The following is a 129415-nucleotide window of genomic DNA, read 5'->3' on the forward strand; positions in this document are numbered from 1 at the left end:
GCCGCTGGGCAAAGGCGCTCCTGGGGCCTGGTCGCCTCGAATAGAGCCCTTTAAACTCGGAGCCTCTTGGCCAGCCCAGAGCTGCTCCCCAGCTGGAACCTTCCTATTTCCTCCCCAGCCCCATCTCCGGGTCTGGCCACCATCACCCCTGGGCTCCCCCAACTATGCTTAGACTTGTACCTCCGGACCTGAGGCGGACCCAGGCCTCTCTTCCCGTCCCTGGAAGTCTCAAATTCCTGGAATTACCCAGCGAGTTCAGACCTAAAAAGAAAATCTCAAACCCGGTTTCTACTGGTAGCAATGGGGGAATTAGCTCAGGTCCCAAACCCACCCGCTTCTTCCCCAATTGCCTGGGTCCTCGGCTCTTATTTTTGCCAATAGAAACTCCCCAAACAGAACTCTGCTGAATTTTATCTGGATAATTTGGGCCAAAGCGGGTACTGTCCCGGAACTAATTGCCCGGATAATTGGGGAAGAAGTGGGTATGTTTAATCGTAGCATTCCTGGGAGCTGCGTAGACCTAGTGCGAGACAACGGGTTTGACCGTGATCTTTTTCAGGGCCTGTGAAAAGGAAGAAGAGAGGAAGGGGTCCTCGATGTTGGGGGGCTGGCGCAGAGATGGGGGCAGGCCTCGTGGGTGATTCTGGGGTCTGACCAAAGGGGACAAAGCCAAAGTCCCAGCCCCAGTGTCTCCCCCTCCCCCTCCCAGGCGGATGTTCCCCCCGTTCAAGGTGCGGGTCAGCGGACTGGACAAGAAAGCCAAGTACATTCTGCTCATGGACATCGTGGCCGCCGACGACTGTCGCTATAAGTTCCACAATTCTCGCTGGATGGTGGCCGGCAAGGCTGACCCGGAGATGCCCAAACGCATGTACATACACCCTGACAGCCCAGCCACTGGGGAGCAGTGGATGGCCAAGCCGGTGGCCTTCCATAAACTCAAGCTCACCAACAACATCTCCGACAAGCACGGCTTTGTGAGTACCTCTTCCTGCCTGGGCTTGCGTGTGTGCTGGGGGAGCAGGAACACTGCAGAGAAAGAAGAACCAGGGCACAGGTTTAGTCTCCTTCTCAAGGCTACATTTCACCAGACCAATTTTGTGTCGGTTAATCTGGGGCTTTACAACTTTACCCAGGACTGCTGCTAGATCAGGGAAACCCGATGGATTTTGCTTGAGAGAGCATGTTGCCCACCCCCAATGGCCGAGAGCTTCCCTGCTTTCCATCTGGGTCTTGTGTTTTGCCTGAAGATGTCTTCTCCTGGGCGAGAAATCCAGGGTGGGCTGGATACTGACAGGGCCCAAGGCAGTCTCTCCACTCTAGCCCTTCTCAATCTCCTTTAGGGTCAGATCTCCCCAAGCCGGCTGCCCTAGGGCTGACAATGGCGGGGGTGGTTTGGGGATTGTGATGTCTACTAGCTCTCCAAAGAGGAGATTCTTTCCGGGCTATTAGGAGAGGCTTAGGTTTGGGCAGTGATCTCAAGGTATATTAGCTACCATCACTGGACTTCCTTAGAGGAGCAGAGTGGAACAGAAGGGCTAGGGAATAAAAGAGGATGGAAATGGAGGGCTCAGACGCTGTACCCCAACCTGGTAGCTCCTTCCTCTTCTAACTAAGAGGCTGCTCCCTTTCACAGCCTCAAACTTTCCATTGGACGCTCCCAGGGGTTCTTCCAGTCTAGTGGCTCTAGTGGATGGTGAGGAAGACTGATCCTTGCCTCTCATCTACTTTAGTTGGAGCTACCCTCAAGGTCAGGGTCAGGCAAAACATGGGTTCAATATATCTTTCTGAGAGTTTGCTTGTTTCTCTATACTTTCCTTCCTCCCCACACCAAAGTTCCAGCCAACTCCAATTTCCAGGCTAAGAATCAGTATTAAAAAAGGGCAGGTGTGTGTGTGTGTGTGTGTGTGTGTGTGTGTGTGTGTGTGTGTGTGTGTGTTGGAGGGGGCTTTCATCTTTCCCTAACCCATAAAGTTAGGGACCTTTGGGACCCAAACTCCTTCACTTCTATAAACCTCTTGGGGGAGGGTAAACAAAAGGAACTCTTTGCATCTCTACATCCCAGTTTTCTGGTCCTAGCAGCTTATCTTTTGCTCAATGGGACCAATTTTCCCCCAATTCTGGCCCCTGTATCTGTCCCCAATGCTCCCAATCCCAAGAAGGCCTCGTTCTTCAGGGATTTATTCACTAAACCAGACGCTTTTACCTTCTCCTGGACAACTCTAGGGATAGTCTATGAGCTTCCTCTTTCAATTGGGGTTTTGCCCTAAAATAAGTCCTATATATCTACAGGCTACCAAGGAGAAAGGAGAGAGGAAAGTGATTTGTTCCATGAGATTTCCTCCTCTAAATCTCCCTTCTCCTCTTTCTCAACTAAATTCAAGTCAAATGCTCCACATCTTCAGAAAAGAAAAAGAAGTCCACTCACACCTGAAGAAATCTGTGGAAAAGAGTCCCCCTCTATCCTGTCCTGTCCTGCAGCGCAGAGAGGGGACTCAACCATTAGGATAATTTATTTACAAGCCAGTCGGAGCAAAAAGGAATTTCTGGGTATCCCAATGGAGGCGACCTTACCGAGCCTGGGCTTGGCTTCATTTTTCTATTCTTTATTAATGCCTAATAATTATAATTACAGTAACAATAATAATACTCTCCGTCCTGGATTCCCTGCCTTCAGTCCTACCATTTGCAAAAAGCCTTTTTCTCCAACTTCTCTTCATCTTAGGGACTTTCCCCTGAGTTTCCTCCCGATTTATTCTCTCTATATGTTTGTACATAGCTACTAGCATGTTGTCTCCCTCCCCCATTGGTTGTGAGAGCTCCTTGAGAACAAGGTTTGCTTTTTAAAAACATTTCTTTGTATTCCAGTGCCTAGCAGAGTGCATATAGTAGGCACCTAATAAATGCTGATTTAGTGACTAACAGCAATAACAGTATTAAATGGAGAACAGAGACCCCAGCTTGTAGAGGGGAGCAGTGAAGAAGTATCGAATTAACTATAAATTGGGGTAGGGAAAGGGAACGAAAAGATTCTACTGGATACTGGAGGGAGACCTCTTAGCTGAGTAGGGAGGTAAATGAGGAGCGCTCCTAATCTGACTTTCTATGCCCCCTTACACCCACAGACCATCCTGAACTCTATGCATAAGTATCAACCTCGCTTCCACATAGTGAGAGCAAACGACATTCTGAAGCTTCCCTACAGTACCTTCCGGACGTACGTGTTCCCGGAGACAGACTTCATTGCAGTCACCGCCTACCAGAACGACAAGGTGGGGGACCTTCTCGAGGTGGGGGTGAGGGGGCCCCGAGGGTGGTACTCTCCTCTGCCTTCCTGACACCCTTCCCAGCTCCCCCTGGCCTTCCTTGATGGAGAATAGGGACAGTTCAGCCCTTCCAGGTGGAGCTGTTTGTCTTGTTATTAACAAAGGATTTGGGGTTCCTTTTTGACATCGTCCCCACCTATTTTTGCTCCAGGGCCAAGAGTTTAAATTTACCTGCCAGGAGCAGAAAAGTGGTGAGGGTGGGGTCCTCCAGAAAAGCTACCCTGGGGCTTTCTGGCTCCCTGTTCCTAACTCCATTAAAATTTCGGGGAACCCTTGATGTTTTGAAGGTGGCAGGTTATGCAAGTGGATAAAAGCAGTTTTTCACAGAGGAGAGGGTGTGTTAGGATCTCTGAACCCTGCAGTCTAGAGAAAGGAACCGAATTAGGAGATTCAGACTGCTTTTATTAAGTTTTAAAAGAACCTTCTTCCTATTAAGCAGTTTTCTGCAGGACGCCCCTTCACCCCAATAAAAATGGGGAGAGGCAGCTGCCTGCTGAGAAAGCGGGATCATAGGGGTGTGTATATATGGTAGAAAGGATTTGCTTCCAGAACAAAGTTTATAGTAGAGTGGAGTTTGGTTTTTAAGAAGGCCTAGCACCTCCTTCCCTTCCTCACCACCAGCCTTAACTTCGACTCTCTCTCGGTTCAACCTTCTGAAGGCACTGGAAGAATTTTCTATTGTCCAGTTTCACCATCACCACCCCACTGTGAGGGATGGTATCGGTCAAAACCTCAGCACTATCCTCTGTCCATCTTTAGGGTCCTGGAATCAGGCAGTTGTAACCTGCGCTGTCTCCGTAATCCCTAGTAGGGGGAGGCAAGGGACACCAGACCATGGGGGATAAGTGCTTGGGTATTGAGAAGGGTCACCATTCGGCTTATAGGCTCTAAAATGAGCAAGAGCAAGGGAAGGTAGGAGAAGAGCCAAGGAGCCTCCGATTGCATACCAAAGGGTATGCTCCATGTCCTCACCCCACCGTGACTGCTCCACTTGTCGATTTTCTCCCCACTCTAGATCACACAGCTGAAAATAGACAATAATCCCTTTGCAAAGGGTTTCCGAGACACAGGCAATGGCCGGCGGGAGAAAAGGTGAGAAAATGGGGAGAAGGACTGAAAGAATTTTGGAAATCAGCTCTCTCTTATGATCTTGTTGGCTGGAAGACTGCTTCAAGGGGCGGTGGTGTGGGGAACCTCCCAGGCCCTTCACCTGTTCCCATACCCTTCCTAAGAACATCTCAAGGACTAGTGCTTTGTAAGTTGGGGGCCCTGCGCTTGGGGTAAGAGGCAAGATTGTTGCCAGGAACCCAAAGAAGGATTCTCTTGTCATTCAGTTTCCTCCTCTAATGCCCCCCTCCCCACCCTCATCTTCCCAGGAAGCAATTGACGCTCCCGTCCCTTCGGATGTACGAAGAACAGTGTAAGCCGGAGAGGGACGGGGCTGAGTCAGATGCCTCCTCCTGCGATCCACCTCCAGCCAGAGAGCCGCCTCCCTCCCCAGGCACGGACCCCAGCCCCCTGCGTCTGCATCGCTCTCGAGGTGAGGGACAGGATGGAGAGAATGGCAGGACTGAATGGGGAGGAGGGAAACTAGTGAGGAAATCTGAGATGGGCTCCCGAAAAAAGCAAGAGGAGTAGGAATATTATTGTTTATCGTGCTTGCTTCATGGTGCTTTTCATCACAACGCTTTTAGAATATAAATGAAAGCCGTATTTGTGTGTGAGGCATCGGATGGAAAGAACTGCAGAGAGCTCTCAGGGAGGGTGGCGTTTACTTGTTTGTGAGTTGTCTGGTGTGTGGAGAACTAGGGAGTCCTTAGAGCTAGGGAAAACAGATACTTCACACCCACTGAGTTTCCCTTCCCCATTAGACGGGGCGCACTCCTCTCTCAGCCTCAGAAACTCCAGAAGGGGACGCTCTCCCCACATCCACGCTCCGGGCTTCATTGACCCTCAATTCCTTCCCCTTTCCCACCCTCGCTTCCTCTCTGCAGTCGACGAGAAGCTATGTGCTGCAGATAGCGACCCGGAGCCTGAGAGACTTGGGGATGAGCGTCCTGGGGGCACAATGGGGCGCAGCCCTGGCCTGGAGCCAGCCAGTCCCCCTCGCTTGGTCGAGTCCGAGCGCCTCCGAGAAAGGCGCAGCCCTGACCGGAGTAAAGAGCCAGGAGAAGTCGGCGGCTGCCTAGACGGCCCCTTCGGCCTGAGGGCCTTGGAGAAGGACAAGGCGGAGGGCAGGAGGAAGGACGAGGCCCGGAAGGAGGGCAGCGAGGTCAAGGAGACGGGGCTGGCGCCCCTCGTGGTACAAACGGACAGCGCTTCGCCTCTCAGCGCAGGCCACCTGCAGGGCCTGGCGCTATCGGGCCATCTGCATGGCCAGCAGTTCTTCGGGCCCCTCGGCGCCGGGCAGCCACTCTTCCTGCACCCAGGACAGTTCGCCATGGGCCCCGGGGCCTTCTCGGCCATGGGCATGGGCCACTTGCTGGCCTCGGTGGCCGGCGGAGGCGGCGGCAGTGGAGGCGGGGCCGGAGCGGCCACCGCAGGGCTGGACGGTGGAGCTGGTCTGGGCTCGGCGGCCGGGGCGGCTGGAGCTGCGGCCCCCTTTCCTTTCCACCTCTCACAGCACATGCTGGCATCTCAGGTAAGCAAGAGGCCAGCCTGGGGCCAGAGCTGGGGTGGGGGTGGGGGGTGCAGAGAGGCGGAGAACGAGGGCTGAGATAGAGGGAACAAGCAGTGAACCTTGGCCTTTGCAAAGGGCCTTAGGGGTCAGCCTGCCAACCTCCTTGCCATGTGAGAGGCTAGAACTTGAAAGTCTTGCGGCAGGCAGCACAGAAAGTATTCTAGGGACATACACCAGAGCTCCTTGGGCCTCTAGTGCAAACAGACCAGGCCTGCCTTTCCTGACCCAGAACTGGCTTCTCGGGCCCTAGATCATGTGGCGGGTCTAGTTAAGACTAGTTCGCCACCGTGAGCGGGAGGAAAGCTAGGAGCCTTACCTAAAACCAAACACCGGAGGATGTGTCTGTGTTGCAATTGGCTTGGGATTAACACTTAGCTGTTTGCCTCAGGGCAGAAGCAGGCCACCCTGCTACAGCACAGTGGGGCATAGACCAGGTTTCTGTTCTACTGTAGGCAAAGCCGAGAGGAAGTCAGCTAAGTAATTCTTTTCTGAATGATGAAGACCAAAGATGAGCCTTCTCCGAGCCCATTTTCTCCCCCACCCAAGCTGCTTATTTTCTCTGCTGCTGGTCTGCCCCCCTCCATTCTCAGCACAGACAGAAAAGCAAGAAAGGGGAATTTCTCTTCAATTCTGAACCTCTCCCCCTTCCCATATGCACACCCTCAGGGTTAGGACAAGGGCAGCCAGCACAGTTTCCTTCCAGTTTGTGTAATTTTTTATATTACAGTATCTGGGTTTTCATTAGGGGAGAAAGCATCCAATGAGGGCTTCCATAACCATTGCAGACCAACTTCTCTGCAATTTATAGTCTTAGCCTGGGCCACTGAAAGGTTCAAAAATTTGTCCAGGGTCTAAGTTGAGTACCTGCCAGAAGTATGATTTAAACCCAGGAAACCCGGCCCTGAGACTAGTTCCCTGTCCACTATGTTGTGCTGGTCCGTTAATATCTTGAATTGAAATTTTGTCTTCAGGCAAAAATTTCTGAAAGTCTCCCCATTTGGACCTTATATTAATGAAAAGTTAACAGATCTAATTGGGGAGGGGGGACGGCTGCAATGATCATTTCTGGTCAGGTTGTGTATGGCGTTGTGGAAGCATTTCCAAATCCCCTTCCTTCATTAGTGCCACCTTCTGGGCCAGCGGAGGCTGGGCAAATTTGGTCGGACATTTTGTCAGGTCTGCACTAAGGAAAGCACCCACCTGTAAATTCAATTAATTCTGAGCCAAGTTAAAAACAAAAACCCAGGAAGCCAAGAAATAAAGTTCAGTACATTAATAGGTTTATGCCCAGTTAGTGCTTAGAGATCTGTAAGGGGAAGGGAACTTTGGAAAATCTAGAGTGGTATTTCAGGGACATTTGGTTGGAGAATAGAGTCTGCTAAAGGTCTTGAATTTGTGATTATTATTTATGTGTACCTTGAGAGATGCCAGAACTTAGTGGATAGAGAGCTGGTACCAATCATGAAAACTTGAGTTCAAGTCCTCTCTCTGATACAAACAAACCATGTGGTCCTGGGCAACTAAACTTTCTATGTCCCCGGATACTCATTAAGGATTTAAGTAGCCAAGGAAGTGTCCACCGAATTTGTTAAAGAGAATTTCCTTATGGGGAATGAGTTCTCTATGCCAATGAACTAATAGGTCCAATCAAAAAATATTTATAAAGCATTTATAAAGCATTTAGAAAACACAAAGCTGTGTGATATTAGTATGGATAAAATTGTCCCCATTTTGGAGATGAGAAAACAGGAGCTCAGAACTTCTGCAGGCATACAGCTGGTGAACGGTTTAGGTTTAAATCCAGGTCTTTTAACTCCAAGTTAGTGCTTTCTTTGATGGCATAACCTCCAAGCCCTCAACCACGGATCTCAAGATATTTACTAAGAATAACTTGTATTAGTTTCATAGACACCCGATGGGAGGGAGACAGGAGGGTTTTCTTTAGAACTGAGATAATGGGCAAGGCAGGTGAAAGTATTGCTTCAAGGCAAATTAGCTTCTCAATAAATACCTGCTAGGTTTTTTCTTTTCTTTTCTTTTCTTTTTTTTTGGTTTGTTTGTATTGTTTAGTGATCTTGAATGATCACTTTCATTCCAATTCATACCCCAGGCCTTTAGAAATAGCCAACTTTGCAAAAGAGGAATCTCTGGTTTCTCTTCTTTCTCTCCTTTTTCATCTCCCGATACCAGCTTTGCAAAGAAGCACATGGAATTTCATTTTCCCGCTTTTGTCTCTCCCCTCCTCAGCCCAGGAGGTAGTCAACCCACCAATGGAAGGGAGGGAAAGATAATCTGAAAGTTCTAGCTACTTGGATTTAGAACACACGATTTGGTGTCATATAAATCTTTGTCCTAGCGACTGTCTGAAGCTTTTTTATCCATTAGTACACACTGACTAGGAAGTGGGTAATTCGCTGTCGGATAATCGAGAGCTAATTGGTGTTCCATTTCCATTCTTCATTCACATGGCACAAATTCTCAGAAAGCCTAGGTAAATAGACACATGATTAGAGTTGTGTAAATCCCCTTTTCTCACTCTTCTGAATATAAACATTTTTTTCTCTTCTAGAATTTTTTTTTTTTGAGGGAGAGGAAAGGACTAGGATTAGGAAAAAGAAAAGAGGAAGAGAACGCACACAATGCAGACACACATAGATGGCATATATGGCTGAATATACATCATGGTCCAATAGGAAGAGCACATGTTATGGAGTCATTGGAGCTGGGTCCTTTAACCATGCTCTGCCACTTACTATCTCTGTGACCTTGGTCAAGTATTTTAATCTCCCTGGTCCTCAGTCTCCTCTGTAAAATAAGGGGTTGGAGTAGATCTAACCGTGGGCGCGTGTGCCTGTGGGCGATATGGACCCCTTCGGCAATCTGGAGTAAGCCCATGGGCCCCTTCTCGAAATCATTTTTTTAATGCATCAAATAAAATACATAGGAAAACGAAGGGAGTCGATTATATTGAAATAGTCAGTAAACAGACAGACTGTGATCATGTGAGATCTCATAATTTTGTAGTAGTGATGAGCAGAAATGGTATTTTGGGATAGGTGCAACAATTGTGATGTGATAGGAAAATATCTGTGATTCATATTGGGGACAATTACATATGTACTACTAATACTATTGTGGCTTGTTGCCTATATTCTTAGTTGAAGGAAATGTCGAGTAGGGGGCTAGAGGGTAAAAAAAAAAAGAGTATATGTATTTTTTCCTGTCCAAGTTCACGGATTCCTGCTCGTTAGAACACCTGAACTAGATGATTTTTAAGATTCCTTCCACCCCAAACGTCCTAGTGTCCTAAGTCTTCCCCGACTCAGCCTTCCCCAACGCTCTGTCTCTCACCTGGAATTCCTTTCCCCTCCTCCCAGACTGACCTATCAAAAGTCTTCTAAGGCACGTCTTCTATCTTCCAAGGCAGAGATTAAATTCCATCTCCTTCTGGAAGATTTCCTTAATCACCTCAGCTAGAAGTGGTTTCCTCCCTCCCTCCGAAATCCCATTGGTCTCCCAGTCGCAGAAACTCACGTGGCACATACCCAGTGCTATCTACCTTGCACATGTGGCTTCTACTCCTCTAGTCTGTAAATTCCCGAAAGGCACCGCCTATCTCTTTCCCTTCTTGAGTCCCATATGTCACCTTGCACCTAGTATGATGATTTCATGTTGGTTGAATGAATTGATGTTGAATTAATGATTGACCTACTTCTTTGTTGATTTCAGGGGATCCCGATGCCCACATTTGGTGGGCTCTTTCCATATCCCTACACTTACATGGCAGCTGCTGCAGCCGCAGCCTCAGCCTTGCCAGCCACCAGTGCTGCCGCCGCCGCCGCCGCCGCCGCGGGCTCCCTTTCCCGGAGCCCCTTCTTGGGCAGTGCCCGGCCGCGCCTACGTTTCAGCCCTTACCAGATCCCTGTGACCATCCCTCCCAGCACCAACCTCCTCACCACAGGCCTGGCTCCGGATGGCTCCAAGGCGGCTGGCAACAGCCGGGAACCCAGCCCTCTGCCTGAGCTGGCGTTGCCTAAGGTGGGAGGGTCACACCGGGGGACCCTATCCCCCAAAGGCGCAGCCAAAGAGGCCGCCAGCGAACTACAGAATATCCAGAGACTGGTGAGCGGGTTGGAGAGCCAGAGGGATCTGTCCCCGGGACGGGAGTCGCCGAAGTGAAGGATCAGTGTGGGCCAGGCCAGTCCCCCCACCCATCCCACCCCTGTCTGCCACCCATGCCCCAGTCCCACCCCCGACCCCACAGACCCCTGTGGCTCCAGGATTTGTACAGCACGGTATGGGTATTTATTTAAATAAAGGAGCGATGGGGCAGCACCAGCCAGAGATGGAAAAACCAGCCAGTCCAGTCTGAGCTGTGGGCACTAGTGAGAGGAGCTCAATCCCCAACCTGCAGCGAACTTGGTTGGAGTAGACTTGGAGCCTGCCTGCGTTTATCCAATAATACTCCCGAGTCAATATGGAGTCAATCCAGAGTCGGATGTGGAGTATCTTCCTTCTCACATCAGCCCTTGGGTGCTGGTTTGGGATTGAATAGCAGGGAGTGCCCCTTCTAGGCACGTGTCAGGATGGGGGAGGAAGGAAAATCCCAAATTCCCAGGCTCTGCAAGGCTGGGGGAGGGGGGGTCACGGGAGGATCCCCAACGCCCAAAGTCCCAGGCTGGGAAGTAGGAGAATATGAAAATAGAATGAGATGGGATGGAGCTGGGGATGGAGGGTGAAGGCAGAGACTTCCGGGAAGGAAGGAGGATGGAGCTGAGCATCCCGATGCCCCAATCTCCTCCCACTAACCTACTCCCAGAAAAGGGCGGGACACCCCACCCTTGGGAGTCCGGGGAGGACCCTGCCACCTCCACCCCTGACTCCCTCCCCCAGAGGGGGGGGGGAAGATATTTATGAAATAAATGATAATTTGTGTAAATAAGCTTTAAGGTTCCCAGAATATGCAAATTGGTATTAATTTATTCAAAAGTGTACATTACCGTGTACATAATATTTAGAGTTTAACTCGTGGCATTTAATTTCGTTGGATTTTTTGTTTTGTTTTGTTTTCCGGATTTTCCCCCCTTTTACACGAGCATATCTACATTGTAAATGGTGGGGGAAGGGAGAGTTCTTTAATGCTTTGTGGCTGCCGGGGACTCGAGCTCCTGTAGTGAAGCGCCCGTCGGAGCCAGCACCCCCTCGCGGCTGGCCAAGGGGCCCCCAGAAGCAGTCCTAACCCGGCCCTCCTCCTGGGCCGGGGGCCACCTCAGGTGTTTTTTGTTTTTTTTTTTCATTCTGAAACAAGAACGAAACAAACCGAAAAGGAAAGAAAAGATTATTATTAATAATAATAATAAATAAAGAAATGAAGTGAGCTCTAAGCCGGGCCAGTGCGCTCTGTGGGCAGTGGTGAGGGGAGAGGGACTGGTCGGGACCTGACCGCACCGAGTTAGGCAGCGAGTCTTCGGAGAGGGAGGGGTCTAGGCGCTTCAGCTCAGGCTGGAGTGGGGTGGGGGTCCTTGGGGAGTGTGTGTGGAGGGGGTGCCCGGCCGGCACTAGGGCCTCTCTCGTCCCCGGCAGCTGTTCCCCGGGCCGCTTTCCATTTATCATGTCACCAATTAGCCAGGGCCTGGGGGAGGGGGGAGGGTCAGGCGGGCTCGTTAGAAGGATAATGAGGGAACGGGACCCTGGAGACGTCGCCCTCCCTCCCCCGTCGGGTCCCTCCTCGGGCGGCGCCGGCTCCGGCTCTGCCCGCGGTCTGGGGACGGAGAGTCGGAGCCTCACCCCACCCCCAGCCCAACCCACTGGAGCTGGGGAAAGCAGTCATCCCTCCCCCTCTCTTTTCTTCCCTCCTCAGAGTCCATTTGTCCAGGTCGGGCCCCGGGCTCCCTCTGCCGGCCAGCACGAGCCGATGCCCACTCCAGGACTTTCTCAGGTTGCCAAAGCTCGAACGCCCCCGAGCGAAGTTATGAAGCACAGCTGGATTCGCCCCAAGAGCCCAGCCAGCTGTGCCAGAGTTGTGACCTACCCCTCCCGCTCCCACACCTTCCCCTTCAGAGCCAGGTCTTCCCAGTTCAGCCAAAAATCTCAAAGAAAGATATAACTTTGAAGGACTTTTTTCTTTTCTTTTTTGGCACCGGAGCGTAGGGTGAAGGGTGGTCCCTGAACCTTGCTCGCATGTTTATAGAAGCAAAGCATGGCTTCTGCCCCAGCCCCTCACTTCCATCCCTTCTCCACGGCTGGGCACAGGCCGAGAGGGTGTGGGGAAGTGTAAGAAGGGAGAAATGGGGCAAAAGTAGATGGAGGAAGACAGGATGGGGAAGCGGATTTTCTTGTAACACCGCCACTCCCCCTTCCCATGAGCTTCTGGAGTTACTTCTAAAATCCCTTCAGTTAGAAAGAAGAGCTTCTAGGAAAAAATCCCAATCATTTGTGGGCGTTGAGGTTAAGGAAAGATTCTGGTTTCCTCCATTCTTAACATTTGGAAGACGAGATAGTCTCGAATAGGACTCTTTGAAGGAGACAGTTCTCGAAAGAACGTCTCCCAAGTCTCATTCAGAAGTTCTTCCTCGTGCTAATGTACTTTTTAAATTATGCAGCGCCCGGCTATTTCTCAGCAGCTCTCTTCCTCTACACCATTCTCGGGTGGGCACACGCAGCACACCACACCAGAGTTTATGTGGAAGGAATCTCCTCTTCCTACCTTCATCTTTAAATTCCCAAGTCCAAACGTGCTCTTCTCTTCTCTTCCTGATATGATTTAGAATGTAGGAGAGACATAGGAGGAACGCTGGGATTATTTCAGGAGGGAATTCCAGGTTTACCTGGAAGCATTGGTGATAGCATCCTCACTCCACCTCAGCTCTCTCCTTATCTTTCTGTTTCTCATTTCCTTCCTCCATTTTCCTTCTGTTCAGTCTTTTCTTTTTCCCTTTTCTCTGGACTCTTCCCTGTCTATTTCTTAAGTCTGTCAACAGTGTCCACAGATATTTGTTAGATGGGAGAATACCACTGATGACCTAGGGAGCAAAGAAGGTGGAATTAAAGCTATCAGGCTCACAGAGTTCATTCCCGCCTCTGGACTTTAGCCTTTGTTCTAGCTCCGTTCCGGACACATTTGGAGGGAAGGGAAACATGGCATCTCTCTTTACTTCTGGTGCTAGTGACTCTATTTTGAATGATGGCTACTTTTTCAAAGGTAGTGTCTGAAGAATCCAAACTCAGTAATGGTACAGTTGGTAGAAGATATCCACAGACTTACAGAGTTTGAGCTGGAAGGGACCTTAGACATCATCTAGTCCTCCCTTCTCTATTCCTTTTTACAGATTTTAAAATCAAAGTTCAGAGGATGGGAAGTGACTTATCTGAAAGTTACACAGCATCGATGTCAGAATTTGAATTCAGGATTCCTAATCCAGTGCTCTCTTGACAAGAAACTGTCCCCATACCTCTTTCTATCCCCAACCTCCAATCTTTTTCCTGGGTCCAATACTTTCTGGTGGGGGTGAGAAAGAGTTAGGTGTCATTTATACCTCAGTATAAATGGAACAGGAAGTGGTAGGGTGTGATTTTGAAACATTAAGAGCTAACTGGGAAGTATGACTTCTAGGTGGGAGTTGGCTTGGATAACAGGCAGATGAATGCACCTGCAGCTTAGAGGAAAGAGAATCCAGAAAATAGGAGAGAGCAGGGGAAAAGGGAGACTGTCTAAGACATATCTTGCCTGCCTTGCAATCTACTCACTGTTCTCATCCTGCTATCTGCACATTTGGGGCACCAGAACACTGTTTTTCAAACTGTGCTACAAGAGACTTTGATATCTCCCAAGGCTGTTTTTATTTTTTAAATGAGCCTTAGGTAATTAGTAGACATTAAAGTAATAATTTTGGAGGATTTCACTACAAAGGTTCTGTCAAAGTTTTGTTCAAATGAAGGGTTCTACCACTATGGAAAAACTTTCCTGAACCACTGGCTTAGCTCAAAAAGGGCCCTCCCTCCAACACCACCAGAGGGTATCTCTGGGTAAAGATAGGAAGGTCCAATCACCATTCATGTGTATCCTGGGCAGGCTACACCTGGGCCAAAGGTCACTGAAGCTAAGACCTGAATTCCCCACCCCACCCCAACCCCCAAGCCAAAAAGACCCCTAATTGTCCTGCTTCCTTTCCTTCTCCAGGAGCTGTTGGGTTGGCACACAGCCCTGGCATGGCTGCAGAGGTTAAGGCTGTCTGGGAAGGGGCTAAGCAGACACACTGACGCCTCTTTCCCCCTAGACAAAGGGCAATGAGCACTCCCCTCAGTGTCCAATTAGACCACCCCCCGCCAGAGCTCTGCCCCTTGCCCCCCTGCCCTCATTGTCCTGCTCTTCTGCTAATTAGTCAGGCTTCTTTGGAAATATAAATTGAAGCCCTTGCAAAGAATTCAGGAACTAGAGCTCTGGAAGAATCTCAGAGCTGGCCCTAAGAATAGGAATGGAGTGAGACAGAGGCATTCACACAGATGTGCTTGAGTGATATAGCATGTGATGATCTTGGCTTTACATTAGGACTGTGCATGTGATTGTACATGTCAATAAGAGACCTTGTGGTGTGTGTGTGTGTGTGTGTGTGTGTGTGTGTGTGTGTGTGTGTGTGTGTAAGAGAGAGAGAGAGAGAGAGAGAGAGAGAGAGAGAGAGAGAGAGAGAGAGAGAGAGAGAGAGAGAGAGAGAGAGAGAGAAGGTATCAGTGACAGTGGGACTCTTTAAGATACTTTTGGTCCAATGGATAGAGCCCTTAGTGATGTCCAGGGCACTAGCACTGGTAGGTCTCCATTTTTCCCTTTGTGATAGAGAAGGGAGAAAATTTTTCTGAATCTCTGTGCCTCACCTCTCTACCCTCCATTCCTTTACCTTTTACCTTTTACCTTACCTTCCTTTACCCAGGACTCCAATAAACTCCACCCTGGAGTGACAAGGGATTCTTATCAATCCAATCAACCAGAAGGCATTTATTAATGAATTTCTTAGGCAGCTAGATGTCTCAGAGGATAGAGTGCTGGGCTTGGAATCAGAAAGACCTGAGTCTCAAATCTAACCTCAGACACTTACCAGCTGTGTGACTCTGGGCAAGTCACTTAACCTCTGTTACTGGGTTGATATGGTCCCGACTGAATGAAGGTGCCTATTTGCAAATTGGAGGTACTAAGATAAAAGTGAAACAATGCTTCTAAAAGAACTTGCCCCCTGCAAACTGTCACACAGATAAGTAAATGCAGGATGAACAAAAAATAAAGAATGATGGTAGTAAAGGGTGGGGGACACGTATCAGCAGAGGTCGGAAAGAAGGTGGCACACTTGAACTTAGCCCGAAGGCAATAGACATTGGTTGAGGGAGAGCCTGCCATGAAAGGAAGCCAAACTGTGCAAAGTGGGGTAAGTGGGAGATGGAATGTCCCAACTCAGATAGTTGAGCATGAGAAGGAAGGAACGTGCACCCGCAGCCATAAAAGGCTGAATCTGAGACTTCTCTGGGGTGCACACACACACACACATCTATCAAATCAATCAGCAAGCACTTACTAATGGCTTACTTTGGCACCACGTACCCAGGCACGCACAACTCCACAATTCTTTGTGCGTTCTCTGGAACCACACACAACGCTTCACTTCCACATCCTTTACTCTGAGACAGAGCAGAGGCTGGAAGGTAAGGGAAATCGGAGGTTAGAGCCCCTAGTCCTCTCTCCCCAGTCCTAAGGTCCACATCCTTTCGTGCTTTCAGACATCTGAAGGACTTAAACACAAAGTCCTGCCCCCAAACAAAACTGGTCACAGATGTTTGGGGGGAACGAATGTGACTTGGGCACCGCCCAGAATGCCAGGGGATATTTGCGGAGGGTAGAGTCTTTGAAGCTGGAAAATTCCCTTAGGTCAAAGGAGAAGGGCGGATGGGGTGTGAGAAAGGCCACATCTCAATGGAATATACTATCCCCTCCTCTTGACTTCCACCCCCAACCCGGGAAGAAAAAAAAAGCACTAGAGACGGAACTTTAAGAAAGACCTAAGGGACGAAACTCCAACCTAGGCACCTGTTGGAAAAGGGGGTGGGGTAGAAGCACTTTTGAGCAGGTGCAGGAAAGTGTGTTGGCAGGGGACAGTGACACGCCCACCCCATCCTAGTTTCTGTCCGTCTGCTGCCTGCCTAAAGGAATCTTCTTTCTTTGGAATCTTCTTTCCAGACAGTCTCTTCGGTTTTGCCCTCTGATCGGGTATTTCCCCTTCCCCCGTGTGGCTCAGAGAACTCAGGACATTCGTGCACACCCTCCCAGGTCTAGGGGTGCTCCACTCTTTTTCCAGGCCCGTGACTGAAGCCACAGCCCCTGTCGCGCACTGTCCTCCTCGGAAGCCACCCTCCCTTAGGGGGTTGAGCAGCCTCCGCCCGCCCGCACCCAGGCTAGAGGAAAACAGCCTCGGCGATCCGGGACAATCCTGTATTTGGCCACTAGATGGTGCTCCAGGGCAGAGGCCAGAGCCGCTGACCATCTAGTGCGCCCGATAACGAAGTGCGCACCTGCTCTGGGCTGTGTCCACCACACGGGGACAAGCTGGGGGATTTGCGACTCCCCGAGCCCGAGAGAACGGACACCAGGACTGGAAAGCGGCACCACAGAGGGGAGGGGAGGGGCATCGAAGAGGCCGGAGAGGAGACTAGCAGGGTCTGAAGCCCCGCTGCGGCTTGCGTGGGTCTCGGGAAGACTCCCCATGACCTTCACCTTCCTCCTCGCTCCTGGGCTGCTCCGGTTCCTGGGACGAGGCGGAATTTCCTGCCTCAGAACTCAGGGTTTCCCGGCAGAAGGAGGATTCCGACCCTCACGCTCCGGCTCACCTTTTGGTCTGAGCTGGAAAATCCCAACGCTAGATGGGGCTGGTGGAGCCTGGATCCCAGAGCTGAGTCCCGCTCCCAGCCCACCCGGGTGATCTCGGGCTGGCAGCCCAGCCTTGCTGCCCTCTCTGTGTCTGGGGCCCGCAGACACCCAGGCACCAGGGTGCTGATCTTCCCCGCCCCTAATGTGGGGGAATTCAGTCCGAGGAAGAGGGAGGTGGGGACGGACTCCAGTTATGAAGCACACACCCAACCATGGCTTGTCTAAAGCCTCGAACTTGACTTCAAATTATCAGGCGTGGTGTGTTGGGGGAAAAAATCACAGGATTTGGAGTCTTAGGGCCTAGTTCAAATTTTGTTACTTCCTGTGTGACCAAGGAAATGCGTCATTTAACATCCTTGGACCTCAGGTGTACACCTCAATAAAAAGAAGGTGTTAGACTAAGTAATCTCTGAGCCTCTAAATTTATGCTTCTACTAGAGCCAGGCAGCTAGGTTGCGCAGTGTTTAGAGTGCTTGGCTTGGAGTCAGGGAGACTCATCTTGAGATCAAACATAGCCTCAGACACTAGCCCTGTGAATTTGGGCAAGACACTTAACCCCATGGGCCTCAGTTTCCCTGTGTGGAAAATGAGCTTGAGAAAGAAATGGCAAACTACTGTTGTGTCTTTGCCAAGAAAATCCCGATGGAGTCATAAAGAGACATGACTGAAACACAAACACCAAATCCAGATTTTAAATTTTTGGGCAAGCCCTGAATGTCTGGACCTCACCCAGCTTATCTGTAATATTTGGGTGTTCATGACTATCTCAGGGAGGTCAGGGATAAAAAGAGGATAATTCAGAATTATGATCATCGGTGGCATAACTTTGAAGAGTTAGAGACCATTAGAATCTTTTGTTGCAGCGAATGGGGCACCTGCTTGGACTCTGGAATACCTGGATTCAAATTCTACCTCAGACACTGTGTAACCCTGGACTTCACACTTAAACTCTGTAATTTCCTCATCTGTAAAATGAGATCCCCTGGCCTCCAAGGTACCTTCTACTTCTAAATCCTTTGAAGTAAGTTGGCAAGAAGGCTAAATCTGCCTTTTTTCTCACACCTTTTAAAGTTAAAACACCCCTCTGGCTGCCTCCTTTAGTGAACATTATGCTTCTGGATTGGAAGAATTATGATAGGGGATAGAAAAGGGATTGGCTGCCTCTTTCTGTGGCACAGTGGCAGGCATTTACTCCCTGAGGATGTAATCAACTATCTTTACCTCTATGGGATTTTTCTTTTATGAAAGAAGATAAACTCAAAATTGTTCTTATTTAACTTAGGAGATACCTCCTGCTTGGATGGGACTGCACCAAGTACACCAGGAGAGAGACCAAGAAAGTAGTAGGTGCAAGCATGGTTTTAGAGCAAATCAGTCCTTATCTGTCAGCTATGTGCCCTTCCCTGTATTCTTTGGGTATGGATATTTGTTCATTCTAGAGGGGAGCTTGGGCAGAGTGCCCTCCTCTGCAAGTATAGGTGGAGGCCAGCTATTTGGAGTGGGAGAACAACCTTGAAGACAAATCTCCCTCCCCAAGAGTGAGGAAAGGTCTCCTGAGAGGTGGATGGAGCCAGGAAGAAAGGTCTTTCCAGAAATGGCATGGATATAGTCTGGGGCGCAGGGGGAGAGAGCAACAATGCAGCTTTGGCTTTGGTTGGGGGAATCCAGATTAAATCACTGACAGAAGACAGAGGAGGTGGGCTAAGGGACACAGCCCTGGGATCTGATACATTTGGAGTTGATAGCTTCAGTACTCTGTAAAAGCAGACTTTGGGGAACAGCTAGGTGGTACAGGGGATAGAACTATGGACCTGGAGTCAGTAAGACTCATCTTCCTAGTTCAAATCCAGCCTCAGACATTTACCAGCTGGGTGACCCTGGGCAAGTCACTTCACCCTGCTTGCCTCAGTTTCCTCCTCTGTAAAATGAGCTAGAGAAGGAAATAGCAAACTACTCTAGTATCTTTGCCAAGAAAACCTCAAATGGGGTCATGGAGAGTTGATCAGGACTGAACAACAATAAGCCTACTTTAGGACTTGGTGTTTGTTGTCTTTATAGACCCAAACACTAAATACGACATCTTCCATATAACAGGCATGTTTTTTAGACAGAATCTAGGCTAGAAGTACAGTAGCCACTCTGCAGTACTGCAGAATGGCAAAGTGGGCAGTAATATGGCTAGGTGGATTGAGAACCAGGCCTAGAGACTGGAGGTCTTGGGTTAAAACCTGACCTCAGACCCTTCCTAGCTGTGTGACCCTGGGCAAGTCACTTGATACCCATGGCCTAGTCTGTTCTGCTCTTCTTTCTTGGAACCAGTACTTAGTAGTATTGATTCTAAGATGGAAGGTAAGGGTTAAAAAAGCACATTGAATGGCACAGAATGTTTAACCTGTTGCATTTTTCTGACCTGGGCTGGTTCAATTCTCCTTAGTTAGCCTAGTCCACAATGTTCCATCCCAGGGGCTCACTGTATTGGTTGCTGGCTTTTTGAAGACATCTGATGAGCTTTAGCTCTACTGTAGCTCAGAATTCCCAAACCCAAGTAATCCACCAGCCTTAGTATCTCCTATTAGGAATTATGGATGTGTACCTGGCACATAATGAACACTTAAAAAAATACTCGTCATTTATCAAAGCCATTAACAATCATATAAAAAATGTTTTAAATCACTTGATTAGAGACATGCAAATTAAATCAACTCTGAAGTACCACCTCATACCTATCAGACAGGCCAATATGGCAGTAAAGGAAAATGATAAATGCTGTAGGGGATGTGGCAAAATTGGGACACTAATGCATTGTTGGTGGAGTTGTGAACTGATCCAACCATCCTGAAGGGCAATTTGGAGCTATGACCAAAGGGCTATAAAACAGTGCAATACTACTACTACTACTACTACTACTACTACTACTAGGTCTGTATCCCAAAGAGATCATAAAAAGAGGAAAGGACAAAAATATTTATAGCAGTTTTTTTTTTTTTGTGGTGGCAAAAATTTGGAAATTGAGGGATGTCCATCAGTTGGGGAATGGCTGAACAAACTGTGGTACGTGTTGGTGATGGAATACTATTATGTCATAAGAAATGAAGGGAATGGTTTCAGTAAAAACTCGAAAGATCTACATGAACTGATACAGAGAGAAATAAGCAGAACTGGGAGAACTTTGTACACAATAACAGCAATATTGTACAATGATTATATGTGAAAACTTGGTTACTCTCAGTAATGCAATGATCTGGGATAATCCTGAAAGACTAATGATGGAATGCTGCACTTCCAGAGAAAGACCTGTTGGAGTTGCCCTTCACAGCAGTGTATGTATGGTTTTATTTTGGGGTTTTGGTTATGTATGAGTTTGCTTTTACAACAATGGCAATATGGAAGTGTGTTTTACATGACAATAAAAATAAAAAAACTACTTGTTTGGCACATAGTTGGCACTTAATAAATGTTTGTTTCCTATTTTTCTTTCTTGTTCCTTTCTTTCCATGCCTATCTTGAATTTAAAAGAAATATTTTTTTATTAATTAAATTTGTTTTTAAATCACTTACATTTTCTTCTGTATCCCTTGTGACCTGGTCAACCTGCAATAGGTAGTAAGATTAAGAACTGGAAAGTACCTTCTCCAGAACATTTTATACATGAGGAAACTGAGGCAAACAGGGTTGAGTGACAAGATCACATAGCTACTCAGAATTTGAGGCCATATTTGAACTTAGGAGGATGAGTCTTCCTGAGTCCAGGTTCTGCACTCTATCCACTGTACCATTTAGCTGCTCCACGTAAGGGCTACGCACAAATCTTTCTCATTTGTCTATCTACTATTGAGAATAATGAATCTGTGGGAAAAGAAATTCAGAAGGGAATACAAATTTGTTGTTATTCCTGTATTAAATCTAATCTATGCATTGGGATTGGAACTGTGTATAGGGTCTGATCTCAGCTCTGCCCAATACACTGTGTGATCTTGGTCAAGTCACTTTTTCCTCTGAGTCTCAGTTTTCTCATTTGTCAAATGAAAATGTTGTAAGAGCCCTTATTATTCAGGTTTTTTTTTAGTTGCATTCAACTCTTCATGACCCTTTTTGGAATTTTCTTGGCAGAAATACTGGAATGGTTTGCTATTTCCCTCTCCAGCTCATTTTACAGCTGAGGAAACTGAGGCAAACAGGACTAAGTGATTTGCCCATGGTCACACAACTGGTAAGTGTTTGAGGTTGGTTTTGAACTCATGAAGAGGTATCTTTCCTACTCCAAAACTAGTGCTCTCTCCTCTTTGCTGCCTTTGTTGCCCCCTAAGGTCCCACCATCCTCCAATTTTTAACTCTGAATCATGTGTGTATGAAGAAGCACCCTCTATAAACGTTCAATTCATCTGCTACATATCATTTTATTAGAGGAGCCTAGAGCTGAGGGATTGCATAACTTTTCAGGGATACACTGCCAGTATGTGTCAGAAATGGGACCTTGGTATCCCCATTGTCCTGACTCCAAGCCTGGCTTTATCTACTATACCATCCGGCTACTACGTTCATAATAAAAATGAGAAAAAGTTTCAAAGAGATTCCCTTGGTGGTGACTTTCTTCCGGACACATTGTCCTAACTATAATGCAGGAGATGACCTGCTTACAGAAACTGACCAGCCCACCTTCTCTAGGGGAGCTTCTCTTAGGGGCAATTGGGTGGCTCATTGGATACCACACTTGGCCCAGAGTGCGGTAAAACCCAAGTTTGAATCCAGTCTCAGATGTTTACTAGACGTGTGACTCTGGGTAGGTCATGTCATCCCGTTTGCCTCAGTTTCCTCATCTGTAAAATGAGTTGGAGAGGGAAATTGCAGACCATCCCAGTATCTTTGCCAAAAGAACCTCAAATGAGGTCATGAAGAGTAGGGCACAACTGAAGCACTATGTATATCATTCACTTCAAACCCAATCTCCTTCTCTACCTTCTATCTCATGCCCATATTTTGTAGATGGTAGAACCGAGTCCTAGAAGTTCCTGAGGTCATTTAATGAGCCTGCATTCTAGCCATGGCGATGCAAGGGGAGGGTAGGACTTAATGTTGGCCTTATGACCTGCCTCCTTTTAGCTATTAATTGTTATCACTGAGTTTGGGGTTTGAGGTTATGGTCCTGGTAGAATTCCCAATTGGGAAATCACATTCCAGGTCCTGAAATACCCTTAGGAAAACAGCTGGCCCCAGCTGCCTCTTCCTCCTCTCCTTGGCTGAGCATGGCTCCCTACAACCACTGTTCTCCACTCCAGAGCCAGCAGCCTTTCCAGGGGTTGTGGGTTGGCATAGGGATTGGCTGCACATCTGGGAACTAAAGAGGGCCAGGAGCTTCGACTCCAAGTACAGGAACAAACTATCTGATTGTGACAAAGACACTTCCCCCAAAGAGGTGAAAGGGTACCAATACAGGGCAATCAGGACCCTCTGCACTTAGAGGAGGGGGACTCCCCCATGTCAGTGGGCTAACAGAATGTCTCACACAGAGTAGCAGCTTCTTGGTTCATGAAAAGAGGCCAGGACTGGTAATCAGGAGACCTGGGTCTACTCCCAGCTCTGCTTACTACAGAGTGGAACCTTGGGCGAGTTACCCAGCCTGCTCTGCCTCTTGGGTTTTCTCGTTTATCAAATGAGAATGTCAGACTAGATGACCCACAAGGTCCCACCCTCCTCTAACTTTTGAGAAGCCCAGTAAATGAGGAGGATGCCATCACTGGGCATAGGATCCACAAGGCTGGCTCTTCTGTACCTGTTTTCTCTGGAAAAGGAAAATGGCGCCGGTTAGATCACAGATATCCGTGCGATATCTCACCACTCCCAGGTGAGTACCATGGCTTGGCACTCTTTAGTGGGCAGAATGCCTGAAGTCCCCAAAGGCCCTGCATGCCAGCAAATGTGGGCCATGTTAGTGACACATCAAAGAAGGCCAGATATCCCAAGTCCTGGTATTGGCTTGCCCATGGCAACTGGAGCATGAAGAATGAACTGTCCAATGAGGGATGGACCAGAGAGGGACACGGGGGGGGGGCGAGGGGAATCTGTACCTTGGGGTTTGGAGTCAAAGTGGGCAGCGTGCCAGCCCTGACTCTAGTGAATGGGGTGCCCTCTCCGACATCCTAACAGCTTGTTGTTTTCGTTGGGATTCTCCCTCCCCAGGTGGTAGAGGGCAGAAGAAGTGCCTGGTCTTCTCTACTTCCACTGTCCCACTCTACAGTCCTTTAGGTGAGTCAGATAACCCTTACCTTATGTCTTAGAATGAATACCATATATTGACTCCAAGGCAAGAGCTAGGCAAAGAGAGTTAAGTGACTTGCCCAGGGTCACATAGCTAGGAAGTGTTTGAGACCAGATTTGAACCCATCATCTCCCATCTCCAAGTCTTAATTCTATCCACTGAGCTACCTAGCTGTCCCTTGCAGGCTGCTTTTATAATTGAGTTCCTGGGGAACCAGCCATGGAGCCATGAGCCTAGCCTGGCAGAGGAACCCCATTCTATATATAAATGCTCTTGAGGCATCTGTGGCAGATGATTATCCAGCTTTTTCTTGAATGATTCTAATGACAGCACACTCACTACCTCATGAAGTAGACCTTTTTGTTGGTAGAAAGCTACAGAGCTGAAGTATGGCACTCATTGGTCCTAATTCTATTCTTCGAGGCTATAGCCGAGATGAAGGATGAAAGGAGTGTGGAGAATGTAGAAGTAATGAAAAGTCAAAGAGGGAAAGGCACAGAAAGTGGTGGAGGGAGACACTGGAGACCAAATGATATGGGAGAAATAATGCTAGATTTGGAGTCAGAAGACTTGGGCCAGAATATCCACTCTGCTACTTACTATGGGACATCAAGCAAGCCACAGTTTCTACATCTGTGAAAATGAAAGGGTAGGACCAGATGACTTTGAAGTTTCCTTCCAGCTCCAAGTCCAGCTTAGCGAAAACTGGTGGCACAATGAATAGAGCACTGAAACTATTGTCATGGAGGACCTGAGTTCAAATCCAGACTGAGATATTTAGCTGTGTGTGCCTTTGTTTGCCTGAGTTTCTTTGACTGTAAAATGGGGATTCTAATAGTACTGGGTTTGTTGTGAAGCCCAAATAAATACTATTTTTTACTATTTGTAAAAAGCATTTAGCCCTCCCTTCTCCAGATTCTATCAACAATAAAAAAATGTCACAATCTGGAGCTTTTCTCCTCTGCCACTCCCATCCTCCCTATCTATGGCTATAACAGCATTGGACTGCTTAGGGGGATGAAGGAGAATCTGATCCAGGCTGTTGAAGGCTTCTCTTCCTTCTCCTATTCAGAGGGTGTTCCGGGAGGACTAGCTCTGGCATGAGGGCTTGTTGAGCCCTTTTCAGGCTTGCTCATCCATCTTTGGTGTCCCCCTTTTCACATAGCTCTCACCTGTGGCTCTAAGAAGCTGTAGCATGCACAAGGGCCACAGCCTGGCTCCTTAACCCTGAGGCTCTTGGATCTGCAGCCTCTCTTCCCAAGAGGCTCAGAGGAGAGAGGCCAGAGCCTGTATCCATGTAAAAGGACCAGTAGAGGGAGGTCTGAGAAAACTGAGGGCAGCCAGCCTCACACTTCCCCAGCAGCCTCCTCTGAAGCCCTGCGTACCCAGCCAGATATCAGAAAGCCCAGGCTGGGAGAACTTCCCAAGGTGCTCCCCTAGGAGACCAGAGTTGATTTTGTCCTTTGGAAAAACAAAAGAGGAAGGCTTCTCTTCTCCCCACAACTTACCCATCACCCCTCTCTTAGGGTCTTGGGGTGTGCCCTGTTTCAAAGCTGCAATTAACCCCCAAAACATGGGGCACGGACATGGGTAAAAGTCCAATGCAACCAACTAGGGATCTTTTGGAGAAATTTGAGAAGATTGGTTCCCCTCGGGCCACACGTCCCTCATCCTCCCCTTCTGCCCTCCAGGGTTTTGTACCTCTCCCCCTAGGGACAAGGCTGCTCCTCCTCTTTCTTGTTATCAGGTATCTATGGGGCAGCCAGGTAGCCCAGTGGATAGAAAACTGGGGCTGAGTTCAAATCTGACCCCAGATACTTACCAGCTGTGTGGCCCTGGACAAGTCACTTTATCCCTATTTGCCTCAGTTTTCTCATCTGCCAAATAAGCTGGAGAAAGAATGGCAAACCACTCTAGTATCTTTGCCAAGAAAACCTCAAATGGGGTTGCAAAGAGTCAGACCTTACTTAATAAATGGCTGAACAGCAGTTATCTCTAGGTCAGTGGCATCAAACTCAAATAGAAATAGGAAGCCATTGCACATGGACTACAGATTGACTTAGTTTAAAAGCTAATATTATCTGCATTTTAATTTAACAATTTCCCAATGACCTTTTAGTCTGGCTGGGCCAATGATGGCAAAGGGCAGGCACCCCTGGAGATGGGGAGGGGAGCAGCCTGGCCCCTGAATCTCTCTGGCTTTCTAGTAATGAATTCTGGTGAATTCTGTGCTGGGGGATGGCTCTGAGTGCCCCCTTTGGCACTTGTGCCATAGGTTCTCCACCATGGGGATAGGCTACAGTAGAGAGTGTTGGGGGTTAGGGTTAGGGTAGGTCTCTCTGTTGGACAGCACCCTCCAGGCCATCATCACCTCAAATGAATTTACCCTACTTAGTTACCACTGGTTCTAATTCGACCCCAATGGAAATTATCCATAGATGTAGGATCATAGATTTAGAGCTGGAAGGGATGTTTGGGACCAATTCTCATGACTACATGGACCATTGCAAGCCAATACTGTCCATGATGTTTTCTTGGCAAAGATACTGGAGTGGTTTGCCATTCCCTTCTCCAGTAGATTAAGGCAAACAGAGGGTAAGTGACTTACCTGGGGTTACATAGCTCATAAGTACCTAAGGTCAAATTTGAACCCAGTTCTTCTTGAATCCAGGTCCATTGCTCTATCGACAGAGCCAAGTTAGTAGAGAACATTTAATCCAAACCCCTGATTTTTCAGAGGAGGAAACTGAGGACCAAGTCGGTTAAACATCAAATAGCAAGTAAGTAGGGGAAGCTGGGTGGCTCATTGGATTTACAGCCTGGCCCAGAGACAGGAGGTTCTGAGTTCAAAACTGGCCTCAGGCACCTCCTAGCTGTGTGACCCTGGGCAAGTCACTTAACCCCCATTGCCTAGCCCTTGCTGCTCTTCTGCCTTAGAACCAATACCGAGTATTGATTCTAAGATGGAAGGTAAGAGTTAAAAAAATAGCAAGTAAGTGTTTGAGGTGGTATTTGAACCCAGGACTTCCTGATTCCTATTCCATTGCCCTATGATGTTTCTAACAAGTTCTCTTCCAGATTCCACACTAAAGCAGGGTAAGTAACCCATGTTAAATACTGAATTATAATGAAGAACTCATAGAAATGTGGAAAGAATAAGCAAAATAAAATGCACAAGTAATGAAAAAAAAAACCCTTTTACTTTCTGTCCTAATAATAACTCTGAGACAGAAGGGCAAGAACCAGGCAAATGGGTTAAGTGATTTGCCCAGGATCACACAGCGAGGCAGTGTCTGAGGCCAGATTTGAACCTGAATCTTCCCAACTCCAGGCCTGGCACTATATCCCTTGTGCCACCTAGTTGCCCAAATAATGACATTTTAAGTAAATTCTGGCTTTGTCCTGTAAAAAGAGGGGAAAGGGAACCCTCTCCAGGCCTTAGCTTCAACATCTACCAAGTAATGTCATTGGACCATGTTGTCTTGAAAGATCGCAAAACTATGGGTGAAATAAAGGCAGTTTCAGAGTCTGGTGGCATATTAAAAGAGGAGAAGAGGTTTGGTGGGGTCTTGAAATAGGTATCTTTAAGCATCAGGGACCTGAAAGGACAGGAACCAGGAGGTGCAGGGAGAGACACAGAAAGGAAGAGGAGAGGGATCATATAATCATAGTGCATAGATTTAGAATTGGAGGGGACCTTAGAGGCCAAACCTCTCATCTGGCATGTGGGGAAACTGATGCCCAGAGAGACAGGATTTGAACACAAGTTCACTTGTTCCAAGTTCACTACATTTTCCACTGCACCTACAAAACTTTACTTTTAAACCTTCCCCATAGCCTCTATGTCCACCTAGGTGGCACAGTAAATAGGACACTGGACCTGGAATCCAGAGACCTGAGTTCAAATCCATACTTATTAGGCATGTGACCCTTCCAAGAGATTCCATTTTTTCATCTATAAAATAATAGCACCTACCTCCCAAGTTGTTGTGAGGAACAAATGAGATAATATTTGTAGTGTTTAGCACAGTGCCTGGCACATAGTAGGTGTTTAACAACTACTTGCTTCCTTTTCTTCCCTCCTTCAATCTGCTGAGGGCAGTGGAAACCACCACAGAAGACTCCTATATTGCTGCATTATTACAGAGGGTTGATGCCTGCTCTAGAGTGGAGACAGGTCTCAAATAAGAAGACTGACCGAGGGAGGTGCTCTCCCTTCCCCACTTCCCCATAGAATGACGTTCAGAGACAAGAAGGAAGGGGAAGGGGAAGAGGTCCCTGGAAACGCTCCTGGGGGTATACCTGTCCACATGGCGCAGGCTCTGTTCCCACCTAGAATGAAGTCATGTGGAAATCTGGCATTGAAGCAAGAGAAGAAATGTGTCTCTAGAGCCCCAGCCTGGGCCACCTCATCCTTTGGTGTCTGTATCACAGTGAGGATGAAGAGGCTGGTCTCTTGCCAGCTCCTGCCCTGAGTAATAGGCAGGCTGGGGGAAACCAAAGGCTGGTTGTGATTTTGATGGCCCCCAGTGAACCAATGACTTTACTTTGATCATCCTTTGCCTCGACCCATCTGTAAACAGATTTTGATGGAGACAAATAGCCCATAAAGGCAGGAGTGATGGGAAGCCTCAGAAGCACATGTCCCCTCCACTAACCCACTCCCTCCAAAGCGGCTACCCTTGAGAGGAGAGGAGTGGAAGCATGGTATGGAGAAGGCTGGGGAGCAGATATAGACTCTCACAGAGGGCAATGGCAAGAAGGGGAATCTATGTTTGGGAAGCTGGGAAGAGGGTTGGAACCAGCTGGCTTTTGTTAATTCTTTTCTCCAGAGGGACAGAGAGCTATGGTGGTCAATCCCTTCAGGGTGGCAGAGTATTTAAGAGCTCAGGCCACTGTGCATGACTTGGGGTGCAATGGAAAGAGTACTGGCTTTGGAATTAGAAGACCCAAGTTCAAGTTCTAAATTATTTATTAAACGTGTGATCCCAAAAACACTGCTCAGGCTTCAATTTCCCCACTGGATGGTGTGTGTGTGTGTGTGTGTGTGTGTGTGTGTGTGTGTAACAGATTGCCTCTAAGGTCCCTTCAAGCTCTAGATCAGTGATGACTAACCTTTTAGAGATGGAATGCCATGCCCACCCCCCAGTACCAGATGTGCCCTGTCCCTTGCCCCACACAGGGGCAGGCAGGGTGGTGCTCATGCCCACAGAGAGTGCTCTGTGTGCCATCTTTTGCACTTGTGCCATAAGTTTGCCATCACTGCTCTAGATCCTATGCTCCATTCCCTTTGGAGAGGGAATTAGGGAGGGACACTCCAGTTCCGCTCTGTGACCAGATTCCTGCTTCCTCTTTCTTTATTCCAACCATCCCTAAGAAACAGCAGCTCTTGAAAGCAACAAATGAAAGCATAAGAATATACCCTTCCTTGAAAGTTGAAAGTCAGAAGAGCAAAACCAGAGATTGAAATGCAAAACAAGCCATGCTTACCCCAAACCTGATTCAACTCCTCATGCTCTATACTCCTGTCCCTGTGTAGGTACCTCTTGCACCATTCCCCCATCAACTTTACATATTGACTTCATCTGTTAGTATTCAAACTCCTCAAGAGCAGACACAGCCTTATTTATTACTTGTATTTGTATTCTTAGCATTTAGTGTGGTGCCTGGCATCCAGAAAATGCTTCATTAATGCTCTGTCTCAATCTATTAATCGTCTACATAAAGAGAAGCCCTTTCAGATGTAACCAGGAGAGGTCTTGAAGAAGGTGTCTCCTTAACTGTGCCTTGAGGACAACTGCAAGAAGAGGGGAAGAGAAAAGGCATTTCAAGAATGAGAACAGCCTATACAGACCTTAGAAAGCACCCAAGGACTGGGGAGCTTGTTCATCCTTCAAAGATAACCAGTAACATCATGGGGGCATGACTTGACCCTCACATAAACTAGATTTAAGTGAGGTTGAGTTGTACAAAATCATCAGCCTTACTCTGATAGAATAATCAAAGTCTAGTGGCAGGATAGAAGTCAGGATGATTGGCAATGGCCTGGGAAGCAGTGGATGATGTTGGCTTCTTCAGTGTCTCACCAAACTCTAAGTTCTCCATAGCACTTTCTTCAGCCACCTTCATGGCCACTGGAACAAATGATTCTCATTCATCCATTCTACCCTGGGGAAGTCTTCATGTGCTTGGGGTGGACATTCCCCAACTCAGTGATGACGAACCTTTTAAAGATGGAGTGCCCAAACTGCAACCCTCTCAAAGCATGTGAGCCCCCCACCTTACCCTGGACGGGGGAGGGAGGAAGTGCTCCCATTGAGTTGCTGGGCAGAGGGGAAGGTCATGTGAGAAATGTCCTCAGGTACACATAGAGAGTGGGAGGGGAGCAGCCATTCCAGCATGTCCCGGTACACCTGCCCTATATAGATTCACCAATCCGGCTCTAACTGGTCCATTGGTTACTCTACCTGGTTCAGCTAATTTGCCAAGGCAGTTTTAGTGGGATGTTGCCAATACACATCCTACAGCTTCTTGGAGCCACAGGGGAGAGTTGGGTAAAAGGTAGACCCAAAATTGGATGAATGGCTCTGAAAAGGGCTCAGCAAGCCCTCACACCAGAGGTACTAGTCCTCCCTGAACACTCCATACACTTCATATGAAGGGCCTGGCAAAGACAATGTACAAGCTCTAAACCATAAGACGCCTCCATATTTTCCCATCCAACCACTTATTTTCAAAAGGCTTCATCGGGAACCTGGGAAGTGTAACTGGATGATCACAGTAAGTAGAGTAGAGCCCTTACTGAAGGAATTGGCTCTGAATGACGAAGAATTATTGAGCAGGAGAGGCTGAACAGGCTTCCTCCAATCCTTGCAAGGCTAAGGGGTTTATTGTTGTTGAGTGGATTAGCTGTGCCCCACTCTTCACGACCCTGTTTGGAGTTTTCTTGGCGTAGAAACTGGAGTGGTTTGCCATTTCCTCATTTTATAGGTGAGAAATTGAGGCAAACAGTGACTTATCCAGAGTCACACAGCCAGTAAGTATCTGAGACCAAATTTGAACTCAGGTTCTCTAGACTCCAGGCAGGGTACCCTATCCACTGGCCATTTAGCTGTCTCCAGGGGTTTATAGCCCTTGTTGAAAGAGTAAAGCAAGTCTATAAGGTTTTCTGTTGTATTCCTTTGTTCACATTCTTCATCCTTCCTGGAATTACCTTTTCCCCTGTCCTGTCCAAAACCAACTTGTCTTCCAAGCCTTACTCAAAAGCCACCACTTCTGGGAATTTTATTCAATTCTTCCAGCAAGAAGTAAAAAGGTTTTCTTGGTGTAATGGAAAGTCCACAGAATTGGGAGTCAAGTCACTGGGGCTCAGCTACACAACTAATTGTGTGACCTTGGACGAGCCACTTGACCTTTATGCCGTGGGTAGCTCCCCCTTCAAGTCAGAGTGGAGAGGTTGGACTTGGAGCTTGCTTCTGGCTCCTTGATTCCCCTGAGCCCCAAGGGTACTTTGCCTTTCTTGGCTGGCACATTCTGCCTGGCATCGCCATTATCTTTGTACACATCAAATCTTGAAGCCCTTTGAGGAAAGTCTCAATGTCTCTTTTCACTTTCAAATCCCTGTAGCCCCTCTCCGTAGTCACAGGGGCTGTCTGTGCCCACCCTGTGCTAGAACCTTCCAAATTCATATTAGTCTGACCAACTGGACCAAAGGCACACGATGCACTGGCCCTAACAGAATGTCATTTAAAAAAATGTTATTTAATTAATTAATTTAGAGTATTTTCCCATGGTTACAGGGTTCATCTTCTTTGCCTCTCTTCCTCCCTCCCCTCTCCCGTTAGCTAACGAGCAAGAATAATGTCATTTTTAAGTTTAAGGATGACAACCAACCAGGCTCTAGCAGAGTGAGCACAGGGCTCTGTTACACAATATGTGTTTAAGAAATGATCCTTGAGGGGGCAGCTGGGTGGCTCAGTGGATGGAGAGCCAGGTCCAGAGACAGGAGGTCCTGGGTTCAAATTTGGCCTCAGACACTTCCCAGCTGTGTGACCCTGGGCAAGTCACTTGACCCCCATTGCCTAGCCCTTACCACTCTTCTGCCTTGGAGCCAATTGGCTCCAAGAAGGAAGGGAAGGGTTTAAAAAAAAAAGGAAAGAAATGGTCTTTGAATGCAAATATAAATGGCCAGCTTGCTTCCTCAGCCAGATTTGTGAGGTCCTCCAGGATAGGAGCAGTGTCTTTTGCCAACTCTATCTAATTGGGTACTTTCCATGGATTTATTACTTTGAATTGCTTCCACAGTTTTCTTTATCCTTGCATCACATTGCTATTACAAGGTCGGGAATAGAGCTTCTATGAAAAGTGTTCCAGAACCAGCACAATCCAAGTCAGGAAGAGCTAGATTCAAGACGTGTGTCAGACACACACTAAGGGAGTATGCCTAATGCAATGAGACTAAGAGCAGTTGGGGATCTGAGCTGGCTGAGGGAGTTTTCTCATTAAGATTTCCCTATATTCCTTGTGACCCTGGGCAAGTCACTTGACCCCATTGCCTAGCCCTTACCACTCTTTTGCCTTGGAGCCAATACACAGTATTGATTCCAAGGTAAGGGTTTAAAAACATTTTCCCTAAATTTATCAAATCATAGGCCTGCCCCTCCAATATTATTTACATGTACAAATGAGGAAACCAAGTCTCAGAGAAGTAAAATAGATCACGTAGGTAGTAAGAAACAGAAGCATAATTTGGAACCAGGCCCCATTTGTTTGCTGCCTTTGTTCCTTCTTGTATTTCTGCCTTATTTCATTTCTGCCCTTTTCCCCACCTTTCATTCCTGCCTACTTTTCTCCTTTCTTAAAAAAAATTAAACCCTTATTTTCTGGCTTCATAAGAACTCTAAGAAAAAAAGGCCAAAGGGTTAGGTAATTGGGGCTAAGTGACTTGCCCAAGGCCACACATCTAGGAAGTTTTTTTCTTTTTTTTTAAACATTATTTTATTTGGTCATTTCCAAACATTATTCATTGGAAACAAAGATCATTTTCTTTTCCTCCCCCGCCTCCCCTTCCCATAGCCAACGCGCGATTCCACATCTAGGAAGTTTTTGAAGTCATTTTTGAACCCAGATCCTCCTCTCTCCAGGCCTGGTACTCTAGCCACTGTACCACCCAGCTCCCCTTCTTCCTCTTTCTTCCAAAGTTTCACTAATGCTTTTCATATGTCAGTTAATTTCCTAATTGAATTCTCTCTGCAACAAAGAAAAACAATTGAACAAAACCGACAGAGAAATCAGCTTCTCAGGATGGCATGTTCAGTGTTCTGAAACTGTAGTTCCCCTTTTCTCTACAGACAGCTTGGAAGGATGTTTCGTCTTTTGTACTCTGGGAATAAGGAGGGTCCCTGCAATGAATGTGAGCGTTTCAGTGCTCGTCCCACAATGCTTGGCTGTCTCCAATAAAACTGTATCTGAGGTTTCTAGAGTGTTTCTATTTTGGTCAATTTCCCCCATTGACCTATTACCTCAAACACCTCCCTAAGAGAGAAGTCCCGGTCCGTCCTTTCTCCTTTAGTACCCCGTGGCCTTTCCAGGAATCATTGAGTCTGAGTCCATCTTGGCCTGGGTCTATTCTCTTTACTCTTAATATCACTCCCTCAGCTCTATTTCCTGAAGCCCCGTTTTTTAATTTCAGTTTTATAAATCATATATAGTTTCTATATAACATAAACATATATGGAGAAGTTTAACAATCATAAATAAACACAAAAGTTTTAATGCATAAACAACAACAAAACTGCATGTGAAACCATAAACTTAGGTTATTTACAAATTGGCTTTAAAACATATAGTAATTTTTTAACAGGATGGTAACTGAATTAGCCTGTTTGTTTTTCCTGTTACTTCTGAATCCTCCTCTTCCATATATATATATATATATATATATATATATTTATATTTATATTTTAAACCTTACCTTCCATCTTGGAATTAATACTGTGTATGGGTTCCAAGGCAGAAGAGCAGTAAGGGCTAGGCAATGGGGGTTAAGTGACTTGCCCAGGGTCACACAGCTGGGAAGTGTCTGAGGCCAAATTTGAACCCAGGACCTCCCATCTCTAGACCTGGCTCTCAATCTACTGAGCTACCCAGTTGACCCCTCTTCTGTATATACATATATATATATATATATATATATATATATATATATATTTTAAACCCTTACCTTCCATCCTGGAGTCAATGCTGTGTATTGGCTCCAAGGCAGAAGAGTGGTAAGGGCTAGGCAATGGGGGTTAAGTGACTTGCCCAGGGTCACACAGCTGGGAAGTGTCTGAGGCCAAATTTGAACCCAGGACCTCCCGTCTCTAGGCCTGGCTCTCAATCCACTGAGCTACCCAGCTGCCCCCTCTTCTGTATATTTTTTATGAATTTTGTTGCTATTATTATTTAAAAATTATAGATAATAAGGTTTGCAAAGCATTTATGTATATTATTCTATTTTTGTATTTTATTTATGTATATAATTTTATTTATATCTATTATTTTGTTTATGTTATTTTTATATTCTCACAATAGCACTATTTCCATTTTAGAGGTCACAAATCTAATAAGTGTCTGAGGCTAGATTTGATCCAGTTGAGTCAAGTGCTCTGTCTACAACAAAATTCTGCCTTCCGGGGTGAGGGGGGGGTCATTGTCCACAGTATGCTCTCAATTTGACTTTCTGAATCCCTCCATACAAGTTTTACTCTATTTCTTTGTATTTGTCATATTGTCACAGATTTCTCTTAGGATTTCCATGGTTTGGAAATTCTCTGCAATGAAGTAGTCCCCATTGGGTATCTTCAAGAACTGCGAGAAACTTGGAGAGTTTCAATGACTTCCTTATGGTTAGAAAGCTAGAAAGGATGAAAGGCAGACTGAATTCAGAGCTTCCTGATGCCAGGTCCTGCACTTAGTGCTCTATTCCGCTATGGCTTTTTGGAGGGTAGTCCTTTCTTTCTTTTGGGCTGGGCTCATGCTTTCACTAGTGCAGGAAGCTTCCAGTGAAGAAATTCTTGGAATTAGCTGTCTGGGACATGGAGAAGTTAAGTAACTTGGAAAGGTTCACATAGTCAATATGTATCAACAGTAGAACTTGAACTCAGGGCCTTCTGACTGTAAGACCAATTCTCTTTTGTATCATGCTTCATATTTTTAAAAAATATATTTTATTTTAAAAACTAACAAAAATTTCTTCTATGTGGGGGAGCAAAACAATGCCCTTATGACAAATATGCAGTCAAACAAAATAAATTCTCGCATCGCTCATACCCCTAAATGCATATTTCCTTCTTCATCCTGAGTCTATCAACTTCTCTGTTGGGGTGGGTAGCCTCCCAGGAGGCGGGTAGCCAGCTTGCTTCATCATCAGTCCTTCAAAGATGGCGGTTGGTTGTCTCACCAATCAGGGCTCTCAAGTCCTCCAAAGTTGCTTGACTTGGTAACATCATAATACCATTCCATTTCACTCACGTATCCGTCAGCTTCGCCATTCCCTAGTGGTTGGACTCATGAATTGTTTCCATTATTTCGCCATTTGGAACAGAATTGTTAGGAACCGTTTTGAATAAATTGGTTTTCTTTTTTCTCCTATCAGTGAGATCCTTTGGCTATCCATCTTCTATGAGTGGAGTCACTAGGTGAAAGGGTATGAGCAGTTCTGGAGCTCTTATGGTAAAATTCCATCTTTGCTTTCCAAAAGGATTGGCACAGCTTCTGGATGCCCTGGCTCCAGTCTCCGCCATACTCCTTTTCCCTTCTCTCTCTGCCAACACATTCTTGAGTCGCTGAATACAATTTTTTCAGGGTTTTATTCACAACATAAAAGAGTAAGTTCAGAAATAGTAATAATAAAAATGGCACATGCTGTATTTATTTATACAAATCAGTCAGTAAATCTTCCCACCGGTCATTGAGAGACAGTGTGGTATCATGGAAAGAACACCGGACAGTACTGGCTATGCTACTCAAGACGGGGTCAGCTTTATTCTTGCCATTGCACCCTCAGTTGGTTGTCATCCTTCATTTTGAAGTAGACCAATGGTATCATGGGTGAAGTCTTGACTTTGGAGTAAATTGGATTTATGTGAGACATAGTAGCCTAACCTCCCTCTTTCGGAGTCATTTTAATCCAGGGGCAGGACAAAAGTCAGGATGACTGGTGATGGCCCAGGATGCAGTTGGTGACCTTGGTGTTGCCATGCTCTAAGCCTTCCATGGAGCCTGCTTCAGCCACCTTCATGACCGTTGGAACAAATTGTTCTCATCCATCCATCCATTGCATCCCACTATTCTTGGAGTAGACCTCCCCATAATTGATCGATGGACTTGAGGCCTGTTGGTTATCCTCAACCTGGTTCAGCTAAGTCTGCCAAGACAGTTTTACCAGGGTATGCTGCTCATGCTACAACTTCTTAGTCGTAGGTGAAAGTTGAGAGAGAGGTAGAGCCCCAAATGGATGGGCAGTCTTGAGAAGGGCTCCGTAAACCCTAATGCTAGAAGTGCCAGTTCTCTATGAACACCCCAAACACCCCAGAACATGCCTGGTACAGTGCCTAAAACATATTAAAAAGAGAGAGAGTTTGGACCTGTGATTTCCCTGGGATAGGGAACTCCCCATAGAGGACACTTCCTCTAGCATGATAGGTTGACACCTCCTCCGTAATTTATGGTCTTAAAGAATTGCCTAGTTAAGTGACTTGCCTCCGGTTATACAGCCAGTATGCTTTAGAGGCAGGACTCAAACCCAGATCTTTCTGAGATGAAGGGAAGTGTCTATCACCCTCCAGCTCACCTGTTGATGAGCCTTTCCGATCTCAGCTAGGCTGCTCTTCACACAATCCATCATTGAGCCTGTATCAAAGGATAGCAGGGACCCAAACCAAGGAGGAGCAAGCTGGATACCCCTTTGCATTATTTTTCCCTTTCCTTCTCTGCTCCCCACCCCATTCCAGGTATGGACAGTCAGTGTCTCATGATATGCAGTTCCACTTATGGTCATCAAGATTCACAAGCGTTATCTTCCTTCTCTCAAATTCTAGAGAGAATATAGAATATTCTTCCTAGCACTCCCTGCCTTGGGTTGGTCTCAGCCAAATTCTGGCTCCAAGGCAGGGTTTTTAAATCCAGACCCAACTTGAGCCAGTGAGCCAAACCACTGCTTATTTTGGGCCTTGGCACCCCACCTAGATAGTTCTTCCTGAACCGTTTCCTTCTCCTGTTTCCATCACTTCTATCACTAGTCCCTTCACCTTCACCCAGAGGGTGAGGAAAAGGAACATCATATCAATTTAATAGAGTTTCTTAACACTCACAAAGGGAATAGTTTATCCAGAGCCTCCATTCTTCATATTTCCCATTTTATAGCTGGGAAAGTGAAGCCAGGAAGAGTTTAATGACTTGCCCAAGGTCACAGAACAGAGCAAGTCCCTGCGGGAATGGAGCTGGCTGAGTGTCCAAGCCAAGTCTCTTTACTCAGGCTCAGGGCTCTGGCATAGGCCAGTCCTCAGCAAAATCATTAAAGCATTGAAGTTTGCCCACAGAAGGATAGGGTGGGATAGAGAAAGTTCCATGACCTTACATGTTAGAATTGAAGTCTGGCTCTTGGAAAACAAATTTCAAAAGAAGCACGTAAAGAGGCATAATGTCCAGAATGAGAGCAGGAGAGTGAGAGAGAGAGAGAGAGAGACAGAGAGACAGAGAGAGAGTGAGACAGAGACAGAGACAGAGAGAGACAGAGACAGAGACAGAGAGAGACAGAGACAGAGACAGAGAGAGACAGAGACAGAGACAGAGACAGAGAGACAGAGAGAGAGTGAGACAGAGACAGAGACAGAGAGAGACAGAGACAGAGACAGAGACAGAGAGAGAGTGAGACAGAGACAGAGACAGAGAGAGACAGAGACAGAGACAGAGAGACAGAGAGTGAGACAGAGACAGAGAGAGACAGAGACAGAGACAGAGAGAGACAGAGACAGAGAGACAGAGAGAGTGAGACAGAGACAGAGAGACAGAGACAGAGACAGACAGAGACAGAGACAGACAGAGACAGAGACAGACAGAGACAGAGACAGAGAGACAGAGACTGAGATAAAGAGAGACTCAGAAAAAGATAGAGACAGAGATAGAGTGAGGCATAAACAGAAAAGGAAACTTACAGAGAGAGATAAAATATAAAAAAAAAAACACTTTCTAGGAACAGCTAGGTGGCTCAGTGGTTTGAGAACCACATCTAGAGATTTGGAGGTACTGGGTTCAAATTTAACTTCAGACAATTCCTCCCTATGTGACTCTGGGCAAGTCAAACCCCATTGCCTAGCCCTTAGTGCCTTTCTGTCTTTGAACCAATTGATTCAAAGACAGAAGGTAAGGGTTTAGTGGGAAAAACACTTTCCATGTGCTGTGCTGTGGGACTGAAATGAAAACATATTAGAATCTTACAGTCTAATAATAATTTTGCATTTTAACTTCTAATATGGCGACTCAGTAGATATGTCTAATTCCCATACACAAAAGCTCTCTGGGAGTCCTCTATAATGTTTAAGAGGATAGGGAGTGGGGCATCTGGGTAGCTCAGTGGATTGAGAGCCAGGCAAGAGGCAGAGGTCCTGGGTTCAAATCTGGCCTCAGACACTTCCTAGCTGTGTGACCCTGGGCAAGTCACTTAACTCCCATTGCCTAGCCCTTACCACTCTTCTGCCTTGGAATCAATACATAGTATCAATAGATTCCAAGATGGAAGATAAGGGTTAAAAAAAAAAGAGGATGGGGTCTCTGGAATCAACACACTTGAGAGCCATTGTCTTTGAGAGGTTCCTGGGACACTGAGATGGCAAATGATTTGCTCAGCCAGGATACAGCCAGTAAATATCAGTTGGGAATTGACCTCAATGCCTCTGTAAGTATTTTTATCCCCACTTTAGAGATGAGGAAACTAAAACTCACTGAGATTAAGTAAGTTACTTTTGGTCAAACAGCAAATTTCAGGAGTGAGATTTAACTTTTCTGGTAGCAAATCTATCCTATCTGTTACATCACTCCATGCTACAATAGCCCATATGGAGCTAATGAGGGCTTGGGCTCATCAGTATTGATGAATTATGGTGAAGGGAATTGAGCCATGGGTTATGTATTTAATAAATCATAGAGAGATGTAATTAGCATATCCTGTTTTAAGATGTCTGGGAATGGGAAGTGTCCAAGAGAATCACTTTGAATATTAACATGAGAGACTGAGTAAAGACAGAAATAATGAAGTCAGAAGGACCACATTTGTGGAGAAAGATGAGCTCAATTTGAAGCATGTTGAGCTGGGAGGCAATATGATACAAATGGACCAATGGTGCTGGACTCAAGTCCTGATTTTGCTGCTTGCTACATGTGGGATGCTGCGCATTTCATCATATATAAAAAGAAGAATTAAATTGGATACTTTTGAGATCCCTTCAGCTCTAGGTCTATCATCATCTGAGTTTGAGATATTAGTGAGGCATGCAGGAGATTTGAGTCTAGAGTTCAAGAAAGAAGTTGACATTAGAGTTAAAAATAAAAATAAAGTCTACTTAGAGATGGTAGTTGAAGCCATGAACTTAAGCTTATCAAGAAGAGAGTTTAGAGGGAAGAAGAGAAAAAAAAGCTGAGGACAAATCTTTGGAGACTCCCATATCTATATACACCTACATAAATACACACCTAGGCCACAAGGGAGGAAGGGAAGATCTAAATTCCAGAACAATCATTATAATTTTTTTATAAAGATCTTACTTTCTAGCAGTTCTCAGAGGAAGAAATTAATATTATCCATAGTCATATAAAAATGTTCCAATTCACTATTGATTAGAGAAGTGTGAATTAAAAATAACTCTGAGATACCACTTCAAACCTATCAGATTGGCTAGCACGAACAAAAAGGTAAATGATAACTGTTGGAGAAGATGTAGGAAAATTAGGACACTAATACCCTGTTGGTAGAACTGTGAACTGATATAACCATTCCAGAGAGAAATATGGAACCCAGCTCAAAGGGTCACAAAATCCCGTATACCCTTTGCTCTAGCAATACCCCTATTGGATCTGTATCCCAAAGAGATCAGAGATAAGGGGAAAGAACCTCCTTGTACCAAAATATTTTTAGGAGCTCTTTTCGTAGTGGTAAAGAATTGGAAATTGAAGGGATGTCCATCAGTTGGGGAATGGATGAACAAGATGTCGCATACGGTTGTAATGGAATACTATTATGCCATAAGAAACAACAAATAAGATGAGCTCAGAAAAACCTGGAAAGATTTATATGAACTGATGCAAAGTGAAGTGAACAGAACGAGGAGAACACTGAATACAATAAGAGAAATATTATACAATGATCAACTGTGAAGGATTAAGTTGTTATCAGCAAAACAAATTTTCAAGACAACCACAAGGGATTCATGATGAAAACACTATCTACAGCCAAAGAAGGAGTGTGAATGTAGATGAAAGCATGCCATCTTCCACTGTTTCCTTCATGATATTTCTATTGTATGTATGATACGTGTCTTCTATCATGACATGAGCAATGTGGAAATCTGCATGATATGAAAGCATAGGTTAAACCTTTATTAGACTATTCCTCACCTTTGAGGGGAGGGAGAAAATCTGAAATTTAATATGTCAAAAAACAATTGTCAAAAATGGTTTCTATTTGTAACTGAAAAAATTTAAAATGGGAAAAGAAAATTTAAAAAATAAACCCTCATCTTCTATCTTAGAATCAATACTGTATATTGGTTCAAAAGGACAAGTGTGGTAAGGGCTGGGCAATGACAGTGTGGAAGTATTTGAAGCCAAATTTGAACCCAGGACCTTCTGTCTCTGGGCCTGGCTCTCCATCCACTGAGCCACCTAGCTGCCTCACATTATAAGTTTTTATCTCCTTCACCCCCTCCCATGCTCATACAGCCAAACAACATTTCAGAAATTGTTGATTTTTTTTTTCATGGTGGATGGGATAGATGTGGGACAAATTGGTGTATTATTTGGTTTTCTTTTGGGAGTAGTCCCAGTATCCTTTGCTATCTCTGTTTTTCAGAAAAAGGAATCCAGTAATAGAGAAGTTACCTCAGTGACCCAAGGCCACACAGCAAATCAGCAGCAAAGTTCATATCTGTGTTCAAGGCACCTGAGGCAACTTCATCTCCCTGATTGCATGCTGGTTTTTAAAAAAGATCTTACTAGTGTTTATTAAAGATGTGGGAGGAAAGGTGTAGAATATGCTTTTCGTAGTCACCTCCCAAGGCAGACTGGCAGCATCCCAGGGCAGGCAGGAGAGTCTGGGGAGCTGTGTAGACTACACTTCCTGCTTAGGTGTTTCATCCCAATTCTTGGCATGGGCACATGGTTGACAGTTCCCTTTGGTGTGTCTCTCTCCCCACCCCCAGCCATCCAGAGTTTTTACAAGGGAAGCCCCAGCCCAACCTGGTTATTGCTAGAACCTCTTATGAGAAAGTGTTAGTGTCACTGACCCAAGAATCATAACAGCAAATTGGAAATAGATTGAAAGCATAAAACATCTTTCCTCCCTTCCCCCAACCCCAAGCCCACCATCCTCCTTAACTGAGCAGCCCACGTGAAAATGAATATTTGGGACTAGGAGAGAGCAGATTAGAGGCAAGGGAGCTGAGGTCAGGGCTTGTCTTTGACTGCTGATGGAAGGTGCTTTCTGCCCTCCAGTTCCTTCCTTCTCCCCTGACCCTGATCCTACACCATGATGGGGACACCCCTTGGCTCAAAATCATGATTGCTCTATAACAAAAATCCTCAGCCTTATCCTAAGCTATCAGAAGGTCTTCAAAGCACAACTCAGGGGCCACCTCCTCTTTGTGGTCTTTCCTGATCTCCCCATTTATTAGAGCACTTCTCTCCCCTTTGACAGGCAGCTAGGTGGTACAGTGGATAGAGTCCTGGGCCCAGAGTCAGGAAGACTCATCTACCTAAGTTCAAATCTAGCTTCAGACACTATATGTATGATCCTGGGCAAGTCACTTATCCTTATTGGCCTGAGTTTCCTCATCTGTAATATGAGCTGGAGAAGAAAATGGCAAACCATTCTAGTATCTCTGCCAAGAAAACCCCAAATGGTGTCAATGAAGAGTTGGACCCAACTGAAAACAACTAAATAACTTTTTGAAGTTTTTCTGTGTGATTTCTTTTTTTAAAAAAACAATTTATCTTCACTTATATTTGCTCCTTTCTTTTTTTAAAAAATAAACATTTTTATTTTGTCAATGTCAAACATTATTCATTGAATAAAAAAATAATTTTCTTTTCCTCCCTCCCCTCCTGCCACCCCACCCCCCCCATAGCCAACGCACAATTCCACTGGGTATTACATGTGTCCTTGATCTGAACCCATTTCCACATTGTTGGTATTTGCACTAGGGTGTTCATTCAGAGTCCATATCTCCAATCATTCCCTCGGCCCCTGTAGTCAAGCAGCTACCTTTCCTGGGTGTTTTTACTCCCATAGTTTATCTTCTGCTTGTGGATAGTGTTTTTTAGATCCCTGCAGATTGTTCAGGGACATTGCATTGCCACTAATGGAGAAGTCCATTACGTTCGATTGTACCACAGTGTATCAGTCTATGTGTACAATGTTTTCCTGGTTCTGCTCCTCTCGCTCTGCATCACTTCCTGGAAGTCGTTCCAGTCTCCATGGAATTCCTCCACTTTATTATTCCTTTTAGCACAATAGTATTCCATCACCAACATATACCACAATTTGCTCAGCCATTCCCCAATTGAAGGGCATCCCCTCGTTTTCCAATTTTTGGCCACCACAAAGAGCGCAGCTATGAATATTCTTGTACAAGTCTTTTTCCTTATTATCTCTTTGGGGTACAAACCCAGCAGTGCTTTAGCTGGATCAAAGGGCAGACAGTCTTTTAGTGCCCTTTGGGCATAGTTCCAAATTGCCCTCCAGAATGGTTGGATCAATTCACAACTCCATCAGCAATGCATTAATGTCCCGACTTTGCCACATCCCCTCCAGCATTCATTACTTTCCTTTGCTGTCATGTTAGCCAATCTGCTAGGTGTGAGGTGATACCTCAGAGTTGCTTTGATTTGCATCTCTCTGATTATAAGAGATGTAGAACATTTTTTCATGTGCTTACTAATGGTTTTCTGTGTGATTTCTTATAAATTTTGTATTTATTTACTTATGTGACTATTATATCACCCCTTCCCTCCCTTCACTCCCTAGGAGAATATAAATTTGTCCAGGGCAGGCATTATTTTCACTTTTGTTTTTGTATCCCCATTGACTTGAATTTAACAAACTTTTGTTGATTTGAATTGAATTATTTACTCCCTCTCCAGGTCAGTGACCAAAGTCATTCCCCATCTCCTTCCTTTCCATTTCCCATCTCCATCTGGCTAACTGGGATTCTCAGAGGGGAAAAGAGTGGAGGGGAGCCTGGGAAAAGCATCCAATCTCTACTGTGTCCTGCTTCAGTTCAGCCTCTCCTTCCTTCCTCTCTCTCCCCTCTCCCTCCAAGGACTTCAAGGCTTCAGAGCACATTCTTGTCCTATGCCCAATATTGATTCTCTTCTATCACCTGCTTCTCAGTCCTGTACTTTAAGCTTCATCCCTTTATGTCTTCACTTTTCCTTTGAGGAAGAATGGGTTATTATAGTCCCTTTAACATTATTAAATATTTGTGGGGTTCAGGCACCACCTCCTATGGAAGGCCATTTCTGATCATCCTACTTGTTATCCTTTCTCCTTGAAGTTGTATAACTTTGTATTTATCTTTGTTTTCACCTGTATACATGCTGTATCCCTCCAGGAGAATGTAAACTCCTTGAAGGCTATTATATTGTTCTTGCCTTCATATCCACAATGCCTAGGTCACACAACAGACAATAAATGCTTGTCACATGGGAACCACAAGAGGAGAGTTTCTGGATAGAATTTCTGCTCGTTTTGGCACTAACGAACTTAGTACAAATATGTGAATTCCTCTGTTCTTATTCTATTCTCTTTCCATCTCTCTACCTTGACTCATGCTATTCTCTCATTTTCAAACCTTTTCATTCCCCTTAAACATCCACTTTGTTGCTCTTTTCCTTCCTTCCTTCCTTCCTTCCTTCCTTCCTTCCTTCCTTCCTTCCTTCCTTCCTCCCTTCCTCCCTTCCTTCCTTCCTTCCTTCCTTCCTTCCTTCCTCTGTCTGTCTCTCTGTCTCTGTCTCTGTCTCTGTCTGTCTCTGTCTCTCTGTCTCTGTCTTCTCTCTCTCTCTCTCTCTCTCTCTCTCTCTCTCTCTCTCTCTCTCTCTCTCTCTCTCTCTCTCTCTCTCTCCCCTGATATTAAGTATCAGTTCTAAGGCAGAAGAGTGGTAAGGGCTAGGCACTGGGAGTTAAGTGACTTGTCCAGAGTCACATAGCCAGGAAGTGCCTGAGATAAAATTTGAACCCAGGACTCCCATCTCTATGCCTGGTTCTCCATCCATAGAATCACCTAGCTGCCCCAAGCCTTATTGTTTTCTCTTCTCAAAATGGAGCAGGCTTTCATAATCTCTCACCTGGATCATGGCAACAGCCTCCTGGTTTAATTTCTCTGCTTTGAGTCTCTCTCCACTCCAGTCCATCCTTCAGTCAGCTGACAAGATGATCTCCCTAAAGCACAGGCCTGGCCATGTCACCATCACCCCTGCCCTACTCAATACACTACCAGGGACCCCTAGGATCAAGCACAATGGTCTCCCTCCTGACCTTTGCCTCCTAGCCTCCCTAGCCTCCTTGAAGACTCTACTCAAATCCTTCTTGAATTTAACAACCATTCATACCATGTATACCTTGTATGTACATAGTTATTTGCCTATTGTTTCCCCATCAGAATGTAAGCTCTCAGAAGGCAAGGAATGTGCTTTGGCTTTTCATTGTATCCCCAGACCTTAGAACAGTGCCTGGAAAACAGTAAGTCCTTAGTAAATGTTTATTGTCTGACTTACTATGCGTATAAGCTATCTCTAAATTGCAATGAAGGATAGATTATTTATGGGAAGATTCTCACGCATGGTGAATTCCATTCAGAGATGTGCAGGAGGCAGCTAAAATCAGCAAAGGAGAGCCAGTTGTTAAATTTTCAATGGAAGGTTTATACCTTGGAAATCAGAAAATTAGGATTTGATTTATTGTTTGGTTAAATATATAAATTTAAAAAGGTGAAGGAGAAAATGTTAATGATGCAATTGAAACTTTAAAAGTGTGTGGTTGGGAGCAGCTAGGGACAGTAGATTGAGAGGTCTAGAAATGGGAGATTCTGGTTTCAAATCTGGCCTGAGACACTGTGACCCTGGGCAAGTCACTTAATTCTCAATGCCTAGCCCTTTCTACTCTTCTGCCTTGGAACCAGTACACAATATTGATTCTAAGGCAAGAGTTCAAGGTTATTTTTTAATTATGTGGTTCTTTTTTTCTGGAGAGTCAGTAATTAAACATTTACCATTAACGATATTGATTCCATCCATTGTATCTTGATTCATGAACAGTATCTTATCCTTATTTTCAGATACAGCTTACTTTTCTAGTTCCCAAAATCTTTTTTTGGCATTCTTTTTGTTTAAGTTTTGAGTTCCAAATTTCCTCCCTCCTTTCATACCCCACTCCCTCCTTGAGAAGGAAAGCAATTTGATCTAGATTATACATATGTAGTCATTTCCATATCATGTTGTAAACCAAAACTGACCAAAAACCAAAACAACCCAAGATAAAGTGTTGTTTTTTTTTTAAGTTTGCTTCAATCTGCATTCAGACTTCATTAGATCTTTCCCTGGAGGTGGAGCATTTTTCATCATAAATCTTTTGGAATTTTCTAAGATTATTCTATTGCTGAGAAGAGCAAAGTCTTTCACAGTTGATCATTGTACAATATTGCTGTTTCCTTATACAATATTCTGGTTCTGCCCACTTCACATTGTATCAGTTCATATAAAGTTTCCCAGGTTTTTCTAAAAGCATCCTGATCATCATTTTAAAAAAATAGCACAATACTATTTCATCACCATCACATACTACAACTTGTTCAGCCATTCTCCAGTTGATGGGTATCCCCTCAATTTCCAATTCTTTGCCACCATAAAAAGGGTGTACATATAAGTAATTTCCCTTTCTCTTTGATCTTTTTGGGATACAGACCTAGTAGTGTTATTGCTAGACAGATGCACAGTTTTATAGCCCTTTGGACAGTTCCAAATTGCTCTCCAAAATGGTTGGATCAGTTCACAATCCCACCATTAATGTCCCATTTTTTTCTATTTTTCTCTTCAACCCTTGTCCTTTTCCTTTTCTGTTATATTAGCCAAACTGAAAGGTGTGAGATGGCACGTTAGAGTTGTTTTAATTCACATTTCTCTAATCAATGGTGATTTAGAACATTTTTTATGTGTAATATTTATATGTGTAATATTTTTATTATAAATGGCTTTGATTTCTATTTCTGAAAACTGCCTGTTCATATGCTTTGACCACTTTTCAACTGGAGAATGACTCATATTCTTAAAACTTTGACTTATTTCTCTATATATTTGAGAAATTGAGCCTTTATCAGAGAAATCAGCTATAAAATGTTTTCCCCCAGTTTCCTGCTTTCCTTCTAACCTTGGTTATATTGTTTTTGTTTGTGTAAGACCCTTTGAACTTAATGTAATTATATCAAACATTTAAAGAAAACGAATCCCAATATTATACAAATTATTTGACAAAATAAGCAAAGGAGTTTTACCAAATTCCTTTTATGACACAAATATGGTACTGATTCCAAAGCCAGGCAGACAAAAAATCAAGAAAGAAAACTACAGACCAATTTCCTAAATTAATATAGATGCAAAAATCTTAAATAGAATACTAGTAAAAAGACTCCAGCAAGTGATCATGAGGGTTATTCACTATGATCAGGTGGGATTTATACCAGGGATGTAAGGATGATTTAATATTAGGAAAACTATCCACATAATTAACCATATCAATAATCAAACCAACAGAAATCACATGATTATCTCAAGAGATGCAGGAAAAGCCTTTGACAAAATACAACACCCATTCCTATTGAAAACACTAGAAAGTAGATGATAGAAGGGCAATTCCTCAAAATAATAAACAGTATATATTTAAAACCCTCAGCAAGTATCATCTGCAATGGGGACAAGTTAGAAACTTTCCCAATAAGATCAGGAGTGAAGTAAGGATGCCCATTATCACCTCTATTATTTAACATTGTACTAGAAACACTAGCAGTAGCAATTAGAGAAAAAGAAACTGAAGGGATTAAAGTAGATAATGAGGAGACTAAACTATCACTCTTTGCAGATGATATGATGGTATACTTAAAGAGTCCTAGAGAATCAACTAAAAAGCTAGTGGAAATAATTAACAACTTTAGGAAAGTTGCAGGGTACAAAATAAATCCACATAAATCATCAGCATTTCTATATATTCCCAACACATTCCAACAGGAAGAGTTAGAAACAGAAATTCCATTTGAACTTAATGTAATAAAAAGTATTCATTTTATATCCCTTAGTGACTTCAGTCTCTTGTTTGGCGATGAATTCTTCCTTTATCCATAAATCTGACAGGTAAAAATTTCCATGCTCCTCTAATTTGCTTATGATATCACCCTTTATGTCTAAATCATGAACCCATTTTGACCTTATCTCAGTATACAGTATGAGATGTTGGTCTATGCCTAGTTTCTGCCAAACTGCTTTCCAATTTTCCCAGCAATTCTGTAAAACAGTGAGTTCTTGTCTGAAAAGCTTAGATTTGGGGGCTTATCAGACATTATATTACTATAGTCATTTACTGCTGTGGTATGTGCACCTAATCTATTCTACTGGCCTATTCCACTCTATTTCTTAGCTAGTACTTAATTGTTTTTATGATTATTACTTTGTAATACAATTTGAGATCTGATACTGCTTTTGATTGTTATGGCACTAAATAAATTAATTTAGGTAGAATTATCATTTATATTGCTGTGACCTACCCATGAGAAATTAGTATTTCTCCACTTGTTTAGATTTGACTTTGTCTGAAGTATTTTGATATTGTATTTTAGTCTGGGTTTCTCTTAGCAGGTAGACTCCTGTGGTGAAAAATTATCACACCAATATAGTCTCCAAGCTAGTAATAGGTTTTATTGAGAGGGAGCCAGTCTCACAATAAAGCTGGACTCTAGTCAATACCAAGACCAAAGACCCCAAGCCTTAGGAGATAGCCTTTTTTATGTACAGAAATCTGATGACATACTGACAAAAAATACAGGCAAAATTAAAATAGAATGGGTGCAAAAATCTTTCACATAGGCGATGCAAGTGCTGAATAAGCTGGAAAGTACAAAAATAATCACTATGGATGGTAGGCTATGTCTATTATTGTGGCTGACCTTTCCAAGGATCTGCAATAAATAATCAGTCAGGGTCCAATTGTTTTTTGTTTTTTTTTGCTGACAATTATTGTGTAATACTAGGAGTCATCAGTTGGGTGACTGATATTTGTACCCAAGAGCAGCCCTCCTCCTCCCTTCTGACTGTCTTGTCATACACCCCAAAGCAACCCTGCACCTCCTGACTGTCTTATGTTTACATGCGGCAGGGTGTGTTGGGCTTAGTAGGAACTTTTGGGTTACAGGCTTAAGATCAAAGTGCCTGTCAATAGGATTTAATACCACCCTAAGCTATACTTTTCTTAGCTAATACTTATAATTAATATAGAGCAAATTTATATTATTTGTAAAGGCTAATACCATTATAATCATAAAAGGGAGTAGAGGGTTTCACACTCCCACTCCCAAGTATTTTATATTGTCTGCAGTTGCTTATTTATTTATTAGCTAACATTTATTTTTGTTTATATGCATAAAACATAATATATGTAACATAAGAATAATACAATACATATGGTTTCTTATAAATATGTAACAAATTACAATAAATATGCTGATCTAAGAGAAACATATTGACATTAGCTATATCCAAAAATCTATTGCATTCTTTCCCCCTTTACCCTTCTTCCCTTCCCAAGAAGGCAGATGATATGATATAGATTGTACATATATTATCATATAATACACATTTCTCTGTTCATTCTGTTCTGAAACAAGATACACATTGCTTATACCAGAGAAAAATTCATGGAGGAAATAAAAAGTGAAGAATGGTATGTTTCAATCTGCATTCAGACACCCATCTGTTTCTTCTATAGCAGAGAACATCTTTTTTCATTATGAGTCTCTTATAGTTATCCTGGATCCTTGCCTTCTTGATAATAGTTAAATCATTCAGAATTGATCATTATACATTATCGTTACTGTATACAGCGTTCTCCTGCTCACTTTACTTTGTATCACTTCATATAAGCCTTTTCAAGTTTTTTTTTTCTATTTGATCATTTTGTTTGTCATTTCTTATGGCACAATAATATTCTGTTACAGTCATATACTGCAACTTGTTCAAATTGTTCCCCAATTGATGTACATTCCTTCATTTTCCAATTTTTTGCCAATACAAAAAAGAACTGCTATAAAATATTTTAGAACATATATCTCTTTTTCTTTTACATTGATTATGTTAGGAAATAAATCTAATTATAGTATTACTGGGTCAAAAGGCATATACAGTTTTTTTTTTTCCAACTCTTTGAGTATAATTCCAAATGCTTTCCAAAATGGTTGAATCAGTTCACAATTTCATCAATAATGAATTAGTGTCCTTATTTTTCCAAATTCCTGTCAACATTTGTCATTTGGCCCTTTTAATCATTTTAGCCAAACTGATAGATGTGAAATGATGCCTCAGAATTGCTTTAATTTGCATTTCTCTAATAAATATTGATTTAGAACATTTCTTTTCATAGTTATGTATATAACTTTGATTTATTCATCCTAAAACTGTCCATATCTTTTGACCATCTATCAGTTGGAGAATGGATCAACCTATATATTTGACAAAGTTCTCTATATATTTTAGATATGCTGTGTATAAAAACTTTTCTCCAATCTATGACTTTTCTTCTAATCTTGGCTACATTGTTTTAATTGTACAAAACTTTTAAAATTTAATGTCTTCAAAATTATCCATGTTATATTCCACAATGGTTTTTATATATTATTCATAAATTCTTCTCCTATCCATAAATCTGACAGGTAATATGTGCCCAATTCTAATTTCTTCATCATAATAGGTCATATATTTATTTTGATTTCTCTTGGTAAATGGTACAAGACATCAGTCTGTATCAAGTTTCTCCCAAACTGTTTTCCAGTTTTCCCAACCATTTTTTACCAAATAGTGAATTCTTATGTCAAAAACTTGAGACTTTACCTTTGTCAAACACAATGTGACTATAATCTTTTACAACTATTTGTTGTATAGTCTGTTCTACTGATCTATTATTCTATTTCTTAGCCAGTACCAGATAATTTTGATAATTATTGCTTTTGAAATCTGCTACTACTAGACCTCTTTCCTTAACAACTTTTTTCATTATTTTCTTTGACATCCTTGACCTTTTCTTTTTCGAAGTGAAATTTGCTATTATTTTTTCTAGTTCAATAAAATACCTTTTCGGTCATTTAATTGGGATGGCATTAAATAAGTAGATCAGTTTAGGTAGATTTGTCATTTTAATTATATTGGCTCTGCCCACCCATGAACAATTGTTTCTCTATATCTGACTTTATTTTCATAAAAATATTTTATAAATATTTTCATATAGTTTTTAGATTTGTTTTTGAAGATATATTCCTAGGTATTTTATTCTATCTATGGATAATTTAAATGGGTTATCTCTTACTGTCTCTTTTTGCAGGACATTGTTGGTGATATATATATTACATATATATATAGAGAGAGAGATGCTGATAATTATGTGGGCTTATTTTATATTTGGCTACGTTGTTAAAATTATCAATAGTTTCAATTAATTTTAAGATGAATTTCTAGAATATTCTATATGTGTCATCTATGAAAGGGGATAATTTTTTCTTTGACCATTCAGATACCTTCAATTTCTTTTTCTTCTCATTGTTATGGCTACTATTTCTAGGATATTAAAAAATGAAATTTCTCTTTTAATATCTTTCTTTTGGACTTTGTTAGTGACATAAAGAAATTCTAATGATTTATATGGGTTTATTTTATATCCTGTAACATTGCTGACAATTATTTCCACTGTTTTTTTTAGTGGATCCTCTAAGGTTCTCTAATACCATCATATCATCTGCAAAGAGTGATAGTTTTGTTTCCTCACTGTCTATTCTAATTCCTTCTATTTCTTTTCCTTCTCTTATTGCTATAGTTTTTCTAGCATTTCTAGGGCAATATTGAATAACAGTGGGGGAAATGGACAACGTTGCTTTACCCTGATCTTATCTGGTAGGCTTCTAGCTTATTCCCATTACAGATAATACTTGCTGTTGGTTTTAGAGAAATACTATTTATTATTTTCAGAAAAGTTCCATTTATTCTTATGCTTTCTACTGTTTTTAGGAATGAGTATTGTATTTTATCAAAAGCTTTTTTCTGCATCTACTGAGATATTCATATGACTTTTTTTGTTATTGATGTGGTTAGTTATGCAGATAGTTTTCTTAATATTGAATCTGTCCTGCATTCCTGGTATAATCCTACATGATCTTTGTTACTTATTGCTAAAATATCCTTGCTAATATTTTATTTAAATTTTTGCATAAATATTCATTAGGGAAATTGGTCTCTAGTTTTCTTTCTCTGTTTTTACTCTTCTTGGTTCAGGTATCAAAACCATATTTATGTCCTAAAAAGAATTTGGTAGGACTCCTTCTTTGCTTATTTTCTCAAATTGTTTATATAATAGTGGAATTCAGTGTCTTCTAAATGTTTTTGTATTCATTATTGAATTCATTTGTAAATCCATTTGGTCCTGGGGATATTTTCTTTGGGAGCTCATTGATGGCTTCTTCAACATCTTTTTCTGAGAAAGGGTTATTTAACTATTCTATTTCTTCTTCTGTTAATCTGGGCAATTTATATTTTGGTAAATATTCATCCATTTCATTTATATTGTTGGATTTGTTGTCATATAATTGGGCAAAATAGTTCCTATAAATTGCTTTAATTTTATTTTCACTGGTGGTAAATTAATTCTTTCCATTTTTTATATAGGCAGTTTGGCTTTCTTTTTAAAATCAAATTAGCCAATGGTTTATCTATTTTATTGACCCCCAACACCCATGAAATAAGCTCTTAGTTTTATTAATTCCATGGTTTTTAAATCTCTCCTTTGATTTTCAGGATTTCCAATTCAGTCTTTAATTGGGAATTTAAAATTTGTTCTTTTTCAAGTTTTAAAAATCTGTATGGTCCAGGGGGCAGCTGAGTAGCTCAGTGGATTGAGAGCCAGGCCTAAAGAGGGAGGTTCTGGGTTCAAATCTGACCTCAGACACTTCCTAGCTGTGTGACCCTGGGCAAGCCGCTTAACCCCCATTGCCTAGCCCTGGCCAACTCTTCTGCCTTGGAACCAATACACAGTATTGATTCCAAGATGGAAGGTAAAGGTTTAAAAATTTTTTTAATTTAATTTAAAAAATCTGTATGGCCCATTTATTGATCTACTCTTTCTCTATTTTATTGATCTAAGTGTTTAAAGATATACATTCTCTCTTAATAATTACTTTAGGTACATCCCATAAATTTTGGTATGTTATCTCATTATTGTCATTCTTTTTAATGAAATTATTTGTCTCTATGATCTGTTCTTTGACCTATTTGTTCTTTAGAATTAGATTTTTTTAGTATCCAATTAATTTTTTAAAAACCCTTACCTTCCACCAATCAATACTTCTAAGGAAGAAGAGTGGTGAGAGCTAGGCAATGGAGGTTAAGTGACTTGCCCAGGGCCTATAGCTAGGAAGTGTCTGAGGATAGATTTGAACCATTGGACCTCCCATCTCTAGGCCTGGTTTTCAATCCACTGAGCTACCCAGCTGCCCCCTCCAATTAAATTTTTTAAATTTTACCTTTTGTCTTGAAATTGATACTAAGTATTGGTTCCAAGGAAGAAGAATGGTAAGGGCTAGATAACTGGGGTTACTTGCTCAGTGTTTCATGGCTAGAACATGTCTGAGGCTAAATTTGGACCCAGGACTTACCATTGCTAGGCTTGGCTTTCTTTCCATTGAATCACCTAGCTGCCCTCCAATTAATTTTAATTGAATTTTATTTTTTTCAATTACATGTAGAAACAATTTTTGACAATTGTTTTCCAACAGAGCACAATTTAGATTCTCTTCTTCTCCTCAAGTTATATCAGTGCTTCCATGCAATAGTTCCATATTCTCCATGTTGTGATGAAAGACATACATCACAAATGGAATAAAAAGTTCACAAAGGAAATATAGTAAAGCATGGCATGCTTTGATCTGCAATCAGTTTCTAACAATTCTTTCTTTGACTGTGGATAGAATTGAATCCTTCACAGATGATCATCATACACTATATAAGAAGTGGGGACAGGACAGACGTCTTTAAAACAGCTCATTTTTGAGCTGAGCACATGTTGGACCTTTTCTCTAGGTGTACTCATTTTGGATTTCTTTTGCTTCTCCACCATGCTTTCCCCTCACCCGAAGGAACCTTTTTCTCCACCTTTTCACCTTTCTTTTTTATGTCTTCCCCAATTAGACTGTAAGAACCTGAGAGCAGAGGCTATTCTTTTTTTTCCTATTTGTATTATCAACAAGTAGCTCAGTGCCTGGAACTTGGTAGAGGGATGCTTAAAAATGTTTATTGACAAAGAGTCAAGCCCAAGTTTGTAAGGTTTACTGATTTCCAAGGTGTAAATATTCATACTGAAAATTTACCCTGAAGACCAAAATTGAACAAACAAACAAAAATAACTCTATGATATGAGAACTATTAAGATAAAATCAAAAGACTGCAGAAAACATATACACTTCTGCCCTAGGTAAACTAGGTAGACAGGTTCCCTAATGGGAAGCTGGACTTCCAACATGTCCTTTTATTTCTAGCTCTTGCACCATCCAAGACTTAATAGACTTTTTATCTTGCTCTGGAATAAAAGAATTTATTGATATATTTTGTCATTTATGATAATCTGTATAACTTCTTCATATTCTCTCTTTCATTGTTTTCTTGAATAAACATATTTGTTCATAATCCATGATTAACTTTTAAAAAAATTCTTATTTTCTGTCTTAGTTACAACTCTAAGACAGAAGGGCAAAGGCTAGGCAAATGGGATCAAGTGATTTGCCCATTAATAAGTGTCTGAGGCCAGATTTGAACTCAGGTTCTCCCTACTCCAGGCTTGACTCTATATCCACTAGCTGTCCCCATGATTAACTTTTTATAAAGAACATTTGGTGAGAGAGAGACCAACATCTCACACAGTATAAGATAATCTTGAAAAGGAAAAATGACTTAGATATAAAAGATCACATCATGAGTAAATAACTTAGAGACCTTGGGAAGAAAATGCTTTTCATAATTATAGAGACAGGGAGATCATGAACAACAAGAAACAGAAAGGCTCACAAAATCTGAAATAGACAATTTCATTTACATAAAGTTAAAAAGTTTTAGTACAAGTGAAATTAATGCTGTGACAATCAGAAAAGAAATAGGTAATTGGGAAGAAATATCTTTGACATTTCATGGAGAGACAATCTTATATCCAATATGGATATGGAAGTGATTCAATTTTCTAAAAAGTAAGGGCAATTCTTCATATATAACTGGTCAAAGGATTCAAACAGGAAGTTTTCAAAAGAAGAAATCAATAGTCATATAGAAAGAGCTCCAAATCACTAATAATTAGATAAATGTGAATTACAGCAATTCTGCAGTTCCACTTCACACTCATCAGATTGGCCAAGATAACCAAAAAAAAAGAGGAAATGACAAATGCTAGAAAAACTATGGGAAAATAGGCATACTAGTGCATTATTATTAGTAATGCTATAAATTGATCCAATCATTCTAGAAAACAATTTGGAACTACGTACAAAAAAAATCATTAAGCTGTGCATAGCAGTTGACCTACTATACCAATAACCTGCCTAAACCTTAAAAAGGTCAAAGAAAAAGGAAAGAAACCCACTTATGCAAAAATATTTATAGCAGGGGGTAGCTAAGGTGGATCAATGGATTGAGAGTCAGGTCCTGGGTTCAAATTTGACCTCAGACACTTCCTAGTTGTGTGACCCTGGCCAAGTCACTTAACCCCCATTGCCTAACCCTTACCACTTTTCTACCTTGGAACCAATACATGCTAAGACAGAAGGTAAGGAGTTAAAAATAAATTTGTAGCAGGTTTTTTTTTTTAATATAATCAAGACCTCTAAACTAAGGGAATTTTGTTTCCTTGTTGTTTGGGGAATAGATGAATGAATTAAGGTATGTGGATATAGTGTAATATTTGTGCTACAAGAAATTTAATAAAGGGGCAATTTTGAGAAATCAGGGAAGACTTGTGTGAACTGATACTTCTCCCCTTCTCCTCTGACTACTTCTAGCTTCAAATAGTCCATCTAACATAAGGTGAGGGGGTAAGCAGTCAGCAATAGCAAGGAACAGTACTGCCATTGTAAATCCCAATGTTCATCCTCTTTCCAAACGTGATGGCAGTGTCCTTCTTCGGAAGCTCCATCTCTCCATGCTTTCTGTTGGCACCAGCTCCGATTGCTCTGTGGGGCATGTCAGGGAGAGGCAGACAGAATGAGAAGGGAGCTACCAAAGCTATGTTTAAAGAAGTTTGATCTGCTGATGTTAGTGAATGAAGTGGACTCACTGGTGGGAAGTAGGGGAAGAGGGGAGAGGCAAAGAAAGTGGTTGGAATATTCTCATTTCTTTCCAGGCTGCACTTTGGACTTCCTCTATTATGTCCTGGCTCTTCAACCTGAAACTTCACCCTGGCCATGGAATTCACACATTCTGGAAGTCACCTCTGTCCTTTAGCCTCTCCCTCTGATCGGATGGGAGTTTCTTCCCAGAACCTCCCCCCAAGGAGAAAGCCCAGGCCAACCATGCCTCATTCCTCTCCAGGTTGCACATTGGACCTCCTCTACAACACCCGTGTGCCTTTGTCTCCATTCTGCCTCTTTTGGGGCTTCCTTTCCTCGAATTGCCTCCCTCCGTTAAAATATGAGCTCATCGACTCTAAATGAACACCCTAATACAAAAACCAACAACATGGAAATGGGTTTGAATCAAGGACACATGTGATACCCAGTGGAATAGTGCATTGGCTAGGGGAGGGGTGGTGGGAGGGGGCGAGGAAAAGAAGAGGATCTGTTTCCAAGGAATATTGTTTGAAAATGACCAAATAAAATGTTTAAATTGGGGGGAAAAATATGAGCTCATCGAGGACAAAGACCACCTTTCTTCTTGTATTTGTATCCCCAGAACTGAGCACAGTGCTTGAGACATAGTAGGTGGCCACAGAAAGTCACTTAACTCCCTTTAACCACAGTTTCCTCCTCTTGTAAGATGCTGGTGTTCTACTAGATGAGCTCCCTTTCAACCTGAGACCCATGATCTTCTGTAAATCTCTTGCCCTGCCTTTGGTTTTCCTGTCTTTGAAACAGCAGTGTAAGCACCAGGAGCATAGATCATTTGTGAGTGGGATGAATTTCTAGGCATGGATGAGACATTCCTGGACATTCCAGAACTTCTTCCCGGTAGCTTAAGCCCTTTTCTAGCTGTGATGGTAACTTCCAGGCACACTTCTCTCTTCCCTGGAAATGTCCACAGGCCACGGGGAGGGGAGCAGGGCAGTGGCACTGCTCTCAGTTATGTTGGACTCAGTTGATTAGTCAACTTCTATTGACTGTTTGGGGACTTTTCCTAAAGAAAATGGCAACCAATTCTTTTCTCTCTCCTTTGGGGAAAGCACAGCTGAGGAGAGGTTGGGCAGACCTGTTTTGGCAACAAAGGGAATTTGATTCTCTGTCTTTTAGGCACTCTCCTCTTGATGTGAACTAGATGAGGAGAATGCCTGCTAGGAGAGAGGGTAATGGATGAGAACCGCCAGTGAAGAGTCCTATAAATGATTCCTGCAGAGTGGAGGACAATCCTAGGGGCCAATTGTTCCAGTGAGCATGCGCTGAGGGGTGTCGGGAGTTAGCGCTTAATAATTGAGCCCGGGCTTATGAATGAATATAATAAGACTAATGAGCTTCCCTCATCCCATGCCACCTCCACATGGAGAAACAGCCTGTTTCCCTGTTTATTGACCGTATGGAGATCATTAATGCCTCCTGACACCAGGGTCACTCCCCAGGTCAATCCCTGAGCCGTTCCTGCAAACTGAGGGGAAATGAACTTCCCAGTGACATATGGCTCAGACCCTTGAGCTTCAGAACTTGGGCAAAGCTGGACTCTGCCCCGCCCCCACCCCTGAGAATTGATCCCTCCCTAACACCCAAATGGCAGGACCCCCAAGAATCGGATTCATTTGGGGAGATGGTGTAGCTCTGGTAGAGAAAAATAAAAGGGGAGGGTCTTGTCTTTCTGCATCCCATCCAGGAGGTCCCAGCTGATAGACTAACATTAATCCCCTGGCGACTGGCTGGGGTGATGTCTGGTAGCTGCAGCTGCAGTTTGCCAGGAGCCAAAGCCGCCCTTCCTACAGGTGGTGGAGGGGGGCCGAAGCAGGGCCTGAGGTGGCCATGTGGCCTTCCTCTCTGTTTCCTCCCTCCTTCCCTTTCCTGTTCCCTTTTCTCAGCCTCCAAAAGGCCCTGAGGGGATCTCCTTTTCAAAATCACAACAATATTCCTCTTCCCCAGTCCACGTTGAATTCAAGATGGCAGCGAGGGACGGGTTTGGGGAACAATAGGAGCTAGCGATTGGTGCAGCATTGTGCCCTCCAAGCTGATAGACAGCCACGTGAACCACTCAAAGGACCGGTCTGGGCTGGCACCACTCAATGGGCCAGTGGGCGGATTATGCTGCCATCGGGGCTTTGGGCTGGCCCTGGCCTCAAGTGCCTGAGAATGCCCATGTTGGCAGAAGTAGGAAGTAATCCAGCAGTCTGGGCTCATGTGCCAGACTTCTAACCAGGCCTGGCTTCCTGGGGCAATGGCTCCTCGGTAATGAATGGAGCTGGGAATAAATACCACACGCCTGGGGAAGAAGAGGAGAAAACAACCAGGAGGAAATCAATAGGATTATAAGGTTAATACCAGAGCAGCCCCGAGTGACAGTTACCAAATAAATGATCTCAGGAGGACATGGCCAAGGTTAAATGAAACCCAATAAATAAAAGGGAGCATTCAAAGGAGAAAATGCAGAATGTACAAGGCTAGAAGGCGGGGCCAACCTCGAAGTCTCTGCCTTGGGTCCTGGGGGCTGCCTTCCCCCTCTCCTTTGTGGAGGGGGTGGGGAATTCTCCTCCTAGGGTCATTTATCTTTGAGGCTTATGGCCGCAGGCCCTGTACTGCTTCTGACACGGAGGCTGACATGTTCAGAGGACCTCCGTTCTTCAGCCGGACAAAACATCCAAGGGAATCCAGCTTGGACCAGGAAATGGAGAGCGCCAAGGAGAGGGCATGATCTCTGGCTGTCTAGGGTGGTGGACCTACTGAAATTCTTTGTTTCTATTGATGATGGGATTAGAAGGTCAGTTTGTCCACAATTAAACCAAGGGGATGGAGTCTAGATGATAGGAAATGCTACTCAAGTGTCTAGCTAGATAAAGCTCAGGGCCTGGAGTCAGGAAGACCTGAGTTCAAACCTTACTAGCTGTGTGACCTTAGGTGAGTCACATAATCCCATTGACCTCAGGTTCCTCATCTGTAAAATGAGTTGGAGAAGAAAATGGCAAACCACTCCAATATCTTTGCTAAGAAAACCCCAAAGGGGGTCTGGAAGAGTTGGACACAGTTTAAATGACTGAACAACAACAGTAACTTTGGAGAGAGGAGTTTTGACTGAATGAGGAGATCAGGTGCTAGTCTATATAGAGAAATCTCAGAGCCAAACTATCTCCTATAGACTCCTACCTTTGGGATCTGGGCTGTTTGGTGAGCATTCACCTTATCTAACCTGGACCTAGACCCACCATACCTCTTCCTGGCCATTTTTGTAATGTACCATCTCTCTCCATCCCTTTCCAACTCAATCCCTAAGAACAATAATTAAATAAGTACTATTAGGGGCAGCTAGGTGGCTCAATGGATAGAGCCAGGCCTAGACTGGAGGTCTTGGGTTCAAATGTGACCTTAGATACCTCCCAGCTGTATGACCTTGAGCAAGATACTTAACCCCCATTGCCTAGCCCTTACCACTCTCCTGTCATGGAACCAGTGCTTAGCATTGATTCTAGGAAAAAAGGTAAAGGTTAAAAAATAATACTACCATTCTTGGAAAGGTCCTATCAATCAATTGTCCTAGGACTCCAATGGCCTCTTTCTTATCCCAAACACTCTTCTCTGCCACCACTTCCTTTTATGCTATTAGAATGTAAGCTACTTGAGGGCAGGGACCACCTTGCTTGCTTGTCTATACCCCCAGAACTTAACACTATGCTAGTAAATGCTTAATAAATGCTTTTTTTTTCATTCATTCATTCATTCATTCATTCATTCATTCATTCCTTCATTCATTCATAATAAGGCAGTCATCCTCATCAAGATTAACCTCTATGAATCTCTTGATACCATATCTTCTTATCTTCTCCTGTAGGTTGATCCCTTAATCATTCCTTCTTTCTCATCTTCAGTCATTGGTCCTCTCACCAGGCAGCCATACCTCCATGCATCTGTCCTAGATATCAGATCTGTCTTTTCTTTATCTTCCTTTCCTTCTTATTATTTCTTTGCTTCCTACAAATATTCTCTTCTCTCTCATCTTAAAACGATAACAAATCTTACCAAATCAAACTGCCCTTGCTAGTTATCAGCCTGCATCTCTCTTTACTTTCTTAATCAAGGTCCTAGAAATTGTTGTCTACCCTGACTGTCTCTACTTTCTTCTCAACCTTTGGCAATCTGGCTTCTAACTTCATTACTCAATAGACACCACTCTCTAAAGTCACCAGTGATCTCTCAGGCTACCAAATTTGATGATGTTTTCTCAGTTTTCATCATTTTTGGCTTCTCTGTGGCCTTTGAAACTGTGACTATCCTTTCTTCCTGAATACTCTCACTAACCAGGGTTTTTGTGATTCTACTCTCTTGTAGTACTCTCTTCAGCCATTCTGACTGTTGCTTCTCAGGTCTCCTTTGCAGAATCATGACCCACATCATACACCCTAATTATAGATTTTGAGACTGTCCTAGGCTGTCTTCTCTCTCCACACTCTCACTTTGTGACATATTCCTAATTGGTCTCCTGACTTCAAGTCTCTTTCAATTCCAATTTACTCTCTACTGAATAGAAGAACTCCATATTGCTGCTGAGACCAAAAGTAAACTCCTCTGTTTAGTTTTTAAAGCACATCAAAATCTGACTCCAATCCACCTTTCCATTCTCGTTATATAATCCTTTTCCTGTACTCTACAGTTTAGTCAAATTGACTATCTTGCTGTTTCTCCCAGGTGGCACTGTATCTTCCCTTATACATTCTAGTCTCACCTTCACTTTCAAAGAATGCTCTACATCCTTTAAGACTTTGCCCAAGTACCATCTTCTTCATGAAAACTTTCTTTACCCTCTTTCTTAACTGTTGGTGTCCCTCTTCTATCTATCTTGTTGTTTTGCATATATATATATATATATACACCCACATATATATTCTATAGGTGTCTATGTCTATACTCCCTCTCCTTAAAGAATGTAAGCTCCTTAGGGGGAGGGGGGCAGAAATAATTTCATTTTTGTTTTCCAATTCCCAGAATCTAGTACATAGTAGGTGCTTAGTAAATGTTTATGGATAGATTAATCAATGAAATTATGGATCTTCCTTTATTCCTGCCTCAACTAAAACTAGCCTAGTCGTGCATTTACCCTGGGTTCTCTACAATGCCAGTTCCATACAAAGATCATGACTAGTATCCCCTGTTGTTCAGTCAATGCCTAGCTCTTTATGACCATAGCATGCCAATATGGTCCATGGGGTTTTCTTGGCAAAGATACTGGAGTGGTTTGCCATTTCCTTCTCCAGGGGATTAAGGCAGAGAAAAGAAGTGACTTGTCCAACGTAACACAGCTAGTAAGTGTCTAAGGTCAAACTCAAACTCAGATCTTCCTGACTCCAGCATTTTGTACACTGGGCTACTCTAGCTGCCTGACTGGCAACTCTATTGTTGTACAAACAGAGTTGTAATGGGCAATCCTGATGAAATCCATTAGGCATAGAACATTAAACTTATAAGTATTCTCCATTCAGCTAGGAAGGTCTATAGCTATCAGAAGGTGAGGTGCTAAGAAAAATGTCATCCTTCCTCTTTTCCCTTCTTCCTTTTCTCCTTCCCTTCCCTTCCCTTCCTCTCTCCCTTTCTTCTTTCCCTCCCCTCCCTCTGCTCTCTCCCTTCTCTCCTCCTGCTTCCTTTCTCTCTCCTCTTCCTTTCCTTCCTCAGCCATCCTTGTAGTCCTAACTAGGGAGCACAAGAATTCTGTGTTTCCATGGGCTGTCAGTTCCGAAGTATGAAATCACAAATTGCATTATTTGGAAGAGATCATCTATTTCAGTGGTCCCAAACTAGAGTATATATACCCCCAAGGGCTACAACAAGTTTGTGGGGAAAGGGGCAACAGGGAATATTTTTATTTTGTTTTTTAAAAATTATTTACACTCAGTGAAGTTGCTTTGGAAGAGCACTATCCCATTCTTGTTAAACATACTCACAAATGTACTAACTCTATATTAATGTTTATTTTGTTTCTTATGAGAAGTTCATGGTAAATTCTAGAATTTCCTCTTCTTTTTTTTTATTAAATAGGGTACAGGTGAAAGTCTACTGAAAGCCAAGGAGAACATGGATCAAAGAAGGTTGGGAGCTCCTGATGTAGTCCAACCAATATCCATAGTTCATATATGAGGAAATTGAGGGCTAGAGATTATCCAAGATTACACAGCAGGCAAACAGAGTTGAGATTAAAACCCAGATCTCTAGATTCCAATCCAATGCTCTCTCAACCAATTAGCCAGCAAAAATTTAAGTACCTATTATATGTCAGCCACTATTCTAAGCACCTAAGATAGAAATACAAAATGGAGAGAGTTGCTGTCCTTCTGGGGCAAATATTCTAAAGGGAGGAATCTAGCATGTCCACAGAAAAGAAATATAAGACATTTAAAAAGTGAAGTATTAGAACATTAGAGTGTTAGGGTTTGGGGAGGACTTAAACAACCATAAGAGTCAGGAAAGTGTTTTGAAAGAAATATGGAGTATAAAAAGGACTTGGTTTTCAATCCTAGTTCTCCCACTTAGTATCTATGTGATCTTGAACAGAGCTCTGAGCTGCTCTGGGCCTCACTTTCCTTAGCTATAAAATAATATGGTTTAATTAGATTGCCTTAAAGCTCTCTTTCAACTCTTAAGTCTGTGATCCTATATGATTTGGGGAAGGAAGGAGCATCTAAGTTCAGTCTTTAGTGGGTTAGAGGTTCCAAGGGGTAGAGATCTGATAGAAGTAGCAGTGTGATACAGTAGAGAGTGTCCAAATACCTGGGTCCAAACCTGGTTCTTTCTCTTACTGCCAACATGGGTGATTTGGAGCAAATCTTAGCCCCTCTAGGCCTTAGTTTCCTTTCTGTAAAATAAGGATGTTGGATTATGTGACTTTCAGGTCTAAATCTATAATCCTATCATCTATGATAGCACTATAGAATTCAAAGAGAGACCCAAAGGCATAGAGACCAGTGATGGGAATGTTTGAAGGCATACAACAGTGGTCCAGTTTGACTGGAGTGTAGGGTGATAGTAATAGGTATAGCTTGCAAAGATTCTGGAAGCCAGATTGTATGTAGGCCTTTAAATATCAAAGAGAATGAGTTTGTACTGTTATCCAAGAGACAATAGGGAATCACTGAAGTTTCTTGATCAGGGGAGTGACATGGGCAGATATTTTCTTTGGGAACATCACTTCAGCAGCCATGCAGAGGATGGACTGGAAAAAGTGTTCAAAGCTGCTGGAGACCATCCATAAAATGGGCCATTAGTGAAGGAAGCTAATAAAGTGACAGGCAAAGTGAATAGAGTGATGGACCTGGAATTAGGAAAACCTGAGTTCAAATTCACTCAGACAACTACTCACTGTGTGACCCTGGGTATGTCACTTAACTCTGTTTGCCTCTGTTTCTGCATCTGTAAAATGAGTTGGAGAAAGAAATGGCAGACTATGCCAGTGTCTTTGCCAAGAAAACCTCAAATGGGGTCATGAAAAAATTGGACATGAGTTGAACAATAAAACTAATAAAAAAGTAATTAGTCTCTAGGTTTACAAGCAAGCTTATGCAAAGTTAATGCAAATTTTACAGATGAGGAAACTGAAGCTAAGCAAAACTAAATCCTTTGCCTCAATGCACCTGTCATATAATTGGAACTTGAAAGCCACACTCCCTTACCCCAAGCCCATTAGTGGTCTTTCTGCTATCCAAGGGCCTGAATTCTAGGTTTCTGGTGCATCAAGCTCACCTGGCTTAGCAATGGGAAAACTGATGGAACCATTAAGCACTCTGCCTCTACAAGCCTTCAGATACATCATTCCTCACATCCATCTTTCAGGTTAAGTGTGGGTTCCTGAAGGGAAAAGCAGGATAAGAAGTTAGGGGGTTTGAGAAGTCAGAAGTGGGAGAACAGGAGCTGAGAAAGGAGGGGGAAACATCTAGAGGAACAGTAAATGTCCTTCCCTCCAAAAATCCTGCATTAGCTTCCAAAGCATGGAGAAATCCCATCCAGCAGTCTTTCTAAACAAGGCCTCCTCTTCCCCTTGCTCTCACTGCCCCACCCCCCTCCAGGTGAGCCCAGCTGGACATGAGCTTGGGAGTCTGGAGAGGATTGGGGGCAGCTGGGTAATCATGAGCACCAGTGGGAGGTAGTAAGTTTCTTGCCCTCATTACCCCTTCCCATGGGGGTTCATGGTGGATTTCAAAGCTCAGATCAGAACACACATGTAGTCTTCTCAGGACTGGTCAGGTAATTAGGAATTCTAGTTTTCAAAATTCCAGGGTACGGTCATTCTTGAACTTTAGACATTGTTCTCTGTCTCTGTCTTTGTTTCTCTCTCTCATTTGTCCTCTTTCTGTGTCTTTCTCATCAGTCTCTTTCTTTTCTTTTCTTTTTTCTTCCTTCTTTCTTTCTTTCTTTCTTTCTTTCTTTCTTTCTTTCTTTCTTTCTTTCTTTCTTTCTTTCTTTCTTTCTTTCTTTCTTTCTTTCTTTCTTTCTTTCTTCCTTCCTTCCTTCCTTCCTTCCTTCCTTCCTTCCTTCCTTTCTTCCTTCCTTCCTTCCTTCCTTCCTTCCTTCCTTCCTTCCTTCCTTCCTTCCTCTCTCACAAATGCTTATATAAAGAATTGTAAATTTGTTCAAAGACCTTCCATCCTCCTTGTCCCCCAGTATTTCCATAACCAGCTCATTTTGTGCTAAGGCAAAGTGTCAAATTGAGAACTCCCTTCCTCATACTATGGCATGCTTGGAATAGCAGGTGCAGGTTCATGCTTTTTTTGTGGCTCTCAACTTCATGCACCTGAACCTCATTCTTCTGGCTCCATTTATTAGCCTTCCTCTCTTCCCAGAAGCCCCATTAATTTCTTATGTTTTAGTCCCACCCATTGGGGATTGAGCACTTAGGACATTGATTTGTTATTGAGTCTGTAGTTATCTAGTTGACTAGTTGAGGTAAGCTGATTAGTGAGTTGAAGATCTTTTGGGCACTCTGGGCTACATACCATAGCTTGGGACAAGGATTACCTCTCCTCTTCTCTTCCTTTCCATCTCACTTCTTACACAGCTAAACCAGCATTTAAGAAGGAAATTATGCCAGCTGGACTTTATGCTTTTTCTAAGATAGTAGTTAGGTAGCATAGTGAATGGTCTGGTGAGCCTGGAATTAGGAAGACTCACCTTCCTGAGTTCAAATCTGGCCACAGACACTTACTAGCTATGTGACCCTGGGCAAATAATTTAATTTTATTTGCCTCTGTTTCTTCATCTATAAAGTGAGCTGGACAAGGAAATAGCAAACCATTCCAGTACTTTGACAAGAAAACCCCAAGAGGGATCACAAAGATTGGACATGACTGAAAATATGACTAAACAACAAAGTAGCAGTGTGGTAGATATGGCACTTTTCTGGGATGTATTCTAGTCCCAGCTCTGCCAATAACTTGCTGTGTGATGCTGTGCAAGTCATTGCTCCTTTCTGAGCTCAAATTCCTTTTCATTTCTGCAGTAAAAATAAAAACACTTCTCATGTCTTGATGTCTTCCTTTCCATATTATTGTTTCTCAACCAGCTCAAGAGGTCTGAATTCTAGCCTCCAGAAAAACAAAAAACAAAAACAAAACTACCCTCTTAGGAAGATCTCACTCCCCTTTCAGAATTTCTAGGCAGGTCTGGCCTAAATCTGTGCTCCTGTTAGATGCCTAAAAGGACTCTCTTGTCCCATAATCTGTGGAGTGGGAGGATGATCACTCACTTTCACATGTGACACATCATCATAGGATTTTTCTTCTGAACTGTAAGAGAGGGACCTAGAGAAGCTGAAACCTGGAAGTGGGATTCCAGGGATTGTAACCAAGGTGACATAATTGCCTTCCTATCTTGTACCAAGAACAGTATCTCTGAGGCAATTAGGGTCCTCTAAAATGGTTGTTCTCCCTCCCCTCCAAAATTAGGAGAAAGATGCTGCTTCTTACTTACCTCACATGGCCTCTCTGGACTTTTTAGGAATAGACACAGGAATGACGATGGGGTTGGGACATTGGTAGTAGTTTGGGGAGGGAGGAGAGTTTTTTCTGCTGCCCCCATGTTTTAGTTAGTCCCTCAGCCTCATTACAGGCAGAAACTGATTCTGCTGGATTGTGGTACTTTGATTCCTTTTCCAAGGGAAGATTAGTAAAGGTGTGACAGAGATACAACCTCAGTGGGCAACCAGAAAGAGAAAGATGAACAAGGCTAGCAGAGCTCTCCTCTATGGATGTAGTCTAGTGGTGATAAAAGAGTATTTCTGAAACTGGTGGTCCAGGGTTGGGGGTAAGGGGATGACTTAATACATAGCAAGAAAGATCAGCAGATCCCAAATTGTTCAGACTCCAGCAGAGTTAAAAGGCTAATGCACAAATGAAGGCTAATACCTGGTATTTCTAAAAGTCTTTAAGACTTGAAACACATTTTATACCTGCCATCTTATGGGAGCATCATAATATACCCTTAAGGAAGATGCTATCATTTTTATTCCCATTTTACATATGATGAAACTGTTGTTTAGTTGTTTAGGACTTACCTTGGGTCTTACAGTTAGTTAAGTGTCAAAGATAAAATGTAGAAGTTAAGAAAACCCCCAACAAGAACAACAACAACAACAAAAAAACAAACCATCACTTATGCCTTGATGTCCAGAGAGCAGTTTATAGATTCCTAACCAGAGAGATATGAAAAAGATAGAAAGAATTCCCCCAAACTATAGAATAGCCCTCATTATAAAAGAGGGAAGTCATAGGTTTCTTGGTCAGCTTTCCCCTTGCTTCTCCACCCCACCCTGCCCTATCCTGTAGCTTGATGATGGATAATTATTAATTTATATATTTATATATATATATATTTATATATTATAAATTATAAATTGTATATTATATATATTATAAATAATATATTATAATATATATTATATATATAATATATATTATATATTATAATTATTGATAATTGTTCATTCTGGAAAGTGGGAAGAAAGAACCAGAAAGCTCTGGATCATTCTCTAGTCTGTACTAAGCATTAAACCAAGTTTTTTTCCAGATGTGGATTGAGAGGAACACCTGGATAATCCAAAGTCTGGTTGCTATTTCTTATTTTCTCTTCCAAATGCTCCTTTCCCTATTTTATACATGTGAAGAAGTCTATAGCCTGGAGAGACAATTGTTGGGGAGCAGAATTCAAATTCTTGGCCCCTCCTTTAGTCTAAGAATTCTGATTCCAGCTAGGGTAGAGCATCCTGAGCCTTTATGCTTAGCACCCCAGATTCCCTCAGTTTGGTTACTGGGAGCCCCTCCTTTCCTAAAGTGTTTCCTGATTTTCTCTTGGAAGAGGCAAGTGGAAATCTCTGTTCAGGTCCCTCCAGAAATTTTGTTGGTCCTCCAAACTGGATCTCTATTAGCTGGGAATACAGGGGCAATGCAATCTGGCTCTGAGGTCAGAGAAGGAGGGAGCCCATTCTTTTTGCTTTTTTAGTCACTCCAGAGAATCCCACAGCAGGGCAGCAGCAAGCAGGGCTTCCATAATGCTTCTCCCAAGAGTTGGAAACAACCCAATTCTCCCCATCCCCCAGAAACACCCATACAAGCTTATTTCATTCACAGGCTCAGCTTTTTTTTCAGGTCAAGCGGGATGTAGCTGCCTAAAAAAGGGAAATTCGAGAGAAGAAAACTGAAAAGAGAATTGTCATCAAACAGCAACTGGCTTGAGAAATCCAAGTTTCTAGTAGTATTCTGAAGACTTGTACTAACAGAAAGAAAGAGAGAGACAGCATGATAGAGCCAGTGAGACAGAGAGACAGTGTTAGAAAGAAAGAAAGAAAGAAAGAAAGAAAGAAAGAAAGAAAGAAAGAAAGAAAGAAAGAAAGAAAGAAAGAAAGAAAGAAGGAAGGAAGGAAAAAAGAAAGAAAGAAAGGAAGAAAGAAAGAAAGAAAGAAAGAAAGAAAGAAAGAAAGAAAGAAAGAAAGAAAGAAAGAAAGAAAGAAAGAAAGAAAAAGAGAGGCAGGGAGGGAGGGAGGGAGGAAGGAAGGAAGGAAGGAAGGAAGGAAGGAAGGAAGGAAGGAAGGAAGGAAGGAAGAAAAGAGTTCTATAGAAAGGAGGGAGGGAGGAATGAAAGGAGGGAGGAAAGGAAAGGAAAGGAAAGGAAAGGAGAGTAGGAACAAATAGTAAGAAAGGAGACAGAGGCAGAAGGGGAAATGATAAAGAAAGAAGAGAGGAAAGGATTTAGACAATTTGGGGGAGTAAAAATAGATGTGGGGCACGAAGGGAGTTTGAGCCATCTGTGGGCCTGATGTATGGGAAGGTGAAAGAGAGTACAAAGTAGGGAGAGAGGTAAGGCTGTTCTAGAGGGAAACTACATAGACCTACCCGAGTGAATGTGGACCTCGGAAAAGCTTGGTATTAGCGGGGTTAGTCCTGAGGCTTCCCAGCCCTGACATGGGTCCCAATGGCCACAACCGCTGGAGAAGCGTAGGCGCTAGAGGCTTGGGAGTAGCCCGGGCGGCCCCTCCAGCCACGAGGCTGCCCTACCCCAGCCCGGGCTGCACCTAACCTCATTCCCCGCGCTTCAGGGGCTGCAGAAGTCTCCTTGCTCGGGTAGGGAAATTGGGTCCGATCCTGACCTCCGTCAGACCCTCCCTTGGCCTCCTTTCTTCCTCCAGACTGACTGTTTTCCAACGAGGATTCTCTCAGGGTCCCAAAGCAAACCTGAGACCAGAGCCGCCTAGCCGTCTCACTCTTTTCTGGTCGTCGGTTGGTCCGTGGACTAGCTGGGGCAGGAAGAGGTGAGCCTTGGGTCTCAGCGCTGATCTCTTAGGCCTTCGTATCGCCTCTTCGGCCCATCCAACCATCGCTTGGACAATTGGAGTTCCGGTGGAAGGGGCAAGAGGCTTGATGCCCGCAATTCTGCTGGGCCTGCCGGGGACCCAGTGAGGTGGACGGGAGGCGGAGGGGTAGAGGTGGAGGTGGGGTGGGGTAGGGTAGGCGGGAAGAGGAGAGGGGCTCAGAGAGGGCGGAGTAAGCTCCTTGCTCTTTTCCGTGATCCCGAACCGGGAGCCCCTAACTCGGAGAAGGTCACGGTGGTCCAAAGAAGGGAAGGAATTCCCTTACATGACTTGGAGCTCTAGCCTGAGTCTAGGATATGAGAAGTAGTGGGATCTAGGCCTCCCTCTCAGCCTGGCTCCTTTCAGTCTTCCTCATTAGTCACCTTTTAAGTTCAGCTTCTTCCCAACTAGCCTTCTGTACAGCTTCCTCTACCAGTTCCCAGCCTCTTTCCTCAGCTTCCCAGCCATCTCTTCCCGTCTTTGGCCTCTGGCTCATTCAAGCTTTTCAGCTGTTGTCAGCTTTCCTACCTGGAGCTTCCATCCGATATAGAACCTGACCAACTGTGAACAGTTCTAAGGGCCCTACAGACCATCTGGCCAGTTGGGGATCTACCTCATTCATTCTCTCCCTCTCCTTTCCTTCCTTCCTTCCTTCCTTCCTTCCTTCCTTCCTTCCTTCCTTCCTTCCTTCCTTCCTTCCTTCCTTCCTTCCTTCCTTCCTTCCTTCCTTTCTCTTTCTTTCCTTCTTTCCTTCTTTCTTTCCTTCTTTCCTTCTTTCTTTCTTTCTTTCTTTCTTTCTTTCTTTCTTTCTTTCTTTCTTTCTTTCTTTCTTTCTTTCTTTCTTTCTTTCTTTCTTTCTTTCTTTCTTTCTTTCTTTCTTTCTTTCTTTCTTTCTTTCTTTCTTTCTTTCTTTCTTTCTTTCTTTCTTTCTTTCTTTCTCTTCCTTCCATTTTGTTTTTTATCCACTGCCCAACTCTTATTGTTCCTTTTCCTTCCCTTTTCTTTCTGTTTTCTTCCCTTGCTCTTTCTAGCTTGCTTCCTCTTTTTTCTTTCCTTCTTTTTTCCAAACCCCAACAAAAGATTTAATTCAGAAGCAATTTAGTTCATTCAACAGCTCCAAAATAACTAGAGAGAAAGGAAAAGTCCTTGAATCTGGACTGAAATGGGAAACTGGCACAATTGTTTTTAAAACCCAGGAAGAAAGGAGGCACAGGGTCTGAAGATAGTGTGACAAGTAGAAAGTAACCTGAATTTGAGTCTTTCTCACTTGTTGGAAAGAAAGAGGAGAAGGAAACTGTTTCCTTTCTTGCCCCTAACCATTCCAAAGAATCAGCACCTTTTCTTCAGTTCCTCCAATACCAGTGTCCCTGCCAGATGTGGTGTGACTATGAAGGACCCTACATAAACACACATTATTAAGTGAGTAGAGTGTTCTTGGCATACTAAATTGGGAAAATTAGTTATTGGGAATAATTAATTTGTGAAAAAGTTAAAATTAGGAAAGAAAGTTGTTGGGCTTTGTAGACTGAGTTTCTAAGATAGGAAGCTTCAAGGAGGAATCACTGAGGTACCAGATAATAGCTAGGCCTTCAGTCTTATTCAAAGGGTTCAGAAAATTGCACTGTCAGAATGGGCCCATGGGAAAGGATGGAGTCAGCTTATTTTTTATTTAAGGGATGCAAAGCCCCAGAAGCCTCCTGGATTCAGGGTACTTGCTTGAAATTGAAGTAGGAAGCCTACGCTGGCTACTCTTTCTAGTGATGCTGTCTGTGGCTGTGTACCCAGGACAGATTGTGGTGGTGGTGGTGGTGGTGGTGATGAGGTGGTGTGTGTGTGTCTGTGTATGGTGTGTGTGTGTGTCTGTGTGTGTGTGTGTGACAGAGACAGAGACAGAGACAGAATCACAGAGAGAGATCCTTGTCCTATGTGTGTTGCTCAGTGTAAATGGATGTGTGAACCAGGGAGTAAATAAACATGTATGGCTACAAATGTGTCTATATGGTTGTGTATGTGGATGAGTGTGTGTAAATATGGGTGATTATTGGGGTGTGGATGTGGTCTGTATTGTGTTCTTTAGTAAATGTGTATTTGTGAGTGTCTCCATGCCAGGGCCTTGGCTTCTGTAGGTGAGTATCTTTGTGTTTGGATGTCTGGATTTGAGGAGGTAAAAAGGCCCCTTTGCCCTGTGGCTACCCAGGTTCAGGCTTGGTTAAGTCCATACACTGTTCTCGTGGGTCTTTCTGTCTGACAGTCAGTGTGTCCTGGCCAGTTTCTCCCTTCCCGCCTCCCTAATCTAAACCATGCGGATTCCTTAGTCCCGTCCTAGCCCAGAGGGGCTGAATGCCCGCCCAGCCCCAAGTGCTAGAGCAGGCTGCTACTGGCCTCTTTCAACTTAGGGTATTGGGGTGTCTGGGGAGTAAGTAGGAGTGGGGAGCAAGGGGAACTTGTCCCCCACCCCCACCCCAGCAGGATGGCGGGAGCAGCCCTGATTGACAGTAGCAACGTCAGCGCCTGAGGGGGGGCCGGGCGGGGGTGGGAGGGAGTGAAGGAGGGAGGGAGTGAAGGAAGGAGGGAGGGAGGGAGAGAGGGAGGGGAGGCCCAGCCCCAAACCTCAGCTTGCAAAGGAGATCAAGGGCCGGCCTCCAGAACTGGGATGTGTCGGGCCCTGAGGGTGAGGCGGGAGGCGGGAGGCTGGACACTGACCCAGTCGGCTCCGAGCCCCCAACCTCTGTAGTCTCCAACCCCAGAACCTGTGAGTCTTCTCCTTCCGGGACTCCGGACCCTCAGGTCCCCCGGGCCGCAGGAGCCTCCGGATGCGGCAGCCCGGCTAGCCTGAGCCCAGCTAGGGTAAGTGTCTGCGGTCCAAGGGATGGGGAGCACTTGGGGAAGCCGATGCCTAGGGTGCATAGAATTAAGGGTCCCGGCTCCTCCGAACCAATAAGGGGGAGGAAACTCAGTTTGAGAGCGAAATTAAATCGGGAAACTGGGGCTAGAAACCCGGGTCGATGACAGTAGCAGGAGGGGGAATGGCATATAAGGGAAAAAAATTGTGAATAACGGAACAGCTTAGGAAAAGAGGGAGGACAGTACCACAGTCCTTAGAGGTGGAATAACGGATATGAAACATTTTCCTAAGCCTTTAGGGAAAACAGTAACGAAAAGACTAGCAAAATAGTGAGGAAAAGCAACTGTTAATTCTCCTCCAAACAGAGAGGAGAATAAATTATAAAACAAGGAACCAACAAGAATCAAAACGGTTAAAAAGACAATGCTGCAGAAACATTATTAATTACCGTTGTCCAGACCCTCAGACCCTTCTCGCAATTTAAACAGGATTTCCTGGACCCAGAAGCTTTCCCCCTCACCTCGGGTCCCCCGACTGTCCAGAGATCTGAGAGTGCCGGGGTTCTAAACATCGGTACATTTTTTGAGAGTAATTAGAATCTGCAACTGACAAGGCAACAGTAGCTTTCTAAAGAAGTCAAGCCGCTCCCGACTGCTCTTCATAACTAGTTTAATAACATTATAAATTGTCCTAAAGTAACTAGAACAACGTGACTGATAGCAGGTACTAAGAGCAACAGTGACATTATTCATGACTGAAGAAATAACTAGAACATGGATTGTAGAGACATTGACAAAGACCAGCGAAGCAGTAGCGACAGAGTTGAAAATGGTAAAGTACCAGAAATTATCGACCTGGTGCTATAATAATGATGATGAGAGGAGAAAGATACATTAAGGACCCGGGAAGCATGCTTTAGGTATCAAGTTGCCTGAGATAACCAGAACAGCACAGCCCTTGTCATGACAAGCAAAGCATTAAGAAAAAGAAAAGAAAGAGAAAGGAAGGAAAGAAGGAAGGAAAAGAGAAAGAGAGAGAGAGAGAAGAAGAAGAAGAAGAAAGAAAGAAAGAAAGAAAGAAAGAAAGAAAGAAAGAAAGAAAGAAAGAAAGAAAGAAAGAAAGAAAGAAAGAAAGAAAGAAAGAAAGAAAGAAAGAAAGAAAGAAAGAAAGAAAGAAAGAAAGACCTATTCCGAATAACGGACCTCGATTGGAAAGGCTCATATCAAGAGACAAAAATAGCACCTAAGGATTTTGTGAAGGGAAAGAGGAAAATGTTAGGGGAATCCCTCGCCTGAAATTGAGGACAATTGCCCCAGGAACGGGTAGGGAAAAAAGGAAATAACATTATATATATGGAATAGTGTGAATTGCAGTAATCAGAGCAACAAGAGAAAGTTACTCGTTGTAATAAACCAAACAATTTAGGGTCTCTCCGTAAGATGATCTATGACCCAAGAATGACAATAACTTTCAATATTCTTAAGGAAAGTTCTGGTTAAGGAGAATTATAATTTACTCTATTAGGAATTAGAACAAATATATCAATAATCACATTAAGGAAGAGCTGCAATGGTTATGACGCCACAGAGGTTTTTGTTTTTGTGAAGGAAGGAAATAGAGAAAAAAGAAAGCAGGAAGGGGAAAGGGGAAGAAAGGAACGAAAAGAGAAAGAAGGAATAAAGAGAAGGGGGAAAAAAGAAGGGAACTCAAAGAGGGAACCGCGGATCAAATAACGGGAACACATTGAAAACTGCAGAAACAGTGCAGGAATTGCTTCGGATTTCCCCACCCCAAATCGGCGCACTCGCAACTGGATGGCTACTGAAAGCTTGCTCGGGGCTGGGAGATTCTCGTCTAAGTTACGGTCTTGCAAAGGTGAAAGAACTGACGGAAATGGAGGTTGGGATGCTACGGAATGACGGTCACCTGCAAGACCGCTGGAACAGCAGCAGCTTTGACAGCAAGACCAGAAAAGAAAAACAGCCACAAAGCCGGGAGAAGTCGAATATAGAGCAGGAAGAGGGGAATTCTAGCCTTCAAAGAGCCGGGAAAGGCTTGCGAACTAGAGTAACTCAAAGTTCGCCCGTGGCTACAGAGAACGGAATGACTGCAGGCAGGGTGGGCTAGGATGGAGCTTTTGTGACTTGGGTCATCTGAAGACTGGAACAGCGATAGTAACTGAAAATCAGTTGGGATCGCCAGCCACCCTCTACGGGCAGCAACTTGAGCCGGGTCCTTGAGAATCTACGAGGCCCCCACCCATCTCCTAGATGGAGAAGACTTCTGGAAGGCTCGGTGGTTCCTGTCAGCCACCATACCTGGTTAACCCCAGCAGCCACACTACCTTTAAGCGGAGGCTGCTTCCCGGTGAAATGGACCAGCTACCTGCATTCCCCACCCTTCACATCCATCATCCTTGCCATCAACTGGGAGCCAGGCTTTTCTGGGTTCAGCACTGAGCTGCCCTGGGCTACTTGGCCGTCAGGAGGGCTTTTAGGAAAGCAGTGCTGCAGCCCTCAGAGCTGGGACCGCTGTTTACCTGGAAGAGACAAGAAGGAAGGCAAGAAGGAGCAGCCACTGGAGCACAGGACTCCGGACTGTTGGTGTCCAAAGGCCCAGAAGAAGGCCTGGGCCTGTCTGTTGCACTCTCCAGAGCTCCAGCAAACCTAAGCTGGCCTAATGGAGTTCCTCCGGAGTCAGGGGGCAGCCCGGTTTCATACATCTCTGGAGGTGTCTGGGACTGGCAGGTACTGGGGGGGGGGGGAGGTATCTGGATTTTCATCTCTGCTTATACTTGGGGAGAATGTAGCAAACTGGGAATCTCAGGCTTGACCAATCAAGCTTCTACAGAGTGTAGCCTTTGATCCTTCCCTGGAGTTTTCTCATCTCCCCTCCCGGGTTCGGGTTCTCCCCACTCCCCTTGAGTCAGGGCTAGACTTACCAAGATCCTCTGGAGCTCTGGGCCCTCCCTCCCTGATTTCTGCCATCCTCAAGACCTGAAGGCACAGAGAAAGACAGCTGGTTTAAGCACCAGGGTCTCACTCTCTGACCTGGCTCTCTACAGCAGCTAGGCCTGCTGAAAAGAAGCTGGGGCATCCATGTAGAAAGGGCTCTGGTCAGTCTAGGTTACTGGATAGAAAGGGGGAAACTAATTGCCCTTTTAACTTTCTAAAAATCTAATTGTTATTTTTATTTTCAAGATTGAGACAAGCCATGGGGCAGGGGCCTCGTGGGGTCCTCCAAAAGTCTAGGACACTCCCTGGATGTTTTCCACATCTCCGACATTTCTCTAAGGCCTGCATCTGAGTGTCTGTCTGTGGGTCTGTCTGTCTGTCAGAGCTTATCTTTATGGGCTTTTCCCAGCCCCTGGTCTCAGCTGCTTTTATCTCTTCTGTTGCACTTGGCTTGTTTATACTTGAAAGGCCCAGGAGTACCGGGTGAGGGGGAGGGCCAGGAGCCACCCCAGGCAAAGAGAAGACTGGAAGAGTGGAGAGGAGACAGAGGAGATGCTAGCAGTGGGGGAGGGCAGGTAAGAAAGAAAAAGAAGAAAACTGAGGAAAGAAACAGAGGACAAGAGAGAAGAGAAAGATGGGAAAAGATGAGAGGATGGGGAAAGAGGGAAAAGCTAAACCATGAATGGAATAAAAACAATGGGGAGGGGGGAATCGTCACAGATTAGACCAGGGTTGATGAAAGATTTCTAGGTTTCTTTGGTCCCTTCGTATTGGAGGGGCAAGAGTGGATGATGAGGGCAGGGATACTCATAGGTTGGGAAGTTGGGATGGACCCAAGCCCCTTAGGTAAATTAGCCCATGGATGGCAGGAGCACTGGTGCTGTAAGAGCAGAAAAGTGGGTTTCTGATCCCTATGACCCCATATTACCAACCCCCAACTGCTTCTAGTTATTTCACTGAGGTGCAATATTTCCACCCCTTAGCTCAAAACAGAGATCTCTCAGCTTTGGGGTGTGTGTGAGCCCTGTGTGTAAGGTGGTCTGTGTAGTGGTAATATGTGTGCAGGCATTCTGAATTCTTAGACACAGAAGACTGGCTCAGATTAGAGTAAAATTAAATACACAAATTTGAATTAAGTGGACTGTAATGAGAAGTGGGGCGGCAGGGAAGGAGGTGTCTCTGCAATATCAGGTTCTTCTCAGGTCACCCAATTATTGGGAGAAACCTCCATTCCTACAGTTTAAGTGAAAGCCAGAAGAGAGGCTTTTAAGTAGGCCATTCAGCCCAAACCCCTGCGGTACTGTTCGGTTGGACCCAAGGATATGAAATGCTTTTATCTGAGCCTGGCTTGTGGAGGCCCAACTGAGATGGGTCAGCTTCAGCCATCTGTCAGTGTCATTTTACAGGAAAATGAAATGTTGGTTTTCCATTTCTGTCGGTTTGCAAAGTGGATCCTTCACTTTCTGGAGCCATCTCTCCCCAACCTTGGGGACCTATCTCAGGCTACAGTTACCTGTCTGTTTTGGGCTCCCACTCAGTGCAGGCCACAGTGGTCCTAGGATCTGATCTCAGAGAAATAGGGCTGCTGGTGGTAGCATCTCAGCCTGGGGTAGGAAAACAATTGAGTAGAGACAGAAGAGGGTGGACCTGGGTCCCAGAAGTGGGACTAGGGCTGGAGCTGGACACAGAAACACTGAGAAAGATAAAGGCATATGGGGCAGGAGGAAGCTAAGAGCTGACCAAAGACAGAGACTGAACTGGAGACATAGATACCCAGATGCTGCATGGAGCACATGCACACATATCCAGGGTATGGTGGGATGGGAGAGGAGTGGTTCTAGGTAGTGTTGCCACAGTGAGCTAGAGGGCAGCTTCTTGCAGGTGCGCAGTGACAGGTCTGGCACAGTTAGAGGATCCCTCTGTGACTCTAAAGTCACTTTCTGCTCTGTGTGTGTCTGTATGTGTCTTACAGGAGATGCTTCAGGACAAGGGCCTTTCTGAGAGTGAAGAGGGCTTCAGAGCCCCAGCCCCTGCACATGGAGATCAGGCTTCAGCTCCAGAGCCAGCTTTGGGTGGACAGGGCCTTACTGGTACTCCCCTCAGCAGCCCCCAGGGCCAAGATGCTGAGCAGGTAGGAACTAGGGGGAGCTGCTTTGGAGTCATGGGATGGAAATCAGGCTGGGTTGGGCCAGGGTCGGTCAGAATTCCTGCCCAGAGGCCTCTATGTCTATCTGGGAGACGTTCCGGGACAGGGAGGCTCTGGTATTTGTCTCTCTGTAGATAGGTCTTCCCCATAATTATCAGTCAAGCGACAAACCTGCCCTTACTGCACACCCAGGGCTGGTCTGAGTTGGGTGCCCCAGCTCCCCCCAAATCCGGGTTCCAAACAGAGCGGGGCCCTTTTCTCCCGAGATGCCCATAAAAGTGAAGAATTTACTGTCCCAGACCCAGATGGCCGGGCTTTTAAATGTTTCTTCCCCCCCACCCCCAAAGTGTCCCTGGGCCCCTTGCCTGGCGGGGCACTAGCTCTATCGGCTGGGTCTGGTTTGCTTTGTAACTTGCTTTTATGGACAACCCAGGCCCGGGGGCTGTTTTCACGCTTTCCCCTGGGGCTTTTTTTTGGGGGGGAGTGGACATTAGTAGTACCCACTCCCTTTCCCTTTTTTAGTGGTATATAATTCGCTCGCTGAAGTGGGATCCATGCTTAGGCACAATGATGTAGGAAAGGAAACACTAATCTCTGGCCAAATTGTGTCTGATGGGGTCCCGCCATATTGACCCAGATTCCCAGACCTTCGGAACTTTTTAGACCTCTCCCATCTCCAAGCCTAGAGGCTAGAGATCAGGGATGAAGTGGAAGGCTCTGCCCTCGTGGTTTTCCACCCTCTCCATTTCCCTCATCTTCTCACACTGCCCACTTGGTTTTGAACACCAACTAGCCAGGAAAATGGGGCGAGGATAATGGGTCGAGTTGCAGCTTCTTGGTGAGGAGCATCAGTCACCGACCAAGGCTTCTCGGGCTTGGAGGAGAGAGAAATGCTAGCCCCTTGGGGATAAGGGGGGAGTCCCAGACAAAAGCAAACTGTCCCCGGGCTTTCAGGAGGCTTAGCCCGAATTGGGAATCGCCCGTGGCCGGAATTTCTAATCCCTTAGACATTCGAATTTCGAATCTCGCAGACAGCCAGATTTCTAATCCCGCAGATGTCCGAATTTCGGATCTTCCAGACATTCGAATTTCGAATTTCGAATTCTGTCGATTTTCGATCATCGCTGTAGAATCGCTCGCGGAGGTTCCGGGCAGGGGGAGCGCGTCAACTCCGCCAGCCTTTTGGTGCTCTCTTTCCCGCTCCCCGAATTTCCTGGGTAACCCAACGCTTAGTAATAGCAGAAAAAACACCGACTTTTACGGTAGATTAATTGAAGGCTTTAATTTCTCCGGTGTGCGAAATATCTCGCAGCAATTGCAGCGTTAAAAAGGGCAGAGGCTCGGCCCGAATCCTTGACTCTGGCCTTTCCTTTCCCAGGGGTCGGAGTCACCTGCCCGACTCTTTCGAACTGTCCCCAGGTAGAATAAGGCGACTGTCGGAACCACTTCTGTTTTCTTTCCAACCCTTCTTGGGGTTCAGACACTCTCCTGGGCTCAAAAGTGGCTTTAAATATGTGTTTGAGTGCACATTGGTACATACGACACATCTATGAAGAGGGAGAAGTAATTAATTTTCTAGAATGGCTCATTCATTTATGATTATTTTTTAACCCGTGAAATCGGGGAAATAAACGAGAAGAATCGATTCCTAAGGGCCAGATTACCTGCTCCGGGCTTTTGTTGTATGCGATCGGCTTGGCCCCAGTTCCGAGTCTTTGTTGGTGCCGAGCCAGCCCGAACAGTCTGCAGGGAGCAGAGAGAAGTTCTTTGAGAGGGGCGACAAGGATCGTTGGACGTCCCAGAAAGTGGGTCCCATAGAGTATCCTCATCTTTCCTACTCCCAGCTTTTCTGGGAGACAGTCGCATGCGTCCCCATTCCAGGGGAGAGTCACCCTCTGTTCCTCTCACTCTCCCCATACTCTACCTTGGTGACCTCGGCCTCTCTCCCACCCACCGCCCGACCCCCACCCCAACTACCTTTGTTGGATTCTTGAGTTTCAATCCCCCTTCCAGCTGGGCATAGGGTACCTCTGGCCTTTTAAGGCTCTCGGACCCGATTTCCTATCCAAATTCCGCCCAGACTGAAAATAGGAGTTTTGGTTAGCTCGAAAAATGGAGGGCCCCTCTCCCTTCAGGAATCAATGGCTTTCTTAGGAGAGAGAGCCCAGAGACGGGGCTGGATGTGATTGCTTGTTCTCTCCCCGCTTCCCCCAGACAATCGAGAATATCAAGGTGACCCTGCACGAGAAGGAACTGTGGAAGAAATTTCACGAAGCAGGGACCGAGATGATCATCACCAAAGCCGGCAGGTCAGTTTTGGTGGGAGTCTTTTTTGGAGGTCTGAGGGGAAGGTTGGGAAAATCAGTCTTATGAAGCAGGTCGTCACTGAGGCCGCAGTTCCCTCAGCCGCTTCGCCTTGGACTGGTTCAGCCTTGGGTTGAGCGCCTAAACTGGAACTATATGTTCAAACCTTAAACCGCCACATACCTCGATCTCCCTCCCCGCCCCCACTCCCCACACCAGCCAGGGATTAAGTTTAGGACCCTATAGACGCCAACCGTCTAGATCCAGGCCTCAGCCCCAGCCCTTCCAGAAAAAAAAAAATCCAACAACTTTATGCCTTCCTGCGAATTGGAAACCCGTTAGGTACTATCGGAGGCAGGCAAAACTATGCAAATAGCATGCAAATGTCGCCCGGGACTCTTGGGCTCGCGTTCTGGAGCTCTTTAGTCTCCGGGGAGGGTGGACCTTTCAACCTCGAGATCTCCCTCCAGCTGCTGCAGACTCAGCATGAAGAGGAGAAAGAGACGTAGATTTTTTTTTTCCCTGGGAGCCCTCCAGTCCCCCGCCCCCTCAGCCCTCCTCAGGGGTAGCCTAGCGGCTCCAAATTCTCAGGATTTAAATGAGATGCTTTCAGGCAAAGGGAAGGGAACCCGGGATTCGCCTGAGTTGGTCCAGTGTAGGCGGGGCAGGAGGGAAGAGATCTTGGGATCTCTTTCCGCTCTGATTTGTAAGATTCCTGTCCAGTAGGCAGGTGCTGGGGTAGTGGGACGGACAATCCGTCGAATAGGCAAGTTAAACAAGAGCGCCATCCTGTTCTGGGTGAAGGAACCTTTCTCCCGACCAATTTGTGAGAGGCCGGGGTGGGGGTGGGGGGCTGCCCTAGGGTGCATCTCCTCATCTCCCTCCCCCCTGGGGCAAAGGCGCCGATGGGGTGTGGTGTGTGGTAGAGACTGGGGGTGGGGGCCAAGCAGCTCTCGGGGTGGCTGCCAGAAGGGTGATTTATAAAGTGGAAACATCTTTAAAATGCGATGGTGTCTGTGGGAGAGAACGGAGATGAGGGGGGAGAGGTGGAGGGTGAGCCAGTCTGGGAGATATGGGGAGAGACACTCAGACTGCGTGTGCGGGACCAGAATGAAGGGGAGAGGGGAGCAACAGAGCCGACGAATTCGATTTGCGTGCGCGGGCGACCTGAAAACATTGGTTCAGACCTCCCAGATTTGCCCCTCCACTCTAGCTAGCGGAGTTCGTTGGAAACGATTTCTTTGCCCCGCAGTTCCAGCTCCCCAGCTTTCAATGGGGGCGTGGGTAGTGATACTAACAGTAATCTCGGTTACTATAACAAAACCGAAGTCTTTTTTCTTCTCTTTTGTAAAAACGCGTTCTCCAGCTGTGCAACTCAATTTCAGAAATAATTCCGAACAACCATTCCAAATCTCCCCATCTCAAATGACATTATGTATGTAAATCACTTTCGAAGTGTGCTTTACCACTACGAGCTAGTCATCATCATCATCGTCGTAGTCGTTTATGATTATTATTTAGTGCTGCTGTGGGAGTGAATTTCCTTCCAGGGGAGTCGGACATCGTTCCCTGCTCCTAACCTCTCTATTATCAGCCTCGGTTTTCCTTTTATTTTAGCTGGGAGGTATGATAGGCAGAAGTGGCTGCCCTCCTCTGCCTCCCCTCCTCCCAACCCCCAACACGCGCTCTTTCCTCATTGAGGCAGCCCTTCTCAAATGCTTAATCTGAGGGAATCTGGTATTTCGTTCTTAGAGGGAATCTCTGCAGGGGCTCAACTGCTTACCTTTCTGGGAGGGCGAAAGAGGAGTTTTTATCGCGGTGCCATGGCCTTGCAGAGCCCTCTCCATGTTGTGCTCTGTTCCATTTCAGAGCTTCTGGGACAGACAAGGGAGGCGGGGGTCCAGAGCTGCCCATTTTTAGGGGTTTAGCCATAGACCGCATTTTCATCGGAATATTGCTTGAGAAAGGAGAGCACATTCTCTGCCTTCCTGCACCTCTGGGTGATTAAAGCTCTGGAGACCTTAACCCCAAGGAAGAAACCCTTGGGGCCTTCACAGGTGTTTGCTGTGTCTGCCAGTAGCCCCAGGGATCTGAGGGGGAGACCTTCCAGCTTCAGGCAGATGTTGGTGAGTGAAACTGGCAGAAGTTCAGGGATGAGCAGCTGAGAATAATAACAATAGTAAATAGTGTTTGTGATGATAAAAATTTTCCTTCTTGCTGATGGGGGTGGTGGTGGGGAGCCCTTCCTTTCCCAACAGAAAATTATCTTTGCTGTAAATCTTCTCGTTAAAAAAAAAGTCATTTAACTAGCCTCACTTCCTCTTCATTTTGCCCTCCATTAGCTCCTGTTTCCCAGATATGAAACTCACCTCCCTTATCCTAGCTCCTTTTCTCATCATCTCCCCAGAACCCCTCCCACCCTAGGCCTCTCAAGATAACTCAGATTTCTATAGAGCTTTGCAAATATTCTCTGAATGAGATTTAATGTTATTTATATACCAATCATTTTCTCTTCAGTTCCACCCCCCAATCTTTCTTCCTAACAAAGAAAAACATTTAAGAAAAGCTGACACAGCAACCTTTTCTGGCATCATATATTATAACTCCATACCCTTATTTCCCACCACTCTACTGAAAGGTAAATGGGATTCCTGGTCCTAGATAGTTTCATTATAATTCACCACTCAGACAGCTTTTTATAGTTGTTAGTATTTAAATTATTATAATCATTGCATATATATTATTCCCTTGGTTCTAATGTTTTCACTCTACATCAGTTCAATCAAGTCCTCCCAGGGTTCTCTGAATTCTTCATATTAAAATTTCTTACCAGTGTAGTAATATTCCAATACATTCATATTGAATAGTTCATTCAGCCATCCCTCAACTACTAGGTGTCCACTTTGTTTCCAATTCGGTTTTTGTTTTATTATTGAGGGTGCAGTTAAAATCTTTGTAAACCCTTATCAAAAATAATTCCTTGTCAAAATTGTAGCCTTTTATCACAGAACTTTCCTATTTTCTAGCAAGAAATATTAGGAGCCCTCAAACCTGGATTTCTAATTTTTCTGGAAGCAAATAGTATCCTTTTTGCACCATTCTCCTGTTTGTGATTACAACTATGTAGGACAAGTAATTGTTCCTATCTACAGTAAAAGAGTAGAGGGTTGACACAATACATCTTAAAGATTTTTTTAAAGGCACAATTTTGAAAACTAGAGACGGGAGGGGTCCAGATTAGCTGGATAAATTGTTCACTCTGTCCCAGTTTAGGAGATCACACAGGAGAGTTTGCTTTTTTTTTTTGTCTCCCTGGCACTGAAGCATTCTAAAATAAAGTTGATAATTATAAAATTTCTTATTTCTCTGAGGCAGGGGTTTTTATCCTGGAGTCTCTGAATTGGATTTTTTTTCTTTTCTTTTAATATGTTGATATCTTTTAATGTAATTGACTTCTTTCATAATCTTATGTATTTTCTTTTGTGCATTTCAAAACAGGATTCAGAGAAGTTCATAGGCTTCACCCAGACTGCCTAAGAGTTCATAACTTCACTACCAAAGGTTGATAATCCCTGTCCTAGGGTCTTAAAGTTAACAGAGTGGTTTCCTCACCGCATTCATTAGAAAGGGGCAGTGCAAGTCTATATTCTACCCATTTCATGGCTAAGTAAGTAGAGGTCCAGTGGGAGTGAAATGACCTTCCCTTGGTGACACAGCCAGGAAGTCAGGCTGAGGCTCAAGTCGAGGTCTCCAAACAGTCTCTTCTCTGGAAGGGGGAGAATGGCAAAAGTTTCTGACTTCCCTAGAGGAGGAAGAGGTTGTAGTGGAAGCATATGAGTGGACCAGGTGAATGAACGCTGTCTTCTTCCTAACTTAAATTCTTTTTAGTCCCATTTCCTGCTCCTTGGGGCGGGAGAGTAGGGGTGGGGGTGCTTTCCTATTTCATTTGGACGTTTCATGGGTCTATTTTTCTCACTGTCGCTGTTTGACAGTAATATCGCTGATGAAAACTGCAGTCTCAAGCATGAGCGGTCCAGCGCCAGCCAGGTATGAAAGTGGGAAGGCACCATCCCAGTCAAATGTAGAAGGGATAAACAAATCGTCTCAGGAAGACAAAAACAAACCTAGGACGGCCTCCTTACCTGCTCGTGGGAGAAGCAGTTGACTCTGATCCGGGGAGAAGGGGAGCCTTCCTCCTCCCCAACCCCCTCCTCTTGTTCTTCCCTGATGCGCAAGCCCTTCTTTCTAGCCCAGTCCCTTCACCACCCCTCCTTGCCCCCCCCCCCGTTTCTCCCTCCCCTCCCCCAGAAAAGCAGTGTGTGAGAAACAGCATTTTCTTCCAAACTCAGATAAAAGTGAGCTTCACAAAAATTTAAATATAAACGTCCCCAAATGAAAATTTCCTAACTGCTTGACCTCCCCGTCCCGGGGTCCTGGCTCTGCCACCAGATAAATCTTCGTTCTCCCATCCTCATAGCCTGCTGAGTTCAATGTTGCTTGGGTTAGTGACAGTGAATTTGTGGCTGAAAAATGAACTACCGATGAGAACTCCCGTTGAACCTGCATTGTTTGTTATTCCGAGGCCTGGCTCTGGCTCAGGCTAATCCCCCACTTCAAAGCTTCCTGCCCTTTCTCTGTATACACAGCGTCAGGGCCCAGTGGCGTGGGTGATAAGAGAAATCAGGGCTTGGACAAACTGGGAAAGTGGGACCCGGAGAGACAGCGCTTTGATCTCTGCTAAAGTATTTTCTGAAAGCATGAGTCTATCTGAAGGAAATACCATTACAACCCAAAGGTGGGGGAGCTAAGAGAACCAGCTGACCCCCACCCCCTTCCGATAGCACCCCCCCACCCCCGCCCCGGCCGCCTTTTCTCTCGTGCTGCCAACGGGCATGGGGAGGGGAACGTATTTCCTTAAAATGATTCCAAGGAATCAGGGAACGTTTTTTCTTTGGGGGGGGGAGGAGATAGACCTGAATTAAGTGATCTTGGCGATTGTTCTTGGACACAACGGTTTAATTCTACCCTAGCTTGTTGTAGCCCTGTCCACTTTCCTTTGCCCGTCTGCCCTTCTATCCCGAGTCTGGCCATCTTCACCCCTGCCATCCCCAGCCCTGCGAATCAAACCTCATAGAATCTGCCTGCCGTCACAGGCAGAACCGCTGCTGCCCTCGGAAACAGATGTCTATGCAGACTCGTGGAGAAAGGAAAGGCATGATTATATTTTGGACTGCAGGCTCCTTCCCAAGAGTTCGAATCCCACCTCGGGCACTTACTAGCTGTCGCTTCACGTTTTTTGATTGGACTTGTCATCATCTGTGAAACGAGGGTGACAAGAACTGTAGTGCCTACCTCATGGGTGTTTTGAAATTGAAATGAGATCACGAACGTAAAATGCTTTGCAAACTCTAAAATGCTATATAAATGTAACTTATATTATTACAATATGAAACACCCCTTTCACCCATACGTAATCACCCACACCAAATCCCAACCAGTCTGATTTCTTTCAGGTTCTGGCACCCTAGCCAGTGGTTGTTTTCATAGCTGAGTTATTTCTGAAAGAAAAGGTTTGAAATGAGAATTTGGTGCTTATTAGGGTCTCCCTAGCCACTTACATGGGGATATTAGTTGGTAGAATGAGGAGAAAGGAGGGGAATGGAGGAGGTTCTGGGAGATGATTCTGATTCTAGTGTGGAGGGAGATGCATTTGTCAATAATAGCCTCTTATGCAAAGTCAGGGAAAAGTGTCTAAAAGCAGGAGTTTTTATTCTGGGGTGTTCGGACCTCATGCATTTGGGGAGTGAAATTATACCTTTATTTCGACTGACCTAAAATGTAGCTTTTCCTTTTATTTTAAATTTTTAAAAATATTACCCTGAAAAGGGATCTATAGATTTCACCAAACTTCCAAAGGGGTCTCTAATATAAAAAAGTAACGAATCCTTGTCTTAGATAATTTCTTTTCTTTTTCTCACATGTTCTTCCTACCTTCCTTCCTTCCTTCCTTCCTTCCTTCCTTCCTTCCTTCCTTCCTTCCTTCTGTTCTTCTTCCTTCCTTCCTTCTTCCCACCCTCCCTTCCTTTTCTTTCTTTCTTTCTTTCTTTCTTTCTTTCTTTCTTTCTTTCTTTCTTTCTTTCTTTCTTTCTTTCTTTCTTTCTTTCTTTCTTTCTTTCTTTCTTTCTTTCTTTCTTTCTTTCTTTCTTTCTTTCTTTCTTTCTTTCTTTCTTTCTTTCTTTCTTTCTTTCTTTCTTTCTTTCCTTCCTTCCTTTCTTCCTTCCTTCCATCCTCTCCATCAGTCTCTGTATCCTTTTTTTCTGCTTTTCTCTCTCAAGCTTTCTCTTTCTAGGTAGGAGTTATATTGGATGATCTCTAAATTTTCTCTGCCACTCACCCACTTTAGGATTTTGTGCTTTTTTTAATCTTCTGGGATGACCATGTTGTCATCATTCTCCCAAACTCTGACTTAAGGGATGTCAAGAGAATTCTACCCATCTTGCCCTCTGCCAGCCTCAGCATACAAAGTGCTTTTTTCTATTTGGAAAAAAATTGTAAAATGTATTGCCCAAATGCCCACTGAACCTCTTCTCCCTCTCAGCCCCTGCCATGGAGGCCTCCAGGAAGCTTATTTTAGCAGGTCATTCTAAAACCATTTGTGAACATGAACTAGATAAAGTCTCCGGTGCTCGTCAGTGCTACTCACTCATCTTAGGAGCCTGTTTGGTGATCAGAGGGGAGGACCCAGCTTTCATCTCCTCTCTGGGCCTGGATTAGCTTGTTTATGCTCCTGACTGGGCAGTTTCAGTGACAGCGTGGAGGGAAGTGCTCCATCTGCCCATATGGAAGGGGGCTTGGGAAGGAGGAGGAGCCTTTTCTTGAGGCTGGGTCCATTGCAGAGAAAATCCCACCAGTTTTTTTCCTGTTAGAACATCTGCTGAATGACTTAATCTTTTTCCTCCTTTTCCTCACCCTAAGACAGTCAGCTTCCTTTTCATCCCCTCTGGGTTAGGAAATTTGGGCACATCTCAAAAGACAGAAGTAATAACAGCACTTAGGGGAAATACCTTCTTACATGATCTTTGGGCTTCACAGCAGCCCTATGAAACAGGTAGCATGAATAGTATTGTCCCCATCTGACAGGTTAGAAAACTGAGGTTTAGAACAGGAAAGTTCTTTACTTAAGATTGTAGAAGAACAGAGTAAGGGGGCAGCTGGGTAGCTCAGTGGATTGAGAGCCAGGCCTAGAGATGGGAGGTCCTAGGTTCAAATTTGACCTCAGATACTTTCCAGCTGTGTGACCCTGGGCAAGTCACTTAACCCCCATTGCCTAGCCCTTACCACTCTTCTGCCTTGGAGCCAATACACAGTATTGACTCCAAGATGGAAGGTAAGGGTTTAAAAAAAAAAAGAACAGAATAAAACTCGGGTCTTCTCATTCCCAGATCTTTCTACCACTTTTAAATGCCTTCTTCAATATAGTCAGACTGTGACCAGAAAATATACTTCAGTGACTATCTCTCTCTGACTTAAAGGCCAGAAAGGAATTGTAGATTCTGTCCCCCAGAGGTTCATGGTCTTAACTTTGTGGGACTGAGATTGGAAAGTCCCTGGAATGTCCGAACCTCACTTTTCTTGCCTTCTGGACCCAACTAAGGATACGTATTCTCTCCTTCAATTTCATTTTTTTGGTTTTGTTTTATTTTTCAGTTGTGTCTGACTTTTCCTGATCCCATTTGGGGTTTTCTTGACTATGACACCAGAGGGGTCAACATTTCCTTCTGCAGCTCATTTTATAGATGAGGAAGCTGAGGCAAATGGGTTTAATTGATTTGTCTGTTATCAGTCAATTGGTAAATGTCTGAAGCCCGATTTGAATTTACATCTTCCTCACTCCAGGCTGGGTTCTCTATCCACTTTGCCACCTATTCCCTTATTCTCTCTCTATTGAGAATATTTCTATACTGTGATCTATGTAGGGGCCACTCATAGCTTCTGGGCCAAAGCAATTAATTTAACCAGCTACTGGGACAGGAAATGATGGGAAAGAAATAGGAATCAGAACCCAATGTCTTGGGACCAAGTGGAAATAATGCCTTTATACTCTATAATTAGCTCTCCCTAACTAGAAGGAGGCTAGTAGATCATTCTAGAATATGGAATTTTAAAACTGAAGAGACCTTGGAGGTCATCTGGCCTAAACCCTGAACTCTATAGATGAGGAAATAGGTCCAGAAAAGTGAAGTGAAATGTCCAGGATCTAGTAAGGGACAGATTTGGGATTCAGACTGAAGTTTTCTAATACTAAGTTCAATAAACCTTACCTACCATTTCTTTTTACATTTGAAGATACAGATATTCTTAAGTCTTTTTAAAAACCCTTCCCTTCTGTCTGAGTATCAGTTCTACAACAGAAAAGTGGCAAGGGCTAGAGAAATGGAATTTAGTGACTTGCTCAGGTTCATATAACAAGAAGTGAATGAGGTCAAATTTGAACCCAGATCCTCCCTGGATAGAGTCAGGAAGATCTGAAATCAAATTTGGCTTCAGGTACTTACTAGCTAGGTGACCCTGGGCTGGTCACTTAACCTCATATGCTTCAGTTTCCTCACCTATAAAATGAAGTGAAGAAGGAAACCACTCTAGTATTTGCGAAGTAACCCCCAACGGAGTTTACAAAGAGGCAGACACTACTGAAATGATTCAATAACAAGAAGTGTGTGCCTAAACAATTCCTCCCCACAGAGACCCCATCATTGGTATCTATCTGTTCATAGAGGGTCACATTCATTCCCCAACCAGAAAAACCAAACCAAACCAGTGAAGAGTGGGAAGAAAAACATGGCTGTGACTGTGCCCCTGGGAAGGATGCTTTCTGCCATACTACTGTTTACTTCTTTCTTTGCTCCCCCCCCTGCAAAGAGGGGGATGGGTTGTGTCCTTGGTTACTAAAAGTACAAAAAAAATCTGTTTTTACTATGGAAACATGGTGCCCTTTCCATTGAGAAGCCCCCAGCTCCAGCCCCAACTGTCTAACTCCATATTACCCGAGTATGGCTATTTAGATCCCTCATCAGATTCTCTTCCTCCTCCTCCTCCTGGGTGTCCCAAGCCCTGGGCAATGCTATCATCGGAAACAGGGGGGGGCAGGAATTGAGGTAGAGGAGAGGCCAGGGAACGCCTTCATTCCTTGAGCCCTCTGGACTCTGGTCCAGCAACACCTCTAAAGGGCTGTTATCAGTCAAGAATTTAATTTTGTGTGTATACGTTATCGTCCTGTGGCTCCATGTATTTATTGAAGGGGCCCTAGTCACAGGACACTCCAAAGGCAGACACATCCAACGCTGGTACCCTGGCCAGCCTGGAGCCCCAGCTCTTTAAATGCCTTTTAAAAAGCACTTAGTGAAGTCAGCTTGGATGCTTTAGCAGCTGAGATGAGGTGTAGAGAGAACAGAGGGAGGGAGGGCCGGCCCTAGACAGACTCTGCTGCAGGCCTTTTCCAAAGAGTACCTTTGGGTTGGCTCATTTCCTTCTTTGTAGTTCAACAGACCCATTCCACAGACCTCTTTGCAGTGAATCTTTCCAGGTCATTCCAAAAGCCCTCTAGCAAAGGACCCTAGAGAATGCAGGAAGCCTTGCCATTTCCCTTCTTCCCTGTTTTCCCATCTCTCCATTCCAGAACTAGGGGCTTGTCCTGGGTTGACTAAGATGTTTGTACAGGTGACTGTTGGGGAACTGGAAAACTCAAGAGGGAAGGGGCAGCTTCTCTCCCCCAACCCAACTCAGGGTTTGAATGCACAACGGCCCAAATCCTCTCTACTGCTGCCGCCCAGACTAATTACTTGGGAAACATCTGGAATATGTGCAGGGCATTGGCGCAGGGGGCCAGGGCCTGAACACAGCTGGATCTGACCCCATTTTGTGTGTCTCTCCCCAAGTGGTTACAAAATGGTGGCCCAGAAAGCAGCAAGATCCTTTTCTTTTCCCTTCAGAGAGCGGGAGCAGCTGCCCCTCTTCATTCAGCCACCTTATCCCCTCTATTCCCCCCCCCCCAGTTTCAGCTCCATATGTCCCTATCCCCTTTTCCTAGACCACCAGAGGAGGAGCTCAGAACAGAGGACAATTCCGGGTTCTCAGATATGCATCGGAACACATCCTAAAGTAGGTGCTGCAGCAGAAATGTTCATTAGGGATGCTGCTCACACTGAGAGCCCAGGCATGTCAAGATGCTTTTGATTGGCAGCAGAGACAAATTCTTACAAATTACACAAATTTTTCAAAGTTCCTAAGCTTGAGATGGAACTTCCCCTCCATTTCTTCTCTCTCCCTATCTGCTGAAGCTCACTTTCTGTCTACACTGGCAATGGCGCTGGTTCTAGTTCCAGCATGATTATTCCTCCTTGTCCTGTTTTCTCCAGTCATGTCTTGTGGCCTCCCCCAAAGTCCTGGCAGCAGGCCCAGTATTCTACCATGTTTGGTCCATCTTTGGTTTCCATCCACACCACGCAGCCTGTTCAGCTCTCTGTGTTGTTTTTGGAAGACTAGGCAGCTGGACACACCAAAGTCAATAGCCTTAGTTACTCAGGGAAACAGGTGGTTCTTTTTGCCCATGAGATGAGAGAGAGAGAGAGAGAGAGAGAGAGAGAGAGAGAGAGAGAGAGAGAGAGAGAGAGAGAGAGAGAGAGAGAGAGAGAGTGTATGATAGGAGAGGATAGGGGTGAAGTTCCTCCTATCTATACAACAGGACCTCTGCTACCCCTGGCCCTGGGTAGGATGTGAAAGACTGAAACAGCAGACAGAGCAAAAGACAAGATGTCCTTTCATGAGTCAAAGAAGGAGATGGGCCCTCTAGAACTCAGATAACTGCTCAGGGTATTAGCTACTTGATAACAATGTCCTGATGCCCCAGATCCACACAGCTCCTGCTACATTAGCTTCTAAGCACCATTCCAGTTTCTCACTCATTCCTGGGAGCCTGGAGTCACCTTGGTAGAGGAATAGGGGAAGAGGCAGCCAGGACCATTCAGTCCAGCCCACTGTTGATCCTTTGTAGGTCATTTGTGACAAGCATAAAGTCTTAGGCAGACTTTTCCTCATAACTCCCTCAAACTCTCTAGTCAGGAAGGCGGTTTTCCAGATTTTTCCATATATCTATGCTATGGGAAAGTATAACCATTTTCATGTAGGTCTGAACAAAATATAATTGGGACTATAAATCTACCTTAAGTATCTGTGTACCCATATGAAAACACACATCTCTTTTATCCATCTAAGTTCTGTTCCTTAGTTTCATCCATCCATCATCCATCTATCCAACCATCTGCTAAGGGAGCCCGATATAGTTGACTAGAGAGCTCTTCTCAGAAACAAGAAGCCTAGGTCTAGCCTCATCACATTCTGCCTGTGTGACGCTGGGTAAATCAATCGACCTCTCATTTTTTAGGCAAATCATTAGGACTGTAAGTTTTTGAGAACACCTTGACCCACATTGATGGAGGGAGCTTCCTCACCCAAGAATTCCCTTTGTTAATAGATTGGCAGATCTAGTCCTTATCCTTATGTGCGTTTATGGATGTGATTTCATGAGAAACAGCATGGTGTAAGGGATAGGGAGCCAGCTAGGTGTTGGAGTGGATAGAGGGCTGGTCCTAGAACCAGGAAGATCTGAATTCAGATCTTGCTTCTAACAATCTGGCTATGCTACCATGGGCAAGCCACAGAGCTTCTCCTTGCCCCAGTCACTGTCTAAGATTATAAGCTATAGACAAGTCACTCACTGATTTGAGGTTAGATGGGAGTTGACATAGATTCAGACCCCTGTGTGTGTTTACTATATTCAGAAACTAAATAGAAGTATAAAAATTATTTATTTAAATTTAAAAATTATTACCCACTGGTGTGCTAACTTGGCTACTGTTTCTTATATTTGTATAGATATTCGAGAGTTGTCTAAGGGCACAAAAAGCAGTGTGATCTAAGAGTTTCCACAATGTCTCTGAGAGTGAAGATGAGCCCTAAACATTTCCCTGGGGCTGGCAGAAGACCTCAAGGCCATGTTGCCCCACTCACCCCCCCAAATCATCCAGAATTCTGATAAGCCCAAGACCCATAAAAATTCTTTCCCTCCTAGTCCTGACTCTGTGCTTCTCCACCTTTGGCCATTCCCAGACAGTGTGTCTCTGGGAGACGGCCACACAAGTCTTCTTGGGGGTGTGTGTCATGTAATTGTATTTCTCTCAAAGACCCCCCAGTTCTATTCTCCCCTTCCCATTTCATCCTTCCTAGAGCTCTGTCATCATCAGCATCCTCTACTCCCCATTTTCTGCCTACCTCTCACATGTCATGTCTCCTTTTGGCTTTCTCTTAGGAGAATGTTCCCCAGCTACAAGGTGAAGGTCACAGGCATGAACCCCAAGACCAAGTACATTTTGCTGATTGATATCGTCCCAGCAGATGACCACCGATATAAATTTTGTGATAACAAATGGTAAGAGGCCGGGGACCCTCTCTTTATTACCCAGTCCTAACCCAGTTGTTTATCTCCTCCCCACACTGACAGTATAGGAAGCTCCTAACTATTCTGTCTGAATTACTCAGAGTCCTTTGCTCTTTCTTCCCTTTCTCTGACTCTTGGCCTCTTTACTCCTAATCTGTCCCTGTTCACTAGAGATGGGGAAAGAGAGGCAGAGTAAACTCATCTCTATCCTTTTGGCTCCTCTGACCTAGGGTCAGAACGGGGGTGTTTGGACTACCAGTAGGCTTCAAGTCCCATAAATGATCTAGGACTTCTAAGTAAAGGATGATTTGAAGGTGTTGGAAACTTGGGAGGGAAAGGAAAATCAAGCATAGAACAGGAGACATTAATATTAGTTACCAAGACTGTGAGAGAAGGCTAGAAATGGCTTTCAATGGTTAATCTCAAAAAGTGTAACTGATATATACTGGTTTTTGTCCACTCGATCCTTATTTTCTTATTTCCCTTTTTATTTCCCCAAACAAAGCAAAATCCACCTGAGTGGAAAAGAACCCTATCTTTAGACCTATTCTGTTGCTATGCCTCAGTTTCCCCACCTGTAACTCTAGGGATATAGATGTTGATGTTTGTAGTATGATAGATTTTGAGCTAGAAAGGATTATTCTTAAGGCCATGGAGGTAAGAAGTCATAAATCTGGAGCTGTCAAAGACCTAAGAGGTTGTCTAGGCCAATCCCCCATTTTATAACTAAAGATACTGGGGTCCAGAGAGGTTGTGGCTTTCCCAAGGTCAGAGAAGTAGGAAATTGTAGATCTGGGATTCAGATCAAAGATTTATGACTCCAAAATCAGTGTTTTTTTAGATACCTTCATTTAATACCTTCCCATTCAGGAAAAAACAAAAAAACAAAACAAAGCTTAGAGAGAGGTAAGGAGTTGTCCAAAGTAAGAGTCACAGCAGAAGTGAACACAGGTCCTCTAATTCCGGTTCTATCACTCTAGTTCTGGAAGTGACCTCAGGGGCTATTTAGTCCATACTCTCCATTTTGCAGATGAGGAAAACTGAGGTCAATTGTGGAATATCTTTCAATTGCCACCTGCTCCCTCCCTCAGGTTGAGTGAGGATCTCTGGCCAAGTGGCTAGTAAAGAATTTTGACTTCTTTATTAAGACCCTTGGATAGAGCAGGTTGGCGATGAGGGGCTGAATTTGGATGGCTGAGTTAATGCCTCTCAAGTTCCTCTGGGCCCAGAGCAAAGGTAGCAGCCTCATTTCTCCAGCCTCATCATCATAGGGAAGAGCATACTTCATTTATTCCATTCATTTTCTTGACTGATTCCCTAGAAAATGTAGTTCTTGTCTAGCCTGTGTTTGAGGGTATTCCCAATGGTGTTTTCCAGGAAATTAAATTGAATTTTTGAAGTATGTATGTATGTATGTGCCTGTCTGTGCATGCAGGCATGTCCTGTTGAATCAAAGAGTCACATCAACAAGCATTTATTAAACACCAGTATGTGCCAGACACTCTCCTAAGGGCTGGGGATACAAAAAGGCAAAAACTATGGTCTCCTCAAGAAGCTTACAGTCTAACGGGGGAAACAACATGCAGATAGCTATGTACAAACGTACATGTGTGTGCCTATGAGAATGGGTGGGGAAGTAAGAGAGTAGAAGGCTCTGTGTAGTGGGAGAAGATAGGAATGTCAGTGGTGGGAGGTAGAGGAGTATTTCTCTTTCTGTTTTCTATAAGCATCTGGCATAATAGAACGAAACTTGGAAGGGCAGTTAGGTAGCACAGAGGATAGAGCAAGGGGCCTGGAGTTAGGGAGGTCCTGTGTTCAAATATGACCTCAGACACTTCTTAGCTATGTGACTTTGGGCAAGTCACTTAAACCCAATTGTCTAGCACAGTGTTAGCAAAGTATTAGCATGTGTGCCACTCCAGCATGGGGGAGCTGCTTGCCAATACTGGTCTAGTGCTTGCCACTCTTCTGTCTTTGAATTGATACTCAGACAGAAGGTAAGGTTTAAAACAAAAGGAAACAAAACACTTGGCTTAGGGACAAAGACCTGAGCTATCACCTCAATTCTACTACTTTCCCCCTATGTAACTTTGGGAAAAATTACTTAAGTCCTCTGGCCCTCAGTTTCCCCTTCTGTAAAATGAGATTGGATGAGCTGATCTCCAAGCTTTCCTCAGCTGTTTCTGAGTTAATTCTTGGAGCTGGAGCTTGGGTTTAAGTGCCAATCGCTGACCAGCTTGGAAGACAAGTCTCTGGAAATTTCTCTTGCTCCCCTGCAAGCCTGCAATCTGAATTATCATTAGCTTTGGACATCAGTAACAATCATATGTGTCAGTGCAGGAAACCAATCCCACAGGCTTCCTCTTCTCCCCTACTTGGAGGAAAACATGTGTCCTTTGCAAAAGGGCAAGAACTGTAAACTTCATTCCCTTTGATAGGACAAGCTCCTGAGAATCAGTTCACCAACTTGGTTCACTAAATTGTGAGTTCTTCAAGGGTAGAGAAGTTTTGCCTTTCTTTGTAGCTTCAGCACTTGGCAGAATGCCTGCCAAATAGTAGATGTTTAATATTTATTGACTGGTTGTCTGGTTTTGTTTAAGGTGAGTTAGGAGCAAGGTCCCCTCTGGGATTCCCTGGCACCCAATAGTTCACTCAGGGCAGGGGATCCCTAATGTGGGGTCTGCTGTGTTGGCAGGATGGTGGCGGGAAAGGCAGAGCCTGCGATGCCAGGAAGACTGTACGTGCATCCAGACTCTCCAGCTACAGGGGCGCACTGGATGCGGCAGCTGGTCTCCTTCCAGAAGCTGAAACTGACCAACAACCACCTGGACCCTTTTGGGCATGTAAGAGACAGGTTCTCTCCCTGGCTGGTGGCAAGTTAACCATCTGGGAACTGGGAGGTAGGGGTGGAAGGAAGTTCACTGGGCTGGGATTGGCACACCAGGGTACCAGCTTTTACTCTCTCAGTTTCATTATTAAGAACAACAGTGCCTCATTTTTTTTTAGCATTAATTTTCTTGATAGGACATATACCTACCCCAAAACAAACTTGAGGATTTGATGGAGTTCTATCCAGGTTTTGCCAGGGAAATAAGTTGATATTTTGAAAGGAGGTGGGGAGAAAGAGTAGCAGACATACAGAGAAGAAGAGACAGAGACAAAGAGTCCACTAGTTGTCTTTTCTTTTCTTTTTATAATATTTATTTTCTGTCTTGGATTGGATACCAAGTATACGTTCCAAGGCAGAAGTGTACTAAAGGCTAGCCAATTGGGGCTAAGTGACTTTTCCAGGGTCACGGAGCTATGAAGTATCCAAGACTAGATCACTACATGTCTTTTCAAAGTTAACTTTGTGGTGAGATCCCAAGAAGGCACCAAATCATTCAGTGCCTTAGTTACCCCATTTGCAAAAGGAGAGAACATACCTGCTTTATCCAAGACATAGGGCTTTAGAAAATAAGAAAGCATCATTTTCAAATGCAGCCCTTAATTGTCCTGATGTTTCTCCTTTTGTCAATTTTATTTAATTTTTTCTTTGCTGAGTTTTTTTTTTAATTCCTAATTGCCAAGACCTAGGTGAGGCCAAAACCACAGTTTATTATATCAGTAGTCAGCAACATCTTAGCCATCAAAAATAAACTCTAACACTGAAAGATGGAAGGAAAACTTTTCCATAGCATGATTAGGTAGGCTATATATGGATGTCAATTTTATTTGAATAAATCACTTTTGTTTTCCTGTTAATTTAATTTCAAATATATTCCTCTGCCCTCTCCTATCTAGTAAGCCACTCCTTATAAGAAAGACTAGAAAGACAGTTTTGCAAAACAAACCAATGCATTATAGCAGTGATGGCAAACCTATGGAACCGAAGATGGCACACAGAGCACTCTCTGTGGGCATGTGACCTCCCCACTCCCACCCCAGAGTGCATTATTAGAAAGGCAGAGGGACTTGGGCAGAGCTGCTCCCCTCCCCTTCTCTACCTTGCCTGACCACATTTTTTCACATCCTCCAACCCTCCTCCCAGCAGCCCAATGGGAGAGTTTCTTCTTCCCCTGTGTGGGGTAAGGGAGGGGGCACACCTGGCACTCAGTGGGGTGGTAGTGAAGGGGCACAACACTTAGTTGGGGGTGGGGTGAGAGTGGGGGGCTGGCACTCTGTCTCCAAAAGGTTCGCCATCACTGCATTATAGTATATACAATATTCCACCTCTGTGGCATCCCCCACTCCATCTTTGGTCTGCAAAGAAGGGAGAGAGAACACTTTCTCAATTCTTCCCAGAAGGAGAGCTTGGTCATTACATTGCAGTTTTGTCTTCTTGTTTTTTATGTTTCCATAGTTGTAGCCATTGTATCTATTGTTTTCCACCTTATAGTTACTTTACTTTGTATCAGTTCATATAATTCTTCCTATAATTCCTATAATGTAGCTCTGCTCATTTTTTGTGGTGCAGTAATGCTACTGTGCATTCAGTTACCATAATTCCTCTAGCCATTCTCCAGTAAATAAGTGAGCATTTGCTTTATTTCTTGGTCTTTGCTACCATAAAAAGTATCATAGGGGCAGCTAGGTGGCTTAGTGGATAGAGAGTGTTTGGGAGTATTTTGATGTATATGACACCTTTCTTTCTGTCTTTGATCTCCTTGGAATGTTCGTGGTTGATGCTTCCTATGGATTCCTTGATTTCATCATGAAAACAGTTCTTGTGCTTTCCTTTCCCCTACTCTGGGTGGGGGAAATTCAGCCAGGGAATTCAGACTAGCTAGGTCAGCTGGCCATTGCCAACTGTAACCGGGCAAGTCATTCTCTTTTATTAGTGGGAAAGATCAGTTAATAGGTGCCCAAGCTAGGGGGAGTGACTTTTGGATTATCTACCATTTGAGGTTTTCTGCATCATTTCTCCCCTATTCTTCTGATGCATAATCAAGAGTAGACTGAGGTCTGGAAATGGATGATGGCGCATGGGGGAAGTGGGGGAAGGGCAGGGGACATCATGTCTCTAATTCCAGGGCCTTGGGTTCTGTGGGGTGGAGCCCTTTGGACCCAGCGATGCTGCCTCTGGGCCCCCTTCAATCCAGGGACCCGCCCCTCACAGGTTGCATAAGCTCATTATTTTCCAATCTGGCTCTGGCAGGCCCATTAAAAAAAAGGAGCATTTTATTTGGAAAATCTTAATTCATGTGTATTGCAGATGTAGGCCTGGGGAGTACACAGTTATCTGCCACGGCACAGAGGGCCCCTGGTCTGTCCTGGCAGCTTTGTGGCTATCTAGGATAGAACTAATTGTATTTGCTGTGCACACATTTGCTACACAGGCAGAACTGAATGAAGCCAGTGTGGTGGTGGTGGTGATGTGGGGGGGGGGGGCAGGGAGGGGGAAAGCGGTGGAAAGGGGGGAGAGAAAGAGGGAGGGAGAGACAGAGAGAGAGAGGTGGGAGAGAGAGAAAGAAAGAGGGAGAGGAGGGGGAAAGAAAAGGGGGAAGAGACAGGGAGAGAGAGAGAGGGAGGGAGAGAAAGGAAGGGGGAGAGGGGAGGGAGGAAGGAAGGGGGGGAGAAAGGAGGAAGAGACAGGGAGGGAGAAACGGAGAAGGGGGAGAGGGAAAGAGAGAGGAAGAGACAGAGACAGACAGATAGAGAAAGAGAGAGAGAGGGTGGGGGCAGCGCAGGTTTGCCTCACTTTACACAACAGATGTGTTCCTGGAACGTTGTGTATAAGCCAAATTGTTATATATCTCAAATTTCCCCACAAGAGACATTGGAGAGGCTTTATCTTAATTTCGAATGAATCTTCAGTTGACTGGCTGTCACTGGCTCTTCCAAGTATTGCATTTCTCTGTGTGGGCTGCCGGTGTGCCCTCCCCAGGGAGGTGATACTCTGTAAACATCCAGCAGGACTTGGGGAACTGGGATTTAAAGGAACGGGAGAACCCCTTCTACAGTGGAATAATCCTATCCTATATGCAGTGGATTGTGTGAGTTCATCTCTTGGGCTTTGTTAGATAAACAGGATCTAACTAGATCTTAGAGACGTTTATCTGGCCTTTATTGGAAGCTAAGTTCTCTCTCTCTCTCTCTGTCTCTCTGTCTCTCTCTGACTCTGTCTGTCTCTGTCTCTGTGTCTCTGTCTCTGTCTCTCTGTCTCTCTCTTTCTGTGTCTGTCTGTCTCTTTGTCTCTGTCTCTATCTCTGTCTCTCTCTCTGTCTCTGTCTCTCTGTCTCTCTGTCTCTCTGTCTCTCTCTGTCTCTCTGTCTCTCTCTCTCTCTCCATCATTACAAAGATGAATAAATGCAGAGTCCCTGTTCTCCAGGAAGGTAGCTTTTTCTGATCCCTCAGATCAGGTGTCTCCTAATGAAGGATAGGGATTGAACCCGTGATTTCACTGGCATAGGGAACTGACAGAAAGGGACTCAATCTTACCAATGTTGGTCAGTTCCTTCTCTGAAATTTGTAGTGTTAGAGAAGCTAAGCCTGAAATCAGGAAGACTCATCTTCCTGAGTTCAAATCTGGTTTCAGACACTAGTTGTGTAACCTTGGGTAACTCACTTAACCCTATTTGCCTCAGTTTCCTCATCTGTAAAAATAAGTTAGAGAAAGAAGTGGCACACCACTCCAGTATCTTTGCCAAGAGAGCTCCCAACCAGCTCACAAAAAGTCAAGCACAATTGAAAATGACTGAACAACTAGAACATTAAGAGGTTAAGCTCATAGCCAGGGATCTCTGAGGCCACATCATTTCTCTAACCATTATTTCATGCTGTGTCTCTTTTGTATGAGAAATAGGAGAGCATGGTAGCTAGAGAGCTAGGCATCATTCAAAAGTCTTGGGTTCAAATCCTGACTGACACATATTGTCTTTGTGTCCCCAGGGCAGGGCATAGAACTTCTTAATGTCCCAGACAACATAATAAAATCAAAAGGTGAAAATGTACATTGGTACAGAGTTTCTTATCTTGAGCTCCTTATACCAATCAAGTTAAAGGACCATGACCATACCATTTGTTTTGTATAAGCTTATATTATATATGAACTTGCTTATCAAATAGAGCATAAGCTTTTTGAAGGCAGGAACTTTGTATCCTTACTGCCTCAGAAACTGTGCCTGGCATATTTTTTTGTTCATTTATTTTCAGCCATTTCTGACTGTGATTCTTTGGGGGGTTTTCTTGGCAAGGATACTGGATTGGTTTGCCATTTCCTACTCCAGCTCCTTTTACAGATGAAGACATCAAGGCAAACAGGATTAAGTGACTTGCCTAGGAGTCATATAGACATAGAGTAGATGCTTTAAAAATGTCAATTAACTTATAGTCAAGTGGGAAGACAGAAAATGATGTTCTAAGTAGACTCAAATGTATAAGCTTAATTATATATTAATGCCATCTCTTCCCTTTGCTTCCATGATCTTGGTTCTATTTCTATCTGTAGTACAGTTCTCCCCTCCCCCACTCTCTTCCCTGTTCATCTCCCTCCTTCTGCCTCTGAAACAAGGGTATCCCCCTGGGCTCCGGCTGGGGCTCTCTTCTGTTCTCTCTCCATTGGTGACTTGACACACTCCCAATGGCTTCAGTAATCACTTCTGGATGATCCTGTCTCTAGCCCCAATCTTCTGGTTTTATATGTTCAGCTACCCACCAGACATCATCACCTGGATGTCTTGTTGGCATTTTAAAAGAAATACATCCCAGAATGAATTTGTCCTCTTCCCCTTTTAATAATTTCCTTTTATTCTTTTGATAGCGCCAGCATTCTTTCTGCTAGTGTGTCAAAATCTCTGAAACATTTCTGTTCCCTCTCTTCCCCTGATATCCCAAAACCATTGTGGCAAATGATGTTCAGAATCCTGTCAATTCTCTTGGATCTCAGATATAATCTCATCTCTCTTCCTTTGGTATTTGGTCCTTCTAATACATTGTATCAATCCTTTCTTTTCCCTTATCCCCTTCTGCTTTCTTTTATTTTTCTTTTTCAAATTTATTTATTTATTTATCCCCCCATGGTTACATGATTCTTGTGGTCTCCTCTTCCCTCCCAGCTCTTGGAGTTGACAAGCAATTCCACTGGGCTATGCATATATTATCACTCAAATCCTATTTCCATATTATTCATTTTTGAAATAGAGTAATCTTTAAAAAATCAAAACCCCAAATCATATACCTCTATAAACAAGTGATAAATCATATATTTTCTTCTGGATATCTACTCCCACAGTTCTTTCTCTAGATTCGGGTAGCTTTCTTTCTCATAAGTTCCTCTGAATTGTTCTAGATCATTGCATTGCTATTAATAGCAAAGTCTATTACATTTGATCATTCCACAATGTTTCAATTACTGGGCATAATGTTCTCTTGGTTCTGCTTATTTCACTTCACATCAGTTTATGTAGGTCTTTGCAGCTTTTATTAAAAAAATATGGAACACTTCACAAATTTGTGATTCATCCTTGTGCAGGGGTCATGCTAATCTTCTCTGTATTGCTCCAATTTTAGTATATGTACTGCCAAAGAAAGTACTGCTTTCTTTTATTTTTGAGTTATTCTATTCTTAGTGGAATGTGAGCTCCTTAAAGGCAGGAGGTTGGATCATTTTTAATTCTACAAAATAGACATTCAGAAATATTCTTTGATTATGAATTTAATTATTAGGGGGTGTAAGAATCAGAGCAGGTAGAAGCTGCTGGTTTACTGAAGATTTCCCTCATTAGGAGTGGGGAAAGAGTTCTACTTAATCCAAAAGTCCTTAATTTTGCATGTGTCTTGGATCTCTTTGGCAGCCTGGTGAAATCCATGGACCTTTCCTGAGAATAACATCTTTAAATATTCAGAGGAAATGCTAAATTTCAGGTAGTGGCTAGTGACAATAAAGATGCATATTTTCTTCTAACAGCAGCAATATTTCCATGGATCCTGTGTGGGGTAGGGTCTGTAAACCCCAGGCTAATGGATCTCATCAGACTTTGGACTTTCAGCCAAATCCTATTCCTATGCCCCTTCCCAGCTCTCTAGAGTGAAACTCAATAACAGAACCTTTATACTCTGACCCTGAATCCAGCCAGTCTTTCCAAGGTACCCTGAGGAGAAGATGCCTGGTGTGTTCCCAAAGAGATGTGAGACCCATGGAAGAAACCAAAGCCTAAAGCAATTATCAGAACCCTTACCCTAATGCCCCCTTTGGGCATCTCTGTCCTTGTGCATTAACCCATCTAGGCTGCCTTTTCTCCCAAACAGTAGGACCTCAGTTATTTAGAACACAGGACTACTGGCCTTGGAGCTTTCGAGTTAAACTGAAGACCTGCATTTGAATCCTGCTTTAAACACTAGCAGTATAACCCTGGGCTAGTTAGAAGTTTCATAACCTTTTCCAGCCTCAGTTCCCTCATTGGTAAAATAAGAATAATAGCAACCACCTCACAAGGTAGATGCTCACAAGGAAACCTATATAAAGAGTTCTGCAAAGTGTAAAGTACTACATGAATGCTAGATATTATTATTGTTATTATTATAAATAATATTCCCAAAGAATGGCCCAGAGAACTTCCTTACTAGCCCCACGTAAGTGGTTATGTGCAAATCTACATATATATATATATATATATATATATATATATAAGGAGAGATTACAGGAGGGAAGGGAGTGTGAGAGGCAGGCAGGGAAGGGAAGGCAGGGGTAAAAGCCTAAATTTCTGCCTCAAAAGACTACCTCTCACCTTCAGGAGTGTAATCTTCCACCCCACTGGAATTCACTGGCCTTCCCCAGAGTCTCAATGCCCCAGCATGGACTCTTCCACTACTCCTTATTCCAGGGGGGTAGAAAAGGTAGGGAAGTTCCTCACCACCCCCAACCCCACTTCCCTCTCTGCAAAAAAGAAAAAGAAAAAAAGTTCCAGCCGGGTTGACGGTTTTACTGGGAAACATGATTAAAAGCTGCTGCAGACAAATCCCTCTCTGGGGCCTCTAGGTCCATTTTTAAACCTTATTAGAGTTTTGTTCCTTTCTCAGTTTTGGCAGGATCAGACTCCTCCCATCCTGCTTTTTTAGCTCTTACCCAAAGGGTACCCTCCCCTGTGGGGGTTTGTGGATTACCCAGGCGCCTATGTGTGCATGCATGTGGGAAAGAGACAGACAAGGAACCTGAACCAAAACTGCACACAGTGGAGTGCTGGCCAACTCCCTCCCCCCCCCCCCCACTGCACCAGGTTCAAAACCTAGGGATAGGTCAATTTTGGGATCCTAGGCCCTGGTCTACACCAACAATAGAGCACCCCAGACCCACCCCCTTGAAGTCCCAGGCCCTGGCACCAGCCCCCAGTGAGGCCTGGAAGTCCATAGAGTTGGGTCTCTTCAAGCCTGTGTTGCAGGGAACAGAATCAATAGCTTTCAGAATTCCTAGTCCACAGGCCAAAAAAAAAAAGGCTGGGAAAATGAGCAAACAGAAAAAGAAACAATTAACCCTAGAAAATTTCTACAGAGACAAAGAATGAAACACAGAGTCAATAGGGAACTGGGAGATTCAAGCAACCACATGCAAAACTTGAAAATTTCACACTAGAACCCAATATTAATAAGATTATCAATATTCCCAGAGTAATTTGGGATTTGCAGAGAGAAGTCCTCATAGCTCCATAAGGTAGGTAAAGCAAGGGTGCCTTCCCCTAATATGAAGTGAAGCAGGAGAGCCTCCTTTTAGAGCTGGCCATCCAATAGTGGATCACTAGATGTCCCCAAGAACTGGGCACCTCCACCTCCCAAGCTGACATGTCTGGAAAGTGCTAGGAAAACAAGTTAACCATGCAGAAAAACCCAAAGAACCTAGAGATGGAAGGGACCTTTAATGCCATATGATCCAACTCTTTTATTTTCCAGATAGGGAAACTGAGGCCCAAGATCACCTGTATAGTAAGCATCAAAGGTGGGATATGAACCCAGGTCCTCTGGCTCAACAGAGCCTGACTCTTTGCACTATTCCCTCCATTTTTTAGAGCTGGAAGAAATCTCCAGGGCTACCAGCTTCATTTTTGTAGAAGGAAAATAAGGCTCAGAGAACAAAAGTAATTAGACTGCAGTCATTTAAAGTAGCCATTTAAGTAGTCATTTGAGTAGCTGAGCCAGGACTTGAACCTAGATCTTCTTGACTCAAAATTTAGTCCACTATCCCACATTGGCTCTTCCCCCACCTAGCTCTTGGTGGCTGTATTTTGGGTAGGAGGGATATTTTTCCCCCAGTGGAAAGTAATACAAATGGAATTTCAAAACTGCGCTAGGGAAACCTAGGTGGGCAAAGTCTGGATAGGTGCACTGTTTGTGTGGCTCTGGCATGTTTGTACAGGTGGACCCAGCAATGTACAAGCAATTGCTTTCTGGAGCAGAGAGTCAGAAGTAGGGCCAAAGGTGTCCTACAGTCATGAGAGTTCCTGTTGGCTGAGGCTTGGTGCCAGGGGAGCGATATCCTTAGCCCACCCGTGGGACCAGAGAACTGGGGACAGATGAAGGTGAGGAGGTCAGCCTCTCTGGATGTTTTATGGAGAAAGGACTTCAGTTCTTTGACATGGGGGGGGGGGGGGATACTCCAAACTAGCCCAGGAAGTCTGAATGGAATCTTAGCCTGCTGAAACCGTAATGAGGACCCATGCTGGGTTTTGAGATTTAAATGTAGCTGAGCCTGCCTGGGTCTCACCAGCTTTACTCCCAAACATTTTCTGTTAATGGGATAGAGCAAAATAGAAATCTGGGAGAGACAGCCTAGAGTTGTTTTATGAAGTCATTCATTAGATAGCCAGAGAACTTTCTGGGCCCTAGAACCCATTCACTTAACATTTGTGTTCTCATCTGTATTTTTTTTTCAACCCATACCTTCTTAGAATCAATACTTTGTGATAATACATGTGTAACCCAGTGGAATTGCTTGTCAGCTCTGGGAGGGGGGCGGGAAGAAAGGAGGGAGAGAACATGAATCATGTAACCATGGAAAAAATATTTTAAAATTAAAGGGGGCAGTTAGGTGGGTTAGGGCATTGAGAGTCAGGCCTAGAGACAGTATTAAAATTTTTTTAATCTAATTTTTTATTTTTTAATAAAATAAATATTATAATATAAAATAAATAATAAAATAAAAACCTTCTGTCTTAGAATCACTACTATGTATTTATTCTGAGGCAGAAGAGGGGTAAGGGCTAGGCAATGGGGATTAAGTGACTTGCCCAGGGTCACACAGCTAGGAAGTGTCTGCCCATCTGTCATTTATTAAGGGAAAACAACACTCCATCACATTCATGTATCATAATTATTCAGCTACTCCCCAGATTGATGGGTACTGCCTTAGTTTTCATTTCTTTGCTCCCACAAGGAGTGCTGCTATAAATATTTTTGTATGGCCGGGTCCTTTCCTTCTGCCTTTGATCTCTGGTGTATATGCTTAGTAGTTATATCTCTGCATTAAGGATATGCCCAGTTTAATGATTTGGGAGGCATGGTTTCAGAGAAATTGCTTTCCAGGATGACTGGACCAGTTTAGTCTCTGTCCTCCCAAAGTCTCACCACTATTTGCCATTGTCCTTTTTTGCCATCTTTGCTCATCAGATGCCTGTGAACAGGAACCTCAGTTGTTTTCATTTGCGTTTATTTGATTATTAGTGATTTGGTACACCTCCATGTCTCCCCCTTTCCAGCATCCTTTTGGGTATCAGCTTTCCTAACTGGATTGTAAACTCCTTGGGGGCAGGGACTGGTTTTCCTTTTCTCCTGTTTGTCTCTCTGGTCCCCCTGAGCTCCCCCTCAGCTGAGGCAGCTCTATATCCTGGGTGGGTGAGTGACGGATACCCTCGTGCCTGGCTCTGGCCTCTGGGTATGTAGCCAACGATTCTCCAGTTAACTCTGCTGGCGATGATTTAATGGGAGAATCTTCTTCCTAATGGGACAAGTGGGGGTCATAAGACTGCTTTGGTAGCGACATCCACAGCTTCATTGCTGCCCACATCAGGGGTTGCCCTGAAGGTTCAGAGACTACAAGCTGCCTTTTCCTTATTCTAAGCCAAATGCAGGTTTATGCTTGGTCTGATGGATGACACTTTCATTTACTGTTAAGGAACTGGTCCAGCTTTTTACTTTGCAAAAATAGGTGAGAGGGCTTTTATTTCCCTCCCCTTTCAACTCTTACATTTTGTCTTAGGATCAATAGTAAGTATTGGTTCTAAGGCAGAAGAGAGGTAAGGACTAGGTAATAGAGGTTAAGTGACTTACCCAGGGTCACAGGAAGTGCCTGAGGCAAAATTTGAACCTAGGACCTCCAATGTTGAGCGATATCCTTAGCCCACCCGTGGGACCAGAGAACTGGGGACAGATGAAGGTGAGGAGGTCAGCCTCTCTGGATGTTTTATGGAGAAAGGACTCTATTCACTGAACCACTAGTTGTGCCAATGTCTTTTGTCTTTATATCAGTAATTTCCAGAGAGGCTCAGGTCCTAGCTCAATGACTACAATACGCTGAAACCCAGTTAAGCAAAACTGTCTAATACCGAGACAGCCTCTGGCAGCACACACAATATTCTGAATCTAAAGGGCCCCATCTCCCTACTAAATGGCATGAAGGATATTTCCTTCCCTATTCTCTGAATCTCAAGTTGGCTATTGCAGTTATTCAGCATTGACTTTTCATTTACATGATCATAATCATTGTGGACATTTTATTTAATTATTTAAATTTATGTTTATTCTATTCATTTAATATTTAATATATTAACTTAATAATTTGTTAATTATTGTGTATTTTTAGAACTTATTTTTCCCAGTTTAAAAACTGTTAAAAATAAACAATCAATGTAAAGAGGGCAAGAAGAATTAATTTTCCCTTTTCCTGAGATATTGAGGTTTTGAGCCTACATCACAAAACCCAGTAACAGCTCACATTCCTATTTCATTTCACCATTTGTTAGACATTTTCCTTACAATAACCCTGAGAGGTTTGTTGGAAAAGCTTCACCATACCCATTTTACAGATGAGGAAACTGCTGTCACTGGAAGGAGAGGAGGCTTGTATCTGGAAAACCTTTCTGTGGCTGTGTTTTGGGACTCTGGGAAAAATCACCATTTGTCTCCAGGCTTCTGTTTCTTCTCACTTTCAATAGGGTCTCTGTGGAATACTTTCTCTGTGGCAGCTATGAGAATGGGCAGTTCCTATGATGGGAAAAACTAGCGTCCTTATCCTAAACCAAGTAGGATAGGTTCATTCAGTCTGGACCAAGTATGGAACCGATTTCTCAGCCCCCATGAGCTTCCTCTGGACTTTTCATTTACCTGGTATTAGCAGTGATCCTCCCGGGTGGAAATGATCTTTCCTTTCTCCAGCCTCACGTAGCAAGTGATTTGTACTTCTCTTTTTAAAAGCAAAGAAAGGTTTTATTGATGCCTTTGGTTGTTCCATCACAGTCATTTGCAGATATTACCTTCCCCACAGGGAACTTTCCCTGGTAATAAAGAAATCGCTTCTGACAGTGTCTGTAAAATTCCACACTCACCTTTCCGTGAAAAGTGGGAGGAGGCTTCTCCTTTGTTTCCATGTAATGTATTCTACTCTGAATCATTTTGATCCTTCATGATAATTATTGGGTAAACATTGTATGGTGTATCCCATTTGTGGATTGCCATTACTCTTTAATGGTATCATAACTCCACTGCAACAGCCAGCATGCCTCATTTGAAAAGTATTTCCCAACAATTCTTTACATTTAAATGCATTAATAAATAATTCAAATGAAATATCAATGAAATCTGATATCAAGTGCAGAAACCTCAAAAATGTAACCCTATTTGGAGGGAATTCTTTCTAAAGTGGATGATACTCTTCCCTATTGTTTTTCTTCTTCTCTCTCTCTTTTTAAAAACCTTACCTTCTGTCTTAGAATCAATATTAAGTATTAATTACAAGGCAAGAAACTGGTAAGGACTAGGCAATTGGGGTTAAATGACTTGCCCAAGGTCAAACAGCTAGGAAATTTAAGGCCATATTTGAACATAGGACCTCCCATCTCCACGCCGGGTTCTCTAACCACTGAGTCACCTAACTACCTAGCTGCCCCACTGTTGGATCAATTAGCATAAGTTTGTTCTGAAGAACATAACTTTGATACTGGATTCCAGGATTCCAGTCATCATTTCTTTGATACTTTTAGGATCTGTCATGTGTGTCAGTGGGTACCTTCTCAATGGACACAGATCACAACTCTTCTATACCTTAGTAAAAAGTTTTCATGATTTGCTAGGAAAAAACAACCAAAATTTTTGATTATGAGCTGGGAATATCCATAAGAATGACCCCAAATCCTGGGATGAATGTATGACATATATCCATCTTATGACTAATCCTGGATTGGGATCATCCTTGTGAATGAATATTCTTTATTTTCGAGGTGATAGCTGCAGAGTCTGTAGAAGTGTGGAGGGCTTTTTGCCCCTGCACTAAATGGACCCACGTTTTTTAGATTCTTCTGCTTGCCTTTTTTTTGTCTCATTCATCTCAATTAGGCTCTCGTGTCATTTCATTTTTATTTTTTTGAACCCTTACCTTCTATCTTAGTATCATCTCTAAGACAGAAGCGTGACAAGGGCTAGACAAAGGGTATTAGGTGATTTGCCCGGGTCATACAGACAGGAAGTTTCTGAGGCCAGGTCCTTCTGCCTCCAGGCCCTCTATCCATTGGGTTGCCTCCATCATATCACTTCTTGATGTTCTCATCATCCTTGTCTAAAGTAACCCTCCAGCCGGTATTCTCCAACTTTCTGCTTCTAATCTGAAGTGTAAGAATACGAGAAAGGTTGTTAGAATTGTAGGAAAAGTAAGAGGAAGCCAGTGCTGAGTAGGGATAACTTGTTTTTTCAACTATTCTCTAGATTCATAAGCACAGACTTATGGATATTCTATTTTTTAACTTCCTAGAGTTTTTTCTTAATTCGGTGCTTATCACTAGAGAGTTAAACCTGCAAGATAAATAATATGGAATAAGTTTCTTGGGAAGCACATGAATTAGTTAAAAAATTATTTTATATTAATCATAGTAGCAATTTACCAAAGACTCTAACTCTGGTCTCTAATTTCTTTCTTACTTGGGACCTTCCCACCTTGAAACCTCCTTTTTGTGTTCAGGGCTGGGGTCTTAAACCCTGGTGAGGCCAGGATGCTCTCTGGGAATTTCCTACCACTGTAAAGACTGATCATATCCTTCCTGTCCCATCTCCCAACCAAATTCCCAGAACAGGCTTCCATGACAACATCCATGTCTCCAGGCTGGCTTCTCTCTTTATCCTTTGGCTCTTTCTCGCCCTTCTCTTTCTTTTCCCCTTTGTCCCTTTTTGTCTTTCTTCTGTCCTTCAAGCAGACACTTGACTGATTGACTACCTGGTAGTCTCTGTGTTTCTATCTCATTCTTGATCTCTGCCTTTCTTTCAGAATTTTAGCTCATTGCCCCAATGAATCTAGGGCTTGTTCCTTCACTACTTAATAATTGACTGACTTCTCTCCATTCCTACCCTCCTCTCAGGTCCCTATCTGGAGAATGGATCTTAGTTTGAAATTCTTTGTTGAAAATTTCTATTTCACAACCTTCTAGGTCTGGTCTGGTCTGGTCTGGTCTGGTCCTTTCCCTAAGACATTGAGGGTTCTCCTTCCTTCCTTAGGATGGATAGCCAGCCACCCTATGCTTAGAATCAACATTTTGAATATAAGGTATTCCATAATGATAGCCTGGACTAGGACAGAGAGCTCATTAACCAGAGAGTAGAGCAGCATCCAAGTCTGCAATACTAAGCATTACCTGGGAAACAAGAAATATTATTCATATGGAAGCAAAAGAGGCAGATGTGTAAACTGTCATTACATAAGGAGGAAGACGAACCTGACTAGCTGAGGAGGAGAGCAAGGAAGCATTCCAGGAGAAGGTAGCCTTGAGGCAGAGGTAGGACTAACAGGGCTGCTGCCCTATGGGCTCCAGAGTGCTGACACGGGAGAGGGTACCCCTGGAATAATTGTCCTCCTGGCAACTATTGTCCTCTGGTCTTTCTTTCTCTTTTTAAACCCTTGCCTTCCATCTTAGAATCAATACTGTGTAATGGTTCTAAAGCAGAAGAGTGGTAAGGGCTAGGCAATGGGGGTTAAGTGACTTGCCCAGGGTCATACAGCTGGGAAGTGTCTGAGGTCACATTTGAACCTAGGACCTCCTGGCTCTCAATTCACTGAACTACCAAGCTTCATATGTGTGCAGGCATGTGTGTGCACGTGCACATACACACACATGCCCATACTTCTTCATGTATTCTTGTGACTCGTACCACTACTTTACCCCTCGGTCACTTCTCTCTGACAGGTTTTGGTCACCTGGCTGTACCTTTCAGGGGGCATTCCCCTCTGACCCCCAACAGGGACAAGGATAAATATCCCCCTCTACCAAGTTTACTATACCCAGAGTCAAACTGTCCCTGCTACCTCTTCCCTGAGCAGTTAAGCTTCTCACTGCTGAGCTTCTTTCTCCTTTTTTTCATCCAGACCTGTGACTTCACAGGTGTAGGGAACTCCTCAACCAAGTGTAGATTAGCAGCTGGTCTATGGTCTTAGAGATTTGCTTGGATCATTGAGAGGTTAAGTGATACATCCAAGGTCCCACAGTCTGTTTTGGAGGTGACACTCTAATTTCTGACTTGGGAAGGCAGAATCTCTGTCTATGGGGATTTCTCCTTTCTTTAATCTCCCTGTTTCTCCGTTAAAGTCCTCCTCAGGTGCCTCATGGTATTGGAGAGAACCTCATAGTTGGAAATGACCTGAGCAGGATCTTCTCTCACTTCTACCTGAAGAGAAGGCCTCTACAGTATACTGTAACTGGTAGCCTCCCCACATCCTGAGGCAGCCCATGACTCCTGGAGAGAGCTCTAAGTGGTGAGGTTCTTCTCAACTCCTGCCTAAATCTGCTCCCCTGCAGATGGCTTCTAGCCATTGTTGTTCTAGCCATTCTGCTCTCCAGGGCCCAGCAGGACAAATTTGATTCTCTTTGTCAAGACACCCCTTCAAACATGTTGACCCAAGTTTTGCAGGGAAGGTTCTTGTCTCTTGCTGTGCCTGGGCCTGAGTGGGGGATACTCTTTTCCTCCATGGTGCCACTTGGTTCTTAGGGGTTAAACTCTTCAGGAAGCCTCAGCATTTAGCCTGTGCCCTCCCATCTGTAGGAGAGCAGGAGCCTGAGGGGGAAAAAAAAGATCTAGAAAAGGGCACTTAGTTAAAGGGAAAGGAACTTAAAAAGGGAAGAGGTTCTGGCAGGCCTAGCTCAGCCATGACCAGCAGCTAAATGGTTACAGACACGATGATCAAATGCCCCAAATTCCTGGTCCAGCCTCCGGTGGGAAGGGTGTCTGGCAAATGTCAACAATAAAAAATACATTTTAATGGCACATAATGCAGCCGCTACCGTAGGGAAGGCTCGGTGCGGCCAGATGAAGCAGGTTTGGGGAGTAGTAACTACCAAAGGACACTCCTAGGGGCTCAGGCTTAGAGCCTGGCTGAACTGAGACCCACAGGACTCAGCCTCTCCTCCCCCAAGACCCAGGGGAGCTCAAGTGGGTCCTGGGAACAAGAGGCTAGGCCTGGAGCATCCTTTTTGTTCAACTTGGTTGAGACACTGAAGAAGCAACCAATGTGACAGGGTCAGTAGATGGTTCCAGCATCTGGCTCATCTGTGTCCTTTGACCTTAAACTGCATTAGTTCTGCCCCCTGCCCTGAGCAAACAGCTGTTCCTTCTTGGGGATGGAGTTTTCTTCAAGGAAACTCTGAGGGTTTGGAGGGAGCAAGACTTTTTGGCTTAGAAAGTTCTCTTTCATTTCCAGAAAGAGGTAGATAACTAGGGTGAGACACAGGATCATATATTTAGAGTTGGAAGGGATTTTACGGGTCATCTAGCCCATTTTACAGATGAATAAGCAGGCCAGAGAGATTCACAAGAGAACTGAAAGGGGCCTTAGAGGTCCAATTCCCTCCTTTTATAAACAAGGAAACTGAGGCCAAGAGAAGCATGGCTATTGAGCTGGAAGGGACTTTTTGGTTGTTGTGGGGTCATTTCAGTCATTGTCTAACTCTTCTGTGATCCCATTTTGGGGTTTTCTTAGTAAGATACTAGACCTTAAGCATGTAATCCAACCTTCTAATTTTATAGATAAAAAGCCAATGATATGAATAAGAAAAGGAGAAAAAAGAGAAGATGAAAGAGACTAGGCAGAAAAGTCAGGAAGGGAGAGTAGGAAACAAAGGAAGGGGGAGGAATAGTTTTACTCTCAGATTCTATAACTTGGTCAGGTAGAGGGGAAAGATTTAAGAGAGGGAAGAAAAGCAGAAGGCTAAGACTCATCTTTGGCTTGAACATTTCCCACTTCTCCCCCAGGCGAAATGCCAAGAGCAGCTGGAGCTAGGTGTGGCATCTCCTAAAAGGAGCTGGGTCTGGCCACTCGGGGTGAAGATTTCAAGGGAGAGTGTGGCCGTGGGCTAACTATAAAGGGAAGCCTAGCTCTGGCCTTGGGCTGGGCACCATTTTAAACTCTGTTGGGTATTTGCTTTGAGCCCTCAATTGACTTTCTTTGCATCTCCAGTTTTTAACCTAGAACCTTATCATAGTGAGTGTTTAAGGAGTGTTTGTCATCTGACTGGCAAAATAGGCATGCTTAAGCAAGCATTTAAAGCTCCTCACAATGACTCCCTCCAACCTCTTCAGTCCCATTTCCCATTACTCCCCTTCTCATGATAAGCTCCAGCCAAATAGAACTTCTTCAAGTCCATCTCCCAATTTGGTGCCTTTGGCCAGGCTGTCCTCATGTACTCTCTCCTCTTATCTTCCCTTATCTTTCTTCAAGGTTCAGCTCAAAAACTATCTCTTCTGTGAGGCCTTAGAATCATTTTACAGTTGAGGATGCTGTGACATTAAATTAACATTCACAATTATTTTCCAGCATAGTAATATCCCATTACAGTATTATCCCATTAAAATACCCCATTATAATAGGAATGCATTTATAATTTTTTTCACCTGCAACAAAGAGTGTTGGAATGATTTTTTTGTTTTAATATAATTAGTACCTTTTTGGGGCAGCTAGGTAGCTCAGTGGATTGGGAGTATTGATTCTAAGATGGAAGGTTAGGGTCTAAAAAAATTTTAGTACCTTTCTCTGTCTTTGATTTCTTTAGGCTACATAAACTAAAAAAATGTACTGGATCAAAGGATATGCTCAGATTGGTAACTTTTTTGGTAAACAGTCCCAGATTGCTTTCCATAATGGTTGGACCAATTCACAGTTACACCAGCAATGTATTAGTATGCCTGCCTTCCAAAGCTCCTCCAACAATTGCCATTTAATCTTTGCCAATCTGAAAGGAGCAAGGTGAATCTCTGACCTGTTTTGATATACATTTTTTTTATTATTAGTGACCTGGAAAATATTGTGATTTCTCTTCAGGACTACTCTGTGTCCTTTCTTGAACTCCCTCAGTTATTACTTCTCTTCCTACTCAAACTTCTCTGGAGGACGAGATCTGCTTTTTCTCCTTTGCTTCCATCATAGCACGTCTACCTACCATGAAATATTTATCAGTGAATATGTTGTATTCCTCCTAGAGAAAATGAGGTCCTTGAGGACAAGGACCACTCTGTTGTTGTGGGTCTTTTCTGCGCCAGAAGAAGCATTTATTTCTTCTCTAGCTACTTTCCCCTTTCCACACTAGAAAGAAGTCAAAGAAAACCTTGTAACAGACATTAGCAGTCAAGTAGGACACCTTCTCTCATTGATCACATCCAAAGATCGATTTTTCAGCCTGTACCTTGAGTTCAGCAGCTCTCTGTTGGGAGGTGGGTAGCATGTCTCAGCCTCTGTTCTCTGGAATTGTGGATGGTTATTGAATTGATAAAAGTTCTTAAGTCTTTTGAAGTCTTTATAATACTGTTGTCATTGCATAAGTTGTTCTCCTGGGTCTACTTACCTCATTCTGCATCCGTTAGTTTTCTTCATGTCCCCAGCACCATTGAATTGCCTCCAAACTAGGAGATCAGCCCTCGCCTGCTCCCAGTTAGGGAGGCAAGAAGTGGCCTGTGAAAGCAGCCCCAGGTACAGAATGCTCATGGAGTCTTCCCTCTTTTCCAGATCATTCTCAACTCTATGCACAAATACCAGCCTCGGCTGCACATTGTGAAGGCTGATGAGAACAATGCCTTTGGCTCCAAGAACACGGCTTTCTGCACACATGTGTTCCCAGAGACCTCCTTCATTTCAGTGACTTCCTACCAGAACCACAAGGTATAGCGAGTGCTCTCCCTGCTTGCTTTCATTACCACCCCTCATCCTGCCTGCTCCTAACCTGGGAGGGAGGCCAGAAGACCAAACATATCACCCACTCTGTTAATAGGGAACAGACTGAGCAATGCCATTGGCACAGAACAGATGAAAACCAAGCTTTTAGCACGACACAGCCCCAAACAGACAGGAAGCATAGCTTTAGGACACTGAGTTCTCATTGAAGCCTCTTAGAAGGACCAAGCTCTGTTGCTGGTTCCCCAGATGACCTTGGACAAGTCTCTTCCCTTCCCTGGGCTTCAGGTCCTCAACTTCTAGATGAGTCCTAAGGTCCTGTTCAACTCAAGACTATATTCTCTGAGACTGATGCATGTCAGGAAGCTCTGTAGGCAGCAACCCACAGCCATGGACCTCACAGACCCTGAGATGTCACTCAGGACAGCAACAAAATCTAATAATGACCTGGAAAAGAGTCAAAAAGGAAAACATAGCTATTGTATAGGTCCTAAGGAGAGAGATAAGGGATATATCGATGAACTTTGGGGCTTGAATTAGGGATGGGGAGGGGACTTCTATTTTTTCTTTATCTTTTTTCTTTTCTTGGCATATGACTGGTCATCTCAAAAACTGTTCTCCTGATTCTGTCAATCTCACTCTGAATGAAGGGATTCTGGTCTAACTCTGGCTCCAGTTCACTGGGGAGGAGATAGACTGGAGGAGAAAGATGCCCAAGAACTGGGACATCTGCCCACTTGAAAGATGATTGGAAAGGGAGAGGCTTGCCCCCAGGGGCTGGCAGCTCCATTCCTTCCAATTAGTCAAAATGGGCAAGCCGAACTCGCTCTGTGCCTATCCCTCTTACAATTTTTCCTATCCTCCCCATATCTCCTGCTATTATTCCAGATGCCAGAGTGGTGGGCAGATGCCAACATTGGTGTCCTGGCCCCATTTTGTCTTGTCTTGACCTTGGTTCCCCTGACAGGTCTGTAGAATTAAATTAGTTCCTTTTGGTTGAACCATGGGGCTTGGAATGGCTCCCATATGACAATGGAGCTGGGGCCAGATAGGCTTGGGGCCACAGAATACTCCATAAAACAGGAGTCTGGATGATTTAGGGACTTGGGAGAAGCTGTAATTGGGTTGTAGCAAGGAGAAAAGTGAATGGCATCGCTTCTCTCTGGTTATTTTGAAATGGCCCATCTTGGAGGGCTTGTTCATCTGAGATTTTTCTTAGGGACCAGAGAGGCCATCTCCATCTCAGACTCCTAAAGTGTTGAATTTGCTAATTGAAGCTGAGCATTTTGATCCAGTGAGGGCAGCTAGATGGCAAAATGGATAAAGTACCTGACCTGGAGTTAGGAAGACTTGAATTCAAATTTGACCTCAAACGCTAGTCATGTGAACCATGACAAGCTACATAACCCTGTTTTCCTCAGTTTCCTCATTTGTAAAATGAGCTGAAGAAGGAAATGACAAAGCACTCTAGTATCCATGCCAAGAAAACCCCAAAAGTATTCTTGAAGAGTCAGACGTGATTGAAAAACAACTGAATAACAACAGCTTTGATCCAGTAGCCTCTCTCCCCATAACTTCACATAGTGGATAGATCTTGCCCAGAGTAAAATCTTTGTTTGTTCTTGTCTTCCACCATCTTTTCCCTGTTCCCTTTGTCTATGAGGACAGGTAGAATGAATGTCTACTTTCACTCAAGCACTCCTCCAACAGGGAGTCCCTGGTTCTTTTCTGGAGTTGGCCACCATCCCTTCACCAAAATGGTAAAGTGGGGCCAGGTTGTTTGTGGAGAGTGTTAGATTGGCCCTGGAAATAGCAGCAAATGAACAGGTCAAACCATTGCTAAATATTTCCTGAGCACTTCACACAAAAGGGGACCCAATGGAGAAAGATGGAATCTAGGGAACACTGAGGTCAGGGAAAATTAGTTAAGCGTCTCTCAAAGCTGGGACAAAGAAGGTGATGGCTTCCTACTCAACTCCTGCCATATTCATCCAAGTTCAGAACATTGTATGAGTCAGGAAAAGAGAAGAGAACAAAAAGAAAGAGCAGCACAAACAAGTAGGACAACTTTGAGAGTTTCAGATTGAATTTATTATACTTTTAACAAGAAAAGCTAACCATAATAGAGATTCACAGTTTCATGTATAATCTTTTTCTATATATGTATATATGGAATGTATATGGAAATGGTCATTTTATTTGGTATTAAAATTCAGATTAAAGGGGGGGGTAGCCAAGTGGTTTAGTGGATAAAGAACCAGGCCTAGAGACAGGAGATCCTGGGTTCAAATCTAGCTTCAGACACTTTCTAGTTGTATGATTCTGGGCAAGTCACAGAACCCCAACTTGCCCAGCCCTTACTGCCTTTCTGCCTTGGAACCAATACTTAGCATTGATTCTAAGGCAGAAGGGGAGAGTTTTTTTTTTTTAATTTCAGTTAAAAATAAATGTAAAAAAAGACAGTTGGCAGATGCCTTGATTTTGAATTCCTAAAGGCATATTCTAGGAGGGAACTATGTCAGTGATTCTTCTATTTCCTTCTTGGACAGATCACTCAACTCAAAATCGAGAATAACCCATTTGCCAAAGGATTCCGGGGCAGTGATGACAGTGATCTGCGTGTGGCTCGCTTACAGAGGTGTGAGAGGAAAGAGACCCCATCTTCAATGTCCTTAACTGACATTCAAGCTTCTACATGTCCTTCATGGGGGAATGGGATGGAGGATATTTTTTTCAGGGAAGAGTCCTAAAGTAGTCCAGAGTCTCAGTTTGGTCACTTGTGAGTTGCGTGGCCCAGGGCACATTATTTAACCTCTATGGGCCTCAGTTTCCTTGTCTGTAAAATAATATCTGCCCCAACTGTCTCAGAATTGTGAGGATGAAATAAAACAATGTGAACATGCTTTGGGAACACAGATACCTACTACAAGTATGAATGGGTTTTTGTTTATCTTTTTCTCCTTTCTTCCCTCTCTAGCAAAGAATATCCAGTGATTTCTAAAAGCATCATGAGGCAAAGACTTGTCTCCACTCAGCTTTCTGCTAAGCCTGATGTAAGCCCCCTGCATGGAGCCCATCAGGCGCTCCAACATTATCAGTACGAGAATGGGGCACACATGCAATTTGCTGCCGCCGAAGGGCAAGATCTACCCCTTAACACCTTCCCAGGGCAGAGAGACTCGGGGCTGTTCTATCACTGCCTGAAGAGACGAGGTAAGTGACCACTTTTCAGACCTGAAAATCCTGGGAGGGTTGGAGGAGAGGAAGGAAGGAAGAAGGAATGGATACATGGATGGAGGATGGAAGTTCATTCTGGGTAGGGATTATTTCATTCTTTTTCTATGTCCCTAGTAGCTAACATATCTTTTATCCCCAGTGGCTGGCATATAGTAGGTGCTTAATATATGCTTATTGACTGATTAATTTAGATCAGGGTTTTTTAACCTTTTTGGTATAATGAACCCTTCTGGTCAACCGATGAAGATCATGGGCCCCTCTTCAGAATCATGTTTTTAAATGAATAAACAAAAGCTTACAAAGGAAAACCAATTATACTGAAATAACATTATCAAAACTTTGGGCAGCTTTGGTGTCTCAGTGGACTGAGGGCCAGACTTGGAGACAGGAGTCCTAGTCTCAAATCTGGCCTTAGATACTTCCTAGCTAGGTCACCCTAGGCAAGTCACTTAACCCCAGCTGCCTAGCCCTTACTGCTCCACTACTTTGGAACCAATATTGGTATTGACTCTAAGACAGAAGGTAAAGGTTAAAAAAAGTTATCAAAGGACTAAAAAACAAAAACAAATGAACAAATTCGCAGACTGCAGGTTATGGATTCTTGGATTAACTAGACTTTTCTCTACCCCAATCCATTCCAGTTACTAAATTTTCATCACTTGAGAATAGAGTAGGATGAGGCTGGGCCCAGCTGGCTCTCTTCTTCACAGCTGCTAGTTTCCTCTTTTCATCTTCAGTCTCAAGACCCACCAGGCAGCACTGTACTGCCTCCTTGTTTTTTCTGGCTGCCTGACTTTGAAACTCAAGGCAATTTTGCCCTAAACTGGTGGCTCTTAGCAAAGGTTTGGATGTGGATGAGATCTGTGGACTGTCTCAGTCAGAAGCTGTATGGAAATAATAATTGCTAATATCTATAGGGCTGAGCAAATGCCTTAGCCCTATTTGCCTTGGTTTCCTCATCTGTAAAATGAGCTGGAGAAGAGAAGAGCAAACTACTCCAGAATCTTTGCCCAGAAAACCCCAAATAGGGTCATGAAGAGTCAGGCATGACTGAAACAACTGAATAACAACAGTAAAATACAGTCCTTTAAGGTTTGCAAAGTCCTTTACATATGTGATCGTGTTTGTTCCTTATTTTATAGTGGTGTGTGGTAGGGTCTATTATTTTATCCCTATTAAACCCGAGAGAGGTTTAATCATCTAGCTGCTAAGTGTTTGAGGTTGGATTTGAACTCAAATCTTTCCAACTCCAGGTCTAGTACTCTATCCCCTGAGTCCCTGAATGAAAGAGTGAAAGAGCATTGACTTGTGTCAGAAGGCTAGGGTTCAAATTCTGACTCTGACATTACCTTTGGGACCTTCCCTCTCTGGGCCTCAGTTCCTTTAAGTGCAAAGTGAGGGGTTGGACTGGTTGGCCCCTGGACTCTTTTCCTGCATGAGATCCATGATCCCATGATTTCCACTGATTTCCTCCTCCTCTTATTGAAGGTAATCCAGATGGGTGCCCTTTGCTTATTTGTTCATAGTGGACCTGTAAGGGATGGTCCACTGTTTAAAAGGAGCCAGGGTAGGTATCTGGGAATGAAAGTGACAAAAGTTGATTTTCTAGAGGCTTTTTTATGCCTTCTGAACCTTTCTTTCCCTTACATGGAAAAGATGAGACCTTTTTTCCCTACGGTCTTCAAGGCAATGGTGGTATAGTACAAAATGGCACTGAATTGAGAGTCAAGGGCACGGCTCAAATTCCAGCTCTGCTACTTAATCAGTCAATAAGCAAATATTTATTCTGTGCTAGGTACAGTGTTCTGTGTACCTGCATGATTTTTGGTGAGGCCCATGAAAGAGGAGGTTCCGATTAGAGGACCTCTCTGAGCCCCTTCCAACTCTAGATGAACGATCCTATAAACTATGATTCTGTTACAGATTCAGGGCATCCTTCCTAGACCTCAATTCTTCCATCTACAGAATGGGGATCGTGATATTGCCTATGTCTAATAATGTCCCAAGACCAGGGAGGTGGTCTCTGTGAAAGTGCTATGGTATCTCAAGGGAAAAGCAGAACAAGAATCCAGGCTGTTCTCCCATAATAAAACTCTCAGGCTGTATGAGGTGCCTTTGGGCACCCTTGCCATGAGCCTTCGTCATAACTCAACAGATGATCATCACATGGGAAGTCAAACAGTTCTCTGTACTACAGGCGTGTGAGCATGACCAGTAATAAATCTAAGGAGCCTGTCGAGGAAGGAAAGGATCAGACAAGAAACACCTGGAAAAGGACGATAGTACATTGCTTGTAAAGGGGGAGAACTGTAGATGTAGAGGAAGCATGGCATACTTGGGAGTCAGAATATCCAGGATGAATGTCATAATCCCACCTCTGACTATCTCTGCCTGTGGGAACTGGGCCTCAGTTTCCTTATCTGTCCAGTGAAGGGTGAAGTTGGCTTATAAAACAAGCAGATGGAATGCTGGATTTGGAGTCAGATAGATCTGAATTCAAATCCTGATTTGGGCACTTACTGAGCAAGTTTTAACCTCTCTGAGACTCCTATAAAATGAGGGAGTTGGGCTCAGTGACTTCTAAGGCTCCTTCCAGTTTAAATTTCTCATCCCATGACTTTCTGAGATTCTTTTCAATTCTCGATGTCCACCTGTCATGCTAGGTGGGTAGCCCAGAAAGCAAGGGCATTTTAAAAGTAGCTTTTCTGGGGTAGTGAAGTGGCTCTGTAGATAGAGAGTCAGGTCTGGAGGCAAGAGGTCCTGGGTTCAAATATGCCTCAGACACTGCCTACCTGTGTGACCCTGGGCAAATCATTTAACCCTAGTCGCCTAGCCATTGCCACTCTTCTGCCTTAGAACCAATATTCAGTACTGATTCTAAGATGGAAGGTAAGGATTTTTTTTTAAGTGATTTTCCCTTCTCCCCTTTCTGTTCCATGGCCCATTTTTGTCCTTATCTTGAAGTACATCTACAGCTTTCAACAAGGCTCTCTGGTTAATCTAGAGACCTGTTCATAGGGACAGGAAGAAGACATGATAAACCATCTAAAAAGGCATAGATACTTGAATTTGACCAAAGGGGTCATTAGAAAAGCTCCCTAATCCAAGCTGTTTGGAGGGAGGAAAAGTCCTATCTGGGGTCATGGGAGCAGAGTGGTCACTTTGGACAGGAAGTGTGAGCCTGCATGCCTGAGGGAGGACCCAGGGAAGCCAATATGACTCATGTTTATCAGTGCAGTGTGGCACAAATAAATCCAAGTCAACTCCTGGGGCAGGAGTGGCCCTGCCTGTAAGTATTCTGTCCACAAGTCCTCATGTGCACAAGTTCTCAACTATTAAGAACTTTGGGGAAAACAAGGTAGTGGGGGTCAGAAGCCTTGATTCTGCCATCTCCCAGCTGCCTGGCTATCACCTGGAAACTGGAGGAGAGGGAAGGATACCAAGGAAGCACTACTTCCTATGGTTGTATATATTTGCTATATAAACATGAGTTTCAGTTTTTTGTTGTTCAGTCATTTTCACTTGAGTCCAACTCTTGGTGACCCCATTTTGGGTTTTCTTGACCAATAGCTTTATTTTGGGGTGGTTTGTCATTTCCTACTGCAGCTCATTTTACAGATGAGGAAACCGAGGCTGACAGCGATAAGTGCCTTGCCCAGGGTCCAAGCCCAGGGCTTTAGCCACTGTACCACCCAGGGGCCCTATCTTGAAATATCCCCCCCCCAAATTAGAGCTGGATTCATCCCGAAAGCATGACTCAGTGGGAAGAGCACCCGATTTGGAGTTAGGAGATATGGGCTGCAGTCCTCAGTTGGTCACCTGCTTGGGCAAGTCACAAGCTTTCTGGTCCTCCGATGACCATTAAGTTGCACCTTTCTCCTCCTCGCCCTCCTACGCTCTGCCCCGGCCCAGCCCCATCCATCTATGAAGTTTGAGCACAAACTGTCCCTCCGCCTGCCGGCTCTGCTTCCTCTCAGAACCACAGACCGGCAGCTCAAAGGAGGTATAAAATGACAAATGCAGGCGGGACGTGAGATTCCCAGGGGAACGTAACGGGGGAGGAGGTGGCGCACGGGAATGGCTCTTGCCTAAAGGGATGTTTGTCCCCATGCAGACAGCGCCAGGCACCTGGACTTGCCCTGCAAACGCTCCTATCTGGAAGCCTCATCCTCCGTGGGAGACGATCACTACTTCCGCTCGCCGCCCCCTTACGACCAGCAGATGCTGAGTCCCTCCTACTGTAGCGAGGTAACCCCCCGGGAAGCCTGCATGTACTCGGGCTCCGGGGCCGAGATCGCAGGAGTATCAGCCGTGGATGACCTGCCCCCGCCCCCGCTGAGCTGTAATATGTGGACGTCGGTGGCCCCGTACACTAGCTACAGTGTTCAGACAATGGAGACTGTGCCTTACCAGCCCTTCCCTGCTCATTTTACTGCCACCACTATGATGCCCCGGCTCCCCTCCGTGTCCACGCAGAGCTCCCAGCCTCCGGGGAACACCCACTTCAGCATCTATAACCAGCTCTCGCAGGCCCAGGCCCGAGAGCGAGGGCCGTCCACCTCGTTTCCGAGAGATCGTGGGCTGCCCCCGGTGTGTGAGAGGAAGCCCCCATCCCCACACCTGAACGCTGCTGCCAATGAATTCCTCTACTCCCAAAGCTTCTCCTTGTCCCGGGAATCTTCCTTACAGTATCATTCAGGAATGGGGACTGTGGAGAACTGGACTGATGGATGACTCGGAGGTCCCGTGGCCACCAGACAGTGTTCCTGATCCAGGACCATGTTAATCCAGTGTTGACCCCCGGGAGTAGCCTGCACAAGAAAGAAGCCTACATAGCCTCGCCTTTTTCCAAGGAGGGGAAGGGTGCCTTTGGAGAGCACCCACTTCCTGACCCACAACAAGGGCCATGGCATGAAGGCCCAACAATGACCAAAGAAGTCCCTTCCATCCAGCCTGGTCTGGCAGATCTCTGGCAGTCCCTAAAGGGTGGGAGTTGGGGTGGGAGGGTTGGTGGGGCTTGGGCATCTTTAGGAAGTTTCCACAGCACAATCCCGGTTGGCTCAGGGGCTGGGGCCTCATCCAGGACAAAAAGTGCGAGTCATTTCAGGGATGGATTGCCATGGTTTGGGGCGATTATAGACACAGTCTGGAATCTGATCTGGTACAGTTTTGGGAAAGGGCCATCCACAACTTTGTTTTTTGGCTCCTCATGAGCCCCTCAGAGATCCAGGAAAGGAAAACCCATAGGGGAGTCAAGCAGGGCCAGGGAGATGACAGGTACCTTAACATAGTTTTCTATTTTTTTTCTTCAATTTAGAATTAAGCCAGTAGAGAAAATGTGACCAAGAGTATCTCCTGTCATTGTTCAGTTTGGTGCATTGCGTTCCTGGCCTTTGCCCCCCTCCCCTCACCCCTCTCCCCTATACACATGTGAGAACCCCATCTCTCAGCTTCCATCTGCATCCCAGAATTAGCACTCAAGAAATATAAGCTTTACCTGGATGTGCCAGCAAGAGGCTATTCTGGAACCAGTCAGGTATCCCTTGGAGAGAGTTCTGTCTCCTGGAGAATCCCTGCCTTGGAGGAAAAAAGCCCAACAGAAATAAAAATGGGAGTTGAGAAAACATACACTTCTTCCAGAGAATCCAGCCAGAGGCACGAGAAGGATTCTCAAACCAAGCTAAGCCCAGGCCAGTGATAAGGATGTTTTCTACCATTTCCCCCGCATTGGATATCACCAGACTATTGTGTGACTGGTGTAGACTCTGTAATCCAATTTGGGAAATCACTACACTCTTTGCATGCTGAATAGCTATTTATATATTATATAAATATATATCACCAAGGCAGGCCACGTGTCCATTTCAGCTTTTGCTTTTACAATCAAAATACTTAATTAAAAAAATGAATGTTGCGAGCGTTTTCGGGAAGACATTTATTTAAGATTTTTTAATTACACCTTTTGATGTAAAAACTAAGAACTGGTTAGATAAAACCTATATATTCTACAGATAAATCTTTATTAGAAACCACGTTAGATACAGGTGGTGGGGAACATTAAGTGTTTTTATTACATAGCATGGACGTTTTATTTTACATATCAGAACATAAAGCCATTTTTTCAACTCTGAACTGTCTGGGTGCATTTCAATAATGTCTTTCCCTCTCTTGACTCACATATGGTTTCTGCTGCCCTTTGATCCCACCCCCTTCCCCCTCCAACATTTACTCAGCAGCACACTTGAACTTCTATCTATTTACCCATCCTGTCGACACCTTCAATGCTACATCGAATGTCCTTTCCAAGCAAGCAAAAACTCACCCCAAGATCCATCGTGCTGGGCTCCGGATGGGGAGGCCACTTTTGGACTTGGAGCTGAAACAGGCCAGCGCCCTCCGAGGGGACAGGACAAGTCCTGCTCTTGGGAGAGGCTTGTTGGGCCACTTTATGCTCTCTTCTCAGTGTCTATGAAGAGGTTGGAGTGGGCTGACTAGCAAAGCAGGAGACTCTCCTCTAGGGCACCCCCCTCCTTGAGGGGCCACCTTTCCTATGATAACACCAGGAGACCCGGAGAACTGAGGCAGATGAGGGTGCTAAGGAGGGAAATAGGAGGGGTGTCTGGGGCCTCTTTAGTCACTCCATCGAGGCTCCTTGCCTTCAAAGAGGCTCTTGAACTTGGACATGAGAATGGCTGTTCACAATGAATAGTTCGGTTTTCTCCTTCAACAACTCAGTTAAGTAAAGATCCTCTTTACCCTCTGGAGAAAAAAAATCTATTGAGCTAAACAGACTCTGGCATTTACACCAGGAAGCCTTTGGGAGTCAGAACAAGGGATTAGGAAGATAGGAAGAGTCAACAAGAAGGAAACGGGAATCCCCTCTCTACTGTGGCCCTGGGATCCCAATAGCGCCTCTTCCCGATAGTTGTGGGCTCCAGTGGGGCCACCATCCCAGTATAGCCCAAGGACTCCCAGGCCCTGCCATTGGCCTTCTAGCTGCTCCCTCAGGTATCTTGCCATCCACTCTGCAATTGAATTCTCTCTTCTTTTGCTATGTGGATCTCCAGTGCCTGGCACGAGATAAACGCTGTTACCCATTTTTCGTTGGTTCGTTCAGCGTGCCCACTGCCATGCCCAAGGAAAGAATGAGAGAGAAGTAGCGTCTCTACCTGACTGGCCATCCTTCCACAGGCAATCTTCTGTGTGGCAGTTTGAGGGAGAACAGGGAGTGGGTCTGGGACTCTCTGGGACTTCTTGGTGAGGGCAGCTGCTCCATGGCCAGCACCAGAGACAGGGTTCTGGTCCCAGGCCACAGCTGCTCTGGCAGGGACAGATGGGTGATCTCACCCCAAGGAGAGCAAGTCAGGCTGGCAAAGGCCCTGTCCATTTGCCCAAGATCCCCTGCCAGGTCCCTGGAGATTGGACACACAATGAAGAAAGGGAAAAGGAGAGGCTCCGAGTGTTCTGGGCACTGCCCAGTGCTGAGGGGGGGGGGAAGCTGGAGGGGGGAGCCCACTTTTAGCTGCCTTCATCTCCTTCTTCTTTCCCCTCTTTCTTCAAATTCCTCTCCACGTTTGTGTGCATGGTTCTGTTTGCAAGCCCTCTCCTCCTCCTCCTCTTTTCCATAGAGTACCTGACTCCAGTGGGACCACTCTTCAGTGTGTTCACTTTGCTGTGAGCCAAGGGTAAGTGGTCTGTCCCAGCAACCCTGAAACTTGGCAAAAATGGGTATTTGGCCCTGGATAGAGAGGGCATTCTCTCGCCATTCCTTCCAATTATCTTCCCCCATAACTTTGGGGACTGTAGGATTGGGGGGCTAATTCTGATTTCCAGAAAAACAAATGAAATTTTAATGAAACTGTCATCACATGGTTCCATTTTTGGTGTAAGGAAAATAGAATCCTTGCACCCAAAGCCCTCTGCCTGTCTACCTAACTAGGCCAAGGCCTTTCCCTTGTCAGTAGCTACATGACGTGCCCTCGGGCTGTGGGGCAGGCATGTCAGGATGCTCAGGATCACACAGAAATCCCAGGCAGGGTGCAACGGGGGAGAGAAATGGGCAGAAGCAGGGAAAGAGGGAATGATTCTACATAACCCAGGACCACGCCATGGGAGAAGGGGGCAAACATTTTATCTCTAGGGGGATACATTTCCTCCCTAGCTGTTTGTCTAAGGCATAGTGAGGGAGAAAGACCTTAGACCTGGGTTCAAGTTCAGACTATACCCCACTTTTCTCCCCTGTAAAATGGGTGGTTTCTAGGGGCTCGTTCAGCTCTAAATCTATGATGCTATACTCTGCCTTGGGGCTTGGGGCTTGAGGAAAGCTGGGCTATGTTGTATTTTGAATAGTTACCAGCATTTTTAGATGAAAAGCTTTAAAACTCAACAGCCCAGCAAAGGAACCTCACTGGACCCACCTGAGGGCGAATCCACAGGTTCCTGGTTCCCCCCAGAACCCTGTGGCTCTCTGAGAGCCACAGGGTTCTGGGGGGGATTTGCCCAGCTTTCCTCTCCTCTGAAGCCAAAGTTTCAATAAAAAAGGGGGCTCCCGGGGAATCCTAGAACAAAGGGCACTATTCAAAGCGGCAAATCAGCCCATCCATCACGGGGCCAGAAACCTGCCACATGGAACTGTCTGTTTTTTATGTGCCCAGCTTGAAGAGGGTAAGGGGGAAAGGAACCCAGATTAAAATCTGATCCCAGGGGTCCTCGGTCAGCCAAACGGCAGGCAGCCCACTGTGCCGTGTCTCCTTCCTGGGAAGGCGGCCCAAGGGGCAGCCGGGGAAGGCCGGAGCCCAGGGGCACCTGGGCCGTCGGAGGGGTCCCCCCCCCCAAACCAAAGCGAGAAGAGAAGCCAGGGCAGACTGACAAATTGTTCAAAGAAAGGAGAAGAAAAACAAACGGAATTTACCCCCAGCCTAGGCTGGGCCTGGGGGGTGGGGTGGGGTGGGGTCAAGAGGCCCTGCTCCTCTCCTCTAATGGAGCCCGCTGGAGGAGCAGCAGGCCCGGCCTGGTGGTGTCTTATCTTACAACATAAAATTAAAACCCACTTAAAAGGCCGGAGGGCATGTTAACATTCCCCCAGCCATCTAATTGAAGCAGTTTCTAGCTTGAAGGATTTCACTTGAAAGCTGGCAAAAGCCAAGCCCTGCTCCCAATTTAGGGGTGGGGGTGGGGGCGGGGCGGGGCCTGGGTGAGCAGAACAGGCTGTCGGTGTCAGACTCAGTTTCTATTTATTGTCTTAGCCCCGGGAACCTCCAGGAGCTCCCTCTCCCGCTCGGGAGGTTTGGGGGTATGTGTGTGTTTTTACCATTTACAAATTCATTAGCAGCGATGTCAGCGGAGGCCAGCACCCCAAGCAGGGGCCCCTGGTAATCAGTCAAACACGGGGGGCCCCAGCCAAAGCTGGCAAGCCGTCAGGCGTGATTATTTTATTTTCCACCCCCATCCCTAAAAAAACGAAAATATATTACAGGTCTCCAAAGGCATAAGGAATCAATCAGGAGACATCCTGCAAAGGTGATGAACTTGCACTAGCCATCACGGCTAATGTGAACCAGTCAGCGGGGGACGGCTGCAGGAGACTGGAAGCCAAGGTGACAGCTATTAAGGACAAAATGGGAACGGGGCGGCCAATCAATTCCATTTCCACAGGGGACCAAAGGGAGGGGAGCGCCTGTCTCAGCTGATTAGGCAGCCCTCCTAAAGGCCTCTGGGAGAGAGACCTGTCACAGATCAGAAACAGGCAGGGGTGCCCTCCTCAAGGGGCCCAGGGTGAAGGGAGGGCTGCCTCTCCTTTGTGGAATTGAGGGCTCTTCTTCAGACAGAGAGAGAAGGAGGGAGGGAGGGAGGGAAGAGGAGGAGGGAGAGAGACAGACAGAGACTGAGAGAGACAGAGAGACAGAGAGACAGAGAGAGACAGAAAGAGACAGAGAGAGACAGAGGGGGGAGGGAGATAGAGAGATAGAGAGACACAGAGAGAGGGTTACAGAGTCAGAGAGAGAGACAGAGGGGCGGGGAGAGAGAGAAAGGGGGGGGGGAGAAAGAGAGAGAGAGAGAGAGAAAATCACCACCAGTTTGGAGATTAGATAGTTTTCCTTTTCAGCCATTTATCATTATGAAATAAAGTAGACAGGGTAGGGGCAAAAAAATCTCCAGTGGGATTTCTGGGAAGTCTCACACTGAAGGGCCAGGCTTCCATCTTATAGCCCAAAATGAGGGCCAGCTCATTACCACCAGCCTGTTTAGCTCTACATAGCTCCCTGGTCCAGGCTCCTTCTCTAATGTCAAACAAGGTCAGGCAGCCCCCAGTGCCCTGAATTTTTTTGATGGAGGCAAAAAATTTTCTTTAATAAAATTCAAGCTCCCAAATGATACCATTTGTGAACATTTAAGCATAGGTAGGAGCTGGGAGGAGAGAGGAAACTAGAGGAAAGATTAGGCAGAAGAGGTGAACACTAGACTAGGACCAAGGCAATCAACAGTTCAATCAACAAGCATTTAAAAAACTTTTAACTAAACTAAGCTAAGCTCTAACTGGGCAGCTAAGGTGGTGCAATGGTTAGTGTTGGTCTGGAAGTCAGGAAGGCTCATCTTCATGGGTTCACCTATCTGTGTGACCCTGGGTAAGTCACTTAACTCTATTTACCTCAATTCCTCATCTGAAAATGAATTGGAGAGAGAAATGGCAAACCACTCCAGTATCTTTGCCAAGGAATTATGGTCCACAGGGTAATGAAGAATCTGATATGACTAAACAACTTTTCAGACACTGTGTTATGTGCCGGGGATAAAAAGGCAAAAGTGAGATTGTCCCTGCCCTCAAGGTGCTCCTAGTCTAATAATGGTGACCACACAAACACACCGGTAGAGATGAAATCCCGAGGTTGCATACATAGGCTAGGATTTTACTCTGGGCCACAATGAAGCCCTGGGAAAGATTATGAGGGGCTATGGGTTTCTGTGTAGTCAGAATCATGGCTTATATGCCTTCTATTCTAAACTGCTTTCTTCATAATATTCCTTTGTTGTATTGTTATTTCCCTGGTGGTATTGTTATTCTTATATTGTTTTTTCACATTGTTCCAGAAATAGCCCCATTAAGTTCTGAGATTCATTGCCAATTAATTTTTTTGGCCGCAGCCCTTTGTGGGAATTGTCTGTTAAGGTGTAGAAGGGTTGGATCCTGCATTAATGGAAGGGGAACCTAATAGCTAATACCAACAAAGTCAAAGATCCTTGGAAGTAATAAAATTAAATTAGAAACAGACAATTTTCTAGAAAAAAGAACCAAATGACCATTGAACTCCAACTATTTTCATCCTTTCAAGTCCTTTTCCCATTCTTGTTCATGTACAAAGTACATTTTACATACCTGTAATCAGCCGGCGTCTCCTCTTTCCCCACTGAATGCTATTTTACATACACTTTGCCACATATCAACACAGTCCACAATCTTGTATTATACCTTCTGGCTTACAGACCACACATTTGGCACTTACAAGCCCAAGACTCTGCCTTTGGAGACTGAAAGTACCATGTGGCCCAGTCCAGGTGCAAATGTGGAAGCAACATGTTTGTGTATGCATATGCATGTACACACATACATTCCTCTCCAGGTAAAGCATAGGAGTACATCATTAGTTACCAAATTTTAGAGCTAGAATGAATGAAAGAAAAGACTGAGAGACAGAGACAGAGACAGACAATTAGAGACAGAGAATGAGGAGGAATAAATGAGAGAGAGAGAGAGAGAGAGAGAGAGAGAGAGAGAGAGAGAGAGAGAGAGAGAGAGAGAGAGAGAGAGAGAGAGAGAGAGAGAGAGAGAGAGAGAGAGAGAGAGAGAGAGAGAGAGAGAGAGAGAGAGAGAGAGAGAGAGAGAGAAGAGAGAGGGACAGAGAGGGAGAAAGAAGAGAGGGAAGAGAAAGAGACAGAGAGAGGGAGAAAGAGAAACAGAGAGAATGAGAGTGGGGGGAATAAATGACAGGGGGGAGTGGGGGGAGAAAGGGAAGGAGGGAAGAGGGTGGAACAAAAAATATTTTTAAAGATCTTACTATATGCAAAACATTGCACTAAGCACTGGGCATACAGAAAGAAAAACAAGAGTCCCTGCTGGCAAGAAAATGGAGGAGAGAACATATTTAAGAGGTTTCAGTTGCAAGTCAGATGGAAAGGACCCACAGGCCCTAGAGTTCAGTGACAGTAGATAGTAATAGGTCATCTTTAATGTCATTTCTATTGATAAAATTCTACTTCTGACAATGAACCATTTGAAAGTGCCAAGGACTTTGGTGGTGTGACCTTCCTTTTCTGAATCTTCAGTAGCTGTGCTTGCTGAGGAGGCAGAGTCCATGGCATATACAGAAGTTGCCATGTTGCTTTTTGGGATGATGGCTGTGGGAGCTGGGCTAGAAGCAAGGTGGTCAGTCCTGGGTCTGTTGGGACTAAATGTCCCATGATAGCAATGGTGTTGGGGATGACAAGAGAGATGGATCTCTTCTCTACAGTGATTGTTCCCCTAAATAATGGCTGTAGGATCAAATGGTCTGAGAAGCACTACTACTCCCAAAGCTCTTGGGCTTAAGGTCTTGGTGGCCAAGGCAATGGCGGAAGTTTCATTTTTTTTTTTTGAAACATACTGCCTCCTAGGTCTTCCTCAGGATGCCTTGATGCTTCAACTGGGCTGACTGGCTTGCCTTATATATGATAGTTGGTTAGCAACTGGAAAAAACTGACCCTTTATCCATATGTATTGCTTTCTTGTCTTATCTTAGAAGTCATCTAGTACAACTTCCTCATTTTATAGAGGAGAAAATTGAGGCCCAAGGAGGCTAAGTGACTTGTCCAAGCTCTCACTTTCTCCTTCCCATATGGGAATATGGTGAGGATCCAGTCAGGAAATGTTCTGGAGGTCTGGGCACCATCAAGAACATCAGTCAGGGGATCTAGAGAGGTAGTCCAAATTTCCTATGAAGACAATTCCTCCTGGGTTTTGTTATAATTACATAGAAGTATTATTTTTGTGATAATTTTTTAGTTTATATTACTGAAATGATTAATTTTATCAACTAGTTTCTTTGTTCGTCTCCTATGATTTTCTCTGTAAATCATCATGTCATCAGCAAATAGGTATAGTCTAGTCTCTTCTTTGCCTATTTTTATGCTTTTAATTTCTTTCTTTCTTTTTTAATTTAATTTTTATTTAAATATTTTCCCATGGTTATGTGAGCTATGTACTTTCCCTCCTCTTTTCCTCTCCCCACTCCCAGAGCCGACAAGCAATTCCACTAGGTTATACATGTATTGTCACTCAATGCCTATTTCCATTTTAATCATTTTGTAATAATCTTTAAAAAACCAAAACCCCACATCCAGTACCCATATAAACAAGTGAAAAATCAAGTGTTTTCCTTCTGCATTTCTGCTCCCACAGGTCTTTCTCTGGATGTGGATAGTGTTCTTTCTCCTAAGTTCCTCTGGATTGTCCTAGATCATTGCGTTGCTACTAGTAGAAACTAGTAGAAAACTCTATTACATTCAATTGTGCCACAGTGTATCCGTCTCTGTGTACAATGTTCTCTTGGTTCTGCTCCTTTCACTCTGTATCAGTTCATGGAGGTCTTTCCAGCTTGTATGGAAATCAAGCAGGGCTTTAAAAGAATGCATATGCTTTGATCCAGCCACACCACTACTAGGTAGATAATAAGGAAAAATACTTGTACAAAATTATTCATAGTTGCGCTCTTTGTGGTGGCAAAAACCTAGAAAATGAGGGGATGCCCTTCAGTTGGGGAATGGCTGAACAAATTGTGGTCAGGTGAGTAGCATCATGCTTCATTATCAGTAGTCTAGAATCAGAGTTGTCATTTTATTGACTGCAGTTCTTACATCTTTCAAAGTTGTTTTTCTTATAACACTGATGTTATTTTTAAATTTTTTTGTGGTTCCGCTCACCTCATTTTGTATCTGTTCATACAGTTCTCATATTGCTCTGAAACCTTTTTTCCTCTTTTGTTTTTTTATATTGTTAGCATGTCTAAAACCATATTTAAATAATGAGAAAAGAGAGCATCTTTGTTTTACTCTTGAAGTAATTAGGAACATTTCTAGTGTTTTCCTACTCTATACAATGCTTACTTTTAGTTTTAGGTAGATGCTTTTAATCATATTTTTTAAAAAAGATCTTCCATGTCTATTCT

The 129415-nt window shown here is 44.3% G+C and overlaps 2 protein-coding genes, 1 long non-coding RNA gene and 1 other non-coding gene across 10 annotated transcripts in view; 2 read left to right on the forward strand and 2 right to left on the reverse strand.

Annotated features, from left to right (window-relative positions):
- TBX2 (T-box transcription factor 2) overlaps window positions 1–11390 on the forward strand; it is a 13271-nt gene extending 1881 nt beyond the window's left edge. The window contains exons 2-7 of the mRNA XM_001362145.4: window positions 710–977; window positions 3126–3272; window positions 4342–4418; window positions 4703–4866; window positions 5321–5967; window positions 9736–11390. Of these exons, the coding sequence (XP_001362182.1) occupies window positions 710–977; window positions 3126–3272; window positions 4342–4418; window positions 4703–4866; window positions 5321–5967; window positions 9736–10185 (1753 nt within the window). The 3' untranslated portion in view covers window positions 10186–11390. The remainder of the gene's footprint in view (window positions 1–709; window positions 978–3125; window positions 3273–4341; window positions 4419–4702; window positions 4867–5320; window positions 5968–9735) is intronic.
- Window positions 11391–53783: 42393 nt separating this feature from the next.
- LOC107651332 (uncharacterized) lies at window positions 53784–67734 on the reverse strand. Of its 3 annotated transcripts, none has more exons than XR_001627997.2 (4): window positions 67646–67734; window positions 62822–62926; window positions 61853–61937; window positions 53784–54928 (listed from the first exon to the last, which is right to left on the reverse strand). It is a non-coding gene; the product is annotated as an uncharacterized LOC107651332 (long non-coding RNA). The 3 variants fall into 3 exon arrangements; XR_008916321.1 differs by lacking the exon at window positions 67646–67734 and adding an exon at window positions 67462–67595; XR_008916322.1 differs by lacking the exons at window positions 61853–61937; window positions 67646–67734 and adding an exon at window positions 67462–67595.
- A 15-nt stretch (window positions 67735–67749) lies between these two features.
- On the forward strand, window positions 67750–121349 carry TBX4 (T-box transcription factor 4). Of its 5 annotated transcripts, XM_056816473.1 has the most exons (10): window positions 70513–70763; window positions 71250–73508; window positions 75688–75846; window positions 78076–78170; window positions 90530–90649; window positions 93354–93501; window positions 111816–111968; window positions 114530–114618; window positions 114958–115193; window positions 119332–121349. In XM_056816473.1, exons 3-10 carry the CDS (start codon window positions 75691–75693, stop codon window positions 119949–119951), a joined length of 1617 nt encoding a protein of 538 aa, XP_056672451.1. In that variant the 5' UTR covers window positions 70513–70763; window positions 71250–73508; window positions 75688–75690; the 3' UTR covers window positions 119952–121349. The 5 variants fall into 5 exon arrangements, with proteins under 5 accessions (XP_056672454.1, XP_056672453.1, XP_056672451.1 ...); XM_056816476.1 differs by lacking the exons at window positions 70513–70763; window positions 71250–73508 and adding an exon at window positions 67750–67877; XM_056816475.1 differs by lacking the exons at window positions 70513–70763; window positions 71250–73508 and adding an exon at window positions 68899–69335.
- On the reverse strand, window positions 99066–99172 carry LOC130457657 (U6 spliceosomal RNA). The gene has a single exon (XR_008916949.1). It is a non-coding gene; the product is annotated as a U6 spliceosomal RNA (small nuclear RNA).
- Window positions 121350–129415: the final 8066 nt, after the last annotated feature.

This window comes from Monodelphis domestica, chromosome 2 (assembly GCF_027887165.1).
Source record: "Monodelphis domestica isolate mMonDom1 chromosome 2, mMonDom1.pri, whole genome shotgun sequence".
Lineage (NCBI taxonomy): Eukaryota > Metazoa > Chordata > Mammalia > Didelphimorphia > Didelphidae > Monodelphis > Monodelphis domestica.

Bases quoted from the DNA above. Each gene is read 5' to 3' on its own strand.
- TBX4 (XM_056816476.1), top strand. From the start codon at position 75,691: ATGCTTCAGGACAAGGGCCTTTCTGAGAGTGAAGAGGGCTTCAGAGCC. The intron at 75,847-78,075 runs GTAGGAACTAGG...CGCTTCCCCCAG, and splicing joins AGGGCCAAGATGCTGAGCAG to ACAATCGAGAATATCAAGGT. The intron at 115,194-119,331 runs GTAAGTGACCAC...GTCCCCATGCAG, and splicing joins TCACTGCCTGAAGAGACGAG to ACAGCGCCAGGCACCTGGAC.